A 126,433-nucleotide genomic window follows, 5' to 3' on the forward strand; every position below is an offset into this window, starting at 1 on the left:
TCTTTCATGACATTGACTTTTTAAAAAATTTTATTGAAGTATAGTTGATTTACAATGTTATGTTAATTTCTGCTGCACGGTAAGTGATTCAGTCTCTCTCTCTCTCTCTCTCTCTATATATATATATATATTCTTTTCCATTGTGGTTTATCACAGAATATTGAATATAGTCCCCTGTGCTATACAGTAGGACCTTGTTATCCATCCTGTATAAAATAGTTTGCATCTGCTAATCCCAAACTCCCAATCCTTCCTTCCCCCACCTCCCTCCCCCTTGGCAACCACAAGTCTGTTCTCTATGTCTGTGAGTCTGTTTCTGTTTCGTAGATAGGTTCGTTTGTGTGGTATTTTAGATTCCACATATAAGTGATATAATATGGTACTTGTCTTTCCCTTTGTGACTTACTATGCTTAGTATGGTAAACTCTAGGTCCATCCATGTTGTTGCAAATGGCATTATTTAATTATTTTTTATGGCTGAGTAGTATTCCATTGTATTTATATATACCACATCTTCTTTATCCATTCATCTGTTGATGGACCCTTAGGTTGTTTCCATGTCTTGGCTATTGTAAATAGTGCTGCTATGAACATTGTGGTGAATGTATCTTTTTGAAGTAGAGTTTTGTCTGGATATATGCCCGCTAGTGGGATTGCTGGATCATATGGTAGCTCTATTTTTAGTTTTTTTGAGGATCCTCCATACTGTTCTCCATAGTGGCTGTATCAATTTACATTCCCACCAACAGTGTAGGAGGGTTCCCTTTTCTCCACACCCTCTCCAGCATTTGTTATTTGTAGACTTTTTGACATTGACATTTTTGAAGGTCATAGGCCAGTCGTTTTGTAGAACGTCCCTGTCTGGGACATTACATTTGTCTAATTTTCCTCATGATTAGATTCAGGTTAAACATCTTTGGAAGAAATACCACAGAAGTGATGGTGCGTTCTTCTCTATGCAGTATATTAGGATTTGATTTGTCCATTTGCCCCATTCCTGGTCATTTTAACTATGATCACTTGATGAAGGCATTATCTGTCTGTTTCTCCTCTGTGAAGTGACAACTTTTTCCTGTCATGAATGTGTATTTTATGGGCAGTTACACTGAAACTACACAAATATCCTGTTTCCTCATGAAACTTTCACTGACTATCTCATCCATTGAGGATTCTGGCCTGAATCAATTGTCCTGATTTTAATAATTGTTTTTTTATATCTATTTTATTTGTTTACTTATTTGGTTGTGCCAGGTCTTAGTTGAGGCAGGCGGGCTCCTTAGTTGTGGCATGCGAACTCTGTTGCGGCATGCACATGGCATCTAGTTCCCTGACCAGGGATCGAACCCAGGTCCCCTGCATTGGGAGCGCAGAGTCTTAACCTCTGCGCCACCAGGGAAGTCCCTTAATAGTTGTTTTAAATAAATACTGAACAGGCTGAAAAGGTTGCTTCTAACATACGTGTGAAGTGGGAAGAGTAACAGTGAAATGCACATCCATGTAAATTTCAACCAGGCTCAGAAAGGGATACATCGGCATATGTGAAACCCCAACACGTTCCTGACTGGGGATAAATGTGAATTGTTCAAAGCTGGGGACGGGCATGGGGGGCAGGAGGGCAGCAGGGAGGCCTGGGATGGTGGGGTCTTTGCGTAACTAGATGGGGAGACAGGGATAAATTCCAGAACTACTCAGGTGGTGAAACTAATAGGATGTGGACGGTTCGGTTAGATTTTGAGCCTGGGGAGGAGGGTGGAGGGCGAAGCGGGGGACTGGGCAGAGGGAGATGCTGCCCTTTGAGACCCTCAACTGGGGCTGATGAACCCTCAGGGCTGGGGATGTGAGTGTTGAGGGGCAGACACAGACTCTCTGGGACAGCTGGGCATTCCAGACCAGGGCGGGCGCTGCTCCAGAGTTTCCAATAGGCCCTTGAACTGGCGAAGGAGCTGAAGGCGGCTCCCAAGAGGCTCACGTGCGTCCTGGAGTGGCCAGGAGACTAGCTCTCCTCTCCTCTGGCTCAAGCCTCAGCCTGAGATAGGGTGGAACAGAGAAGGGTCACGTGTTCTACCATCAATGGTTTTAGGAATCTGGAGGAAAGAAAAAGGTTATTTAAGAGATCTAATCCTCTTTTGAGACCCAGAACTCATCGTTCAGTATGAGTTTTGATACAGATAAGAAGGAACATGATACCTAAAACAGATTCAAGTGATGGGGGTGTATTGATTAACATAAAGATTGCTTCCGGCACTATAGAGTTGATAATTTGAAAGCTTAAGATATGAGGGAAATTATCAGATACATTGATTTAGTGCTCTATTTTTAATGTTGACATGAAACAAAGATGGCTTTTTTTTTTTTTTTTAACTTTGGGTTTATTTATTTATTTATTTATTTATGGCTGTGTTGGGTCTTCGTTTCTGTGCGAGGGCTTTCTCTAGTTCCGGCAAGTGGGGGCCACTCTTCATCGCGGTGCGCCGGCCTCTCACTATCGTGGCCTCTCTTGTTGCGGAGCACAGGCTCCAGACGCGCAGGCTCAGTAATTGTGGCTCACGGGCCCAGCTGCTCCGCGGCATGTGGGATCTTCCCAGACCAGGGCTCGAACCCGTGTCCCCTGCATTGGCAGGCAGATTCTCAACCACTGCGCCACCAGGGAAGCCCAAGATGGCTTTTTTAAAAGCCATTTTGTTTATTTTTTTGGCTGCATCAGGTCTTAGTTGCGGCTCCCAGGGTCTTCATTGAGGCGTGCAGGAACTTTCGTTGCGGCAAAGGGCTCTTTTTGTTGTGGCACGTGGGCTTCTCTCTGGTTGTGGCGCACGGGCTTCTTCTCTAGTTGTGGTGAGCCGGCCCCAGGGCTCTGTAATTTGCTGCACTCAGGCTCTCTCGTTGAGGTGCGTGAGCTCGGTAGTTGTGGCCTGGAGGCTTAGTTGCCCCGTGGCATGTGGGATCTTAGTTCCCTGACCAGGGATCGAACTGGAGTCCCTGCATTATAAGGTGGATTCTTTACCACTGGACCACCAGGGAAGTCCCTGAGATGGCTTTTTCTTTAAGGCTTTTACCTTGAGAACACAGTGTCTGGACTTTAAAAAGTTATTGGCATATCCCAACGATCTGTACTGTTCTAGGGTGTGATAGCTTAGGAGTGAGTATAATTTGAACATAATGCATTTTTAGAGAGTGTCAAATTCAGAACCAGACAGAACCATCTCCTGACCGTAACCGTGGTCCTAAAGTAACTTGCTTGAGGAAATTGGATCCCAAAGATTACAGGTGGGGAATTTTGAAGTGTGTCCGTATTCCACTGGAGATCAAAGAAGCCCAACTAAAAGAATTGTGGACCAAATGACATGACAACTGTGAACTGAGCAAAACTTCTTTTTGAAAGGGCTGTCTTATCTTGAAGATTATGACCTTGGAGCACTAAGGTGATTGGCAGTGGAAAGAATCAGAACATGAGAAATTCCTTAAAAATGTATTGACAAATAATTTTGCCTATGTTACACATTAAAAAAAAAACAACCTTTACACTTTGTGCAAAAAAAAAAAAAAAAGGGGCTTCCCTGGTGGCGCAGTGGTTAAGAATCCACCTGCCAATGCAGGGGACATGGGTTCGAGCCCTGGTCCAGGAAGATCCCACATGCCGCGGAGCAACTAAGCCCGTGCGCCACAACTACTGAGCCTGCGCTCTAGAGCCTGCGAGCCACAACTACTGAGCCTGCATGCCACAACTACTGAAGCCTGCACGTCTAGAGCCCGTGCTCCACAACAAGAGAAGCCACCACAATGAGAAGCCCGCGCACCACAATGAAGAGTAGCCCCCGCTCGCTGCAACTAGAGAAAGCCCGCACGCAGCAACGGAGACCCAACGCAGCCAGAAACAATAAATAAATAAAATAAAATAATAAAATAAAAAAAAATTTAAAAAAAAGAGAGAGAGATCAAAGATAATTGCATCTTTCCCCTTCACCCACCCAATCAAAGTGCCTTCTCCCTGTTACATACTTCCACACTAGCTGGAGAGGCTGGGACATTCTTCCAACGCTGCTCGGATATCCTTGGTCCACATGGAGTCCAAATTCACCTTTCGTTCCTTTCATTCAGCAGTCAAGTATTTATAGAGCACCTTCTGTGTGCCAAGCATTGTTTGAGGCTCTGGGGACCAGGCAGTGTAGAAGACAGACAGAAAAGTTCTTGCTCATATGGGGCTGACATTCCAGTGAGGAACAGATAGACATGTATAAGAAGGTTATAAGTGCTAGGGAAAAAGATCAGTGCAGGCCAAAGAGGTGTCTTGAGTGGAGAAAGTGTGGGAAGGCGGCCAGGGGAGCCCCACTGTGACATTTGAACAGAGATCAAAAGAGATGAGGCAGAAGCTGTGTGGACATCTATGGGAAGAGCATTCCAGGAAGATGGAGCAGCAGGTGCAAAGGCCCTGAGGCAGAACTGTTCCTAGTGGAGCAGAAGGAGTGTGCAGGAGAGTGAGTGGGAGGAGAGAGGAAGTCAAGAGGTGACAGAAGCGGGTCATGCAGGTCATTGTGGGCCACTCTAAGGATTTTAGTTCTTACATTCTGTGAGATGGGAGCCATGAGAGGGTTTGTACAGAGGAGGGATAATGCCTTTGCCCCCAAACTGGTCCCTCTGTCTTTCTACCTGGTTATAGTTCCACCCAGGCTGAAGCCCTGTCTTTCTCACCTCCCAAGTCTCACCTCTATCTGGCTCCCCTTCCACCTCCAGCTCCATCTCTCTCTCTCACATCCCCATTTTTATCTCATTCAGTGTTTCTAGGAAAGATAGGACACAACAAATGAACACAAATACACAATACCAATAGAATTCCAATATGGTGAAAGCAGCCAATTAGGAAAAGATAAGAAACAGAGCTTCTATCTACATAAGCAGCCATCTTTGGTACTTCCCTGGTGGTCCAGTAGGTAAGACTCCACACTCCCAATGCAGGGGGCCTGGGTTCGATCCCTGGTTGGGGAACTAGGTCCCACATGCATACTGCAACTAAGATTCTGCATGACACAGCTAAGGATTCCATGTGCCGCAACTAAGACTCAGCACAGCCTAAATAAATTAATAAATAAATATTAAAAAGAAAAAAAGCAGCCATCTTTCTCCCCCAAAGAGAATAACCTTGAGGAGGAGGGTGTGGTCTGTTTCAAGAAAACTCTAAAACTTTACTAGGAGGTTAAAATAAGACTTGGATTAATTAACAGATATGTCATGTTTATGGATGAAATGACCGAATCTTATAATGTCAATTATATCTAAATTAATATACAGGTTTTGTTTTGTTTTGTTTTTTGGTTGCATTGGGTTTTAGCTGCAGCACGTGTTGAGGCATGTGGGCTTCTCTCTAGTTGTGGCGTGCGAGCTTTGTCTCTCTAGTTGTGGTGCGCAGGCTTCAGAGCACGTGGGCTCTGTATTTTGTGACAGGCGGGCTCTCTCATTGAGGCGTGGGAGCTCAGTAGATGAGGTGCGCGGGCTTGCCCCTCGGCTGTGTGATCTTAGTTCCCCAACCAGGGATCGAACCCGCGTCCCCTGTATTGGAAGGCGGATTCTTAACCACTGGACCACCAGGGAAGTCCCTCTCATCAGGCTTTTGAGAGCAATGCTTTATGCAAGAAGAAAATGGAGTGACGTGTTTAAAGATATTCTAGAAAAGAAAATGGGAGCCAAGGATTTTATATCCAGCAAAATTGACTTTCACACATAAAGGATATAGACTGTTATCAACATGTGAGAGCTAAGGGAAGATGGTTTCCATGAGGTCTTGAGGATTCCATTTCAGATAAACAAATGTCTAGAAAGACATGTGTTTATGACTGCAAAGAGTGTGAAACAACATTACTTGTAAACCTAAGACTGAAGGGCACTAAACAAGGAAGGGTGATGTATGTAATGGATAAATGTTCTCTCAGTGTAGATGCAGTACAAATATATCTATATGATGGCAAAAGGGGAGAGTATATGCAAGAGATACTTTAAAACAGTTTTAGTAACATATTGATGGTAGTATTCGCATTGTTTCTTTGAGACCGCTGTGTGAGCAGTGTTCATTAAAGCAAATGAATGATTCTGAGACATTCTAATTCTGTTTTCATCTGTGTTCTTAAGAACCAGGATTTTTATGGAAGAAAGAAGAAACAGATAGCATTAGTATCCTATTGCTGCTGTAACAAATTACTACAAATTTGGCTCAAAACATTAATTGATTATCTTACAGTCCTGGAGTTCAAAAGTCCAACATGGGTCTCACCAGGCTAAAAATCCAGGTGTCCTCAGGGTTGCATTCCTTCTGGAGTCTCTTGGGGAGAGTCCATATCCCTGACTTTTCCAGCTTCTAGAGGCCACCTGCAATCCTCAGCTGGTGGCCCCCCTTCCAGCAATCACAACACTCTCACCTCTGCTTCTGTCTTCACATCTCCTTCTCTGACTCTGACCCTCCTGCCAACACTTATAAGGACTTTTACGATGACATTGGGCCCACTGGATAATCCAGGACAATCTCCCCATCTCAAGATCCTTAACATAATCACATCTGCAAGTCCCTTTTGCCATGTAAGGTACCATTTTCATAGGTGGCAGAGATTAGTATATGGACATCCTTGGGGGGATGTTATTCTACCAACCAGAAAGAGGTTGAGTAAAAATCTTGCAGTCCTGAAATTGAACTGGAAATATGAGAATGAATTCATAAAGTATTGTACATAATAGAATATGGACATATATATCGTATGTATATGCATAAATGTACATTATAATATATTACATATATATTATAATATATTATATACAAATTATATTACGATATATAATTATGTGTTATATTATAGGACAATATATTATATGTTCTCTCTATATTATATATATATATAGATATTATATTATATATATTTTCCCCTCCTTTTAGCTCTTTTGACCAAGAAAGTCTAGACACATGGCCAACCCAATAGCAAATGAGCATTTCTAACACCCAAATGAATATAATTTCCCACCAAAAAAAGCCCCCAGAGTTTCTGGCTGATGCCAGGTCTGGGACAGGAAATGTCCAAGATGTGCCTGGAACATCTGGTCATAGGAGACAGCAAGAAAACTATCAGAGTTGCTTCAAAAAGTTCCAACCAGTAGAAGCTCCCACTGGCCAGGTGGGCCCACCAGTGAGGCTAATGGATTGGAGCACAATGTATTTAAATCCATAAGCTCATAACTACTTAGAGAAAGAGCCAGCCTATAATTATTAGAGAAATGCAAATCAAAACTACAATGAGGTGTCACCTCACACTGGTCAGAATGGCCATCATCAAAAAGTCTACAAATAGGGTTTCCCTGGTGGCTCAGTGGTTAAGAATCCGCCTGCCAATGCAGGGGGCACGGCGTTGATCCCTGGTTCAGGAAGATCCCACATGCCGCGGAGCAACCCTGCGCCACAGTTACTGAGCCTGGGCTCTAGAGCCTGAGAATCACAACTACTGAAGCCCTTGCGCCTACAGCCCGTGCTCGGCAACAAGAGAAGCCACCGCCCACCGCAACGAAGAGTAGCCCCCCCGCTCACCGCAGCTAGAGAAAGCCTGCACACAGCAATGAAGACAAAATGCAGTAAAAAAAAAAAAAGTCTACAAATAATAAACTCTGGAGAGGGCGTGGAGAAAAGGGAACCCTCCTACACTGCTGGTGGGAATGTAAATTGGTGCAGCCGCTATGGAGAACAGTATGGAGGTTCCTAAAAAAACTAAAATAGGTTTATCATGTGATCCAGCACTCCTGGGAATATATCTGGAAAAGACGAATACTCTAATTCAAAAAAGATACATGTGGGACTTCCCTGGTGGTCCAGTGGTTAAGAATCCGTCTTGCAATGCAGGGGACACCAATTCGATCCCTGGTGGGGAACTAAGATCCCATCTGCCGTGGGGCAACTAAGCCCACATGCCACAACAACAGAGCCTGCACACCACAACTACTGAGTCTGCGCACCACAAGGAAAGATCCCACATGCCACAACTAAGACCCAATGAAGCCAAAAAATAAAAAATAAATAAATATTAAAAGGAAAACCCAAAAGATACATGCACCTCAATGTTCATAGCAGTAGTATTTACAGTAACCAAAACATGGAAGCAAACTAAGTGTCCATCAACAGATGAATGGATAAAGATGTGGTACATATATGCAATGGAATATTACTCAGCCCATAAAAAGAATGATATATTGCCATTTGCAGCAACACGGATGGACCTAGAGATTATCATACTAAGTGAAATAAATTAGACAGAGAAATACAAATATCATATGATATCACATATGTGGAATCTAAAAAATAATACAAATGAACTTATTTACAAAACAGAAACAGACTCACAGACATAGAAAACAGACTTTTGGTTACCAAGGGAAAGGGGGGAGTAAATTAGGAGTTTGAGGTTAACAGACACACACTGCTATACATAAGATAGATAAACAACGAGGACTTACTGTATAGCACAGGGAACTGTATTCAGTGTCTTGTAAAAACCTGTAATGAAAAAGAATCTGGGGAATTCCCTGCTGGTCCAGTTGTTAGGACTCTGCGCTTTCACTGCCGAGGATGTGGGTTCAATCCCTGGTAGGGGAACTAAGGTCCCGCAAGCCTTGCAGCGTGGTAAAAAAAAAAAAAAACTGAGGGGCTTCCCTGGTGGCACAGTGGTTGAGAGTCTGCCTGCTAATGCAGGGGACATGGGTTCGAGCCCTGGTCTGGGAAGATCCCACATGCCGCGGAGCAACTAGGCCCGTGAGCCACAACTACTGAGCCTGCGCGTCTGGAGCCTGTGCTCCGCAACAAGAGAGGCCACGATAGTGAGAGGCCGGCGCACCGCGATGAAGAGTGGCCCCCGCTTGCCACAACTAGAGGAAGCCCTCGCGCAGAAACGAAGACCCAACACAGCCAAATAAATAAATAAATAATAATTAAAGGTGCTAATAATTAAAAAAAAAAACTGAGAAAGAATATATATATATACTCTTCGTTGTAGTGCGTGTGGGTTTCTCATTTCGGTGGCTTGGCTTCTCTTGTTGCGGAGCACCGGCTCTAGGTGCCTGGGCTTCAGTAGTTGTGGCTCGCCGGCTCTAGAGCGCAGGCTCAGTAGGTGTGGCGCTCAAGCTTAGTTGCTCCGCGGCATGTGGGATCTTCTAGGACCAGGGATTGAACCCGTGTCCCCTGCACTGGCAGGCGGATTCTTAACTACTGCGCCACCAGGGAAGTCCCAAGAATATATATATATCTGAATCACTTTGCTGTCCACCAGAAGCTAACACAATATTGTAAATCAACTATGCTTCAATCAAAAAAGAAAATAGAAAAAAAAGAAAAAAAGAACCAGCCTAATTTATCACTTTCAGAGGATTATGGGGAATTAATTCACTATTTAGGTAAGTGGTCTCTAAAGGGAAAGAATCAAGCACTCCTACATGAACGTGCCACTAGGTAACCAAATGGAACATAAGGGGAAACATCTGCAAGGGAAGAATTTTAGCTAATAAAATCAGCTAAAATTCGAGGAGGAGGACATCGCTATTTTGCGTTCACCACCAAGTTAGTTCTCAATGGCTGCTGGCTTCATGCAAGGAGAGACAAAGAGTGCGAGCCTGATGGTGAAGGGACGAACGGCACCCACAATCGGGCCAAAGGCATCAAACCCTAGTCTAATCCCAGTTCTGGAAACAACTGCAAGTTTGCCTGGAAGATGAAGGACAGAGAACCATGCCAGCGTGCACCACGAGGATGGGATCAGCACCACCCAGACCGTGGGAAACAGCCTGAGTTGTGCAATCAATTTATTGCAAGGCAGGGAAGGGATGGAGGGGAACCCATGAATTAAGAGACTTAAAAGATATATTATTATTATTTTTTTGCATGTGCAAGACTAAACCACAGTGTCTAGAGATTCAAACTTCCATGATAAACTATTCAGAAATGCCAAGCAGTGATTATCACACAAGTCACAACAGTGGTTACTTTGCGGAGCGAGGAGGCACTGTGATTGGGATGCAGCCTGTTGGAGGGGCTTCTGGGGTCGCTGGTGACATGCTCTTTGTTGACCTGGGTGGGGGTTAAAATGATGTTTGCCTTCCAGCTGAGTTTCTCACACTCAGCGCTATCAACATTCAGGCCAGATGATTCTTGGTTGTGGGAGAATACCCCGTACATTGCGGGATGTTTAGCAGCTTCCCTGGTCCCCACCCACTAGAGACCAAGGACAGCCCTTCCCCCGACTCCATCCTGACAATCAACAATGTCTCCAGTTATTGCTGAATGTCTCCCAAGGGACAAAATCGCCCCTGGTTGAGAACTGCCCCTCAGGAACTCCTTAAGTTATACATTTATTTTTATGTGGTTTCTTGGATCTAGCTCTGTGTGTGTGTGCATTTTTAAATTTTTTTAATTTAATTTTTATTTCGTATTAGAGTATAGTCGATTTACAATGTTGTGTTAGTTTCAGGTATACAGGAAAGTGATTCAGTTATACATATACACACATCCATTCTTTTTCAGATTCTTTTCCCATATAGTTTATTACAGAATATTGAGTAGCATTCCCTGTGCTATACAGGGTAGGTCCTTGTTGATTATCTATTTTATACATAGTAGTGTGTATATGTTAATCCCAAACTCCTAATTTATCCCTTCCCCCCCACCTTTCCCATTTGGTAACCATAAGTTTGTTTTTGAAGACTGTGAGTCTGTTTCTGTTTTTGTTGTTGTTGTTGTTTTAATATTTATTTATTTATTTGGCTGAGCCTGGTCTTTAGTTGTGGCACACAGAATCTTCGTTGCTGCGTGCAGGATCTTCACTGAGGCCTGTGGGATTTTTTTTTTTTTTTTTAATTGCGGCATGTGGGAACTTTTAGTTGTGGCGTGTGGGATCTAGTTCCCTGACTAGGGATCAAACCCGGGCCCCCTGCATTGGGAGCGTGGAGTCTTGACTGCTGGACCATCAGGGAAGTCCCTGTTTCTGTTTTGTAATGCATTTTATTTTATTTAAAAAAATTTTTAAAATTCCATTGTCGTTTTTATGGGGGAAACTTGACAGGATTCTACAGTTTATCTGGAAGAAAAAAAAAAGACAATGAAAATAGCCCAGGAATTTTGCAAAAAGTGGAGTATCAGATATTAAAATATATTCTAAAGCTACTGTAGTTAAAACAGAGCGGCACTGGGACAAATAGAGAGATGAATCCTGGAATAAAGTAACCTGCCTCCAATGGGCCCCATTTTATCAGATAAAGTCTGAGCTGCTTCAGACACACCCTTCTGCCTGTCCCTCCAGCTCCCCTCCCACCAACATCATGACTTAGTCAAAGTTCACCATATCTTCCTTTGCATGTGCATTTTCTCCTGTCTGGAGTACCTTTCCTTAAGTGTCATCCCTACAGGTTGTCTCCCCAGATCCTCTACGACAATGATGTGTCCCCTTTTCTCTTCCCATAGACTCCAGCTCCCATCCCTGTTACCCCCTTACCATAAACCATAGCTTGAAAATCTGTCTCCTCCTCTCAGCTTTGAGGCCCAGGATGGCAGGGATTATGTTCCCCTCAAGGACCTGCACAGTGCCTGGAACACCGTAGGTGCTCAATAAATGCTAAATTAATAGGGGAAAAATCTGTAGACTCACTTTCGATCATAATATTTTCCAAATGGGTTAAAGAGTTCAATGTAATTTCAAATCATTCTTTAAACAAACATTTTTAAAAAATTTTATTGAGGTAGGACTTCCCTGGTGGCACAGTGGTTAAGAATCCGCCTGCCAATGCAGGGGACACGGGTTCGAGCCCTGGTCCTGGAAGATCCCACATGCCACGGAGCAACAAAGCCCGTGTGCCACAACTACTGAGCCTGCGCTCTAGAGCCCGCGTGCCGCAACTACTAAAGCCCGCACGCCTAGAGCCCGTGCTCCGCAACAAGAGAAGCCACCGCAATGAGAAGCTGGCGCACCGCAATGAAGAGTAGCCCCTGCTCGCCGCAACTAGAGAAAGCTTGCGTGCAGCAACAAAGACCCAACACAGCCAAAAATAAATAAATAAATTTATAAAAAAAAAGTTATTGAGGTATAGTTGATTTACAATGTTGTGTTAATTTCTGCTGCACGGCAAAGTGATTCAGTTATATATAAATATATATATATATATATATATATATATATATATATAATATATATATATATATATATATATATATATATATATATATATATATATATATATATATATATATATTCTTTTTCCTATTCTTTTCCGTTATGGTTTATCACAGGATATTGAAATAGTTCCCTGTGCTATATAGTACGACCTTGTTGTTTACCCATTCTATATATAATAGTTTGCATCTGCTAATCCCAAACTCCCAATCCTTCCCTCCCCCACCCCTCCTCCCACTTGGCAACCACAAGTCTGTTCTCTATATCTGTGAGTCTGTTTCTTCAACAAACATTTATTAAGTACCTACTGTGTGCTCGGGGCACTGGATGAAACAGGGGCCAAAATCAATCAGTTCCCTGTCCTTATGGGGGGACAGATGGCAAACAAGGAAACAAATAAATAATAGACTTTTTTCAGATATTGAAAGTATATAGCTATTAGATTCATAAAACAGAGTGACTGGAAAGATAGTGACTGGAGAAGGTCCACGTTAGGCCTTTAGGGGACTGGAACACACAGGTTGAGCCCCCAAAGGCAGGAGAAGGTGGCCAAGTGAACAGGTGCAGGGAAGAACAGTTCAGGAAGATTGAGTAGCATGCGCAAAGGCGCTGCGGTGGGAAAGATCCAGGGTCCAGGTCCCTCACCCAGACACTGGGACAGGAGCGTCAGTCCTTCCAGCTTCCACCCAAGGTATCTTCCAAATACACAAATCCCACCGGGTAAACTGTCCGGCTTAGAGTGTTCCCGAGGTTCCCTGTCCCCTGTGGATCATATCCAAGCTCTTTAGCCCTGAGCTGGGCACCACTCGGCCTCTGCGCTCCCCACTACGGACCCGAACGCCCTCACGGGCAGTCACTCCAGGCCCCACCCCAAGCCACTCCCCACACTCTCAGCGCCGGGACAATGCGGTCCATCCCGCCTCACCATTGGACAGTTTCGGAGAGCATGGAACGCTGGTTGGCTGACGTGGCCGTCAGTTAGAGTCAAGGCCTTGATAACCGGTCCCCGAGCTTCGAGGGGGCGGGCTCGGGTGCGGGCGCGGCTGCGGCTGCGGCTTCAGGTAAAGCGCCAGCTTTCGGGGCACCGATGGGGTCCTGGGGGGATCAGGGTACGCAGCGGGAAGGGACGCTGCGCTTCTAGCCCCTTTGCGGGCTCAGCGCGCTGCGACGGGGCGGGCGCTGTGTCCTCTGGCTGGGACCCCTCCCACACTGGGAGTCCCGGGTGGGCGGCGAGCAGAGTCGGGGGTCTCTGGATTCTTGAGGTCTCCTACTTCCCGCCCTTCAGGAGCGAAGTGGGGGGTTTTGTTCGCCCCCTGGCGCCGCAACTGACTTCGGGATGCTTTCACAGAGTCCCTCCTGGACAGCTTGGGGACCCGGGTCCATCCCCTCGCTCTGGACCTGAGTGTGTGTGCGTGTGTGTGTGTGTGTGTGTGTGTGTGTGGCGGGGGGCGATTCGGAAACGGTGTTGGGGGGAGGGACGGATGGCCCCCGGGCCGGCAGACAATGGACAACGGATGGAACCGCCCGGCGGCGTTTCCTGTAGGAAACTGCTCTGTCTCCGTGAGGCCGTCCTGAGGGGACAGGGGGGTGGGGGGTGCTGACCTCAGTACCTCCCCCTCCCCCCATCATCAGCCTCCACTCCCACTTCAGGGGTCTGAGAGTCCCGCCCCAAAGTTAGGGGGTGCCACCACCCAGAGCCTCAGTCCGGGAAGACGCCCCGTCCCCAAGACCGGGATCTGCACTGTCCGCCTCGTACCCCACCCCTCAGGTTTTGTGAGCACAGCTCGGAGTCCCAAAATAGTCCCTGGGGCGGGAGTGGGGGCGTGTGGCGTGGGCTCTGACGGCCTAATAAGGGGGTCTCAGGCAGAGGATCCGGATCTAACCTTGCCAGCTCGGGCAGGGAGCGGAGGAGAGGGGAGGGCAGTTGCACGCCTCCACTCCGGTGAGGCTGCAGCCCCTGGAGCCGCCACGGTTTGGGCCTGCGCTTCCCATCGGGGACACACGCAGGGGACAGGCGGGAGTGCAGGCTGGGAGGGCCGACCCCCTCTGGCTCTTTGCCCCTCCTGCGGAGGGGAGGGCTGTTTATAGAAGGCCGTCAAGTGGAGGGGTCAATGCAGAAACACTGGCAAAGCTGCTGGGTTCAAATCCTGCTTCTGCCCATGTACGACTTTGGCTGGGTCACTTAATCACTGTGTCTCAGTTTCTCCATCTGCACAATGGGGGAAAGAATAACCTACCTCAAAGGGTTTACCTAGGATTTTTGTGTAAGTTAACACCCATAAATTGCTTAGAATAGAGGCTAGCCCGTAGTAAATGGCAAAAGTCATTGGCATATTTTTATTTACCATTCTTGGGGCATCCACACATTTTTCAGGTCAGTCTCTGGGTCTGGCTGCTCCAGCTGGTTTGGGTCTTAGGAATGGCTCACAGCTGTTTTTTTGAATTCCCAGGGTCTCAGATTTGGGTGTAACCAGGTCCCTGGAGGGGGGGGGGGCGCCGACTCCACGGAGTCACACGGCCAGCTGTGTGCGAGGCAAGCCCAGACCCCTAAGCCCCAGCCCAGGTTTTTTCCATGACCCAGCTCTTCCCTGGCAGTTTCCTGAAAACAAGTCCTGAGAGGCACTGGCTGTCCTCCGTATTGCCCTGCTGGCCGGCCCCTTACAGCCAGTGTGAGGGGACGGGAAACAGCTGCTTCAGGACTGGAAGTTCCCTGTCACTCTCCCTCCTTGGGGTGGGTTGGGGGAGGTGTCAGGGACCCAGGCTGGACAGAGGTGGTGAGTGGGAGGGTTCCCCCAGCTGTGGAGCAGAATGAGTCAGGTAGACCAATGGGTGCTCAGTTGCTGGTGGGTATTAGGCACGCAGGTGGTCATCAGGAGTGCAAGAGACCAGAAGGGGTGACTGGGAAGGCTGCCAGGTGGTTAGCACAGATGGGCAGTAGGTCAGGAAGAGTACAGATCGGGTCTGGCAGGCACCTGCTGGTGGAGGGCTGGGCAGACAAGAGGTCTCCCCCAGAAGATGAAAGCCCAGTCTGAGGGCATTTCCCATAGGCAATTGACTTAACTGCTTTATGCCTTCATTTCCCCCATCTGGAAAAGGGGGAAACATCCTACCTTGCAGGATTATACTTGTTGGGGGATTTACATTTAATCAGGCCAGGCATAGAGCAGACACTCGATACAAGCTGCTTTCCCTTCCCTGAGGGTTTTTCATGTGAGCTCTTCAAAGCCCCATCTTTCCTGCCCTATGCTCTCTGAATCAAATTTCTGGACTCAATATTTGTCCTTGTTAAATATCACATTATTAGATGTGGCCTAATCTCCCCAGTTTCTTAGAGCCTCCATCACATCACCTGAAATGTCTCTATCCCTTTAGCCCTAAGCATAGCCACAGCTCTGGGTTTTTTGTTTGTTTTTGTAGTTTTGTTTTGTTTTCTTGTTTTTGGCCTCAATACATGGCACGGCTTGTGGGATCTTAGTTCCCTGACCAGGGATTGAACCCGGGCCCTCAGCGGTGAAAGCACCGAATCCTAACCACTGGACGACCAGGGAATTCCCTAGCCACAGCTCTGACAACCTGGGTGCTTGTGGTTCCACTACAATCTCTTACAAGCCAAGGGCAGAGCCCTGTGGCACTCCAGTAGAGACATCCCAGGAAGACTGGTATCCATTGATTTGCATCCTTGGTGCATCTGGCCCACAACTCTCCATCATTCCTAAAGGATCTCACAAGTGACCCTGGTATAAATTCAGATGTACATGAGCCCTCGAAGGGCTTCCAACCCTCGCCTTCCTCTTCTGAATGTTCACACTCCACCCCTTTGAGCATCAATTTCTAATTTTCCCCAGGGACCGAAGAAAACTCAGCAGGTCTGGAATGCACCTCACCCTGCCCCCGCCCCAGCTGCTCTTGTTCTCTTGACCATCATCCTCTTTTTTTTTTTTTGCCACGCCATGTGGCATGCAGGATCCTAGTTCCCCAACCAGGGATCGAACCCTTGCCCTTACCGTGGAAGCACGGATTCCTAACCACTGGACTACCAGGGAATTCCCCTCTCTTCTCCTTTTGATGCCCTTCCTGCCTCCTCCTGCCCAGCAGGCTGAGGCCTGGCATGTGAGGGTCCCCACAGTCATTCATTCCAAACTTTCTTTTTTTTTTTTATAAATTTATTTATTTAATTTATTTAACTTTGGCTGCGTTGGGTCTTCATTGCTGCATGCGGGCTCTCTCTAGTTGCGGTGAGCGGGGGCTACTCTTCGTTGCGGTGTGTGGGCTTCTCATTGCGGTGGCTTCTCTTGTTTCAGAGCACGGGCTCTAGGCGCACAGGCTTCAGTAGTTGTGGCACGAGGGCTCAGTAGTTGTGGCTCACGGGCTCTAGAGCACAGGCTCAGTAGCTGTGGTGCACGGGCTTAATTGCTTTGTGGCATGAGGGATCTTCTTGGACCAGGGCTCGAACCTCTGTCCCCTGCATTGGCAGGTGGATTCTTAACCACTGCGCCACCAGGGAAGTCCCCATTCCAAACTTTCAAGGCCACTTGAGGGAGGAGGGAGGAGGGAGGAGAGGGCCTCTGTGTGTGTGGGGTGTTGGGGTGGTGGTGGAGAGGACCTCTTGGGTCTGTTTACTCACTCAGAGTCTGGACTGACCCCAGAGGCACAGCCAGAGGGACAGGGCCCAGCCCCACTCTCACCCCTTCTGGGGGCTACTCCAGGAAACATGGCCAAGTTTGCCCTGAATCAGAACCTGCCTGGTAAGTGTGCAAAATGGGATTTGCATGTGTACAGATCCACACTTGGCACCCAGATGCAGACACAGCCCTGCAGCTCCCTCCTTTGCAGAGTGGCCAGAGGGCCCTTTATAAAGGTGGACAATGTCATGGCTTAAAATCTGCCTCTGGTGCCCTGTCACAGGTGGAATAAAACTCCATCTCCTCATGGTGGCCCAGAAGGTTCCCCACAGTCTGGTCCAAGCCCACATCTTCTACTCCTCTCCTCCCTCCTTTCCTTCCCTCTGCTCTGTACATCCTCGCCTCCACTGGCTCTTACTCAGGCCCACCCTGGTCATTCCACCCCAGGGCCTCTGCAGGCTGTTTTCTTTTAGGAACCTCCTGTCTCAGCTGCTTCCTCCCCCTCATTCAGGGCTCAACTTGTAAGTCCCCTCCTCAGGAAATCTGCCCTGACAGCCAGAGCCCAAGTCTGTCAGTTATTCTCTATTTCATCTTGGAATTATTATTATTGCCCTAAGCACCATTTGGAACGACTGTGTTTATCTGTCTCCTATAAGAGGGCAGGGATGCTTGTCTTGTTCACTGCTATGTCCGCAGCACCTAGAAAAGTGCTTGGTACATAGTAGGTGCTCAATTAACACGTGAACGCTCGACTTTTTGGGAGCAGAGAGGCGTTTAAGCTTTGGGTGTGCAATCCAGGTGTGCAGGGTTTGGTGCAGGTGGAGTCGTGCAGGCGTGTCGTGGGGCAGTGGGGACGCGCTCTCCGGGTCTCTCCGGCTTGACGCCCCTCCACGCCCCTATCATGCCCACAGAACTGGGCGGCCCTCGCCTGTGCCCCAGCGCGACTGGGGGAGCTCGCAGCCCGAGTTCGCCCTACTCGGTGGAGACGCCCTATGGCTTCCACCTGGACCTGGACTTCCTCAAGTACGTGGAGGAGCTGGAGCGCGGCCCCGCCGCCCGCCGCGCCCCGGGCCCCCCGCCCGCGCGCCGCCCCCGCGCGCCACGGGCCGGCCTCACAGGCGCGCGTAGCCCAGGCGCCTGGACATCCTGCGAGTCCCTGGCCAGTGACGATGGCGGAGCACCGGGCGCTCTCTCCCCGGGCGCGCCGTCGGGGCTGATGCTGCCGCCGCTATCGCCGCGCGCACCCGTGCGCAATCCGCGCGTCGAGCACACGCTCCTGGAGACCAGCCGGCGGTTGGAGCTAGCGCAGGCGCACGAGTGCGTGCCCAGCCCCGGCCACGCGATCCCGCGCAGCCCGCGCGGGTCCGGCCACAGCAGTCCCGCCCCCAACCCGGCCCTGGCCTCGCCCGGCCCTGCGCAACTGCAGCTGGTGCGCGAGCAGATGGCCGCGGCGCTGCGGCGCCTGCGCGAGCTCGAGGAGCAGGCGCGCGCGCTGCCCGAGCTGCAGGAGCAGGTGCGCGCGCTGCGCGCCGAGAAGGCGCGGTTGCTTGCTGGGCGCCGGCAGCCCGAGCCCGACGGGGAGGCCGAGGCGCGCCCGGACAAGCTTGCTCAGCTGCGGCGGCTCACCGAGCGCCTGGCCACCTCTGAGCGCGGCGTTCGCGCCAGGGCCAGCCCCGGGGCTGACGGCCCCGACGGGTCGGCTTCTAGCCTCAGCGAGGGTGCGCTGCAGGTCCTCGACGGGGCGCCCCAGACGCGGGATACAGGCACCCAGACTGTGCCGGAGACTCAAGAGGCGGGAGCCCAGGCGGTGCCCGAGACCCAGGAGGCCGGCGTGGGGGCAGCTCCCGAGACCCTCGAGGCGGAAGCGTGGGTGACGGAGGCTCTGCTGGGGCTGCCCGCGGCCGCCGAGCGCGAGCTGGAGCTGCTTCGCGCCAGCCTGGAGCATCAGCGCGGGGTGAACGAGCTCCTGCGGGGTCGCCTGTGCGAGCTGGAGGAGGCCCGCGAGGCTGCCGAGGAGGCACAGGCAGCGGTGGCGGCCCGGCCCCAGCCGTGCGAGGCTGCCACCCAGACCCCGTGGGGTTGTGCCGAGAGGGCCACGCAGACCGAGCCCGCTGTGGAGGCCCCTGCCCTGACGCAGGAGAACCTGCCCGGACCCACGGATGGGGACAGGGCAGTGGCACCCGCGGGTGAGTCCCCCTCCCCGTCCCTCGCTGAGCCCTGGTTTGCTGGCCACCGAATTCGAACTCAGTGTCTTCATCTGATCTCCGCCAGGTACCCTCAAATCCATTATGAAGAGGAGAGACGGTACACCTGGCGCCCAACCCAGCCCCGGACCCAAGAGCCTGCAGTTTGTTGGGGTCCTCAACGGAGAGTGAGCACTTTCCCCCTCCCCATGGCAGCATCTTCTGGGACTGGAATGGGGTTTGAATCCCAGCCCTGCCCCTCGCTCGCGGCGTGGTCTTGGCAAGCCTCAGTGTCCTCATCTGTAAGATGGGAACAGCCACTCCCACCTCGCAGGACTCCAGAATGAGCCCCCAGGGGAGGCTCAGCAGATGCCTCCCACCCTGCCCCCAGGTACGAGAGCTCATCCAGCGAGGGCGACAGCGACAGCGAGGACGGCGCTGCCGAGCTCCCGAGGAGCAGTTCGTCGGGCTCAGGAGACGACAGCGGCGGGGGATCCGACTCCGGGACCCCTGGCCCTCCCAGCGGCGGGGAGGCCCGGGACCCCGAGCCGGAGGCAGAGCCAGAGCCTCAGCCGGGTGCGCAGGGGAGGTGAGCAGCGCCGCGGACACGGAATAGGAACGGCTGCTCTCTTTCCCGTCACCCCACTCCCCATCCCAACCCCTCCTTAGCCTCTCCCTGTCTCCGTCTCCCTGGCAGTAGGTGCGAGCTGAGCCCGCGTTTGAGGGAGGCGTGCGCAGCGCTGCAACGGCAGCTGAGCCGGCCCCGCGGAGTCGCCCGCGACAGTGTGAGTGCGGGGAGAGGCCTTCGCAGGAGTCATAGGCCCGCCAGGGACCTCCTCTGACGCCTACCTAGGGAAGAGCATCGGGTTCTTTAGAGTTAAGAGGGTCCCAAGTTCCGTCACCTCGCGCCAGGGCCCTCCACGGATCCCAAGCTCTCCAAAGGGCTCTTCGCCCAGGACAGGGCTGATCTTTCTCTGATTTCCCAAAAGGGGTCCGCCCCAAGCCCCAGCCCCACTCCCGGACTCCCCAAAGGCAAGCGCTCACCGCCTTCCGCCACTTCAGCTTCTTCCACAGCCTCTTCCTCAGAAGGGGACCATCCCTGCCCCCTCGAGCCGGATACCCACACTAACTGTACTCCCTCCTCGAAAGGGGCGTGGCCCTAGGGGCGACCATCCTCCCCTGCCTGGGTTCCCAGTCCCGCCCCCACACCCTCCCTGCCAGCCAGTCCTGGACCCTCGCCGAAGTGTTTCCCCCCGTCCTGGCAGGGCGCGGCGCGCCTGGTGGCCCAGGAGTGGTTTCGAGTGTCGAGCCAGCGGCGCTCTCAAGCGGAGCCCGTGGCCGGGGTGCTGGGCGCGGTGGTGCGCCTGGGACGTGAGCTGCTGGAGCACGTGGTGAACCTGACGGATGGCAACGGGAACACAGCCCTGCACTACAGCGTGTCCCATGGGAACCTGGCCATCGCGAGCTTGCTGCTGGATACAGGTCAGCATTGAGGAGGGGTGGGGAGGGCAGCAGGGAATAGGGAGCCAGGGAAGGGAGAATCTGGGCAGGTCCTGGCTGGGAGGACCTGGAGAAGGATGCAGAGAAGGGCTGGCCAGGCAGAGGGCACCACTGGCCCTTCTCTGGAGGTTACATGACCCGTTCTGGATAGATTGACCGCTCTGAGCTGTGAGCTCTGCCCTGACCTGCCTCTCACTTTGCAGGGGGGGGGTATTCTGGGCTTTGGGATTGAGTAGACCTAAATGTAGAGGAATTACTTCATCTCACCAGCTTTAGCTTCCTCCTTTGTGAAACGGGGGATGCAATGCCTCCCTCTCTGGGCAATTGTGATAACACCCACTTAGAACAGCGCCAGGCACGCAGGTCAGTCAATGGTCCCCATGCCTTCTGTTCCTGAATCTCCAGCCTTGGCGTTCACCTCGTTCCTGAGCCCCAATATCCATCCACTGCCTCTTCAGCCTCCAGGGGAGGTACTGACTGGTCAGGGCTGTGATTACCTCCCGGGCTGGGACACTGGGCCTGCAGTCCTCCACCACCAGGTCCTGCATTGGCCCCATCTCACACACATTTCTATCATCTGTCTCAACGTTTCCCCCTCTGGAGCAGAGATACACACATTCAGGTGTTGCTGAGCCCACAGACACATATTGAGAGCCTTCCAGGTACCAGTGCAGTGCCAGGATGGGGGTGGGCCACCCCCATGGGACTCACAGCAGAGGGGACAGTGGACAGTAGACAAACTGATTGTCCACCAAGAGCTCTCCTGGGTGTCCTCCTTCAGGTCCAGTATCCTCTGGGGCCTGCCCTGCCTCTCATTCTCACTGCAGGCTGAGGCAGGTCCTGCTGTCCCATCCCGCATGCCACCCCCCTAAATACACAGATCCATCCCATTTCTGCAGGTCTTGGTGACCGGGGGGGAGGGGCACAGCTGCTCTGGGCTGGACATGGAGCTGGGGCTTGGGAGGAGGGGACAATGCATGAATTCAAAAGGTATTTCCTGGGACTTCCCCAGCGGTCCAGTGGTTAAGACTCCACACTTCCAATGCAGGGGGTGCGGGTTCGATCCCTGGTCAGGGAACTAAGATCCCACATGCTGCACGGCCAAAAAAAAAAAAAAAAAAAAAAGGTATTTCCTGGGCAGCTCCTGTCTTTTTCTTTTTTTAAGCTTAAGTTCGTTTTTTTTTTTTTTAATAAATTTATTTATTTATTTTCGGCTGTGTTGGGTCTTCGTATCTGTGCGAGGGCTTTCTCTAGTTGCGGCGAGCGGGGGCCACTCTTCATCACGGTGCGTGGGCCTCTCACTATCGCGGCCTCTCTTGTTGCAGAGCCCAGGCTCCAGTCGCACAGGCTCAGTAGTTGTGGCTCACGGGCCCAGTTGCTCCGCGGCATGTGGGATCTTCCCAGACCAGGGCTCGAACCCGTGTCCCCTGCATTGGCAGTCGAATTCTCAACCGCTGCACCACCAGGGAAGCCCGGCATCTCCTGTCTTAAAGGGGGCTGAGGACTGGGGCTGTGGAGGGTGGCAAGGCAGTCATCTTGGTTGCAAGGCCCAAGGCTCCTTGGATCCTCTTATTCCCTGCATTTGAACACGCCCCCCCCCCCTTCAGCTCCAACTTTCCAGACCTTGCCGTGGGCCTTCTGGTTCTCACATGGGTCAGCCCCTCTGGTCCTCCCCTCCCCCAGGACCCAGAGCCCTCAGTGCACCCTCCACGCAGGGGCTGTTTCCTCTCATCTCCCTGGAATGAAGGGCCTGGACATGGCTGTGTCCTCCTTGTTCTTTATCTCCACTTCCAGACCGTTTCCCCTTCCTCCTTTAGTCCCATCTTGGAGCCTCTAATTGATCAGACCACTACTCCCTCCGCCCCTTCTGACTTCTCCCTCTCACCTCGTCACTCTTCATTTCTTGAATCTTAGCTCCTGGCTGGTTCTCCTCCTCTCCAGCCTAATCCTCACCAATATTAGTTTCCTGATGAATGATCCCTCCCAGTTCCTGGCTTCTCAGTTCCTTTTTTTTTTTTTTCTGGCTATGCCACAAGGCATGTGGGATCTTAGTTCCCCGACCAGGGATCGAACCTGCACCCCCTGCAGTGGAAGCATGGAGTTTTAACCCCTGGACTGCCAGGAAAGTCCCTTCTCAGTTCCTTGAACTACTCCTCTCCCTTCACCCTGACATCAGCCTTACACTTGTAAGGTCACCACAACACCTTGATGTCATCAGTAACTATGCCCCCTCCATAATCTCACTTCCTAGCATTCTCTCCTGAACTCTCACCTTCCAACATCTCAGCTCACTGTCTCCTGTTGCCCAACTCCCACAATCCTTGAACCTCGTGGGACCAGTATCCATTGCTCCCACCCCATTTCACTGTTCTGTCTCCTTGCCTCCTGGCCTATCATTAACTACTCCTTTATGTACCCTTCAAACCCGTCCCCATACCCCTCCCTCATCTCAGCCTACTTGCCTGGCAGACCCCAGTGGGGCACACAGTAGACCCTCAAGTGTTTGTTGAATGAATAAGCTTTCATGAACAGGGGCTCTGGGGGTGTGTGTGGGGGGAGCAGAGATAATTATCAATTTTACTTGATAATTATCAAGTAAACATAATTTCCAATAGGGGTAAGGGCCATGACAAAATAAAACGAGGGGAGGGAATCAAGAAACAGGGTGATCCTTTAGCTTAGCAAGGCCTCAGGGAAGGGAAAGGGAGAGGGAAAATAGGTGGGTCCCCTGGCTAGCTGCAGAGACCCCACTTTGGTTATTTCTCTGAGCCCCCTTCTGTGCCCAACACCCTCCACCAGGGTCACAGAAGCTTGTGGATGGAATGGACACCTAGAGAGTATGCCACACAACTAGGGAACACCCTTAATCCTGACTTAACCCTTTTACTCCCCAGCCGGTTGTCTCAGATCCCCTCTCACTAGGGCACCCTCTCCATGACCCTGATCCACTCCTTTCCCCAAACCTCTCCCACCCATTCATCTCTGCAGACTGTCCCTAGACTTGTGGAGCTTTCAGAATGGTGGGGTACACGAGCGTTAAACATTCTGGGGAATGAGGTCCAGAAGTAGGTGCTGTGCTGTGAGGAAGAGGGCCAGGATGGTAACAGAACTGACCCCAGAAGAAATGGAGCTGATGTCTGTGTTCAGTTCGGAAGGATGGGCAGCAGTAACCAGGCTGTTAGTTTCCTAGGGCTGCTGTAAAAAAGTGCCACAAAGTACCACAACGTGGGTGGTTGAAAAGAGAAATACATTTTCTCGCAGAAAAGTCCAAAATCAAGATGTTGGCAGGGCTGTTTCCTTCTTAAGGGCTCAGAGGGAGAATCTGTTCTGTGCCTTTCTCCAAGCTTCTGGTGGTTGCCCGCAACCCATAGTGTTCCGCGGCTTATGGCAGCTTGTCTTCTCTGCCTTCTGCATCACATAGCTCTTTGTCTTTGCTTCTTCCGAGGATACCAGTCATATGGAATTAGGGCCTACCATAATGACCTCATCTTAACTTGATTATGGTTTGCAAAGATCTTATTTCCAATTAAGGCCACATTCACAGGTACTGGGTGTTAGGAGTTCAACATATCTTTTGGCGGGGCGGGGGGGGGGGGTCGGACACAATTCAATCTGTAACATAGGCTTGGGGGAGAAAGGACAACTCTAGAGGAAGGAACAGAAGTTGATAACAGAGCCTCAGAGGCCATGGTGAACAATGGCCTGTATTCCAGGTGCAGTGGGGAGACACAGGAGGGCTCTAAATAGGTGACGGGGCCAAATTTCTTTTGATCTCTTTCTGGCTGCTGCATGGAAACTGGAGTGGACTTGGACACCAGGGGGGCCCGGCTGGCATTTCTCTGGGGGATCAACAGTGGTGGCTTGGTGGGTAGTAGCTGTGAAAATAGAGACGTCCATTTATCTCATTCATCGAGCAGCTACTAGGTGGCAGGTATTACTCTAGGTACTGGGGGATACAGCAGCGGACGGAACGAAGCCCCCAACACAGTTTGAAATAGGGAGGTGAGGAAACTCTTCACTGAGATGAGATGCGAGCAGAACCCTGAAGGTAAGGGAGGAGCTATGTGGATCTTGGGGGGAGAGCTTTGTAGGCAGAGGCAACAGTAAAATCACGCATGACCCTCAGTGACCAACCTGACTGAACAAATGAACTTGAGGCTTGGAGGGAGGTGAGTGGACTAGGGGGTGTTGGCTTCTTGGTGGACTGACCCCTCTTCTCTCTCCCAGGGGTCTGCAAGATTGACCACCAGAACCGAGCTGGCTACTCCGCCCTCATGCTGGCCGCACTCACCTCTGTGGGGCGAGAGGAGGACATGGCCGTGGTCCAGAGGCTCTTCCGCATGGGCAGTGTTAATGCCAAGGCCAGCCAGGTGTGTAGATACCTCCTCCCTGGCTCCAAGTCCAGGGGTCTTTTCCACTTCTGGAGCCAGATGTCTGTGACCGCCCCCCTTTCCCCCGGAGCCCACACCAGCCCTGTCCCCTTCTTTCCCATTCCCCAGACGGGACAGACAGCCCTCATGCTGGCCATCAGCCACGGCCGCCAGGACACGGTAGCGGCCCTGCTGGCATGTGGGGCAGATGTGAACGTGCAGGATGCAGATGGGGCCACAGCGCTGATGTGCGCCAGCGAGTATGGGCGCCTGGACACTGTCCGGTTGCTCCTGGCCCAGCCAGGCTGCGACCCCGCCCTCCTGGACAACGTGAGCCACCATGGGGCTGGTGGGGTAGTCACGCCTTGGTTCAGGGACCTGACTGTCCCTATCATCCCTCAGGAGGGCACCAGTGCCCTGGCCATTGCCCTGGAGGCTGAGCAGGACGAGGTGGCCGCTCTGCTGCATGCCCACCTGAGCTCAGGCCAGCCCGGTCCCCCGGTGAGTGCAGCCCCAGCCCCAAGAGACAGCTTCCCAGCTGCACAGCTCAAGGATCCCAAGTGAGCCCCAGGAAGGTGGCTTCTCTTCATGCACCCCGGGGGAGTACCAGGGGTGGGGAACCTGTGTCTGAATTCTGTGTGGCTGGGATTTGATGTTCAACCTGCAGAACACCCAAGGGCTAGACACACCTTCACTTTACAGGTCATGAACCTGAGGCCTCCAGAGGGGACATGCCGTAAGGTCAGAGTAGAGCTGTCAGACCTAGGTCAGACCATGTCGTGTCAGTGGACTGCCTGTTACTGCCCCCAGGGAGGCTCACAGCAAAGGAATAAGGGGCCCTTTAGAGTGAGGGGGCAGGGGAGGGGGTGCAGGCTCCCCACAAGTCAGAGCTTCAGGGTTGGAGACGATGAGTTTGCCGGCAGCAGGCAGGAAGGGCTGGTTTGTGGGCAGAGCACTCAGTTTGTCCCCAAGGGGGAGAGGCTTATGTTCAAAAGGCAAGTGCCAGGCTGTTCTCAGCACTTTCATAATTAAAAATCATCCTGGGAATTCCCTGGCAGACCAGTGGTTAGGACTCCGCACTTCCATTGCAGGGGGCATGGGTTCAATCCCTGGTCAGGGAACTAAGATCCCACATGCCTAAAGAACCCGAAACGAAGCAAAACACCAACTCATGCTGTGAGCCTAGCCGTCCCGCACTCTCCTGTAGAGACGGGGGAAAGGAGCCAGGGAGGCCAAGTGCCTCTTCCAGGTCACATGGGACAGAGGCGGGATTCAAACCCAGGTGCTCTGGCTCTGCTGTAAAAGGTGGGGTTCCTGCTTAGGCAAGGTCAGTGGACAGAGGCAAGACCTCCACTAGGCTAAGCAGCCCTGAGTCTAAGGGGGCTGAAAGCCAGTGTCCTGCCTACAGGAGACTGACAGGAGCCCCCCCTCAACCTCTCTCACCAGCTGCCCTCTGACGGAACCACGGCCAAGCCTAGTGAAGGAGGCTGCACTGACAGTGGAGAGGACCCCCCACCTCAGTGACTAGCCTGACACACTGGACCTGGATTGGGGGAGAGCTTTCCCTTGCCCACCTCGACCTCAGGGCACAGCAAGGGTCAGGGTCCACAGGGAGGGGCTCAGCTTGAACTCTGCAGGGTGAGGTGGGGCCTGAGGCACTCTGGTCCACTCACTCCTCCAACCTTCTCCCTTAATAAAACATTCCTAACTCAGCTTGTCTTGTTTTGGAGATACACACAGACACGTCGTTCTCCCTCAAAAAGAAAACGCGTTGTTGGGGAAGACAACCTCCCCGCCCCCCTTCCAGGGTGCAGTGGGTCAGTGCAGACCATCTGAGGGTCCCATGGGAGAGTTTTATAAGCTTAGTGGCAACCCAGACAAAACCCCAAGTTTACACAGAATATAAACGCTTTATTAACAGCAGATCATCCTCGTGGGCCAGGTGGTCGACCCAGACATCCAGGACCCTGTAAACAAACCCAAGTATGAGATGCTGACAGGTCCCCCTCAGCAAGTGGCAAACTCCCTCCCCCGTCTTGCCAATCTCAGCAAACCCTTTCTTCACACCCCGCCACCAAGAGCCCCTCATCAGTATGCTTGGCGAAACCTCCCTACCACCAGCCAAAGGTCTAACAGGGACCTACTCTGTTTCCCACTCCAGTTGTGCACTCACCAGTCCCAAGTTCAGCGCAGCCTCCGAGCCTCTCGCTCTGACTCCAATAGGGTGAGCACGTCGCCCTCGCGCACGGGGCCTTTCACGTTTCGGATGATGGAGCGGCTCGTGTCGTCCATGAATTCTACGCGCACCTATGGGGTTGACGCGGAGTGGGGGGGGGGGTCGGGAAGAAGTCAGGGTCGGCCACAAACTCGCACCGTGGGATAGACAGCTGATTTAGATTCAGAGAACGTGTCTGCTTAGACACACTTAAAAAGGGGACTGAGCCTGGGAAGTAGGTCTGGGCCGGGAGAGAAGCCGGAGAGGGGACGAGGCGTGGAGAACAAAGCTCTCGAGCGCCAGAAAAAGCCACTGGTGGGGGACAACTGCTGCTCTGGGCCCGTCGGGGACGGAAGCACAATCGTGAGGCGTGGAGCTACACAGTGGTCGTTGGGATTGGCTAAGCCAGGATAACGAGGTATGTCAGAAGCCGAGGAAAGAAGTCGACCGAGCCCAGACCCGGTGGGCAAGCCCTCGGCAAAGGCTCGGACCCTCCGTGAGCTTTAGGAAAAAGGGTACGTATCAGTTCTCAGATACCAGGGCACAGAAGTCATCATCGGAGACTCAGACCCCAGACCCCCCCAAGCCCCCGCCTCCTCGTCTCTCCAGCTCACCTGCGTGCACTGTCCCTGCGAACCGGTCCTGCCCAGCACCTTGGTGACCTGGGGTAAAGAAGCTGGGATCAGATCTGGACCACCCGGTTCCCCTACTCCTTCCTCCCTCATCCGGGCCCTCAAACCCGGGCTTCCGCCTCACCCTGGCAAGCTTGATGGGCTGCACACGGCTCGTATCCATGATGGTGGCGCGGCGCCTGTCGGGCGTAGAGGAGTCACGTGCTTCGGAGAGACCATTTATAAGGCGTCCTAACCCCGCCCACTCCCGCTCTCGCGAGACCATACTCCATGTTCCCAGCAGTCCTCGCGGGAGAGACGTCACCGGTGCCCTTCAGCGCAGGGGGAAGATGGCGTCTGCTACCCGCTTCATCCAGCGGCTGCGGAACTGGGCATCCGGGGTGCGCGGGGCGGGAAGGGCTGCACTGGGGAGGGTGGGGCTGTGGGCTCCGTGCGCCCCGGACACGCTCCCGTTACTCACCCCCCTCCTGCACCTCTGGGGCTGAGGCCAGTGGTGCCGAGATTCCTCTAATAAGACGGGACCCCGCGCTCAGCCCGGAACCTCCAACTCTTGACCCTTCCAGCCCAGGGCATGCCCACCTCCACCCCCAGCCCTTGGCCCTCTCTTGGCTGGGGTCCCACTCAGGCCTGGGATTTACCTAGTCCTTCTTAGCTTTGGATCTTGTGGCCCCGGCCCCCAGCTTTCCTGTTCACCTCCAGGGCCCATATCCTTGTCGCCAAATGCCCATCTCCCGCCTTCCCTTCATTTGTCCAGCCCCGGACTGCCCAAGGTTCGCTGGCCTTCTCTTCTGGGGTGCCCTGCGGGCTGACCTCCTTCCTCTCTTTCTCCCACAGCAAGACTTGCAGGCGAAGCTGCAGCTGCGTTACCAGGAGATCTCCAAGCGGTGAGCAAGACCCGCTCGCTGCCCGGACTGCAATCCTGTCCTTCTTCCATCAAAAACAAAACCCCTGTTCTTTTAGACCCCTGAAACACTGGGCTGAAATCCTGCCTCCAGCCGCCTAGCTTGCTGTGGAGGCGGAGGTTTGCCTTTAATCTTGCTGGACTATGTCGGAGAGTGGTGCTCGTGGAACAACCAGATGGGGCTTGAATTATGAGTGGGAATCCTCAGTGTGATTTGCAGTCCTAAGTGTGGCCCTGCTGGTTAGTCTTATCATCCCCAAGCTACACATGAAAATATTTGAGGCTCGGGGAGACTAAATCATTTGCTTAAATAAAATCACTCAGAAGCCAGCAAGTCACAGCTGGGATTTGAACCCAGAAGTGTCTTGATTTCAAACTCATTTGAGTCCAAAAATTACTTGACATTTACAAACCCCTGCTGTGTCCTCAGCCCTCTGGGATACCAGTGCGAACAGGAAAAATTCTTCTCACTCCTTTCATGGAGCTCATATCCTGGGGAGGAGGGAGAAACATAACATAGTAGGGAAATGAACACAGCAAGTAAAAAACATTGTTCTAGAATGCTCTGAAGACAAAACAAAGTGAATAAGCTGGAGGGCGGCTACCTCAGATCAGGTAATCAGCAAAGGCCTCAGGGATTGACATTTGAGTCACCTGAAATGCCAAAGGATAGTTGTTAAAGAAAACATTCCGGGCAGAGGGAGCAGTAAGTGCCAAGGCCGTGCAGCCCGGCAGAGCCAGAAGTAGGAAGGAGGCTAGTGTGGCTGAAACACTTTGAGGAATGGGGAATAGCGGTATGTATGAGTGGCCGGCAAAGGTATGGCAGCCATGGAGGGTTAGCATGAAAAGAAGAACAATAACATTAAAATAACCAAATCTATGTGAATGCTACATGTTGTGACTGATTCCAAATATCAAAAGTTTTAAATTGCTTTTCCATCCAGGGTACTTGATACAGTTGAGGAAACAGTTTTGTAAAATTTTCAGCTTTTTTTTTTTTTTGAAGGATAATGGCGCCCCCTAGTGATTCATTTAGGCCTTCCCGTTGGGCGCTGGTTCTTTTTATCCTTTCTCTGCTCGTTTTCTGTTGGTCCCTGCCCAACAGAGGGTCATCTCTGCACTCCAGGGGTTAAGCAGATTCTAACTTCAACACAGGATATTGCTTTTATTTATTTTATTTTATGTACTTAAAAAAAATTATTTATTTATTTATATAAATTTATTTATTTATTTATTTTTGGGTGTGTTGGGTCTTCGTTTCCGTGCGAGGGCTTTCTCCAGTTGCGGCAAGTGGGGACCACTCTTCATCGCGGTGCGCGGTCCTCTCACTATCGCGGCCTCTCTTGTTGCGGAGCACAGGCTCCAGACGCGCAGGCTCAGTAGTTGTGGCTCACGGGCCTAGTTGCTCCGCGGCATGTGGGATCTTCCCAGACCAGGGCTCGAACCCGTGTCCCCTGCATTGGCAGGCAGATTCTCAACCACTGCACCACCAGGGAAGCCCTATTTATTTATTTATTTTTGGCTGCGTTGGGTCTTCATTGCTGCGCACGGGCTTTCTCTAGTTGCAGCAAGCGGGGGCTACTCCTCGTTGTGGTGCGTGGGCTTCTCATTGTGGTGGCTTCTCTTGTTGCGGAGCACGGGCTCTAGGTGCGCGGGCTTCAGTAGTTGTGGCTCACAGGCTCTAGAGCTCAGGCTCAGTAGTTGCAGCACATGGGCTTCGTTGCTCCGTAGCATGTGGGATCTTCCTGGACCAGGGCTCGAACCCATGTCCCCTGCATTGGCAGGCAGATTCTTAACCACTGCGCCACCGGGAAGTCCTATTTGATTTTTTTTAAAGTTTTAAAAAATATATTTGTTTATTTATTTTTGGCTGCATTGGGTCTTCGTTGCTGCGCGCGGGCTTTCTCTAGTTGTGGCGATCGGGGGCTACTCTTCGTTGCGGTGTGCAGGCTTCTCATTGCGGTGGCTTCTCTTGTTGCAGAGCATGGGCTCTAGGCGCTCGGGCTTCAGTAGTTGTGGCACTCAGGCTCAGTGGTTATGGCACACGGGCTTAGTTGCTCTGTGGCATGTGGGATCCTCCCAGACCAGGGCTCGAACCCGTGTCCCCTGCATGGACAGGTGGATTCTTAACCATTGCGCTACCAGGGAAGTCCCTAATTTATTTTTTATTTATTAAAAAACATTTTTTTGGCCGTGCCGCACGGCTTGTGGGATCTTAGTTCCCTGACCAGGGATCGAACCCGGGCCATAGCAGTGAAAGCGCCGAGTCCTAACCACTGGACTGCCAAGGAATTAGGATAATGCTTTTAATATTAAGTTTTTAAACTTTGTTTTTATCTGTATTTCTTTTTTTTCCTTTGGTACAATGACTATCATTTGTTTTAAGAAAAACTTAAGTCCTGGCAAAATGATTATCAGAAAAAAGTTGGTTAAAAACCCAGATGAGGGACTTCCCTGGTGGCGCAGTAGTTAAGAAACCGCCTGCCAATGCAGGGGACACGGGTTCGAGCCCTGCTCCGGGAAGATCCCACATGCCGTGGAGCAACTAAGCCCGTGCACCACAACTACTGAGCCTGAGCTCTAGAGCCCGAGAGCCACAACTACTGAAGCCTGCATGCCTAGAGGCCGTGCTCCGCAACAAGAGAAGCCACCGCAATGAGAAGCCCGCGCACTGCAACGAAGAGTAGCCCCCACTCGCCACAACTAGAGAAAGCCCATGCACAGCAAAGAAGACCCAATGCAGCCAAATAAATAATTTTTAAAAAAACAAACAAAAAAACACAGATGAATGAGAACCCGATCTGTTTATGATTTTTCTATCTTTTCTGCCCTCCCCCTCTGCAATGGTTTCCAGGGAAGCTCATCTTTTGTTAGCGATTTTGTTTGTTTGTTTGTTTTGTTAGCGTCTTTTGTTAGCGAGGTTAGCGATTTGTTTTCAGGCCTCAAACTTTGTATATTGACCCCAGGGTTTAGTCCAAGCGAGGACAGAGCTCTGTTCACTCCCCCTCTGGCGGCAGTGACCACGAGGTGGCAGCAGAGACCTCAGAGGACAAAATGCTCTTTGAGTAATAAGGCTTGATCCCAGTAGACTTCTTCAGAGAGTTCCGGAGAGAACTGGAAACCCAGAGGTTCTGCAGCCTGGCCTTTGGGGACGAAGCCCCTCAGAATGAGCCAAGTCTGGGGTTGTTTCCCCAGCGTTTGTTGACCATGATTACTTGGTAGGTGATGGGCAGAGTCCCAGGCCCCAGCCTCTTCATTTCCCGAGGACCTGTGGTGGAAATGAGGCCAGCTGCCAAACTCTGGGCCATGGAGGGGTGGGAACAGGCCTCCCTCATGAAAGGGTCCTCCATACCCGCCACATTTGGGGCAGGTCGGGGAACTGTGGTGGGGCAGACCCAGGCCTGGCCTTCCAGCACCTTCACATCCAGTGCAGGGGCTCCCACCTGGTTCTGGGCATTGGACCCTCCCCAGGCATATGGTCATGGCATTGTATCAAGGGATACCCCTGGCCTGCAGCACATCCCAGGGGCTGCTGACCCCAAGCCTCGTGACTGAGGTGATGGGCCCATGTTCCAGCCCAGCCACGCAGTGAGAACGACTTGTCATTTTTGTTTCAGTGCCCATGTTCTTTCTCCTCAGAACTCAGCCTCCTCCCAAGCTCCCCGTGGGCCCCAGCCACAAACTCTCCAACAATTACTACTGTACACGTGATGGCCGCCGGGAAGCCACGCCGCCCTCGATCGTCATGTCCTCACAGAAGGTGCTGGCGTCAGGGAAGCCAGCAGAGAGGTGAGGATGCCTCAACACCCCTCCTGCGACCAGCCCTCTCTCCTGCTTGTGCTTTTCAAGGTCCCAAGTCTGTTGAGCATCAACTGTGGCAGGAAATGTACTGCCGGGGGCTTTTCATCTGAGAGCTCATGAATCCCTACCCACCCTGGGTGGGTTTCCTGCAAAGCAGAGGAATCTCCAAGGGCCCTTCAAGGGCCTTGGAAGAAGCCCAGGCATTGTTGTTTTTGTAATTTTATATTCTTCTTAAAGAGAGAATTGTATAAACCTCAGGCCCCTCAAAACCCACTTTGGTCTCTGGCCTCAGGCATTGTCTTTTAATTAAACAGGAACAATAATGTTATTTACTTTAGAGAGTTCTGCTGGGACAGAATCCCACAGACTGGGTGGCTTATAAACAACAGAAAATTGTTTCTCGTAGTTCTGGAAGCTGGGAAGTCCAAGTTCAAGGTCCCTGCAGATTCAGTGTCTGGCACTTGCTTGATTTATAGATGGTATCCTTATTTTTGCCACACCACGCAGCATGTGGGGTCTTAGTTCCCCAACCAGGGATCGAACCCATGCCCCTTGCAGTGGAAGCGCTGAGACCTAACACTGGACCGCCAGGGAAGTCCCCACAGATGGTATCTTTTTGCCATGTCCTCACATGTTGGAAGGGGCAAGAGGTCTCTAGGGTCTCTTATAAGGGCACTAACCCCATTCTTGAGGGCTTCACCTTCATGATCTAGTCACCTCCCAAAGGCTCCACCCCATAACATCATCACGCTGGGGCATAGGATTTCAACATATGGATTTTGTGGGGACACATTCTGTCTATAGCAGAGTCGTTATGAGGATTAATCCTCATAATTAAAATCTGTAAGCTCAGGAATGGAGTCAGTGCCATATCTGCCTCCTGATAACTCCATGAGTTAGGCAGTGATGGCCCCTGCTGCAGAAGAAGAAATTGAGGCACAGAGAGGCCAAGTGAGCTGCCTGGGTCACACAGCTGGCAGGTAGTAGGAGCATGATTTCAAAGCAGTTTGCCCAGACCCCCAATGGTGGTCCTTGGCCCTTCTGCCAGTGTCCTGTTCTGGAGCAGCGGGAGTGGGGTGCGAGTGGGAAGGGGTGCTGGAGGAGGAGCCCAGCTATTCATGCTGGTTCTGGGACCAGGAGCCAAGGCACGCTGACCAGGGGTTCACGCGGGGCTCGGGGCAGAAAGGGGGCTTGTCAGCTCACCCTTTGGGGGACCCCATTGGAGGGCTCTGGACATTCTGAAACACCCTGCACTCTGGCCTCCAGATCCATGGTGTCAGCAGATGTGTTCCTGCCGGGGCAGGGGGGTCTCCCTCAGCTTCCTCCACACCGTTCTTTGGAACCCTGGGCCTAACTCAAGTCTGTTTTCATCTTCCAGCTCGGCTGTAGCAGCCACTGAGAAGAAGGCTGTGACGCCAGCTCCTCCCATAAAGAGGTGGGAGCTGTCCAAGGATCAGCCTTACCTGTGACACTGTGCCCCAGGGTGCCTGGCTAAGCCCTCAGGGCCACTGGAGTGCTTCCTCTTCCTTGGACTTTGGATTCCCTCTGGGGAGAACGTGACCTAATTTATAAAAAATATATATTGAGTTCTCCAGAATCGCTTCTGTTTTTACTTTTGAAAGGACACACGGGCTTACTTGAATTTCAGGGTGAAGTTGGTGCCGAATCTCTTAATCCCATGAACGCTCCAGGAGCAGGGGAGGATAGTGGTTCTCGAGCTCCAGGGTGACGTGCTGTCACTGGGCACAGAGATGTCACTGTCCCTTTCTCAAGGGCCTGGCTCTAACTCTGAGAGTGTCAGAGCGGGTTCCAGGACCTCTGGGTGTTTGGGGGCACTGATTGTAAAGGACAGTGCGGCGGAACAAAAACGGCTCGCTTCCCTCTCTCCCGAGAGCTCTCCTAGCCATTGCTTGTGCGGACATTCACCAGCAGCCTCCCAGTGCGGCCCCCGCCTGACCTTGACCACCCTGCCGCTCAGCAGGGACGGCAGAGGACCGTGAGGTGGCTCACAGAGAAGGCTCACCTAGGCCAGTGGGGAAAGGCCTCCCTGAGCCAGGAACGTTTCTGTGTGGGCCTGGGGGGCGCGAGGCAGAGTCAGCCCAGGAAAGGAAGGGGCTTCTTTCTGTGGAGGAATAAGCAGGGAGTGAAAGCTGAAAAGGAAATGGCCTTGATTTGGTTGTAGGAGCGAAGGGGAGCCACGCAGTGACCTCAGGTAGGGGAGTGTTGTGGCTGCCCTGTGGAAGAACCCCCAAACCCATCAGTAGGTGAAGATCAGCTGTATGCCAGGAGAGTGTTGAGGCTGGCCCGCCCTTTGGAAGCTTGGAGCAAGGCAGGAAAAGGGTCACAGTCCCAGGAGGAGGTATAAGTGCCCCAAGAGTGAGTGGTACAAATGCTAAATGCTTATGAGAAGAAAAGGCTGGGAAGGCTTCCTGGAGGAGGTGCGATTCTGGTTGGAACAAAGGATGAATTAGATTCAGAAAGATCAGGAGGGCTGGGCAGGGTGTGCAGAGGCCACAAGGAGGGTAACGCTGGAGGGCTTTTTTTTTTAAATTAATATATTTATTTATTTATTTTTGGCTGTGTTGGGTCTTCGTTGCTGCACGCGGGCTTTCTCTAGTTGCGGCGAGCGGGGGGCTGCTCTTCATTGCGGTGCGTGGGCCTCTCATTGCGGTGGCTTCTCTTGCTGCAGAGCATGGGCTCTAGGGGCACAGGCTTCAGTAGCTGTGGCTCGCAGGCTCTAGAGCGCAGGCTCAGTAGTTGTGGCGCACGGGCTTAGTTGCTCCGCGGCATGTGGGATCTTCCCAGACCAGGGCTTGAACCCGTGTCCCCTTCATTGGCAGGTGGATTCTTAACCACTGTGCCACCAGGGAAGTCCTGGAGGGCTTTTAAAGACCCCAGGCAAGATGTGCCATTGAAAGTTCCTGAATAAAGTTTTATGACCCAGCCCCCTTCTGCCAAGTGAGGTAGCAGTGAAAAGATGGTTGTCAGTGAGGATGCGGGCCCTCACTAGACACCGAATCTGCTGGCGCCATGGTCTTGGACTTCCCAGTTTCCAGAACCGTGAGAAAATAAATTGTTGTTTACTGTATAAGCCAAAAAAAAAAAAAAAGAAAGAAAGAAAGAAAAAGATTTATGACCCAGACTTGAAGTTTGGCGAGGGAGTGCAGTAGGAAAGAGGTCTGACACCTCTTGAGCACTTCCTCTATTCCAGGTACCGTTCTAAATGCGTTATAGCTGTGATCTTGGTTCCTTCCTGGAGCAAGCCTGTGAGGTTTTAGCTGTTGTCAAACCCTTTTACCCTCAACAGAAGAACAGGCGTGGAGAGACAAAGAACTCTCAGGCTCACTGAGAGATGGCCCTGAACCCAGCCGCTGATGAGTCTGCACTCAACCGCTACATATTGTCAGCTGGGTAAATCCACAACTTCTTCACTTTTTCTCCCTGGACCACAGATGCCAACCTCACAGGTGGTGTGGGACGCTCCCCTCCCCTCCCTTCCCCTCCCGCAGGCAGTCCTATTTGCTGCCCTTTCCAACTGCCTCTGCACCAGTGCACCTTTGCCTCTTACCCCGTGTCTCCTGGGAATTGGAGATTCTTATGAAAAAAAAAATATATATATATATGTATATATATACATACACTCCAGATGCAACTATAATCTCTAACACTTTTGAATAAGCATGCCATCAACCTGCAAATAGAGGCCCTTCTGTGAAAATCTGGCCGCTTTAGTGTTGCTTCATGGGAAATTTGCACAGCTGTTACAACGCTGAGGACAGTGACTTGTCGTCTGGGGGGCCTGCTGGCAGTAGCGCTGCTTCTCCTAGGGGCAGAGCTGTAGATAAAATATTTATTTTGAAGAAGAAAACAGCAGCCAGTTGGATAGAAAACCTGCAGAAGGTTTGTATTTTATGTGCCTACGGGGTGAGCGTGAGAAGAGAAAGCCCAGGCTGCTTTCGCCTGTCTTGTTCCCAGAGTAAAGTATAAGACCCGCCTCCCTCTGAGGAGCCGATGCGGATTATGAGGTAGTGTGAGAACATCCAGGTGCAAGGGACAGAGGACCCAGGATGAAAGCCGAGAACCGACATTTCCTTCATTTATTCACCAAATATTTAAGAGCCTGCTATGTGTCAGGCTCTGTTCCAGGCACTGGGCATACAATGAGCAACACAACATTCCTGTCCTCCTGGGCCTGACATTCTAGTGGGGAATCAGACAATAAACCAAATTAAATATGTAAGTCGGGCGCTCAAGAGAAGCAGGAGGAGGGCGTGCCTGAGGGAAGTGGCTGTCATATTAAATAGGATAATTAGGCAGGAGTATTTGGTGCATGTGGAATGTTAAATATTGTAAGTAGACAAGACTTGTCGGTACTAGTTCGTTTGCACCTCCAGAAGTTTCTAATTTCAAATAGGACCAATACCTTTCGATATACCTTGTCACAGGGAAAAGTGGGAAAGCCTCAAATAGTGGGTCCCCTCGCATTCGGACATTTACGGTACCCATAGCGCGGGGCCGCCGCGGGACCCGCCCCGGGCGTGGGCCCCGCCCCCCCTGGATCTTTGCGCATGCGCGTGCGTGGATCAGAGGGAGGCTCGGACTGCTCTTGGCCGGAGCCGGCGCCAGGCGGGGGTGGTGCGATGAGCGGTTGGATGGCGCGGGGCCGAGCGCAGCGGGCTGCGGCCCTGGGCCTAGCACTGCGGGTACTGCTCAGCTTCGGGCTGGGCCTGGAAGCCGCCCCGACCTCGATCCCGACCTGGTCCTTGACCCAGGCCCCAGGTGAGTGTGCTCCGTGCAGCCCTTGCGCCCTCCAAGCCTGCAGTTTAGCTCCGCCCCTGCCCGCCAGCAGCGCCTCACCGTTGGCTGCGCCGCACGCCCGTCCCGGACACTCCCCCCTGCACGTGGCTCTAGGGGACCCAGGCCCTTGAATGAGCCTTCCCCAGTGGGAGACCCTCCGCCTGGGTTGCTCTGCCTGCCTTTAACTACCCTGCTTCGGCCCTGCTTACACTCGCTCTGCTTTGTCGTGCCCCGCTGTCACCTCTAAGCTGCCCTTCACTCCAGCGTGGGCAGGAAAGTTCTTTATAGGCTCTGCTTGTCCGACTTCCAACCTTACGGAGCTGGTCACCTGGCGCCTCCTGCAGCAGCTGCGGCTTCCATACCCTGGCGCCCGAGCCCGGGGCCATGTGGCTGAGTTTGCTCGGTGACCGTTTCCCGCCCTCCCAATCTCTGCACCTTCCTTCTCCGGCCTTAGAGAAAAAAAGGTCTTCCCTGTGACCCCAGACCCTTGGACACGTTTGCCTTGGCCTAAATGATGTTGGTGGCCCTCTCAGAGGTTCCCAGAGGCAGCTGGGCAGGTTAGAGTGACCTCTCTGTGCTCACAGGTGCCCCTGACTTTCAGCTGTGACTCAGGTTCACACACCGTCTTATCTGGTTCCCCATCTCACCCCAAAGCCCCTGCCTTTTCAGGCTAAATGTTCCTGGTTCCTTCAAGGATCAGGACTCACATTAACCAAGTACCACACTCTACACACAAGCAGTCTCTTCTCTTCAGCACACTGTGGTAGAGACTCCTAGCGTGCCCCTTTTACAGGTGGGGAAACTGAGGCTGGGAGGTGCAAGCACTGGTTGCTCCAAACCAAAGCCCTGTGAAGCCAGGTCCGCTCTGCTCTGCTGCCCACCCACTTTACAGAAGGACACATGCTCCAGCAGGCCGGGGAAGGAGGTCAGAGGTTGCTAGGGAGAGGGGCAAGTCCTGGGGAGGAAGCTCTAGGCTACCAGACCCCCATGGGCAGGGAAGGAAGTCAGCTGCAGTTGGCTCCATGGAGCTCAGGGACTGTGTGGCCCACAGGTACAGTTGGGCCTGGAGGCCGGCCTGCGGAGGGGCTGGCTGTGGGGAGTGGGGGCTTGGAGGCACAGGCCCTCGTGAGTAAAGGTGGAAGGGGCAAGAGGACCAGGATTGTATGGAGGGGGACTAGGCTGGGGCCAAGCCAGGTATCTGCCACCCTCCCTGCTGCACCCAGGAGGAAACCATAAAGTCCACTCCCTTCCTCTGTCCCTCGGACTCCCGCCTGATGGCCCAGCTTCCAGGCCCTTCTGTGTTCATCCTGCTCTGGGTCCAGGAAGGCTCACATCTCAGCTGGACTCAGCCCGGACCATTGTGTGACCTGTGTCCACTTATCACTAGGCGCTGCCCCGGGTTTACAGTCAAAAGGTCACTGCCCTGACCACCACTAAGTGTCCAGTCTACGCGGGTACCAGTTCAGGGGCCATTGTTCTAAGTGGGAGGCCGAGCTTCAGGGGTCTCTGAGAGGGGCCTGAGACCCCTCCCAGGAAATAAGCTGAGACGTGAAGTCTGAGGAGGAAATCACGAGGTGCAGAGAGGAGGGAGGAGAGGGCAAACTGGGCCAGGGAACAGCATGGGCAAAAGCCCTGAGGGGGAAAATGAGCCCAGGCCTCTTGCAGAAGCAGCAAGGTGGCCGGGTCAGAGGGAGCTTGATGAAGAGGAGGAAAGTGGGAGGTCCAGGAAGGGTTCAGGGCTGGTCAGGACTTGTGGGCCACACGGAGGTTGTAGAATTTGGTTGTGAGAGGGTCACGGGACCAAGGGCTGGGTTTTTGGGTTTTTTTGAATTTTTGAATTTTATCTTTTTATACAGCAGGTTCTTTTTAGTTATCTATTTTATACATATTAGTATATATATGTCAATCCCAATTCATCCCACATCCCCCCCGCCACTTTCCCCCCTTGGTGTCCATACGTTTGTTCTCTACATCTGTGTCTCTATTTCTGACCAAGGGCTGGTTTTGAGCAAAGGGGGGCAAGGGTGGGTGACCAAATTGTGTGGCTCTGAGAGGTCTTTGGTGTCTGAGTGGAGATGGGGGTGGGGAATCTGGAGAGGTGGTGGCACATTCAGGATGGGGAAAGTGGTCAGATCTGGGAGGAGTTTAGTGGGTGAGTCGACAAGCCACGGTGACTAAGGAGGTCCTCTACCCAAGGCCTCAGTTTCCCCTTTGTTGAGCAGCTGGGACATAACGGGCCCTGCTGACCCTGACAGGTGGGCCTGAGCCAGGCCAGGTTCAGAGATGGCTCCTCCCCCAGTCTGTTTAACCACGGAACTTGGAGAGACTCCTGGGGAGACCATCTGGCCATTTGGAGCCGGGTAAAGACCCCGGGATCAGTGACACCTGGGTTCGAAGCCCGACTCTGCCACTAGCTTGTAGCCTCAGGCCTTACCTCTCCTAAGTGTCTTCTGTAGAACGGGCATGGGAGTAGAATCTGCCCAGTAGGGCTCTTGGTGAGGCTGTGAACTGCTCAGCTCCAAGGCCCACGTATAGTGCATCCTTAGCAAAGGGTGACCACCAATGTAGTTCCTGGGACCTGGCCTGTCTCCTGGTGGTCGCAGCCTGTGACACTGTGCTTCCAAACGAGGGTCCAGACCTCCCAGGCCTCACTTGTGTGCATCCCTCAGGCCCCAGCACAGCCTCGTGCCCGCCCACCAACTTCCAGTGCAGGAGTGATGGCCGCTGCGTGCCCCTCACCTGGCGCTGCGACGTTGACCAGGACTGCGTCGATGGCAGTGATGAGGAGGAGTGCAGTGAGTGGCCGTGCCCTGGGGGCGGGGCTTGCAAGGGGCGGGGCCACAGGGAGGAGGTGCTTGTGGAAGGGATGTGGCTTTCAGGCAGGGCACTCTGGGGTGGGCGGGGCCTGAAGGGAGGGAGGTCTGGGAGAGGTGGGTTTGCAGGGGGGTGGAGTTAGTGGGGTCTTGGGAGGGAGGGCTTGCAGGGAGGCGAGTCCTTGGAAGGTGGAGCTAACAGAAGCAGGGGGAGGAGCCTTTGGGATGGGCGAAACATATAGGGTCGATTGTTCTCGGAAGGCGGGGCTTGCAGGGGGTTGGGCTGTGGGGAGTACCTGGGCCCTCTTGGCTGGGTGTTTGGGACCTGACTCACCGTGTACCCCAGGTATTGAGCCGTGTGCCCAGGACGGGCAGTGCACGCCACCCACTGGCAGCCCCTGCTCTTGTGACAGCATCGATGACTGCCCTGATGGCATCAACAAGAATGTTCTCAACTGCGGGCACCAGCCCTGCCCGGAGGGGGAGCTGCGCTGCCCGCTGGGCGGTTCCTGTATCCCACGCACGTGGCTCTGCGATGGCCACCCGGACTGTTCCGACTCCAGCGATGAGCTTGGCTGTGGTGTGTGCCTGTGGGGGCGGGGAGGGTGGGTCGGTAGACAAGGACGCCTGACACTTTCCAGTGTATGACGAGGCTGGGAGCGTGGACACGTGTGTCTGCCTGCGCCCGTATTCCCATGGCGGCTGCACGAGGGCACTCGGGCAGCAGGGCTCACCAACCTCACTGAATTTGGGATGGAGGGTGAGCCCTAAGGTCCCCCCTGGGCACCAGAAACATCTGTTCATCCCCCCATGCCCCAGTTGCCGCCTCCCCAGCTACTGAATGCCCGGACTGATTGCAGGAACCAAGACCCTCCAAGAAGGGAGTGCCACGTCCATGGGGACCCCTGTGACCCTGGAGAGTGTCACTTATCTCAGGAATGCCACAGTCACCTCTGCTGGGGACCGGGACTCAGTTCAGTCTGGAAACCGAAGTGCCTATGGGATCATTGCAGCCGCTGGTAAGATAAACAGGTCCTCCCACCCCCGGGGCTTGGAGCAGCTGCTCCCGGGAGCCGGCAGGCTGCAGAACCCGCTTTCCAGTGTGTTAGGAGCTTGGCGGGTGTGAGCCTCTTGCCGCCCCTCCCCTCACCCACTCGTGTCTTTCTGTGCCCACAGGGGTGCTGAGCGTAGGCCTGGCCGCCGCCATCCTCTTCGCGTTGTCACGGCTCTGTGCCCAGGGATGCCTGTCCCCGCTGGGGCTGCTGGTGTCTGTGAAGGGGTCTCTGCAGTCAGAGAGGACGGCCTCAGTTCTCTGAGGGTGATTTCTTGCTGCCACATCACATGGTCCCGAGTATGGCAGGTATGGGGACCCGCGCGGGGCTGCTGGCACACCCAGCCCCCAGACCTGGGTTCTTCTGGCCACGCGGCGCCAAGTACCTGAGCTCCTGCAGATGTGACCCTGGAGGCTGGGAGTGCCCAGACCCTCCCCTGGACTCGAGGAGCCTGGATGGGGAACGTGCCACAGCCAGAACCGAGGGGCTGGCCCTAGGTCACTCCCGGGGTGGCCCCGCTGCTCAGATACTGCTGTTGCCCCCTCCTGAGGGTGGTGATTAAAGTTACTTCACGTCCTCTGCCTGCCTCTGGGCCTCTGTCTCCCTCTGCCTGGGCAGCCTGGGGGCTCTGCCCCTCTTCTGTGGTGGAGCACCCAAGCCCAGAGAAGGTGGGAGTTGGGGACCCTGCCTCTGGCTTCCTGGAATCCAGAGCAGGGGACAGTGGGGCTGGGGGCAGCAGGACAGTTTGCATTCCCAAAATGGAGCAGACCTTGGGCAGTGCCTCCCAGAGTCCTGGGCTGGGGGACCTCCATCCATTATGGCTTCTCTTTGAGATGGAAGCTGGGTGTCCCCAGGTTGGTCTCCACCCTGTTTCCAAATGTAGGTCTTATTATTATGCAGGTATGGCAAGGCCAACAGATCAGGAGACGCCTGCCACTGAAAACACACTTTGTTACTCACTGATCCCAAGAGGAAGGGCATAACAGGCCATGTGGAGCCACACGGGGAAGCACCAGGGTCCATCAGGAGGCAGAGGGAGAGGGAACAACATGGACAGGAGCTTCTATTGTGGTTTCCACTGGAAGGAATGGGTGAGGCAGGGTAAACAGGCTTGGAACTGGCTAGACTGAGTAATTTCCATGGGCTCTGGGGTGTCGGCACTGAGTATCGTGTACATCTCAGCCTATCAATAGCGAGGCTTTCAGAGAGCAGCACCTGAGTACACCTGGGTCCCTACTACTTACAGCAAGGCCCCCACAGACGTTACCCCAACTAGAGCCAGCACTGTGGCTAGACCGGCCCTCATGGTTCTTACCATGATCACAGGACGTACTTCAGGAAAAATCATCAGGGAACTTTGCAGAACAAGATTTGTTACTCACAGGTTCTGGAGGGTACACAACAGGCACCCCCTCTGAGGGCCACGCAGCGAGATCATGGGGAGAGAGAGAGGGAGGGAACGCAGACCTGGGTCTCTGCCTTTATTAGGGTCCGGGGGTCGGAGTCTCGGATTCACTCTTTATTGAATATAAAGCATAAGAGCTGGAATTAGGGTGCCAAAAGGGAAAGCGGGGTCTTTCAAGGCGTCACTTGTCAAGGTTACCTAGGGTTTCTGAAAAGGGGACCTTCATAGGTTGGGGTAGCTAATAACCAGGTAGGTTGTGTTGCTAGTAGCTGTGTCATGCAGCTATCTGTGTGTTTGTTCATGGTGGGTGTTGGCAATCAAAAGCTTAATGTCAGGGCCTTCCCTGGCAGTCCAGTGGTTAGGACTCCGCGCTTCCATTGCAGGGGGCACGGGTTCCATCCCTGGTCGGGGAACTAAGATCCTGCTTAATGTCAGGCACTCACACTACACTGGCCCTGGGGTGATCAGGGCAGGGGCACAGTGGCTCTGGATTGGCTGGTATGCATAGGAGAGGTACACTCACTGGTGACTTGTCATCTCTGGGAACTCGCTAACCCCTCGGGGGGCAGTCCCTTCCTGGTCAGTGAGGCCTCAGCTGCCAGGGTGTCAAGAATACAGAAACTGGGAATTCCCTGGCGGTTCAGTGGTTGGGACTCCGCGCTCTCACTGCCGAGGGCCTGGGTTCAATCCCTGGTTGGGGAACTAAGATCCTGCGAGCCGTGTGGCGCGGCCACAGAAAAGGAATACAGAAAGTGTAGTTAATACACACCGTAACTGCTGGGTGATGAGGACAGGGCTCTTCTTTGACCTTCATTTTCTTCATCTCCGAATGCGGTGGCGGGGGCCCTGGTAGCCCGGGGGAGCACCCAGGGTCCCACACAGGGTCTCGCGGCTTTGACATCCAGCAAGCAGGGAGCTGGTCCCTGATGACAACATGCTGGGAGAAGATAGATCTTCCTGGGGGTGGGAAGGGTGAGAAAGTTCAGCATTGGGGCTCCGCCCCACCATGGGAGGTTTTTTGTTTGTTTGTTTGTTTTGGTCCATGCAGCGTGTCTTGTGGGATCTTAGTTCCTGGACCAGGGATTGAACCCGGGTCTCCGGCAGTGAAAGCGTGGAGTCCTAACCGGTGGACCACTGGGGAATTCCCAATGGGGTTTGGAGTCTGGGCCTCAGGAAGCCTCTTAGGGGCCCGAGTTCTCTGTCAGCAGCGGTGGGGGCTTGGGAGGTGGGCTGCAGCCAGGATTGGGGGACTTTGACCGACGGTGGACCGGAGGGTGCCCAGCCGTCTGGGGTACAAGGCCTTCCCCTGGCGCCCGCTGGATCCCTCCCAGCCCCCGAGCTGGGCTGAGGTTTCCTGCTGCAGAACTGGAACCCTGGTGGGCTTCTTCTAGTTGGCAGGAAGGAGTTATGCCAGAGTAGAATTTTCTTGGTTTTAGATCTTTTTCCCGTTTCATATTTGTTCAGGTGTGGCCAGCTGCAGTGGGCCAACAGGGCACGTTAGTGGGGGTGAGGCCGGTGTCAGACGCCACCTGAGCTGAGGTCTAGGGTCTGGATCTTCCTGGGTGTCAGCTGGATTCTCAGTGATCAGTGGCACAAACCACCCTGCAGTGACAGGCTCCAAACAACCACCGGCATATTCTCTTTTGTGGTTCCAGGTTGACTGGCCCGGCTGGTGGCTCTTTGTTTCCCCATGAATGGTGGCTGCTGGCATCTGGGGGCTGGACTGGATGTTACCATGTCACTGGACGGTGCCAATGTCATGTCTGGCGCATGGGTGGATGGGACGCCTTTCCCTCTCTACGTGGCCTCTCTGGATGGCCCTTCCATGTGGGCACCCAAGCAGGACAGCCGCTTTCCTTTCCTGGTGACTCGGGTTTCCCCAAAGCGCAGAGCCAAAACCCCCAGACCTTCTAATGCTCAGGTCCGGAACTGGGCCAGCATCGCTTCTGCTGCTTTCTGCTGGTTCAGCAGGGTCTCAGGTCAGCCCAGATGTGTGTCGGGGGCACAGGTGGGGGCCACACAAGGGCACAAACACCAGGGAGGCCTGGTTCATTGGGGCCACCACGGGGGCAGAGGGCACGAGCTGGGAATGGGCAGGCTGGCGTGAGCGACTCCTGTCCACTGGAGCCAGCTGACTGACTGTGGGCAGGTGGCTTTGCTGTCTCAGGGCCAGCTTTGTCATCTGTACACTGGGGCAGCTACAGGTGCAAACGCCCATCATGCATGAGCAGGCCGGGGTTTCAGCTGCCTTTGTTTCCTCAAGCAAGGTCACCCTGTGCTGCCAGCTGCCCATCCCATCCTATAGGCAGCAAGCCCAGTGACTGGCTTCCAGGAAACACCAGGGAGTGTCCAGGTTGAAAAGGGAGGGATGTTTGGGGAGCCCACAAGGAGGGGGACATGGTCAAGTGGGCACGGGTCCCAGTACCTGGGGAAATTCTGATGGGCCTGAGAAGGGAGGGGATGGAGTGGCGGGGATGTGTGTGGGCTGCAGTGGTGAAGATGGGGGGGGGGGGCGGATCCAGCATGTGTGTGGTGTGTATCTTTATCCAGCTCTCACCATTTCTCTTTTCTTTTTTTAATTGGAAAACTCACGTAACATGAAATTAACCATGAACTGTTTTAAAGCCTACAATGCATTTAGTACACTTGCAGTATTGTGTAACCCTCATCTCTATCTAGTTGCAAGACATTTTTATCCCCCTGAAAGGAAACCCCTTCCCCATTAGCGGTCACTCCTCTCCCCCACCCCCATCCCGGCAACCACAAAAACCACGGATCCACATTCTGTCTCTCTGGACTTCTGGACATTTTGTATAAATGGAATCATACCATAGGTGGCCTTTGGTGTCTGGCTTCTTTCACTGAGCATCATGTTTGCCAGGTTCTTCCCCCAGAAGTCTCCTTGTGCCCCTTTTTATTACCGCTCCCACCCCTACCACCACATTACCCAGGCAACCACCAACTGGCTCTGACACTATAGATTAGCTTCATTTCTAGAATCATAGAGTATGTACCTTTTTTTTTTTTGGTCTGGCAGTTTTTACCTGACACAATTATTTTACGATCTAGACATACCATTGCATGTATGAAAAGTGAGCTCGCTTTTATGGCGGAGCTGTACTCCACTTTACAGCTGTTCTACATCCATTTACCTACTTCCTCTGTTGATGGATATCTAGGCGGTTTCCAGTTTTTTATGATTGCAAATAAAACTGCTGAGAACATTTATGTGTAGGCGCGTTCATCTGCTTTTAGTTCTTTTGGGTAAAATACCCAGGAGTGGAGTGGTTGCATCATATGGTAGGTGTATATTTAAATTCTAAAGAAATCGCCAACATGTTTTCCGAAGTGGATGTACCCTTACTTTCCTTCCCCCCCTAGCAATGTATATATTTTCTTCTCCTCGCAGCCTTGGCATGACCTGATGTGGGCAGTCTTTTTGATTTTAGCCATTCTCACAGGTGTGCGATGGTATTACACTGTACTTTATTATTATTATTGGAGTGAAATTCACGTAACAGAAATGTAATCTTTTTTTTTAAACATCTTTATTGGAGTATAATTGCTTTACAATGGTGTGTTTGTTAGTTCCTGCTTTATAACAAAGTGAGTCAGCTATACATATACATATATCCCCATATCTCCTCCCTCTTGCGTCTCCCTCCCACCCTCCCTATCCCACCCCTCTAGGTGGTCACAAAGCACGGAGCTGATCTCCCTGTGCTATGCGGCTGCTTCCCACTAGCTATCTGGTAGTGTTTATATGGCCATGCCACTCTCTCACTTCGTCCCGGAAACGTAATCATTTTATTTATTTATTTTCTTGGCCGCACTGGGCGGCCTGTGGGATCTTAGTTCCCCAACCAGTGATTGAACCCGTGCCCCCTGCAGTGGAAGGGCAGAGTCCTAACCACTAGACCGCCAGGGAATTTCCCGAAATGTAATCATTTTAAAGTGAACAATCCAGCAGCATTTAGCACTTTCATAATGTAGTACATCACCTGTAGCTAGTAGGACATGAATCTTTTCCTGAGCTTGTTGGCACCTGGTAAAAAAACTAGTTGGGACTTTGGGATCGCATCGCATTTGAAGGTTAATTTTTGCAGGAGGACAAACATTCATTGAGACCTACCGGGTGCCAGGCATTGTTATAGGTTCCCGGAGACTTGGCCTTGAACAGAACAAAGCCCCGCCCCCCATGATGTGGAGGTTGGGGGGAGAGGACAGAGGATCAACCAACAAACCAGTACATCGTGATGTCAGACGGTTCTGTTCTGGGGACTAAATGCCAGAGTAGGAGGGATGGACATGCCAGGTTGGGGGAAAGAAGGGTCACTATTTTTATGTTAGATGCTCAAGAGAGGCCTCTCGAATACGGAGACCCTTGAGTAGAGACCTGAAGGAAGTAAGAGGATGGGTGAGTTGTGCAGGTGTATAGGTGAAGAACATTCTCGGAAGTGGGAACAACCTGTGCAACCTGAGACAGCAATAGGTTCCAGAAACGGGAGGTCTGCAGGGAGTGAGGGTGGTGGTGGTCATAAGATTTGACGGCAGAGAATGCGGGGTGGGGGGTGGGAGGCACAGCGGGTATGTAGTGAGATGGGGAGCCTTTGGGAGGTTTTGAGCAGAGGTGACCATTCTCTGATTTAGTTTTTTTTTTAATTGAAGAACAGTTGATTTATAATTGATTTAGATTTTAAAGGGTGTTTTGGCAATAAGACGATCCCTCTTTTTTAATTTTTTAAAATTGAAGTATGGTTGATTTACAATGTTTCAGGTGTACAGCAAAGTGATTTAGTAATATATATATATTTCTTCAGATTCTTTTTAAAAATAAATTTATTTATTTTGGGCTGCGTTGGGTCTTCGTTGCCTAGTTGCAGCAAGCGGGGGCTACTCTTCGTTGCAGTGCGCAGGCTTCTCATTGCAGTGACCTGAGGAGCATGGGCTCTAGCTGCACGGACTTCAATAGTTGTGGCACGTGGGCCCGGTAGTTGTGGCTCTTGGGGTCTAGAGCACAGGCTCAGTAGCTGTGGCACATGGGCTTATTTGCTCTGCGGCATGTGGGATCTTCCCGGACCAGGGATCGAACCTGTGTCCCCTGCATTGACAGACGGATTCTTAACCACTGCACCAGCGGGGAAGTCCCCAGATTCTTTTCCATTATAGGTTAGTACAAGATATTGAATACAGTTCCCTGTGCTCTACAGTAGGTCCTTGTTGTTTAAGAAGATCCCTCTTGGGAGTTCCCTGGTGGCCTAGTGGTTAGGATTCCAGACTTTCACTGCTGGGCCCGAGTTCAATCTTGAAAGCTTCTGGCTTAAGTTAGACTATGCTTTTTGTTTTTGATTTTTACCAAATTGGTTTAGTAACAACACTGTGTAGGTCCAATTTGTTCTGAAACAACACTTATGTTAATTTGTATTATTACTGATTCATTCTCCCTCAAAAAAAAAACTAGGGAAAAAAAGGATCTTTCTGATACTTCTACTGTCTTGTCACAGTCTGAAGTTTCTACTTTTATGTAATTCTTTGGGTTAGATTATGAAAGGTTCTTCATTTATTCAGGAGACACTTGTTGTACATAGATGTTCGTAGTGGTCCAATCCTAACAGTCAAAAGGTGGAACCAACCCATATGTCCATCAGCAGATGATGAATAAACAAAATGTGGTAGGACCATAATATGAGCTGTAATTCATCCATAAAAGGAATAAAGTTCTGACACACGCTACAACGTGGACGAATCTTGAAAACATTATGCTAAGTCAAAGAAGCTAGGAGCAAAATGTTACATAGTGTATGATTCCATTTATATGAAATATCCAGAATAGGTAAGTTCATAGAGACATAAAGGAGATTAGTGGTTGCATAGGGCTGGGGGATAGGGGGGGAAAGGGGGTGATAGCTAAAAGGATATGGGGTTTCTTTTTGTGGTCATGAAAATGGTCTCAGATTGACTCTGGTGATGGCTTCACATTATCTGTGAATATACTAAAAAGCATTGAATTGTACATTTTAAGTGGGTGAATTTTATGATATGTGTGTACATTTTTATGGGTGCTGAATTTTGTCCCCTCCAGATTTATATGTCAAAGCCCTAACCATCAATACCTCAAAAAGTGACTATAATAAGAGACAGGGCCTTTAGAGAGGTGATTAAATTAAAACGAAGCCATTTGGGTGGGCCCTGATCCAATCTGACTGGTGTCCTTATAAGCAGAGGAAATTTGCTCACTCTGACACCAAGGATGCAGGCCCAGAGTCCAGACTGTATGAGGACTCAGGGCAAGCCAAGGAGAGAGGCCTCAAAAGAAACCAGCCCTGCGGACACCTTGATCTTGGACTTCCAGGCTGCAGAACTGTGAGGAAAAAAGTTTCTGTTGTTTAAGCCCCCTCCCACCCGCCCCCCCCCCCATTCTGTATTATTTTGGTAGGGCAACCCTAACCAACTAAAACATGTATTATATCTCACGTTTAAAAAGACATTTGTTTGTAAAATAGATACCTAGTGGGAAGCAGCTGCATGGCACAGGGAGATCAGCTCGGTGCTTTGCGACCACCTAGAGGGGTGGGATAAGGAGGGTGGGAGGGAGACGCAAGAGGGAGGGGATATGGGGATATATGTATATGTATAGCTGATTCACTTTGTTATACAGCAGAAACTAACACACCATTGTAAAGCAATTATACTCCACCAAAGATGTTAAAAAAAAAAAAAATTTGTTGGGGAATTCTCTGGCGGTCCAGTGGTTAGAACTCTGCCTTTCCGCTGCAGAGGGCCCAGGTTCCATCCTTGGTGGGGGAACTAAGATCCCAAAAGCAGCGCACGTGGAAAAAAAAAAATTGTGGAATAGTGCTAGGTATTAGGCACTGTTCTAGGCGCTCAGGATATAGTAATAAATAAAAAAGAGCCCCCAAAAGTGGGGACTGTGTTTCTGATTATAGTGTGGGGGGGGGACAGTATACGGTGGGAGGGCACAGAGATGGGAGCCTGGAGGTGACCACAGGGAGGAGGCAACCACACTGGTCCAGGGAGGGCATGATGGGGCTGGCGCGGGGTAGGGCCGTGCAGGTGGTGAGAAGTGGTCGGATTCTGTATCTGTTTCGAAGGAAAAGCCGACGGAGCTGCAGGATTGGGTGGCGCATCCGATGAGGGCGTGAGAAAGAGGAAGCAAGCGCGCCTCCCAGGTATCCGGGCTGAGCTGCGGAAGGATGGAGCCAACCGTGATGGGGAGGACGGTGGGGGCCGGGCGAGGGTGGGGGGGAGGGACCCCTGGGAGCTAAGTTTGGACCTGCGAGGCCCCCACGTGGAGAGATCGGGAAGGCGCCTGGCCCTACTGTCTGGGTTGGAGAGATGAATTTCGGAGTTGTCCCAGTGGGTGGCCGTGGTTTGGAAAGGAGGGGGGAGTGTCGCTGATATCTAGAGGTTTCTGGGGGGTGAGGAAGAATCAGGAAAGAAGGAGCGACCATAGAGGCGGCAAGAGAAACCAGGAGAGTTCAGAAGAGAGTGAATCAAGCAAAAGTCCGCCATCCCGTCACAGGCTGCGATGCGTTAGGTAAAACCGGACGTAGAGGGAGACCGTGGGGCTTAATAACGTGGAGGTCATTGGTGACGACAGCAAAAACAGTTCCACCGGTTGAAGATAAAATGGGAAGGAGAAAGGGTGTATGGATGACTTTTTCTACAGTTTTGCTTGGGGAGGGGTTGGGTTGGGCGGAGGCAGAGACTTAGGGCAGAGGCCAGAGGGGGAGGGTGCTCAGAGAGTCTTTTTTCCCTTTAAAGTGGAAGATGCCCATGAGAATGGCTATAATTAGAGAGAGAGAGAGAGAGAGAGAGAGAGAGAAAACAAAATAAATGATGGTGAGGGTGCAGCGAAATTGGAACCCTCGTACATTGCTGGTGGGAATGTAAAATGATGCAGCCGCTGTGGAAAAGAGTTTGGCACTTCCTCAAAAGTTAAACACGGAATTACCATATGGCCCAGAATTCCACTCCTAGGAGTGTACCCGAAAGAACTGAAAGCAGGTATTCAGACAAATACTTGTACATGCATGTTCATAGCAGTGTTATTCACACTACCCAAAACATAGGACCAGCCCACGTGTCCATCCATGGATGAATGGATACACAAAATGTGGTCCAACCAGATAATGGAATATTATCCAGTCATAAGAACGAAGGAATTTCTGACACACACTACAACGTAGTTGAGCCTTGAATACATATGCCAAGTGAAAGAAGCCAGACACAAAAAGTCAGAGCGTATGGGTCCCTTTAGTGTGTGAAATGTCCAGAATAGATAAATCCATAGAGACAGAAAGTAGATCAATGGTTGCCAGGGGCTGGGGGAGCAGGCAAATGGGAAGCAACAGCTTAATGAGTAAGTGGTGATGAAAAAAACTAAAAAGAAAAAACTTTATATTTTGGATCAGTTTTAGGTTCACAGAAAAATGAAGAGGAAGGTACAAAGACTTCCCCTATATTCCCTTCCCCCATACATGCATAGCCTCCCTCATTATAAATATAACATCCCCCACCAGAGTGGTACCTTCGTTAAAATTAATGAACCTACAATGATGTCATCATCACCCGAAGTCCATAGTTTACCTTCAAGTCCACTTTTGGTGTTGTACATTCTATGGGTTTGGACAAATGTATAATGACATGTATCTACCATTATAGTATCATACAGAGCATTTTCACTGCCCTAAAAATCCTCTATGCTCTGCCTCTTCATCCCTCCCTCCCCTCTGATCCCTGGAAACCACTGATCTTGTTACCCTCTCCATATGTTTGCTTTTTCCAGAATGTCATAGCGATGGACTCATGCAGTATGGAGTCTTTGCAGATTGGCTTCTTTCTTTTCTTTTTTTTTTAATATTTATTTTTTATTTTATTTATTTATTTATGTTTGTTTGTTTGTTTTGGCTACAGACTTCTTAGTTGCGGCATGAGGACTCTTAGGTGCAGCATGCGGGATCTAGTTCACTGAGCAGGGATTGAACCTGGGCCCCCTTCATTGGGACCACGGAATCTTAACCACTGTACCACGAGGGAAGTCCCAGATTGGCTGGCTTCTTTCACTTAGTCATGTGCATTTAAGATTCCTCCATGTCTTTTCATGGCTTGATAGCTCTTTTCTTTTTAGCAGTGAATAACATTCCATCGTTTGATTGTACCACAGTTTGTCCATTCACCTGCTGAAGGACATCTTGGTTGCTTCCAAGTTTTGGCAATTATGAATAAGGCTGCTATAAACATCCATATGCAGGTTTTCATGTGGACATAAGTTTTCAACCCCTTTGGGTAAGGACCAAGGAGTGCTATTGCTGGATCATATGGTGAGAGTATGTTTAGTTTTGTAAGAAGCCGCCAAACTGCCTTCCAGAGTGGCTGGACTGTTTTGCATTCCCACCAGCAATGAACGAGAGTTCCTGTTGCTCCACACCCTCGCCAGCAATTGGTGTCATCAGTTTTCTCGGTTTTGGCCATTCTCATAGGTGTGTACTGTTTTCTCCTGGTTGTTTTAATTTGCAGTTCCCCAATGATATATGTGGAGCCTTTTTTCATGTGCTTATTTGCACTATGAATATGTTTTGGAACTAGATATTGGCAGTGGTTGCACAGCTTTATGAATGTACTAAATGCACTGAAGTTTTATTTTATTTTTTAAAGGTATTTATTTATTTATTTGCTTGGCTGCGTCAGGTCTTAGTTGCAGCATGTGGGATCTTTGTTGCGGCATCTGGGATCTTTCTTTGCGGTGTGTGGCCTCCTCTCTAGTTGTGGCGTGCGGGCTCCAGAGTGTGCGGGCTCAGTAGTTGCAGCACACGGGCTCTCTAGTTGTGGCGCTCGAGAGCACACGGGCTGAGTTGCCCCACGGCATGTGGGATCTTAGTTCCCCGACCAGGGATCAAAGCTGCATCCCCTGCATTGGAAGGTGGATTCTTAACCACATTTATGTTATGTCGATTTCATCTCAATAATAAAACAAAACAAAAAGGTGGAAAATGAATCAGCATATTTGTATGTCTGTGGGTATAATCTAGTTCAGAGGGAAGACCGTTGAGGTGGCTCCTTAAATAGGCAGGTAGGGTGGGAGCTGGTGGAGGTGGCCTAGGTTTGCCTGGGATCTGGGCAAATTGTTTACTCACAGCAGCAGGAAGGAGAGCTGGGCAGGCGCGTGAATCTGGATGCAGGTCTGCAGAAGGGGGTGGTGGCTTTGGAAGTTTTTTTTCTCCTGCTGGTTTCTGTTGTCTCAGTGATACTGTCTGTTCTGACAAAATTGTTGGTAAACAGGGGAATGATGTCAGTATAAGGAGGAAATAGCAGTGGATTCTAAGCATGTTTTTTCAGCCCCTTGACGAACACAGGAAGCCACCAGTAGGTGGCGCTGTCTCCCTGCGCGTGATGCTGATCCAGCCATGGGTTTCCTTTTTTTTTTTTTTTAACTATTTAAAAAAAAATAAACTTATGTATTTATTTATTTATTTTTAGTTGGGTCTTTGTTGCTGCGCGCGGGCTTTCTCTAGTTGCGGCGAGCAGGGGCTACTCTTCGTTGCGGTGCGCGGGCTTCTCATTGCGGTGGCTTCTCTTGTTGCGGAGCATGGGCTCTAGGCACGTGGGCTTCAGTACTTGTGGTATGTGGGCTCACTAGTTGTGGCTCCCAGGATCTAGAGCGCAGGCTCAGTAGTTGTGGCGCACGGGCTTAGTTGCTCCGCGGCATGTGTGATCTTCCTGGACCAGGGCTCGAACACGTGTGCCCTGCACTGGCAGGCGGATTCTTGACCACTGCGCCACTGGGGAGGTCCCAAGGGTTTCCTTTTGACCACGTGCTTATTTTGGCTTATTTTGCTCTTCTTCCCAGCCTTTATGCATTCGCTTTTGCCTCGACCCTTCCTCACTTTTCCATTAAGCAACCTTCTCCTTTGTATGTTTTTAATTGTAAAATATATATAACACAAAATTTACCATTTTGACCATTTTTAAGTGCACAGTTCAGTGGTATTAAGTAGATTAATCTCGTGCAACCATCACCATCAACCATCTTCCGAACTCCTTTCATCTTGCAAAACTGAAACTCTGTCCCAATTAAACTCTAACTCCCCATCTCCCTCCCCCAGCCCCTGGCACCCCTCATTCTATGTTCTGTCTCTATGGATTTGACTACTCTGGGGACCTCACATAAATGGAGTCATACAATATTTGTCCTTTTGTGACTGGCTTCTTTCATTCAGCATAATGTCCTCAGGGTTCATCCATGTTGTAGCACGTGTCAGAATTTCTGAATTTTTTAAAAAGGCCAATTTCTATATTTCTTGATGCTTATTAGAAATGTAACAGTTAAAAATGTAACTTTTAAACCCTGCAAGTGTTTTTCTTAAGCTCCTTTCTGCTTTTGTTAATGCTCTGCTTCCAGGATTGCAAGGAGGTTGAGCGGGTTGTCCCAGCCCTGTGCCTGCATGAGCCCTAGCGCTCTCAGGTCTGCGTTCCTAGAACACACATATGACGCTGCGGCAAAAACAAGCGCCTATGTCAGAAGCAAGTCCATCTGCTGACAGAGATCAGTTACCCTGGTTTTCTGAGGCTGATGCATCTATGCTCTTCTGGCCAAATTGTCCTTGGTCATGATGTAATTTTCTCCCAACACTGCGAGATTTGAGTAGGAGTATTTTTTTTTTAATTTTTATTGAAGTATAACATTGATTTACAATGTGTTAGTTTCACATGTAAATTGATTTACAGTTGTGTTAGCTTCACACTTGCTGTACAGCAAAGTGATTCATATGTATATATATATTTCCCCTTCTTAGCCATAAGTTTGTTTTCTATGTCTGTGAGTCTATTTCTGTTTTATAAATAAATTTATTGGTATCTTTTTATTTTTGGTTGGCATGTGGAGCTTCCCATGACCAGGGATCAAACCTGTGTCCCCTGCAGTGGAAGCATGGGGTCTTAACCATTGGACCACCAGAGAAGTCCTGTATCATTTTTTTAGATTCCACACATACGTGAAATCGTATGATATTTGTCTTTGTCTGACTTACCTCACTTAGTGTGATAATCCCTACGTCCATCCATGTTGCTGCAAATGGCATTATTTCATTCTTTTTTATGGCTGAGTAATATTCCATTGCATATATGTACCACATGTTCCTTATCCATTCATCTGTTGATGGACATTTAGGTTGCCTCCATGTCTTGTGGGTAGCAGTATTTTATCTAGGATTTTTGCTTCTATGGTCATCACTGAAAATTGGTCAGAATTTTCCTACCTTGTTCCATATTCTTATCTGTTTTTGTTTTCACTTAGGTGAAATTCACATCAACAAAATTAACCTTTTGAAAGCGAACAATTCAGGGGCATTTAGTGCACTCACAATGTTGTGTACTCACAACCACCACCTCTGTCCAGTTCCAAAACATTTCCATTGTCCCAAAAGGAAACCCGGTACTCAGACATATGCTCCCATTCCTTCTCCTCCCCCTCTGTCTGGTAACCACCAATCTGCTTTCTGTCTCTGTAGATTTACCTATTCTGGATATTTCATATAAACAGAATCATACAATGTGTAACCTTTTATGTCTGGCTTCTTTCACTTAGCATAATGTTTTCGAGGTTCATCCATGTTGTAGCCCTATCTGGTTTTGGTTTGTAGCCTATATCATCCTCTTAAGAGAAATTGGGTATTCTGCCCTACCCCCCGACCTTTTTTTTTTTAATTCTTGGTATCAATCTGAATAAGATGGGAATTATCCGCTACTTGTAATGGCGATAAAACTTGATTGTAAAATCCTCTAGGTTTTGTGTGTTAGGGAGAGGGAGTTTTTCCCCCATTATTTCCAGCTCATTAACATTTATGGGTCTAGTCAAGTTTTCTGGTTCTTCTTGGTACAATTTTTGCATTTTATATTTCCCCACAAATGAATTCATTTCATCTTGATTTTCAAATTTATCAGCCTATAGTTCATATAGTTTTTTAAAATCGCCTTCACCCATTTTGCCTGCCCCATGCCCTGCCCTGCCTCTGGCACCCACCAATCTGTTCTTTCTATCTATGAGTTTGTTTTTTTTTAGATTCCACATGTAAGTGAGATCATACAGTATTTGTCTTTCTCTGTCTGACTTACCTCACTTAGCATAATGCCCTTAAGGTCCATCCATGTTGTTGTAAATGGCAGGATTTCCTTTTTATGGCTGAGTAATATTCCCTTGTATATATACCACATCTTCTTCTTTTTTTAAATTAATTAATTTATTTGGTTGCTCTGGGTCTTAGTTGCAGCAGGCAGGATCCTTAGTTGTGGCTTGCGGGCTCCTTAGTTGTGGCACATGGGCTCCTTAGTTGTGGCATGCCAACTCTTAGTTGCGGCATACATGTGAGATCTAGTTCTCTGACCAGGGATCTAACCCGGGCCCTCTGCATTGGGAGTGCAGAGTCTTAACCACTGCGCCACCAGGGAAGTCCCCTATACCACGTCTTCTTTATCCATTCGTCTGTCAGTGGACATTTAGATTGTTTCCATATCTTGGCTATCGTAAATAATGCTGCTATGAACATGAGAGGTGCATATATCTTTTCAAGATAGTGATTTTGTTTCCTTCAGATAAAAACCCAGAAGTGGAATTGATGGACTATATGGTAGTCATATTTTTAATTTTGGGGGGAACCTCTGTACTGTTTTCCATAGTAGCTGCACCAATTTACATTCCCACCAACTACGGTTCCCTTTTCTCTACATCCTCACCAACACTTGTTATCTCTTGTCTTTTTGACGTATAGTTATTCTTAACCTTCCCATATATATTTTTAAAACTCATTCCTCACTTCCTCCTTGCTCATTCTCTTCAGGGTTTTATCTTATTAATGTTCCCAAGGAGCCAGAGTTTGGTTTTATTCTTGCCATTTTTGTTCCTTTACCCTCTGTTTTGTTGATTTTTTTAATCTGTGTTACTTCCTTATTTTCTTGTGTCATTGGGTTTTCTCTACTGTGCACTTCCTAGGACTTCCCTGGCAGTCCAGTGTTAAGACCCTGCGCTACCAATGCAGGGGCTACTGGTTCGATCCCTGGTTGGAGAACTAAGATCTCGCATGCCGCACGAACTGGCCAAAAAAAAAAAAAAAAATTCTATTGTGAACTTCCTGATCTGGTGCCAGGTCACCTCTCTTGCTGAGCGCAGCCTCCCTCTGTGGGACTGCCTGGCTGGGTGCCTGTTGTCTGCTCAGTAGGTCCTGGCCAGGCTGATGGTCTCTCAGTCCTGGATTGTGAATCTAGGGTCTGCACAGGTGAGGCCAGGTTTTGCAGGGCCAGCTGGTGGGGAAGGGCTGAGGGCTTGAAGACATAGGCAATGGATGTTGCATCCCATAGTTGAAGAGGAGGTGGGGGCAATCTGAGAAGGCTTCCTGGAGGAGTAACCTTGCCTCAGTTGGGAGATTGAGTGGATATGGGTCTAGAATGGTGAACTTTCAGCACCTTGGAGAAGGCTCGTGGGCCCTCCATATAGGCCCCCAATAAAGATGCGCACAAACTTTCTATATAGAATAAAACATATCCTCTATAGAGAAAGCACACAAACACACACGTGATAATATGCATGAGCCCACAGGACACATGAGGACACACAGGACAGCATGCCTAAGTCACTAGAATGTGGAGAAAAACATATGAAGACACACGCTGGGGAACAAACATGAGCACTTGCAGGATGTAACCAGCGTGGGCCTCAGTGAATGGAAATTACCAAAATTCCTATGTCAGACTGAGGGACTAGTGGTCTAAGAGCACCTGGCACTAGATGGACAGGACACCTTCAGGTCAGGCAAGATCCAGGAGTGCTGTATCAGAGGTGGGTGAGCAGAGAAAAGACCAGATGCCCTAACCTTGTTTCTCTCTGGGAGGGTGGCTGGAATTTCACCATCATGTTTCAGGAAGCAGAGGTGCTCACTGCCTTGGTCGAGGTGGGCGAGGCTGAAGGTGGTGACGGTGTCTGCATGTCTTAGAGAAAGGGGGAGCCCACCGGCACAGGAAGGAGAACTGGCTGGAGGCAGGGGGCAGCACTAGAGGAAATATTCCTTGTGAGGGAACACAGGACTGTCTGGATCTGTGAGAAGCCCTGGATCCCTGTTCACCAGCTTGTCCTAGGGGAGTCCAGGCTGGTCCTTCCCCTCTGTTCCTGTAGCTGCAACACTACTTCCGTGCTTCAGTTTCCCCTTGGATGTACCTGGGTTCCTCTTAGTGGTCTGAGGGCTTTGAGGTTCCATTGGAGGCTCTCAGAGACCTCAGCTCCACCCAGCAGGCTCCACACAGCCCTGGCCTCCACTGATGAGCCAGAACCTCTCCTGGGACACAGGTGGCCAGATTGAGTCCCCTGTGTGGGACATTGCGTATTCACCTAGGATGTGACAAGAGCGTGTATCCGAAGAGGGTTGACTTCTGTTGATCAGGATGCAAAGTCACACAAGACATAGAGCCTGAGGAATTGTTCCAGATTAAATGAAACTGAAGAGACAATTGATGAGACAAATTATAACTAAATGCACCGTGTGACCCTGGGTTGCATCCTATACAGCATATGAGTGGGACAATGGAAAAATCTGATGGTCTGCAGATTGGATAATAGTATTGTAACAGTGCTAACTTTCCTTCTTTGGTTAACTCTACTGTAGTTACGTAAGGAAATGTCCTTTTTTTCAGGAAACACACACTGTTTAGGGGTAAAGGAGCATCATGTCTATAAGTTACTCTCTCAGAAAAAAGTGTGTGTGTATCTGTATATATACATGAATGGGACGGGAGGAGCAGGAGAGCAGGAGGAGGAGGAAGAGGAGGAGATGATGGAGGAGATGGAGATGATGATGATGGAGATGGAGATGATAGAGATGGAGATGATAGAGATGGAGATGATGGAGATGGAGATAGTGGAGATGATGGGGATGATGGAGATGTGGTGAGATGTTAACCTTAGAGAAATTTGAATGAAGAGTATGTGGGACTTTTTCTTTTTTTAATTGGGGTATAGTTGTTTTACAATGTTGTGTTAGTTTCTACTGTATAGCGAAGTGAAGTAGAGTTCCCTGTGCTATACAGCAGGTTCTCATTAGTTATCTATTTTATACATATTAGTGTGTATATGTCAATCCCAATCTCCCAGTTCATCCCACCCACCCCTCCCCACCGGGACTTTTTTTATATTATCATCACAACTTTTCTGTGTCTGAAATTATTTCAAAATAAAAGGTAAAAACAATTAAACAAAAACAGATAAAGTTGCACAGAGCCTATGTGTCCAACCCAGAGCTCTGGGAGCTGATGCCTGGGTACTGGACAGTGGAGACGGCTTAAGGAGTATGAAGACTTTTTAAGGGGAGAACATGAGAGATCTTGTTTGTCTGAGAATGTCATTATTGCACCCTTATTCTAACGTGGTAGTTTAGCTGGGTATGGAATTTTCAGTTCTGAGATATTTATCCTGTGGGCTCTGAGGATTTGCTTCTATTGTCAGGCATCTGTTGTACTGATTAGAAATTGTGCTCTCCAACTGCTCATCTCCTGTAGAAAAGCTGTCTTTTTCCTCTGGTGGATTTGGGGTTTTATTCTTTATCCTTAATGGCTTGGAACTTCATTTCAGTAAGTTTCAGTGTGGAATTTTTAAGGAATTCACTTCGTTTGGCTCACAGTGGACTCTTTCAATCTGGGGGCTCATGAATTTCTTCAGTTTTGGGAATGTTCCGGCCTTCCTTCCTTCCTTTCTTTCAAATAATCCTTTCTATTTCAGTTTCTTAATTCTTTTTACTACTTTTAGACAGATGTTGGTCTGTAGGGATCTATATTCCATGTGGTTTAAAGAAGAAGAAGAGAATTTCTTCTTTATGCTGCTTTGAGAGAGAAGTTCTCTCTTTACTCTGCTTTGAGAGAGATACTCCTTAGCTATCTTCCATCCTGGAAGATAAAATTCTTATTTTTCCTCTACTTTTTAATCCTGTAATTGATTCATTTTTATAACTGTTCTTCTTTTAAATTTATTTATTTATTTATTTATTTATTTATTTATTTATTTATTTATTTATTTATGGCTGCGTTGGGTCCTCGTTTCTGTGCAAGGGCTCTCTCTAGTTGCGGCAAGCGGGGGCCACTCTTCATCCAGGTGCGTGGACCTCTCACTATCGCAGCCTCTCTTGTTGCGGAGCACAGGCTCCAGACGCGCAGGCTCAGTAGTTGTGGCTCGCGGGCCTAGTTGCTCCGCGGCATGTGGGATCTTCCCGTACCAGGGCTCGGACCCGTGTCCCCTGCATTGGCAGGCAGATTCTCAACCACTGCGCCACTAGGGAAGCCCCCACATTATGTTTTTAATTTCAAATTCCACTTTTGAATTGCTGGTACATAGGACAGTGATTGACTTTTGAATATTAACCTGGTATCCTGCAATGTTGCTATAATGGCTTATCAGTTCCAGGAGGGTTTTTTTGTTGTTGTTGATTCTTTTCAATTTTCTACATAGATGATCATATCATCTATGAGCAAAGACAGCTTAATTTCTTTCTTCTTAATCTGTATCCCTTCTATTTCCTTTTCTTGTCTTATTGCATTACCTGAAACTTCCAGTATGATGTTGAAAGGCAGAGGGGACATGCTTGCCTTGTTCCTCATCTTAGTGGGAAAACTTTGAGTTTCTCATCAGCAAGTATGATGCTAGCTGTAGTTTTTGTTTGTGTGTTTGTTTTGTTTTGTTTTGTTAGATATGTTTTTTTTAAATTTATTTATTTATTTATTTATTTATTTATTTATTTATGGCTGCGTTGGGTCTTCATTGCTGCACGTGGGCTTTCTCTAGTTGTGGTGAGCAGGGGCTACTCTCCACTGCGGTGTGCGGGCTTCTCATTGAGGTGGCTTCTCTTGTTGCAGAGCACGGGCTCTAGGCAGGTGGGCTTCAGTAGTTTTGGCACGTGGGCTCAGTAGTTGTGGCTTGCAGGCTCTAGAGCACAGGCTCAGTAGTTGTGGCGCACGGGCTGAGTTGCTCCGTGGCATGTGGGATCTTCCTGGACCAGGGCTCAAACCCGTGTCCCCTGCATTGGCAGGCGGATTCTTAACCACTGTGCCAGCAGGGAAGCCCCTCTATTTTTATTTCTTTAAAAAATTTTTTACTTATATTGGAGTATATTTGATTTACAGTGTTGTGTTAGTTTCAGGGGGTACAACAAAGTGATTCAGTTATACATATATTCAATACATATATCTATTCCTTTTCAAATTCTTTTTGTACTATTTTATAGGTTTAGGTATTCTGGACATTTCATATAAAAGCAGTCATAAAATGTGTGACCTTTTGTCTGTGTGCTTTCACTCAGCATAATGTTCCTGAGGTTCATCCACGTTGTAGCGTGTATCAGAATTTCCTTTTATGGTTGAATAATACTCCGTTTTGGGATATATCACATTTTGTTTATCCATTCACCTATCGATGGACATTTGGGTTGTTTTGATCTGTGGGCTATTGTGAATAGTGCTGCTATGAACATTCATATACAAGTATTTGTTTGGGTCCCTGTTTTCAAGCCTTTGGGTATATACCTAGGAGTAGAATTGCTAGGTCAGATGATAAATCTGTTTAACTTTCAGACGAACTACGAAACGATGTTCCACAGTAATTAACCATTTTACATTCCAACCAACAACATACAAGAATTGTTCTAATTTTTCCACAACCTCACCAACAGTGATTATTTTATTTTTTGCTATATTTATAGTTATGGGTGTGAAGTGGTATCTTGTGGTTTTGATTTAGATTTCCTTAAGACACCTTTTCATGTGCTTATTGGCTGTTTGTATGTCTTCTTTGGAGGAATGTCAATTGAAGTCCTTCGCCCATCTTTAAAATTTTTTGTTGTTGTTGAGTTGTGTTTATATATTCTGAGTGCTAGACCCTTTTCAGATATATGGTTTGCAAATAGTGTCTCCCATTCTGCTGCATGTATTTTTGCATATCCCTTTTAAGTTTTATTTATTAACAATAAAATGAGTATCTGCCACTATACCTCACAACCTCAAAAGTTAGAACAGTGACAGTAATTTATATTTACCTGAGTGCCATCCCCCTCCCCAAATCAAAGGTAACTTTGATAAGTTCTGAATTTTGTGTTTATGTTTTCTATTTATTAAAGAAATAATTCTTCTAGATGGATGTGTATGCCTAAACAATACATCATCTTGTTTGAGTTGCTTTTGAACTTCATAGAACGGTCAACAATTTGACATGATGGTGAGTGGTTTTCCAAAATGATTGTACCAATTTACACCCCCCCCTCCCCAGTAATATATGTGAGGTTATTGATTCCCATCTTCTCCAATACTTGCTTTGGCCAATTTATTATTTTTTAAAAATTATTATTATTATTTTTTGGCCACGCCATGTGGCATGCGGGGTTCCTCGACCAGTGATCAAACCCGTGCCCCCTGCAGTGGAAGCGTGGAGTCCTAACCAGTGGACCTCCAGGGAATTCCCTGGCCAGTTTATTTTTGCCAGTTGAATGGTTTTAAAATGGTATCTCACCGTCTTGCTTTGCATTTTCCTGATTATCACTGAGATTTGAGTATGTCTTCATACATTTATTGGCCATAAGTATCTTCTCTTCTGTAAGCGTCCATTGTGGTTTTTGCTCCTATTTTATTTTTAGGTCGGTTGTCCGTCTACTGAGTTGTAGGTGTACTAGGAAGATCTAGACGTATTTTTAGGGATAAAGAGGAAAGGGGGGGTGGTGGGGGGAGGGGCGTGTTCCAGGACAGAGCCGTTTTCCCTGCAAATCTCACCGACAGAGGATGCTGTCACTCTGTATTTTTGCCGGGGATAGCCAGGGAGAATTGGCATTTCATTGTAGGTTTAATTCGCGCTTCGCTCAGATGGAGCGAGGCTGAGCATCTTTTTATCTGCTTCCAAGCCATTTGCATCTCTCTCCTGTGGACCACCTGCTCATCTTTTCATCCGTCGCTCCTCCTCCTAGGATCTACTTCTCCCTCTCTTCACATTTCCTCTTTCACATTTCTGTCTGAGAACCCCTTCACACCTCGGTATTCTTTTCCTCTTCTCTTTTCCCGTTTCTCTCTCTTCTCTCCTCTCCCTTTCTTCCCTCCAGGTCTCACCATCTTCTGACATCACATCCTCCAAGCTCCTAGTCTGCTCTCTCCCTTCTCATCTCCGGTGTCTCTCCAATGCCGCCTTTTCTTCCACCTCCCCCACTGTCCCTTCTCTTTTCCTGTTTGTTACCTACTTCCCATGACGTCTCAGCTCTTCTCATTGTTCCCTCCTCTCTCATCTTTCCAGTTCCTCTTTCCAGTGATTCTAACACCTGCCTCTTTTTAAAACATTTTTATTTTATTGAAGTAGAGTTGATTTACAATGTCGTGTTAATTTCTGTTGCACAGCAAAGTGATTCAGTTATACATACATATACATTCTTTTTCATATTCTTTTCCATTATGGTGTATCACAGGATATTGAATATAGTTCCCTGTGCTATACAGTCGGACCTTGTTGTTTACCCATTCTATATATAATAGCTTGCATCTGCCAATCCCAAACTCCTAATTTAGCCCTCCCCCCACCTTTGGTAACGATAGGTTTGTTTTTCTATGTCTGTGGTCTCTTACTGTTTTGTAGATAAGTTCATTTCTATCCTTGTTTTTAGATTCCACATGTAAGTGATATTGTATGATATTTGTCTTTTTCTTAGTTACTTCACTTCGTATGATAACCTCTAGGTCCATCCACGTGGCTGCAAATGGCATTTTTCCTTCTTTTTTATGGCTGAGTAGTATTCCATTGTATATATGTACCACATCTTTATCCATTCATCTGTTGATGGACATTTAGGTTGTTTCCACGTCTTGGCTGTTGTGAATAGTGCTGCTATGAACATAGGGGTGCATGTATCTTTTCGAATTAGAGTTTTGTCCAGATATATGCCCAGGAGGGGGATTGCTGGATCATATGTAACACCTCCCTCTCTCTCCATCCTTGTTTCTCAGTGGAGACACAGCAGGGACCTTTCTCCTCTCTGCCATCTCTCCCCACTCCCATCCTCTTCTCTTTGTTGAGAAGCACAGAAGGTGAGATCCGTCCCCCCACCCTTTCTCTCTCTTCTCTGACTCCTGTCTCTGGTGTTCCCCTGAAGGCAGCACATTCTGGCCCTGCACGGGACCCTGTGGCAGTGATCTCTGGGGGGGGTGTGTGGGGGGCACCCTCCTGCAGAGCTCCTGAGGAGACAGCGAACTCACCCGGGTGAACCCTTGGGAAGCCTGCAGGAAGCTGCCCTCCCACAAAGTCCTATTTCACTGTCTCCAGGGAGGTCCTGGGGACCTTGAGGACGGGGATCTGCCAGGCTTGAGCAGGGGCTGCAGGAACAGGTGTGAGTCTCCCCTTCGCCCTTCTGCTTGGACCTGTGTGACTTCGGGCAAAGGACTCCACCTGTCTGAGCCCAGCACCTGCTCATCTGTACGCAAGGTCTGTGAGTAGCTGACCAAGGGCTGCCTTGGGGTGGAAGGAGGTAGCTTGGCTGAGGCTCTGGCTGGGAGTCGGGGACTCACCCAAGGGGGTCCCCATGCGCTGCTCGCTGTCTGGGTCCCCTGGGGGTGGGCACGTGTCTTGGGGTGGCAGTGAGTGACCCATTGGTGAGGTATGTAAGTCCTGGTTGCCTCTGGGGATAGATGAGGAGCTATGACAGGGACACAAGCTCTCAGGCAGAGAAGTTGGCTCCGGTCAAGTTTTATTGGACCCCCTTTCAGCCTGGGGCTCTTCACAGTTGCCAGGCTGCCTGCACCCCTCTCCCCCGGCCGCAGCTCCGTCCATGTGCCTGAGGGAAGGAGGGAGGGTGGGCAGAAGGGAGGGGCTGGAGACAGATCATCAGCCCCTGGGGTGGGGCCCTCCCTGTCTCCACAGAATCGGCCCAAGGGTCCCCAGTCCAGCCGCCCCACGAATCCGAGCTGCCGGGCGCTGGGACGGCCCCTTGTGGTCAGTCCTCGGCCGGCTACGTGGCTGGTGTGTGCCCGTTGGCCATCCGCCTGGCTGCCCGGCTCCGAGGGCCATCAGTGGGGGCTGCTCCGGGCCGGTGAGCTGCCCTGTTCTTCAGCTGCGGGTACTCCTGGGCTGCCTCCCCATCACTGGAGTCTGACTCTTCCACGTCGCTGCGAACATCCTTCTCCATCTGGGGAACAGGGAGGAGGGAGGAGGAGGGAGGAGGCGTGGGGCGGGGCTGGGGGCTCCAGGGAGGCACAAGCTAGCCAACCCTTGCCCGGCCCTACCTGGTCTTTCTTTTTTAAAAATTATTTTATATGTATTTATTTATTTAATATTTATTTTATTTATAAAAAGTTTTTGGCCACGTGCACGGCATGTGGGATCTTAGTTCCCCGACCAGGGATCGAACCCACACCCCCTGCATTGACAAGGCGGAGCCTTAACCACTGGACCGCCTACCTGGCCTTTCTTTAAGAAGCTGTAGATCATGCGAAGGATGAGGCAAGACCAGAACACGTGCAGCAGCTGTAGCGTCATCAGAAGCACGTTGAAGAAGTAGTAGCCGAAGAAGGGGCCCGAGTTGGCAATGGACTCGTAGTATGTGGTATAGAGGATCCTACGGAGGGTGGGCAGGAGGGAGAGAGGCAGGGGTTCACCGGCTGCTGTTGCCCCCAGTCCTAGGAATCTCTTACTTCTGTGACCTTCCCTGCTCCAGAACCTTCTATGGCTCCCCATTACCCACTCCCAAAGAATGATACCTGTGCCCTTCAGCTAGGCATTTAAGTACCCACACCCCCTCACCTGGTTATGTTAAATTCAAACAATGAACAAGCTGGACGACTGGCCGGTCGTGACTGTGAACCCCAAGGGGGTGCTTAGTGTCCCAGCAGCTCTCCTGGGTGGTCCTTTCACACCTTCTCAGATCCCTCCCCCTTCCCTCGCACTACCACCTTCACCCAGATCAGCTGTAGGGTCATCAGTGACCTGCCTTGATCAGACAGCAGGCACCCAGCAGGCCCTCCCTCCTCCTGATGTTCTTTCCTCACGTGCCTTCAGGGACCCACACTCCCGTGTCCCCGCTTCATGGCTTCTCCCTCTCCTCTGCAGGCTCCCCCGACCTGCAAACGTCAGGGGCCCCAGGACTGGGCCTCTCTGTCCACACCTGGTCTTCGGTGACCCTGTCCAGTCTCGTGACTGCAAACACTGGACATTGACGTCTCTCCCAGAGCCCCAGGCTGGTGTCGACTGCTTCCTCCACTTTTCGGTGGTGGTGCCTGAGGGGCGTGTTGCAGGCCCCTCAAACCCAGCACAGCCAGAGCTAAGCTCCTGATCCACAAGCAGCAACTCTGAGCCCGTTCCCATCTCATGACCCTCGACTCATCCCCCGAGCCCACCCACTTCTCTCATCTGCATTGGTTGAGCCCCAACATTGCCCACCCGGACCAGTGCTGTCGCCTCCGCCCTGGTCCCCCAGCTCCAGCTCCAACCTCTTACCAGCTATTCCCCCGGCAGCCACCAGAGGGAGCCTGTGAGTACTCGAGTCAGGTCCCACCCATCCTCTGCTCAGAACCCTCCAGGGCTCCCAGCTGGCTTGGGATAAAAGCCCAACTTCTCCCCAAGGCCTATAAGACCTTGCATACTCTGTCCCGTCAGCTCTCTGCCCTCCCCTCCTCCCTCTCTCCCTCTTGCTCACTCTGGTCCTGCCACACGGGCCTCCTCTCTGTTCCTCCAACATGCTGGACATGGTCCTGCCTCAGGGCCTTTGCATGTGCTCTTCCCCTGTGATCAGTAGTTTTCTCCCTCACCTCCCTCCAGTCTCTCTATATGAACACTGTCAGTGAGGCCTTCTCCGACCACCCTATTTCCAGCTATCCACACAGTTCTGCGACCCTCCCAACTTTTTTTCTCTTTAGCACGATCAGTGCCTCACATATTCTATAGTCTATTTGTTTGCCTTATTGTATTTCTCCATCTGCCAGTGCCAGCTCCAGGTGAGCAGGGACCTTCACGCCGTTCCCTCTGCCTGTTGCGACAGGCTCATCAAATTGCCGGGCAAAGACTTTAGCGAGTGGGGCCCGACGCTGTCTCCCAACCCATGTTCCAGGCACATGGCAGGGGACGATGACTAAGCCCAGTTTTCTGTTTCTCCTACCTCCGGGCCTTTGCATATGCTGCGCCCTGTGGCGGGAACACCCTTCCGGCCTTTGCATATGCTGCGCCCTGTGGCAGGAACACCCTTCCTTGCCTCCTCCTGGAAACCTCCCAGCCAACAACCCCAGCTATCTGGATCGGGGAACCGAGGAACGGAGGGTGAGGCGGGCTTAGATCTCTGGCGCACCGCCGCCCCCCACCTCCCCAACCCACGGCAGGAGGGCTGACTCACTGGGTGGGGAAGAGCACGAGGCGAGTGTAGAAGAAGACCAATGAGAAGATGATGAAGAGAGCGTCACACACGCGCCGCCAGTGCGTGTAGTTGAACAACTTACAGGCCTGGAGGGGAGAGCAGAGAGAAATGGACCTGGGGGTGGGGCAGCGGCGGAAGCACGTGGGAAGGGCGGGGCCGAGAAAGGGCGGGGCCTCCTCCCAGGGAAAAGGTGCCACGGGGCTGGGCCAGGGGAGTTGGGGAGGGTCTTATCTCTAGGAACTGCCTAGAAAGGTAGAAAGTTCGTGGTCTGCGGATGACGGGGGTGGGGCCTCACCTCCCAGGAAGACTGACAGGGGGTGGGCCTCAACACCCGGGGCACGTGGGAGGGCGAGGGGCTGGGAGGGGTCGGGCTGCGGCAGGCGCACCTCCAGCAGGTAGTCGGAGGAGTCGTGCAATAGCAGCACCAGAGAGCCGATGCGCAGCAGATTCGTGCTGTAGGAGAAGACGATCAGGGTGATGGTCACAAAGTGATGTGCCACCTGCTCCTTGAAGTCCTGCGGGAGATGGAGGGTCATAGCCGGGATGAGGCTGGGGGGCCGGAGGGGCGCCACCCCGCAGGGCTGGGAGCAGGCCCTCCCAGGGGGTTGCTTGGCATGTGGACCCTACGCCTCCTGCCTGAGACACCAAGGGTCTCGGGGTGTGGGGTGAGGCCACCCCTCTCCTCCTGGAACTGGGTCACGACCGCCCCAGGCCAGACTCTTGGCCTGGCCTCACCTTGCGCTTGGTGTCGAAGGGCAGCGTGATCAGCAGAGAGACGTAGAAACTCAGCTCCAGGAGATACCAGTGGTACAGGGCCGGCTTCAGGGGCTGTGGCAGGGAGTGCAAGATTAGCTGTGGGGAGTGGAGATTCCCACGGGACGTGGGGCGTGGGGTAGGGCCCTCCCCATTTGCTCAAACCCATGACACATAAATCCCAATGAGTGAGGAAGGCATGAGCTCCCCATCCTTAGAGGTAATCAAGGGCAGTGGTTTTGTGGCAGCTCCTGCTCCCAGCGTGTCCTGACTCCTGGCCCCTCTCCGTTCCACAAGGGAGCCAAAAAGTAGAATGGGATTCGGGGTGGGGGAATGACGGTGTGATGTCCAGCTTTGGCGCTCTTGCCTGTGGCCACAGGAACTCTGACTGTCCTGATCCTCCCACTAGCCTCCAAACACCACCCCTCCCACTCACCTGCTGTGGGTAACTGTCCCAGCACATTACCGGCGTCCACAGCCACGATTCCTGCAGGGACACGGGAGTCTGAAGTTGTCCAAAGGTTAGAACCCAGCCCCCCCAACCCCCCAACCCCAGGCCTGGGGCCTCCTCAGGCCTCCCTGGCCCTTGACGTGCTGCTGTCACTCAGGCCGGCTGTTTCCTGCCTGGTTACAACTCTGCTCTCACAGTAGACCAGGGGCTGATTCAGAATCCCCAGCCCTGACACACAGTAAGTCCTCTCAATAGGCACCCATCGAGTGAACATTCACCACGACCTGGCCTCATTCCCTCCACCCTCCCTCTCTGTGCCTTGGCACATGTTTCCCCCTCTGCCCGAACCCCACACACCACCACCCCCAAATCCAATCCAGGCCCAGCGCATAGTAGGTGCTTGAGGGATAGGGCAGGTGAGCTGTCAGGTACACTCACGTGGTAAAGAACCGAGATTCCACCGATGAAGGAGCACAGATAGAAGGCGAACCTCCAGCTGCAGGCGGGGAGGAAGCCCCTGAGGCAGCTGCCAAAGGACCAGACCCCCGCCGCACCCCCAGACTCCCCCTTCCCGGCCCCACCCTGGGCTTACCTGGCCTCACAGAACTTCTTGGTCAGGCAGGGCCGGTCCTGGTTCCGGCGTCTCCGGAACCAGTGTTGGGTCTGTCGCAGTGTGAGCCCACACTGGGTCGCCAGGAGGCTCATCTGGGGCTGGGGAGGGAGTGATGGGGGCCAGGGTCACAGAGGTGGCCTCCTGCCCCTATCCCAGGACAGGCGGGACCCAGCTCTGCTCCCCCCCTCCCTTATGGCCCCAGACCTCGTCTGTGGGGTGCTCTACCTTCGGAGATGGGGGAGTAGGGGGTTTCACAGGGTGGGGGTCCCCCCAAAAAGAGGCCTTATAAAAACCCAGCCCTGCTCACAGACAGGCTGATGGGAACTGGGATTCAAGGGGCTGGGGGTGGGGACAGCCTCCCACAGAGGTTTTCTTGCACCCCCTCTAGAACCTCCCCCAGGGGACCCAAGCAGGCCAATGGGGAGGGAGGAGGGGGTCGGGGATCTCACCTCTGTGGGTCTCTGCCCTTCCATAAGGAAGTGTTTCTCCAGCGTGGCATTGGGCTTCACCGGCCTCCTGGTCTGGTTCCGCACACCCAGCCACCGGCTCAGGGGCAGACCGATGAATCTGGGTGTAGGGGAGACACAGCTTGTCAGTCCAGGTGGGGAAACGGGGGCTCACTGGGCTGCATTTTAGGACCCTGGAGGCGGTAGCCTGCCTGTTGCATTGTGCCCAACCTAAGAGAGGAAGCTGGATTGGTCTTCAGGATGGGGATGAACAACAACTTTGGTGGTACCCAGGCACCTTCACTCCATCCCAAACCAGGGATGAGAGTCCCCTCGATGCCTGTCTCATGATGGCCTGGGTCCTGATCTGCCCCCGCTACCAGGCTGGGGGCCCCTGCATGGGCAGAAGCAGGTCGGCTCCTTCTCAGGCCTCCCTCCTCCCAGCATCCCCCTCTCCCTTGTGCACACTTGGAGGAGCCGGGACCCTGGTGAGTCAATTACCACATTGCCCACAAGGGGGCCCCCAAGACCAGGGGTCGGGACCGAATTGCATGTCCACCATCCTAATATCACCTTTCACTGGGGGAAACTGAGGCTCAGAGCAGCCCAGCAAAGAAATTATTCCAGACTTAATCGTGTTGGGGGGCAGGCGGGGGTGGGGATGGGACATGACTGCCATTTACTGAACACTTAGGATCTGCCAAGCATGTGTCCAAGTCCACCTCGTGTGCTGGCTCACTTAATGCTATTATTGTCCCCATTGTCCTGATGGACAAACTGAGGCTCAGAGAGGCCAGAAACATGCTCAAGGTGACACAGCAAGTGAATGGCAAACCCAGGATTCATTTTCCCTTAACAGGGAAAACCTCTGCCTTTGTTTGACCCCAGAAAAGCTACTTCCAACCCCACTGCCCTTTAGAAAGGCAAGGGATGCCTTTGGGAGGAGTTAACACTGCCACCTCAGCTGGAGCCACTGGCTAAATAGGTGGGAAAATAGACCCAGCCTTCAAGGCCTGGCTGAATTGGGCCTCCCAGAATCCCTCAGGCAAAGCCTCGATCCTCGCTGACCTACCTGCTGTGTGACCTCAGGCAGGTCATTTGACCTCTCTGTGCCTCCATTTCCTCTTCTGTAAAATGGGGATAATAACAGTACCACCTCACTGGGTGAGGGCTGAGTTAAGACACACAAACTGCTTAGAGCAATGGGTGGCACAGAGGAAGAACCCAAAGAGTGTCTGGTAAATACAGTGTCAGTGGACATGCCCTGGGTTCCCCATGTCCAGCCTGTGTCCTGGGAGCCCAGACCCTAGGAAGCTCCTCGTGAGTGGGAGAGGTAAAGCAAAGTGTAGAACGCTTGCATGTCCCTGTGGTCAAAGACTGGGACAGAGGGAAGGACCCGAAGTGAGGACCAGAGGGGGTTAAGGGCTTTGTGGGGAGAGGGACAGGGCAGGCTTCCCTGGAACCCAGCCTTGAAGGAACTGCAGGGGAGTGAGTGCAAAGGCCAGGGGGTCGCAAAGAAGGTGGGGGACCTGAAATGACATGTGAGATGTGGAGGAAGGGGAGGGGGAGGGGCCCTCAGGCATGGAGGGGGAAGCCAGGGGAAGGGGGGGCAGGCCCGGTGGGCGTAGGCCATGGGGGCAAGGCAGGTCTGGGAGCTGTGGCCACAGCATTAGTCAGGTAGAAAAGGGTGGGACCACCTAGGTCAGAGGGAAGGGACCCAGGAGATGGACAGCCAGAGAAGGAGGAAGAACTCCAGTTTGGGGCAGCGTTTGGGTCACATGAGAAATGACTAAAAATCCACGGGGTCTGGCAACCAGGAGGGCGCTGGGAACCTGGGCAGGCGGCATATACTCGGGGGCCGGGTGCCAGGCTGCAGGAGTCTGGGGTGAGAGGAGGGGGTCCCCAAAGGGGGGGCTGGAGTGCCTACGCCCCTTCCTTTGGCTAGAAAGGGGAGCAGGAGAAAAAGGTGGTAAGGGAGAGGGCAGGAGGTGGGGGTGGGGGAGAGGTGCCCACACAGGACAGAGGGAGGAGGGAGTGGGCAGGAGTTTCTTCGCTTACTCACTGCCCTCTGCAGACCCATCCTAGGTCAGCAAAGCAGGCACATCCCCTCCAGGGCCCCCACTTGTTTTCTGAAGATGCTGGCACACCCAGACCTGAGCTGCAGCCAGCATTCCAGGCATCAGAGACCATCGGAGTGGGGGTGGCGGCAGCTGGGGGCAGGATGGAGCCCAAAAAAGCACTCTGACTCAAAGCCAGGCTCCGTCCGGGGACACATGAGGATGAAATCACACAGATGGGAGAGAACAGGACGGGTGCTGTGCACACACGAGCGATGACGGGGTCAACCTGCCAGGGCACAGCGGACACTCACCTCTCGAAGGTGAAGCGCACGGCCACCAGGGCCAGAGCCAGGGGCAGGGCCATCAGCATGTCCTGGGGGTGGGCGTAGACCAGGCCATCGCGGTCCTCCAGTACAGCCCACGAGTTGTTGGGTGGTAGCCAGAACCTCTCCTGCCATAGCCACTCATTCAGGCTGGACCACATACTGTGGACACAGGGTCCAGTTAATGGAGAACTCGGCACACAGGACGGGTAGAGTGGGAGGGCCCAGTACCTCGCCCTCACACCCCCCAGCGCCTAGCAACCTGAAGTTTATTAGAGCCGGTGTTAAGGATAGACTTGGGCTGGGTGTCCTCAGGCAAATGACTTGACCTCTCTGAATCTCAAGTTCATCTGGAAAACAGGGACAGTAATACCCACCTCTCAGCCAGGCCTGATACGGCACACAAAGTGCTTAGCCCAGTGCTTACTGACTCTTAAATATAGCTCATGACAGTAGTTATTATTCTGTACTCTACAGACGTGAGAACAACGGCCAGCATCAAGGGAGTGGCTGATCGGGGTCACGAACTTGAGTTCTCAAAATGTCCGGGAAGGTTTTCTGCCACTGTGGGAAGGTGCCTCTGATAACAGCCCAAAGATGAAGGATTTAAGGAAATCCACAATTCTCTCCCTGGCCAACCATTCACACATGGACTCCCCTTGAGGTGCGAATGTCGGCTATCTCGCTCGCTATCCCAAGAGCCCGGCTGCAGCTGGGCAAGAGAGCCTACTGCGTGATCGAGCTTGCTGCCAGATAATGAAGCAGTGGTCGAGGTGGGCCAACTTTCCACCAACAGCTGCTGGGGAGCTGCAGTGGGGCCCAGCTGTCCTGATGAGCCCGAATAGCTTCTCCTGTTCCCAAGATTTAAGACAAGTGCCCCAACCCCACACTGGTCCCCGCTTGCAAAGTTTGTTCATTCATTTGTTTGTCCATCCATCCATCCATCCACCCACCCACAGTCTCCATCTACTCATCTGTTCATCAATCCACCTATTCATCTGTTCATCCACTCAGCCATATCGTCTGCTTGCCCAGCTGTACACCTACCCAGCCAGCCAGCCTGCCATCTATCCATCCACCCACCCATCCACTCGTCTATCCGTCCACCCACCTACCTTTCCATCTTCCCATCCATCCATCCGCCCATCCATCCGCCTATCCATACATCCATCTACCCACCTGTCTGTCTGTCTGTCCATCCATCCATCCACCCACCCACTGTCCATCTGCTCATCCATCCATCCGTCCATCCATCCACCTATTCGTCAGTTCATCCATCCAGCCATCTGCCTGCCCACCTGTACATCTATGCGTACAGCCATCTGTCCATCCATCTGTCCATCCATCCATCCACAAGATATTCTCTGAGTGCCTTGTACATGCCAGCCTGGGGCTGGATGTTGGGGACACAAGCAGGGAACAAAGCAGACACATTCCTGTCACCATGAAGCTCACAGCCCAGCAGGGGGAGGCAACCAAAACGCAAGTAAACAGATTCATAAATAAATGAGATAACACAGTGTGATGGGCCTGGTAGAAAATAAACAGGGTGGTGCGATTTATCAAGGAAGGTCTGAGCTAGGTCTCAGCTCATACACCATCTGAGCTGAGACCTAGAGATGAGGAGGGCCTGGGTTTGTGCAGAAGAAGGTAGTGGTGCTGCGAAGGGGGCTGGGAGGGGCTTTCCAGAGAAATGAGCAGCAGGTACAAAGGCCCTGAGGCAGGACTGAGTAGAACTGAGTGTTGGGGGACCAGTAAGGATTCCTGTGTGGCTGGAGCAGAGTCAGCAAGGGGAGAGAGGGAGGAGGGGAGGGCAGGGAGGGGACGGGGCACATCATGCAGGGCCTGTGGAATTTGGATGATTTCCTCCAACATTTTATGATGAAAAATTTCAAACCTACAGAAAAGGTGAATTTACAGTGAACATCTATATACCCACCACCAGACTCTCCCATTCACGTTTTGGTCTATTGCTTCATCACACATCTGCCCATGTATCCATCCATCCCTCTATCCACCCACCAGTGCATTTCTCGGTGCATTTCAAAATAAGCAGCTGGGGTGGGGGGGGGAGGGATAAATTAGGAGTTTGGGATTAAAATATACACACTATTATATATAAAATAGATAATCAACGAGGACCTACTGTATAGCACAGGGAACTATACTCAATATCTTGTAATAACCTATAATGGAAAAGAATCTAAAAAATAAATATATATATATATATATGTGTATATATATATATGTATAACTGAATCACTTTGCTGTACAGCTGAAACTAACACAACATTGTACATCAACTATATTTCAAGAAAAAAATTTTAAAAAGCAGCAGACATCAAGTCACATCACCCCTAAATATTTTCAGCATGCAGATCATTAACTAGAGTTCGATATTGACTTACGTGTTTTTTTTTTTCTTTCAAGGTAAAATTTACTAGAGCAAAATGCATTCATGTTAACTGTACAGTTGCTGAGTTTTGACAAATACACGCACCTGTGTAAACCAACCTCCGGCCACAAACATTCCCATCCCTCCACAAGGTTCTCTCTTGGGCCCCTTCCCACTCAGCCTCCATCTCTACTGTCCAAAGGTAACGTCTGCTCCAGTTTTTTTTCCATCAGGGATTACTTTTGTCTGTTCCAGAGCTTCATATAAATGGAATCACAAACCCCGTCTTTGTGTCTAGCTTCTTTCACTTGTGTAATATTTTTGAGATTCATCCCTATTGTTCCAAGATCAGTAGCTTCCTTCTTTCTTTTTTTTTTTCAAAAAAAAAATTTATTTATTTATTTGGCTGCGCCAGGTCTTAGTTGCGGCATGCGGGCTTCCCTCTAGTTGTGGCGTGTGGGCTCTAGAGCGCACACACTGGGGCTCAGCAGTTGTGGCGTGCGGGCTTAGTTGCCCTGCAGCATGTGGGATCTTAGTTCCCCGACCAGGGATCGAACCCGCGTCCCCTGCATTGGAAGGTGGATTCTTAACCACTGGACCACCAGGGAAGTCCCGAGCTTCTTTTTTTCTTATTCCCGAATCTTTGGTACCAAATGAATGTACCACGATTGGTTGTCATTTGCTCGTTGATGGGTATTTGGGATGCATTCAGCGTTGCGGAATTATGAGCAAAGCTGTTCAGAACATTCACATCCGAGTCTTGTGTGAACAGAAGTTTTCCTGTCTCCTGGGTCCATCCGGAGGAGTGGAATTGCTGGGTCATTCTGCATGTTTTCCTTCATAAGCAACCGCCAAACTGTGTTCTGGGGTGGCTGTACCATCTTACACTCCATTTCGTGCAGTCTGGGAGTTCTATGGCCCGTGTTTTTATTTTAGGTGAGATGGCAAGCAGGGTGGGGGGGGGGCTGTTGGTTGCCATACAGGAAGTGGCCTTGGAGGCCAGAATGGGGGCTCACCCAGATAATCCAGGATCCTTCCCCCCATCTCAAGGTCAGCCGATCAGCAACCTTAATTCCATCTGCAATCTCAGTTTCCCTTTGCCACGTTAGGTAGCGTATCCCCAGGTTCCAGGATTAGGATGTAGACATCATTAAGGGAGCATTATTATTGAGAAAATTCACTGAGTTGTGCATCTATGTTGTGGGCCCTTTCTCTGTGCAGATTAAAATGTTTGCCTTGAAAAAGTCTATGATTCTACTAAAATATGACACGAATGAACTCATCTATGAAACAGACTCACAGACATAGAGAACAGGCTTGTGGTTGCCAAGGGGAGGCAGGGTGGGGGAGGGATGCAGTGGGAGTTTGGGGTTAGCAGATACAAACTATTATATATAGAATGGATAAACAACAAGGTGCTACTGTATAGCATAGGGAACTATATTCAATGTCCTGTGATAAACCATAATGGAAGAGAATATGAAAAAGAATGTGTATATATATATATAACTGAATCACTTTGCTTTACAGCAGAAATTGACACAACATTGTAAAGCAACTATACTTCAATAAAATACGTTAAAAAAAAAAAGTCGAGGGCTTCCCTGGTGGCGCAGTGGTTGAGAATCTGCCTGCCAATGCACAGAATACGGGTTCGAGCCCTGGTCTGGGAGGATCCCACATGCCGCGGAGCGACTGGGCCCGTGAGCCACAATTACTGAGCCTGCGCGTCTGGAGCCTGTGCTCCGCAACAAGAGCGGCCGCGATAGTGAGAGGCCCGCGCACCGCGATGAAGAATGGTCCCCACTTGCCACAACTAGAGAAAGCCCTCACACAGAAACAAAGACCCAACACAGCCATAAAAATAAATAAATAAATAAACCCAAAGTTAAAAAAAAAAAAAATTAAAAAAAAAAAAAAAGTCGATGATTCTGATTTCAATTCCGACAGGTGGGTATTTTTCCCCACACCACCTCTGACACCAGCTGTGTATCCTACAATTCAACTCAACTCTGACACCATCTACCTGGAGATACACCGGTTGAGGGCTCAGTCCCACAAGGCTGTACCCACCCCACTTCAGACGCCAAGCACAAGTCCAGACTGTCACCTTTGCTTCTGACCAACTGGCCATAGATGGAGGTCCCCACCAGCCCTCCTTGGTTCGATTAATTTTCTACAGCAGCTCACAGGACACAAACAGTTTTCTTCCTAGATGACCGATTTATTATAAAAGGATATATAACTCAGGAATAGCCAGATGGAAAGAATCATAGGGCAAGGTATCGGGGAAGGGGGCGGAGCTTCCACGCCCTCCCCAGATGCACCAGTCCCCGCACATCTCCACAAATCTCCTTGCGTTCATCAACCTGGAAGCTTTCTGAACCCCCATCCTTAAGGGTTTTTATGGCGGCTTCATTACATAGTCGTAGTAATTAAATCCTTGGCCACTGGAGGTCCAGGGGTGGGAATGAAAGTTCCAACCCTCTCATCAAGAGGTTGGTTCCCCTGGCAACCAGTCCCATCCTTAGGTGACCTGAGTGGGGGGCTTTCCAAAAGTCATCTCATTAACATAACAAAAGGTACCTTTATTCCTCTTATCACTTAGGAAATTCTCAGGGTTTTAAAAGCTCTGTGCCAGGAACCGAGGAAGGCCAAATATCTACTTCTCATTATAAATCACAATATCACAAGTCAAATACAGAAAAAGAAAAATTCTCAGAGTCTGAGGAACTGGGTGAACCAGGATGGTGAATGGATTTGGGGGCAGGAGGTGGGTTTGGTGTTGGACAAGTGGGGGGAAGGTGGACTGTCAATCATCGTGTGCCTAATGTTTAAATCCACGGGGATGTGTCAATGAAAAAATATTGCCTGCTATATGAGTAAGCAAAGGATGTTGCAGCCAACAAGCCACCACATTACAGCTCTGTCCCCCCTCCCCCCATGGTGAGTCCTGAGGGAACTCAGGATGGAAACAGGATGCCCGCCATCTAGCTATACCCACCCCTGACAAGTGCACCCCGAGGAGATTCAGGATGAGAAAGCACAGATTACTGGCCCAGATAGCTGAGGTGCATATCAAAGAAACGAATTCAGTAAGCCCAGATTCTTGCACCTTCCCATACAGAGAAAAGCCCTGAATTCCTTAACTTGAGCTACCTGGTTTTCTTTCAATGAACAGTAATCTTTTGATGTTCTGACTACCTGGTCTTTGTTGCAAAAACCCCTGTATATATCCGGGCTCCTTCCTTACCTCTTTGGAGCAGTTCCTTAGAGCTACCTGAGAGGCTGTTTCCTGGGCTTGAAGTCCTCAGAATGTCTGCAGAATAAAACATAATTCTCAACTTTTTGGTTGTGCATTTTTTTTCCATCGACAGTGGATCTGGGGGCAGGAGTTGGGTTTGGTGACAAGAAGCTCCTCCAGGGCTGGGGCGGGGGATGGATGGAATCCCCCAGGGAAGGGGTGTAGATGAGGGAACAGCCCACAGACCACGCCTTATGGCGTCCAGGTTCAGGCATCATTGAAGTGATTAGCAGTAGCCGCCACCACTGGATACTCCAGCGTCGGGGGAGGGGGGGGGGGACACCAAAAGGCAGCAGCCTGACAAATGGGCAAAAGTGTCAAACAAACGAACGAACCAAAAAAGGAAGAAAGAGTGCCGCTCACTATCCAGTTATACAAAGGGTTAAATTGTGACCCACAGGCAGTGAGCCGTGAGGGGAATTCAGGATGGAAAAAAAACACGACGAGGCCTTTTGTGCTTTGGATCAAAGGGTCCCTGGATAGTTCAGACGCACAGCAGGAAGAATTTCAAAGACCTCAGATTCGTGTATCTTCCCACACACAGACGAGCACGAACATCATTAACCTGAGATATCTGCTCCTTGTGATTGGCAGTCATTCTTGCCCAAGATGTATGCTTGACTACATGCATTTCCTAGCCAGAAAAATTCATATACATTCTGCCTACTCCCCTACCTCTTTGGAGCTGTTTACTCAGAGCTACTGAGTGGCCTTCTTCAGGGCTATAGTCCTCAGTAAAGACCCAACAAAACGTAAACTCACAGCTCTCCTGTTGTGCATTTTTCTTTAAGACAGGTGTGTGGGGACTTCCCTGGTGGTCCAGTGGTAAAGAATCCGCCTTCCAATGCAGGGGACGCGGGTTTGATCCCCGGTCAGGGAACTAAGATTCCCACATGCCACGGGGCAACTAAGCCCGTGTGCCACAACTACTGAGCTTGGGCGCCTCAACGAGAGAGCCCGCGTGCCGCAAACTACAAAGCCCACGCGCTCTGGAGCCCACATGCCACACCTAGAGAGAAGCCCGCGCCACAACAAGAGCCCTTGGGCCGCAATGAAAAGATCCCGCCTGCCTCAACGAAGATCCCGTGTGCCGCAACTAAGACCTGATACAGCCAAAAAAAATAAAGAAAAAAAAGACTATATCATCTGCAAATAGATAGTTTAAAAAATGTTTAAAAAAAAAAGAAGACAGGCATGTGACAGTGGCTAGTTTAGACTCACAAGGCTCAGAAGGCCCAGACAGAATAGACAGTTGGACAGGTGGATGGGAGAACTTCTGCCCAGGTGGTTGATCTCTCTAAAAAGAGATAAATTAGGAGTCTGGGATTAATATATACACACTACTACATATAAAATGATAAACAACAAGGACCTACTGTATAGCACAGGGAACTATACTCAGTATCTTGTAATAACCTATAATGGAAAACAGTCTGAAAAAAAAAATATACACACACACACGCACACACACACACATAACTGAATCACTGTGCTGTACACCTGAAAGTAACACAACATTGTAAATTAACTATATTTCAATTTTTAAAAAATGGTTTAAAAAAAAAAGAAACCAACTTCACTAACAGGCAAATTTCGCTTGATCCCATGCACCCACTGGGGCATAACTGCACACACCCAGCCCGGAATTCCTGGCCTCACTCTCCACAGCCTCCTAGCAGGAGCCACACCCACCCCAGGGCATCTATAGCCTTCTCCTGAGGGGCCCTCCCACCCATCTGAAGACCCCCAGCCAGCTAGAGATATAAGTGGGCTGTGCAGATGCCCAGTGCAGATGTAAGTGGGCTGGGCATCCTGGGAAGGCCCCCAGCCAGCTAGAGCTGGAGCCAGAACCCAGGGGTCCAAGCCCCCAGCCCCATGTTCTTCCCCCCACCCAAGATCGGGTCCACCACAGCCATGGTGCTAGCATGTCATGATGAGCTTTGGGGACAAGGGAGAACACACAAGAGCGATGGCATCTCGTAATCCCAGGCCTCTGCCCATGTCCCCAGCCTCAAAGCCCACTATTCACTGTTTGACATGCTCTGATACAATCACAAACACTGTATGATTTCACACACCCCAGCCTTTACAAATGCTGTCCTCTGCCTAGAATGCTCATCTAATATTTATTGTCCCATGCTGGGTGCTGAGGACATAAAATGGTGGGGAAAGCTGGCAAGGTCTCAGCCCTCATGTCTGTCTGGCAAACTCCTATGCATCCTTCAAAACCCAGTTCAGTTGCCACTTCCTCCTGGAGGCACCTCCCGATTGCCCCTACTTCAGATCCAGTTAAAGCACCCTCTGCCAGCTCTGCCTCATTCACTGTGACATTGGAAGCTGGCCAGGCAGTCTTTTTGGTTGGGGGCAGGGTGGAAAAGGAAGGAAGCATGACCAGTCTCAAACCCCAGTCCCCTCAGCTGAAGCAGGCATCGCCCTTTCTGGTCCCCAAGTCAGAAGGGGAAACAGAAATGCACTTTCCAAACCTGCGAGCCTTCCAAGGGGGCTTCAGACTGACACACCCTAACTGCAGAGGTCTTGGCCTTGGACCTCCTACCCTTTCTCTAACCTGTGTCCGTCTGTTTGTCCACCCCCTTTACCCTCTTGATAAAGAAGAGACTCTGAGGTTTGAGAAGTCACCCATTTCCTTGCATTGTGGTCGAGCAGGCCAGTGAGCCTGCATGTGGAGCACGTGGGCAGTGTCTGGCACACAGAAGGGGCTCAGGTACGGCTGTAACCAGGCATCCATGGCCAGCAAGGTTCAAACTTCTCTTCCACTCCTGCCCCTGACAGATGCCTTCCTCCCGACGAGCAGGCGGGAACGAGGGTCAGGGAGGCACTCCTCCTCAACCTTCATTTTTCCTCTTTTGGACCCCGGCTCCTCTGCTCATTCCCTATGACACTCTGCCTCCTTGGGCCTCAGCTGACCCATCTGAAAAATGGGTACAGCCAGATCTTCTGCTTTACTGCACCGTTGTGGGGGCTCAGGAAGCTGAGCAGTTTGTAAATGCTCCACGCTGCTGTTGCAATGGATTTGATTCCTGCAATTTACCCATCGTTGACCTTGTCATGGACCTTGCCACTGGTGTTTCAGTTCCCTCATCTGTAAAATGGGAATAACAATGCCCCCCTGCCTCCACACGGAGGGGATTGGGAATAATGCCTGGGGTGGAGTGAGCACTAAGTAAAACACAGTTACTATTAGCAGTAGAGAGGAGGTGGGGATGGGGAGCAGTCTGGAAAGGAGGGTGCTGGTCTGCGCAGGTTCTGGGTGGTTCTTCCTGGACACACACCCCACCGCCCCTCCCCCAGCGCCCACCCCGGCCTCTGCAGCCTTTCCTTAAAGCTGTAGCGAATGAATGAGCTTGCGCTGGCTCACCCAGGGCTGCTGAGGGGTCATGTGGAGAATCGCCAAATGGGTGGCCGGTCTAGCCTAACCAGCCTGAGGCTTCCTCCTCCTCACCGCACCCTGCCCCCTCTCCCCAGCCCGGTCCCCCAGCCCGGCTGCTTCTTGAAGGCACTTTGGTCCCACTCCCAGCCCTGCCCCTGCCACCTGGGAGCCAGACTCTGATAATCCTTCTTAGTGGCTAAAAATATCCCCAGATTGGGGGAGAGAGAGAGAGAGAGCAGGGCTTTGTGCTGACACGTGGAGGGAGAGGATGAGTACAGGATCCCTGTCACTCCCCTGAACCCCCAAAGGCCCCAGCACCGCCCAGCACAGCAGGGCTGTGCACAAAGGTTGGTTTTATTTTAAGTCTAGCTGGAAATGTAGAACTTGCCCGGGTTGTGAAAAAGGAAATCAATTCATACTCCAGATGTCTGGGTTGCCCAGGGAAGAACAGACACACTCATACACACTCACCCGGCCCCTGCAGACTGGCCTGCTGCCCGGGGTCACCTGACTCCTTCGGCTGGAGGCCCAGGCAGGGAACACATGATGGACTAAGTGGGGGTTATTTGTAGATAACCACAGCCACCCCTGCACTGGGCCCTGGCTCCTCCACTCTGGCATCTCTGAGCAGGGTCCCTGCGGGGTGCTAATGACCAGAGATGCAGCCAGTCCAGGAGAAACCACCTTCAAGGACCCTAAGGAGGGCCCCAGGTCCAGGGCTCTGCCTCGCCTCAGCCCCTCATACTTAGACACACTCCTGCCCTCCACACTCTGGCCCTGTTAGTATCCCCCCACCTCCACCGCACTAGCTCAATTTACTGTAATGGCTGCTTGATGGGATTCCAATTCACCAAGCTCATTCCTGCCCCAGGGCCTTTGCATGTGCTGTGTCCAACCCACCAAGCTCATTCCTGCTTCAGGGCCTTTGCATGTGCTGACCTCCCACACAACCTCTGTCTCATCATTCACATCTCAGTTCAGTATTACCTCCTCAGGAAGTCTTCTCAGGTCACTACCAAAGAAGCCACCATATTATACCATCTTCTTACCCTATTTTGTTGCTTCAGCCCCCTCACCCCACTTGATCAGTTTTCTTATTCACTTGTTTGTCTGCCTCATCCCAAGACATAAGCCTCATGAAGGCAAGAATGTTGTTTAGTCACTGCTGTATCCTCAGGGCCCAGGACGATGGTAAGTACCAACTAAATGTTTGCTAAGTGGATGAAAAAGCAGGTAGAACAGACACATGGACAGATGGGTGGATGGGAGGACTCTGGCTCAGGTGGTCAAACTTTCTAGAAAAAGAAACCACCTTCTTTATTAGGCAAGGTTAGCTTGAACCCCATGGTGTAGGTCCACTGCCTCCTTGTTTCAGAACTGGGAAGCCAGAGGCTCAAAGCAAGAAGCAGCTGGATGCAGGTCACCCAGCCAACAAGGGAGTGAGTCAGGGCTAGAAGCTCTCCAGGGTGGGGAGGGGGTTGCTCTGCCCACCAGTAAGCTCAGGGCTCACAGGCCTGTCTCTGCCTATCAAGGTTTCCCAAGGAGCAAGGTCCTACACCACCACCACCCCTAAGCTGCCCCAGAGCCTTTTCAGGGCCCCAGAAGCTCACACATGATTGAACTTTGCTTTCTTAACATCTATACCACCCCCCCCAACCCTGTCCCGGGCAGACTAAGGGGTCTGGGTGAGCCAGGCCATGTCCCCCGGAATCCCCAGCCCACTGGCCACCCCTCCTCGCCACAGCCTGCACCGCCAGCTCCCCTGGCTGCACCTTCTCAGAACCACCCCTTGGTGATGCAGCCTCCTATCGCCCCCCAATAAAGCAACCAACAGTGGGGCCATGAGGGTTGCTTTGCAGCTGCTTGGGGGCTGACAGTGGGGTCCCCAACCCCCTGGAATCTGCTCCCTCCCTCCTATAACTCCTGCACTACCCCACAGCCAGGTGCTAGGATTCCCAGAGCATCCCCCAGCAGTCCAGGCCTTTACATAGGTGGTGCCTTCTTCCGGAAGTGCCCACACCCCCTTCACTGTGCCAGTTCTTACTAGTCTTGAAGACCTGGGTCAGATTCAATTCCCTCCTTAAGAGGCCTTTTCTACCCTTCCCACCCTAAGGAAGCAGAGCTCCCTCCCTAGCCCTGCCCCACCCCACCCTAGGTCTTTCTTCAAAGCTTCTGTTCAGCCCTGGCTGGCCCCAGGGAGCTTAGAGAGCTGAGTCTCTCCCACTACCAGACTGGGAGGGTCAGACCAGGAAGAGAACTCTGGGGTCCCCAGCATCACCTAGTGTGGGTGTGTGTTGGGGGTTCGGTCAGGGAGGTTTCAAGAAGGACTGAGGGAGCAGAGGGGAGCAGGTCTCTGGAAGTTTGAGGTGGGAAATGAGCAGGTCCAGCCCCAGAGGCAAGCCGGGGTGGGGCAGCAGGATCTGATAGGTTACCTGCACGGGACTGGGAGGGATAAAGCATACAGATGGGAGTGTAAGGGGAGCTTGGGCTATTACAGTTGAAAAAAAAAAAAAAAAAAAACCCAACACGACTTTATTGAACGACATGCAAAAACCATGCATGTCTAAAGTGCGTGATTCAGTGCATTTGACATATGTACCTACTGGTGGAAATCATCACCTCAATCAAGATAATGAATATATATATCCATCACTCCCCCATATTTCCTTATGTGCCTTTGGAGTTCCTCCCTCCCTCCCTTCCAGTGAGAACTGGAAGAAACCTGGATGTCCAATGCTGGGGAACAGAAACCTCAGGATTCCACACTATGAAATATTACATCAGCGTTTAAAAGGAGGAGAAGATACAATACAGATAAATCTGGAGGACATGATGCTCAGTGAAATAAACCAGTCTCAAAAAGACAGATACTGGGCTTCCCTGGTGGCGCAGTGGTTGAGAGTCTGCCTGCCAATGCAGGGGACACGGGTTCGAGCCCTGGTCTGGGAAGATCCCACATGCCGCGGGGCAACTAGGCCCGTGAGCCACAACTACTGAGCCTGCGCGTCTGGAGCCTGTGCTCCGCAACAAGAGAGGCCGCGACAGTGAGAGGCCCGCGCACCGCGATGAAGAGTGGCCCCCACTCGCCGCAACTAGAGAAAGCCCTCGCACAGAAACGAAGATCCAACACAGCCAAAAATAAATAAATTAAAAAAAAAAAAGACAGATACTGTCTGATTCCACTTATAGGAGGTCCCTAGAGGAGTCAAATTTATAGAGACAGGAAGTAGAATGATGGGTGCCAGAGGTTGGTGGAGGGGGTGGGGAGTTAAGCATTTAATGGGGACAGAGTTTCTGTTTGGGGAATATGAAAAAGTCGTGGAGATCGGTTACACGACAATGTGAATATACTTAACGATACTGAACTGTGCACTTACAAATGGTCCAGATGATAAATTTTTTGTTATATGTGTTTTACCACAAATAAAAAATTTTTTCAATTAAGAAAATACCAAATTGGGACGAGGGGAGGAGGAAAAGCTATGCTCACGGACTTGGGAGGATCACTGAGTGGAAGAAAATGAAAGCAAAATGCAGACAGACACTAATGGCCTGATAGGTAACTCAGGTAAATGGAAAACCACCAAAAGTTCTGTCTTTGGTAATAGCGGAGTTAGCTGCATCAGACCGGCCCTCTCAGAGATAACAATGATAAACCCTGGACTACATACTAAAAAACTACCTGAAAGCTCTGGTGCTGCCATGCCCTATATGGTATCCATTAGCCACATGTGGCCATTTAAATTTCAATTAGTTAAAATTAAATACAATTTAAAATTCTGTTCTTCAGTTGCATCAGCAACATTTCTATACTCAATAGTCCAATGTGGCTTGTGGCTACCATATTGGGCACATATTGGTGTCGATATGGAACATTTCCATCATTGCAGAAAATTCTACTGGGCAGTACTGCTCTAGAGAGTGACCAAAGATAGGTAGAAGTTGGAGGGCAGTCTATACCTGCAATAAGGGAACAGCACGGGACGAGTTTCCCATTTTTCACTGTTATTTGCTGGAAATAGAAACTAGATTGAAAAATGAGAAGACAGAGCCCAAAGAGACCACAACAGTTCAACAATGGAGTAGAACATGCAGGAAAGGAAAAAGCCAAAAAAAAAAAAAAAAAAAAAAAGTCCAAATTCTATCCAAAAATGCTGTGCAAGTCTCTTGCTAACCCTTAAACCATGTGCAAGGCAGACTCCAACCAGCCCGGCTAAAGCTAAAAGAAAGTAAGATAACACCTGCCTCTCACTACAGGGAAAACAGACTTTGGAACTTGAGTCCAGACTGTTTAATTACCTATGAAAAAAAAAAAAAAGAATCAATGTTCTTCAGAGGACCACAACAGAATCCAGAGTGTCTACAATTTATCTTTCACAATGTCCAGCATACAATCCAATCCAAAATTACTTGACATGTGAAGAAACAGGAAAACATGACCCATAGTCAAGAAAGAAGGAAATTAATGGGGACTGACCTTGAGGCGACCCAGATGTTGGAATGAGCGGATAAGGACTTTGAAGCAGCTATTATAAATACGTTCAAGGATGTGAAGAAAAAGTACCTCCTAATGAATGAACAAATAAGAAACCTCAGCAGGGAAGCAGAAATTATAAAAATGCACCAAATGGGGATTCTAAAACTGAAAAATACAATACTTGAAGTAAAAAATTCACTGTGGACTCAGCCATGAAAAAGAATGAAATTTTGCCATTTGCAACAACATGGATGGACTTGGAGGGTATTATGCTTAGTGAAGTAAGTCAGACAAAGACAAATGCTGTATGATATCACTTATATGTGAAATCTAAAAAAACAAAATAAGCTAGTGAATATAACACAAAAGAAACAGACTCACAGATATAGAGAACAAACTAGTGGTTACCAGTGGGAAGAGGGAAGGGGGGAGGGGCAAGACAGGGGTAGGGGATTAATAGGCACAAACTACTATGTATAAAATAAATAAGCTACAAGGATATACTGTACAACACAGGGAACATAGCCAATATTTTATAATAAGAATAAATGGAGTATAACCTTTAAAAATTGTGAATCACTATGTTGTACACCTTAAACATACAATATTGTACATCAACTATACCTTAAAAAATAAATAAATAAAATGCAATACACATGGTGCAAGGGAAAAAAAAGAAGAAAACATTATTTATCCAGAGAAAAAGCAAAAAAAATTTTTTCCCACCATGGGGTTGATAGCTGATTGGAGACTGTAGAAGACAGAGCTAACTAGTTTGGAGAGAGATAATAGAAAATACCGAACAGAAGAAGAGAGAAGAAAAAAAATAAAGATTAAATAAAAATGTGCATCTGGAAGTGGACAGTGGTGACTGCACAAGGTTGTGAACGTACTTAACGCTACTGAGTCATGCGGTTAAAAATGGTTAAAATGGTAAATGTTTAGGTTATGTGTATTTTATCACAATTTAAAAAAATTGTACAGAGTCTCAGTGACCTTGGGACAATATCAAAAGATCCAACATGCATGCAATTGGCGTGCTCTGAGGATATGGTCCACACTCAGGAGAGTTATTCTATCAGGAGGGTGAGGGAGGGCGGTGCTGGTCAGCTTGTTTTGTGGTGCTCTGACTTTTACAAGAAGTATGTTTCAGGGTGACAAATTTTTTTAAAAATTGTAAAATACACGTAACATAAAAATTTACCATCCTAACCTTTTTTTAAGTGTACAGTTCCGTGGCATTAGGTATAGTCATTGTTGGGCAACCATTCCCACCATCCATCTCCAGAACTCTCTTCATCTTGCAGAACTGAAACTCTGACCCCATTAAACACTAACCCCGCTTCCCCCTCTCCCAGCCCCTAGCTCCCATCATCCTACTTTCTGTCTCTACAGACTTGACTCCTCTAGAGACCTCCTATGAGTGGAATCAGACAGTATTTCCCTTCTGTGTCTGGTTTATCTCACCGAGCATCATATCCTCATGGTTCATCCATGGTGTAGCAGGTGTCAGAATCTCCTTCCTTTTTAAGGCTGAATAATATTCCAGTGTGTGCATATATTAAGGGCGACTTTTTTTTCTTTTTTTTTTTGCATTGGGTCTTCGTTGCTGCATGCGGGCTTTCTCTAGTTGCGGCAAGCGGGGGCTACTCTTCGTTGCGGTGCACGGGCTTCTCATTGCGGTGGCTTCTCTTGTTGCGGAGCATGGGCTCTAGGCGTGCAGTCTTCAGTGGTTGTGGCACGCGGGCTCAGCAGTTGTGGCTCGCGGGCTCTCGAGTGCAGGCTCGGTAGGTGTGGCGCACGGGCTTAGTTGCTCTGCGGCACGTGGGATCTTCCCAGACCAGGGCTCGAACCCGTGTCCCCTGCATTGGCAGGCGGATTCTTAACCACTGTGCCACCAGGGAAGCCCAAGGGGGATTTTTAAATAGAAAACTATATTTGTACAAGAAAAAAGAAAAGGTTTCCAATGAAGGGGTGGTTGATGAGAGGAAATAGGGGCTCAGAGGGGGCACTTCTGGCTGGCAAACAGGCCCCCATTCCCGGCTCACCATTTATGAAACTAATTCCCAGTCAAGGTCAGCCCCCAAGATGCTGCTGCTACCCACCTTCCAGGGTGGAGGGAACTGTGGGCTCCAGGTTGTACTCTGATGGCATCCCACCTCTGCCCAAACTGGTCTAACACCTGCCCTACTTCTCCCACCAGCTGGCTGCTGGGCCCCTCTGCTGCCCCCAGATGGCAGCATTCATGGAGGCGGTTTCAGTTAGAATGAAGTAGGAGCAAAAGCCAAACTGCTTCCTGGGACAGCAGGCCTTGTTCACACCCACAGCAGCGACTGCTCAACACACCGGTGTTGGTACCACCCCAGGTGTCGCCAAAGCCGCTAGCTCCAGGAAGGCCCCGTGCCAACTGCCCCAAGCGCCCACCTCCCTGCACTCCAAGGGAGATGCAGTTACTGTTCCCATGGCACGGATGAACTGACTTATCATCCCAGGGTCACACAGCTGGTAAATGGCCCAGCTGCATGCGAACTTAGCTCAATACCTCCCAGCGTTCTAGATGGACACGGGCTCACGGAACCTCAGCCCAGCAGCGGCAGCCTACGCATTCTTGGCAAACAGGACCTGCTGCCTTTATGCCTGTGCTTCTCCCCATCTCCGCTTCACTACTTTGGACTTTGCCTGGGTCACCGGTGACCGCCCCCTGGCCCAGGCCAATCCCAGTGGTCATTTCTCTGTCCATGGATTCCTGACCTCCTAGTAGTATATCTGCCCCCTTGTCTGTCTCTCCTAACAACCATGGCATCCTGCCTAACCTAATTCAAGCTGTTTTTCTTCTCCTTTGGCCCTAAATGGTGCCAGTCCTGCACCCTCTCATACCAGTTTTTCTCCCTGGGAAATCTCACCCACCTGGAAGCCACAGTCGGTGTGCCTGTGCCTTGGTTTTCCAGATTCCTGCAGTTGCCAGGTTTCTCCCCCGATGCCAAACTGGCTAACCCAACACCGCCTGGCTGTGCTTCGCCCAGATATATCACACTCAGGTTATCCTTCACGCTGAGCATGCTTCTTGGCTAAGATCCCACCACGCACCCAGTCTTTGGGGACAGGAATCTGGGAGTCATCCCAATCCCTCCTCATCACCCCCCATCACCCCGGACATTCCGCTACTCACTAGGTCCCACAATTGCATCCATCTCCCCCATAACAATCAAGCGAGTCCCTTCCCTGCTCAATTCCCACTGATGAGGCCCCGTCTCTCATCTCAATCATTGTGGCCACCTCTGCCCTGGTCTCTCTGCCTCCGGGTTTTGCCCAGGCTGCCTCCCTCCATCCACATCTCCTTCCCCGAAAGAGAAAGCCAGCGTTGGAGAGGGCGTGGAGAAAAGGGAACCCTCCTACCCTGTTGGTGGGAATCTGAATTGGTGCAGCCACTATGGAGAACAGGTAGGGAGGTTCCTCAAAAAACTAAAAATAGAGTTGCCATATGATCCAGCAATCCCACTCCTGGGCATATATCTGGACAAAACTATAATTCAAAAAGATACATGCACCCCTATGTTCATAGCAGCTCTATTTACAATAGCCAAGACCTGGAAGCAACCTAAGTGTCCATCGACAGATGAATGGATAAAGAAGATGCTGTACATATATACAATGGAATATTATTCAGCCATAAAAACGAATGAAACATTGCCATTTGCAGCAACATGGATGGCCCTTAGATTATCACACTAAGTGAAGTAAGTCAGACAAAGACAAATATTATATGATATCACTTACGTGTGGAATCTAAAAACAATGATACAGATGAACTTATTTACAAAACAGAAACAGACACACACATAGAAAACAAATCTAGTTACCAAAGGGGGAAGGGGTGGGGGGAGGTATAAATTAGGAGTTTGAACTTAGCAGATACAAACTACTATATATAGATAAACAACAAAGACCTACTGTATAGCACAGGGAACTATATTCAATATCTTGCAATAAACTATAATGGAAAAGAAAAAAAAAAAGAGAAAGAGAAAGCCAGCTTCTCAGCATCATGTGCAGACAGTGGTCATAAAACAAACAAGGAAAATAAGATGACATTTGGTCCTGGCTGGTACTAAACTCCGGAGAGCCTGCCAGCCCAGGTCTGAGCCCTCCTTGTTCAAGGGAAAGTTGGCAAGTGCCTGTCGCCTGAGCCTTAAAGACACAGGGGCAGCAATGGGAGCCGTGGGCCTCGATGTCCTCAAAAGGGGGTGATTCTCCAGTGAACAACCCCGGCACGTGGGCTGTCCTTGCGATTTCAGATTAGCAAAGTTCTGCCCCAAGAGGTCACCAGTGGCTGGCGTCTGGGAGGTGATGGGGGCTGGGAAGCACGGCTGGGTAAGGGTGTCTTCAGGGGGTCGGGGTAGAGCATGTTGGGGTGGGCAGCCTGATCTGGGAACTACTGGCTTGGGCAGGAATTTGGGGACACACAGCCCAGGGCTGGGACAGGACCAGAAGATCTTCTTTCTCTGGATGGGGGACTCGGAGAAGGCATCGTTTGAGAAGGAAGAGGGGTGAGGATGGATGGGGAGAGGGTGTGGCCTCAAGAGCCGGGAGCCCCCGTACCCCCTGACTTGACAGGCAGCTGAACACAGGCCTGCAGACCTGTCAGGGTCCCAGAGGACAGAGGCTAACCGTGAACTTCAGAGTAAGCCAGCCTGGGAGGATCTGCTCCTGGCGGGTGGCCTCAGGCTAGCAGCGCCTTCACTGAAGGAGTTATCACCCCAGTGCCTGCCTGCACACCTAGGTAGGGCGGGGAGCCAAGCAGGGCATGTGTGAGATGGCTCATCAGGGGTGGCGCAGGGAAGGGTCCCCAGGGTGAGTCTGTCCGTGGGCCCTTTAAGAACCAGGGGTGTTTGCGTAACTGGAGACTAAGCACTTCCTCTTCCCCATCCATCCCTCTCTCAGCAACCCCACAGAGGCTCACTCTACAAGCCTGTCCCTCCCCCCACCCTGGAGAGGGGGCCTGCATGGGGGGCACCCCTCCCTCTGCGCCTGGCACTCATCACCAAGGTCTTTGTGATCTGGCCCTGCCCACGCCCCCTCTACCCTGCTGACCTCCTGCAGCCACCAGACTCCCCGGTTCTCAGCCTAGTGTCCATGGTCTGATTCCCAGGGTCTGTTCATATCTCAGAAACATCGCTGTAATGCAGTACCCAGATGCCTAATTTTTTTTTTTTTTTTTTTTTTTTTTTGGCCATGCTGCTCGGCTTGCAGGATCGAAGTTCCCCGACCGGGGATCGAACCCAGGCCCTCGGGAGTGAAAGTGTGGAGTCCCAACCACTGGACCGGCAGGGAACTCCCAATGCAATAGCTTTTGTCTAGGCTGTTTCCTCCACCTGGGTCACTATTCATCTTCCCCTAACCTTTCAAGTAAGCAGCTTGCCTGTCACTGCTTCCAGGAAGTCTTCCAGGACTGCCACGCTGGGTCGGAGAGCCTGTGGTCCCTCTGTTTGGCCCAGGTTATTCTGCATTGTAACTGCCCAGGGATGTGTCTGTCTCCCCAGTGGAGAGAGGGATCTGGAGGGGAGGCAGTCAACAAATTCCACTTCCTGTGGGTGTCTACCACCAGCTCCAACTCAGGCCTCAAGCTCAAATATTACCTCCTCAGAGGAGCCAAGTTAAATCGCCATGCGTAAGGCAATGGAGAATGTCTAGGCAAAATACAAACAAATGCTGGTAACATTTACAAAGGGGAGTGATTACAGAATATTTCAGTAATCAGAGAGAGACAGCTAGCCTCTGTTTCTCTGTAAAGAACTACTCTGAATGAAAGCCATGGCTGCAGTGATGGTTTCTAAATATTCTGTGACCAATCTCTAGGTAATATATGAGCAAGGCTTGTATGCAAATGCCTCATGTCCTTTTTATTTTTTAATAAATTTATTTATTTAATTTATTCATTTTTGGCTGCGTTGGGTCTTTGTTGCTGCACGCAGGCTTTCTCTAGTTGCAGCGAGCAGGGGCTGCTCTTTGGTGTGGTACGCGGGCTTCTCATTGCAGTGGCTTCTCTTGTTGCGGAGCACAGGCTCTAGGCGCGTGGGCTTCAGTAGTTGTGGCATGCAGGCTCTGTAGTTGTGGGTCGTGGGCTCTAGAGTGCAGGCTCAGTAGTGTGGCGCACGGGCTTAGTTGCTCCGCGGCATGTGGGATCTTCCCGGACCAGGGCTCGAACCCACGTCCCCTACACTGGCCACCACTGTGCCACCAGGGAAGCCATCTCGTGTCCTTTTTAGACTTCCCAAGGTCCGAAGGCATGACTTTTCAGCGAATTCCAAAATTTCATTTGGTTCATCTCAGAGTCCTGGCTGAATACTGTCATAGGTTGAAACAGGCAAGCACCTGCAGCCTATTTGGCTAGCAGAAGTCACCGCAAGCATGTGCCTAATTTTATCAACTCAAGCACCGAGACTTTCATGCTGTACCCCTGGAAAAGATCCTGAAAATCCTTAACCCAGAGAGTCAACTTCACCGAAGGACCCACAACTCAGGTTTGCTCCCTGGGCTCTTTATACAGGCTCTGAGGTCAAATAAATGCATCCTATTCCATAAACTGCAACATGTGTGTGGAGTCATGTGAATCTGGTTGTGTAAAAAAGGCGACTGTTTCAGAATTCAGAGTCACTACTTTGCCAGTGAGAAGAACTACGTTAGAGGAAGCAGACACCCGAGGACAGCCTGACACCTCCTCCAAGAACTGCCTTAAAATCTGAGGCCCAGGGACTTGCCTGGTGGCGCAGTGGTTAAGAATCTGCCTGCCAATGCAGTGGACATGGGTTCGAGCCCTGGTCCGGGAAGATCCCACATGCTGCGGAGAAACTAAGCCCGCGAGCCACAACTACTGAGCCCGTGTGCCACAGCTACTGAAGCCCGTGCGCTTAGAGCCCGTGCTCCACAACAAGAGAAGCCACCGCAAGGAGAAGCCCACGCACGGCAACGAAGAGTAGCCCCCACTCGCCGCAACTAGAGAAAGCCTACGTGCAGCAACAAAGACCCAAGCAGCCAAACATAAATAAAGAAATAAATTTATTTAAAAAAAAAAAAAAGAGATGAGGGAGGAGGCCGTGGGGATAGAGCATTCTAAGAAGCGGGAACAGCCTGTGCAAAGGCCCTGAGGCAAGACCAAGCCTGGTTGATTCAAGGCATAGAAGACAAGGCCCCTGGGGCTGGAACAGAGTGGGGGAATGAAGAGAGGCAAGGGCAGGGAGGTGACAACCTTATATTTAGATCTGCCCTAGCCAACAGCTCAGATGGAGAAATGACACCCAGAGGCTGACATTTCCAGAGCTTGTCCTGCTTGCTCTCCCCTCCTGTCACTGCCGTTGTCCCCTGCCATCTCCCGATAGGTTAGCCTTGATCCAGCTGTGGCCCCATCACTCCTGCCAGGATCACGGTCAAAGCTGAGCCAAGAGGACTTCCCTGGCAGTCCAGTGGTTAAGACTCCGCGCTCCCAAAGCAGGGGGCACGGGTTCGATCCCTGGTTGGGGAACTAAGATCCCGCATGCCGTGGGCAGCACAGCCTTAAAAAAAAACAAAAATGCTGAGCCAGGGCCAAAGGGAGGTGCCCTTAGGTGCACCCATCCCCAATTTGGAGGGGGTCGGGGAACGGTCCTGGCCACAGTGTCTGGGCTCAACAGAGCCACTGATGTAGGTGCCGGCACCCAAGTGTCCGAATCCCCTCTGTGAAGCCTTTGAAACTGGAGGGGTTTGGTGCATACCTGGATGAGTGAGGGTGGGGTGGGTGGGAAGGGTGAGCAGGCCCAGGTGACCAGGTCCTTGTCCACGGGGGTGGTGGGTGGGATGGGGAGGGATGCTGAGTCTTTTCTCCTACACCTGGAAAGGGAGTGACAGCAGGCTGGTGGAGGGGCCATCCTCAAAACACACCTGCTCTGGTTTTTGCTGCTCATCTTCAAGGCCCAGCCAGGCCCCTGCCTACCATCTCCTGTCACCTCCCTGAGAACATCCTGCCCCAACACCCAGCTCTGGGCTCTGCTCCTCCTCCTCCCTGGCCCCCTTCTCTGTCTCCATCAGCGCCCTCTCCCTGGTTACTTCCTTCCATTCCCTCCAGCCCCTCCAGGGAGCCTCTCAGGTCAGCTGAGCCCCCCACCACGTGCAGGAGGAAGGGGAGAAGCTTTGCCCACCAGGAAAGGGCTGGCCTTCTCTTCCTTCCTCTTGCCAGCCTCTTCTGCCTTCAGGGTGCACTGACCACTCCACACAGGGGACAACACACCAAAGCAACACCCCTGCAAACCACGCAGCAGTGGGGCCCAACAACCTTGCACCCCTCAAGCAAGGGCCCAACCAGGGTCTGCAGTTGTTGGATTGAGGGGCCCTGAGGACCCTCAGTCTCTTCCTCTGCCCCTCTCCCCACTCTCCCCCTGGCTCACTCTGCTCCAGACACAGCGGCCTCTCGGCTATACCTCCAACATGCTAGGCTGGGTCGTGCCTCAGGACCTTTGCACATGCTAGTCCCTCTGCCTGAAATGCTCTTCCTCCAGATGTCCACCTGGCTGGCTCCTTCTCATCCTTCAGGTTTCTTCCCTCTCCCGGCTGCCCCGCTCCCAGAACGTCGGCTCCATCCATGAGGTGGGGCGGGGGGGGGGGGGCGGGCAGCAGGGAAGCTTCATTTTGTTCACTGCTAGTCCCCAGTGCCTCCCAGCACAGGTGCTTCACAAGTACGTGCTGAATGAATCAATGACAGGGTGGGAGGGAGCTGGGGCCAAGCACAGGGTAGGGGGGGGATCCTCAGGGGGTCGCTGGCAGGGGCCTGACCCCTCGATACAGTCATGGGGCCCTGAAGCAAAATATGGTTTGGGGAGCCTAGGAGGAAGTGGGGAGAGAGGTGAGATCCTGCTGGTTCGGTGTGGAGAACTGGTGTGACAGGATCATATTAATTAACAAAGGTACAAAGGTCAGACTGAGGAAGGAGAAAGGTCTCCTCTATGTCAATCTGGTCAGAGCCAGGCTGGGTCTGAGGGGCCGATTCAAGGATAGCAAAAAGAAGCCCAGCCTGAATGGCTTGGGCATCGGGGAAGGAATGGCAACCAAATAAGGGAGTAAGACCCCTGCCATAGGGAGAAATTATTCAAGCAGGGGATTCAGAGACATGGCTGAGACTGACCTCATCTTCCACTTTGAAGCCCTTGCTCCCTTGGCTTCTGGTTTGCCACCCACTCCTGGTTTCTTTCCTTCCACCTTCTCTCCAATCCATCCCACCAGGGTGGGGATGTCTCCCAAGCTCTAGGCCCACCCCCCGCACCTGGTCTCCACCTGGGTGTCTAGTGGCATCACAATTTCCAGGTGCTGGGAAATAGACTGCTGACTTGCGCCTGAACCTGCTGCCCCATCAGTGGCTACTCCATCCCCACCCCATCCTCAATTTCAAGTCTATCCAGGATCCACCCACTTCTCTCATCCACACCTCCACCTGGTCCAGCCTCATCAGGGTCTGGACCAGGGCAGTCACTCCCATGCTGATTTCCTGGCTCCTGCCTGCAGCTCCTCCCATGTATGCTGTGGTGCTTCCCCTCCACATCTTTGTTCACTGGTCTCTCTGCCCATGAACTCTTAAAAATCCTTAGTAACCTGGCAGATGGTCACCTCCTACAAGAAGGCTTCCCCCACCCTTCCAGAGGCTGAATCAGGTCACTTCTCTGGGCTCCCCCTGCTTCCACCCGGGCATCCCCTCTGCTTTCCCAGGTGCTCATTACCAGCCGGACACCTCTCAGGTGATGACTGCTATTACTCCCATGTTATAGGGAAAGAAACTGAACCAGGAGGTGAAGTCACTAGCCTGAGAGCACTACATTCAAACTGGCAGGACAAGGTCAGAGGCAGCTTCCAGACAGCCGGAAAGGGGAAAGCCTGTGGTACCCAGATAAGAGAGGAGCGTGCCCCCTGGTGCCTGCTTTCCTGTGGGCATCCCAGGGGTGGCGGGAGGAGTGAGCCCTAGCCAGCTCCCCACGGCCAACTGCACTCATCCTAGCGGCTCCTGTGCCCGGTGACCACTTCACGCCAGGCGCTGGGCCAACTGAACACTTTACAGGCCGAACTCACTCAGTCTGCAGCCTGTGGGTCCTGGAGGTGGACGCACTTGCGCCTTCCTCCCATGTCTCAGACCAGGAAGCGGAGGCTCACGGGGCCCAGAACTCCCACCAGTGCAGCAGCCCTCCTCCATCCCCCGAGGCGCAAGGCTGCCCCTGGGACTGGCCAAGCCCTTTCCTACTTCGTAGCCGAGACTTCCACTGATCAGAACAACACTCCCAGCTACAGGTACTATTGACCCATTTTATAGATGGGCAAACTGAAGTCCAGAAAACTTTCTCTGGGGCCCCAAGGCCAATTCAATGGCCAAGGCTCCCAGCTGGGAGTAGGTGAGCTGGGAGGGCGGGCAAGGAAGGTCCCAACTGCCTCCTCCCTGCAGCCTGGCTGGGCCTGCAGGGACCCAGCTGCACTGAGTGAGGCTCTGGGCACTCCCACCACTGCCAAGTTTATTCACAGCAGCTCCTTCTGGAAGGGGGCTGAGTTGAGGCTAGGGACTCGGGGTGGGGGTGGGGGTGGGGGGAGGCTTCAAAGACAACCCTACCCTCCAGAATTTCTATTTCAGGTGGCCCCATACAACAGATCCAGGTTGCCCCCTTGCACGCAGTCACGTTGGACTTGGCCTGGGTTCAGAGTCAGGTCCTCAGGCACCTTCCCCCTCAGGTGGTATCTCACAGGTTTTGGAAATCGGACTCAGTCACAACTGCTTCACACCCTCAGATCTGTTTCTCCCTCAGTTTTCCTATCCTTCCACATTCCCAGCTGCCGGTGCCAGAAATCTCTTCCACGCACTTTCCTTCCTGCCCCACTTCTGAGCAGGCAGGGAATGCAGGCAATGTTCTTCTGACAAAAAGAACCCAAATTCACCCACTTTCCATCCCCCCCCTTCCTGTCGGGTCCAAACCAGCAGCCTCCTCCAGGGTCTCCTCCGGTCTCTTTTGGCCACAGCAGCTGCTGGGTCTTCTTAAGACACAAGTGGACCCGGTCACTCACTTTGTTCTAAGCCTCCGTGGTCCCCACAGACTTGAAAACGGAATCCACCTCCTCCTCGTTATCTTCGTGGCCCGGGGGCCAACCTCGTCTCACCTCGGTTCCCCGGCTCACCACTGCACTTCAGCCATGCTGGCCTCTTTTCCGCTCGGCAAACACACCAGTCTGGGCCCTGCCTCAGAATCTTTTGCTGTTTTCTGGGCCTAAAAACCCCTCGCTGGATGATCCCCTCAGGCCCGGCTGACACCTTCTCCGAGAATGCCTCCCTGACCCTAACCCGTCTCCCAGATGTGTTGTCTTCCCCACACTTAGCATGGCTGGAATGATCTGTGTCTGTTTCCGCGGGTCCCAGCCGTCTACGCGGCCGGGCTGCGGGCTCCGAGGCCAGGGTCCGGGCTGCATCCCCAGACCTGGCACGTCGGCGGCACCCCGTAGGTATGGATTCTCTGGTGACGGACCGACACCCCCCGTCGCGCTCCTCGCGTTCACACATCCGGATTCCCCCGCGTCACCGTGCTAGGCTCGTTCCCACTCCGGCCCGCCCGTTACGCAGCCGTGTCCTCGGGCGCTCGCGGCGCCCGGGCCCTCGGGGGAGCTGGGCTCTATCGGGAAGGCGGCCCGGGCCTGGGACCAGATGGGAAGCCCCGAGAGGCCGTCCCGGGCGAGTTGATGGGGCACTGCATGCGTCTGGGGGCCGCCGCGGGCGCCATGGCCTTGGAGGCGGGGCCGGAGCTCTCCGCGAGAGTGGCGTTCCGGTCCGCGTTCGGGGCGCGGGGGGTTCGCTTACCTGGGGTCTCAGGCGGCCGGGCGCACCAGGGGCCGGCGGCGGGGCGGGGGACACCGCGCCTGGCGCAGATGCAGAGGAGAAGGAGACGCGTACTGCCCGCACGACGCAGGCGGACTCTGCTCCGGGCACCGCCTCGGCCGGGGGCGGGGAAGCAGGCTTTAGGGGAGCGCGGGGCGGGATCGGGGGCGGGGCCTAGAGGGCGGGGCCGGGGCGGGGACCGGTTGAGCCCTGCGGGGCGCGGGGTCCTCCGGAGCTCGGCCCCTTCCGTGCGACTAGGCCGCTTCCTGGACCCCCTCCCTGCGCCACAGGGCCCCGCCTCCAGCCCCGCCCCACCCCGAGGCGTGCCTTGGAGGAATCCAGCCGCAGGTTTCTTGCTTGTGCTTTATCTCTTGTCTTTGAACCTAGCACCATCCGCTGAGCGCTCAGTCAGCCCCGGTTTCTCTTCCGTTCGCTTCAGGTCCTCCCCAGCCCCCTCCCGGGTCCCCTCTTCTGGCGCGGCTCTGATCCATCCGCGCATCTGCCAACACACCACGGACGTCCTGATCCGCCTGAGCGCACCGCTGGGCGTTGTGGCGGAGGCCCGGACTCCGCCCCAGGCCTCAGAGGCCACCCCCGGTGCCCCAAGTCTGGGGACCTGTCTCAGCTTTCAGGTCAAGCTGGTCCAATTCGTGGTTCATGGGTCCAACCGCAGAGTTGGGAACCCAAGGCACCACCCTGGGAGCTGGGAAGCGTGGAGGGCAGCTGGGCAAAGGCTGCGGTTCGGTGGGGGGCAGGGGTCAGGCTGCAGAGCTGGGAAGATAAGGCTGGGAGATAGGCCGGAGTGGGTGGTGGTGAAGCCCCAGGCTCCCTCTGGTCGGGTGGAACAGAAGGTGATTCCAGCGCACAGGGGCGGGGAGTCTGGGCGAGGCCTGAATGCAGGACAATCCCGCATCAGGCAGAGGTGGTCTGTGAGCACCTGAGCGGCACCTAAGGGACCCGTGGCCCAGCTGTCGCCAGTTGAAGGGAAGGGGGTTCCAGAGCCGCTGGCCAACCCCACGTCGTCTGGGCAAGTGGCTTCACCTTTGGACAATGTCTCTCCCTGAAGCAGACCCAGGGCAAGGTGGGGGAAGCCCGGGCTTTTTTTGGCTAGGCAAGTTGCTTCACATCTCTGAGATTTGATTTTCACACGTAGAAAGGGGGAGGGCAGCAGAGACCTCTGCTGCAAGTGTGGATGAAGCTGTCCGTCTTGATCCAGTTTCCCAGTGTTTGCACTTGCTGTTCCCTTTGCTGGGCTATTCTTTCTCTTTTCAAGTGTGTGCGTCCTTCCCCCTCAGCTCTCAGTCTGGCCCTCAGAACCCCTCTGTCCTCATTCACCCTTTTATTTTCTTCCCGGCCCTCCAGGAGCTCCTTTGCACATAGGGAAAAGGCAAACGATAAAGCCTCTTTTTCTCAGCGTTGTGACTAGGACTGTGGTATACGGCGCCTTGCACCTGGGGGTGCTCAGAACGTGGCAGCCATTTGGATTAATAGTGACACCAGAGACATGGTGGAATGGGGTTGTCCAGACCCCAGAGGAGAAGCAGGAGATTCCTGGAGGTGTGGAGGGGAGGTCCTCAGTAGAGGATTTGGGTGGGCCGGGGTCAGGGAGAGATTTCAGGTGGGAGGTACTGCATGGGCAAAGGTGGGGAGGCTGGAGGAAGGGCTCAGCCTGGCAGGAAGAGATGCAGGCTGAACCTTCTGCAGATGGGCTGCTTCTTGGCTACTCCATGCCCTTCTGTCCCCACCTCCCAGCCCACTCCATCTGTGAGCATGGAGTGTTCAGGGCAGGCTTCCAGGAGGAGATGACATCTGTAACCTGGGAGATGAGTGGGTGGGGGATTTAGCTGAGTTAGGGTCCAACGGTGAGTGACGAGAGGACAGTGGGGCAGGACCAGTCACTAAAGGCCCTCCAGGGTTCTCTGGGGAGAGGCACAATCAGATTTAAAATGAGACGGCAGTAGGAGTGGCTGGGTTCTGGTCTGGGAGTTGCAGACAGGAGTGAAGGGAAGAACTCTGGAGGGATTTAGTGGTAAAATCGCCAGGGTTTGTGGGAATCACAGGAGCCAGGGCCTGGTTGGTGGGAGGGGGGAGATGGAGCCATTTCTAAGCTGGTGAGTCCAATGTAGGGAGTCTGGGTGGTGGGAAGGGAGGGACCCTAGGGAGGCAGGGGGAGCTCCTTGCCTCCTCCTCCCCTCCACACCTTCACACCCTCTGTGCTTGAGTGCGGGACAGGAAAGTAGGACTGGGGAGGCTGATAAGCCCTGATCCAGGTAATAAGCTGAGGGCTTCTTTGTCCCTTCTGCACCCCCTAGTCAGATGGCTGGTCCCAAGCACGTTGGCCTTTTCCAGACCCCGGGGCCATCATGGCCAGGACTGGAGGCTGGACCCTGGACCTTGGACGATGGGCCCTGTGCTAGGTGGAATAATGATGCCCACACATCCTAACCCCTGGAACCTGTGAATATGTGACCTTACAAGGCAAAAGGCACTTTGCATGTGTGATTAAGTTAAGGATCTGGAGATGGGGGGATTATCCAATGTCATCACAAGGGTCTTTATAAGAGAGAGGGAGGAGAGTCAGAGAGAGAGAGATTGGAAGATGCTATACTGTTGATTTTTTTTTTAAGGAATTCCTTTATTTTTATTATTTATTTATTTATTTATTTATATTTTTGGCTGTGTTGGGTCTTCGTTTCTGTGCGAGGGCTTCCTCTAGTTGCGGCAAGCGGGGGCCACTCTTTATCACGGTGCGTGGGCCTCTCACTATCACGGCCTCTCTTGTTGCGGAGCACAGGCTCCAGACGCGCAGGCTCAGTAGCTGTGGCTCACGGGCCTAGTTGCTCCGCGGCATGTAGGATCTTCCCAGACCAGGGCTCGAACCCGTGTCCCCTGCATTGGCAGGCAGATTCTCAACCACTGCGCCACCAGGGAAGCCCTATACTGTTGATTTTGAACATGGATGATGGGACCACAAGCCAAGGGATGCAGGCAGCCTCTAGAAACTGGAAAAGGCCAGGAAACAGATTCTCACCAAGAGCTTCCAGAAGGAATCCAGCCCTGCTGACACCTTGATTTTAGCGCAGTGAGACCCAGTTTTGTTCTGACCTCCAGAACTATCAGGTAAAATGTGTATTGTTTTAAGTTGTGATGATTTGTTACTGTAGCAATAGGAGACTCAGACAGAGCCCCAACCTCCCATCCAGAGACCTGCTTGCACTGTCAGACCACCTCCTATCTTTTTTTTTTTTTTTGATGTGGACCATTTTTAAAGTCTTTATTGAATTTGTTACAATATTGCTTCTGTTTTATGCTTTGATTTTTTTGTCCCCAAGGCATGTGGGATCTTAGCTCCCCGACCAGGGATCGAACCCACACCCCCTTCATTGGAAGGCTAAGTCTTAACCACTGGACCGCCGGGGAAGTCCCCCCCCTCCTATCTTGACGCAGTTTCCAAATCAGCGTCCTGAGGACCCTTCCAGGTCAGACCCGCAACCCCTGCTATGTGTCCCCATCACCCACTCCTTGGGACCCTTTGCCCCCTCTAGTGGTCTCAGGGGCAGCTGCTCCCCTGTTCTGGTGGGGCAGGGACTGAAGTCCCAGATGTCTCTCTGTCTGTCACTGCCTCTCTGTGCCCTGGAGTGTCCACCTTAGTGACTCTCGCTCCAGCCCCTCACACTGGGCAGGTGTCTGCTGTCCCAGGCCCGTGGCTGACTGTCGTCCCAGGCCTGTGACTGGCTGGCCTCCCTGGCCCAGCCTTTGCCCATCAAGGTTCCTGCCCTCAATGAGGGGGCTTCTCTCCCTGAGGACAGAGGCCCTCAGTTGAGGCAGCTCTGAGCCCACATTTGTGCTGTGTGACCTTGGGTATATGACACAGCCTCTCTGAGCCCCGTGGCATCCTGTTCTATGGAATGGAAGATAACCAGGCCAACTGGGGTAGGGGGATCCTACGGGGACCACTCTCCCTGTATCGCCCCCCCATTCCAAATGGCTTGAGTCAGGGCTGGGGGAGGGGATGGGATGGGGGAGGATGGGGGACAGGAGAGGCCTTTGCACTGGCTGTTCCCTTTGCTGAAATACTCTTCCTGCTTGTCTATGTGGCTCCCTTGGTTCTTAATCAAACCCACCCTGTGCCACCTAGAACAGGGCCCGGCATACAGTGGTGCTTCATAAATGTTCATTAAAGGCAGAGACGATGGAGGGAGGCAAGGCAAGAAGTGGAATTTGCCTGAGAAAGGCTTAGAAAGAGCGCTTGTTGGGTGTGCCTGTGCCTGTCTGGATGGGTCTGTGTGTCTCTATGTCCATCTAAATCTCTGTGTGTTTCTCTGTGTTTCCTTGTGTATCTGGGAGTGTATGTGTATGTCTGTCTCTGTGCGTCTCTGTGTATTTGTCTGGGTGTGTCTCTAGGTGTGTGTGTGTCCATCTGTGTGTCAGTCCATCTTTGGGGGTGTCTGTGTGTCCGTTGTCTGTCTAGGTTTCTGGGGGTGCCTGTGTACATGCATCTGAGCGAGGACAGACCGCAGCCTTAGCTTCCCCTGCCCAGCAGGTGCTGGATCTCACCCTCTTCCCCCGCCCAGAACAGCGTCCAGCTCCTCTCTAATCCTGCTGCTTCCCCTCTACCCCCACCGCAGTGCCCTCCTGGCTCCACGCCTGTGTCCTCACCTGCCCAGAGTAGGTGCTCAGAGCACCCAGCTTACCTCTGCCACCGGTCTGGCCCTCTCAGCTCCGGAAGCCCCGGGCTAAGCGGTTTGAGTTCCACGGCCAGCTTGATGCCAGGCGCTGTGCTGAGAGGTTTACAGAAATGAACCTATGCAGCCCTGTCTGTGAAACAAGTGCAGTGAAAATTCCCATTTCACAGATGAGGACTCAAGCCCAGAGGGGTGCAGGAAGCTGCCCAAGGCCACACAGCCGCGGGGAGGAGTTGTCTTGGAAGCCAGCTCCTTCAGATCTCTTATTCCCTATCAGCTTTCTTTCCCTTTGCTGGGTGGGTGAGGGCACAGAGGACCCTCATCTTCCTTCACTCAGACTCTCCACTCACCCATTCCTCCAGGGCTGGTTCTCTCCTTCCCCCTTCATCTCTGTCCCCGGGGAGGTCAGGGCTGGCCTGGCCCGCTGTCGGTGAGACAAGGGAAAGGACCCCCGTACCTACTGTGTGTGCACCACTCACCACTCACCCTTACCTTCCCGCTCACAGGAAGCCTTGGTTACTGACTCCTGCCTGGTCCTCCAACACCCTGAGAGCACCTGAGAAGCTTGCCATTTCCCCTCATCCTCACCTGCATGCCCGCAAGGTCTGTGCGATTCAGCAAATAAAAACCCCTGAGCCCTGAGGTACTGGGACCAACCACCTGGTGCCTGGACTCAAATCAGGATGGTCCCGAGCAAAACGTGATGGTTGATCATCCTCCTGGGAGGGGAGATGGTTTGCCCGCGGTGACATAACCAGGACGGGAGCCCTCATTGCCGATACCCACCGATCGAAGACACCATCCCCTCTCTCGGATTTGATTAGGAGGAACTTTGGAGTCCTATTTTATTTCATTTCATTTGTTTTTTGGCTGTGCTGCTCGGCTTGCGGGATCCCGAGCAGGGATCGAACTCGGGCCCTCGGCAGTGAGAGCATGGAGCCCTAACCACTGGACCGCCAGGGGATTCCCAGGAGTACTATTTTAAAAGCGTTTTTCAAATAGGAGATGACAATCTCTGATTAAAACGTTTTCCCTTTGGAACTGTAAATATCTACCATTCAAAAGCTGCCCAAGGCTTTCCTATGACAGTCACATTTCTCCCACCATGTCTGTCTCCCAGGTCCCCAGCGGCTCAATTCATGGGTTCAGCTTCCTGAAAGAGTCTCTGTGTAGAAACGAACATCTTCTTTTCTTTTCTTTCTTTATTTTGAAAGAATAACTTGCACCTTATTCATGCTTTTGCATCTTGATATTTTAAAATGGAGGTTAAAATAGACGTAACATAAAATTTACCATTTTAACCACTTTGAGTGTCCAGTTCAGTGGCATTAAGCGCATTTACTTTGTTGTGCAACCATCCCCACCATCCATCTCCAGAACCTTCTCATCTTCCCAAACTGAAACTCTGTCCCCATTAAACAATCTCCCCCACCCCCTCCCCCAGCCCCTGGCCCCCACCATGTACTTCCTGTCTCTATGGCTCTGACTCCTCTAGGGACCTCCTAGAGGTGGAATCAGACAGTATTTGTCCTCTGGTGTCTGGCTTACTTCACTGAGCATGATGTTGTCAAGGTTCATCCGGGCTGTTCCATTGCATGGATGGACCACATTTTGTTTATCCATTCATCTGTTGATGGACACTGGGGTTGCTTCCACCTTTTGGCTGTTGTAAAGTATGCTGCTATGAACATGGGTGTACAACTATCTGACTGAGTCCCTGCTTTCAATTCCTGTGGGTATAGACCCAGAAGAGGAATTGCTGGCTCACATGGTAATTCTATGTGAACTTTTTGAGGCACCTGAATCTTGTTTTTTAATTTAATACTTTTAGGAGTTCTTTGATATCAATACATAAAGAAGTCTCTTTTTTGTTGTTGTTGTTTTTGTTTTTTGGAAAGGGGGAGTGAGTGTTTTGTTTTTATTATTATTATGGAACAGCTTTAGAGATATAATTCACATGCTATCCAATTCCTCAATTTACACTCTTCAAGTCGAGGGTTTTTACTGTAGCCACAGAGTTGGGCAGCTATCACCACCATGTTTTTTTTAACGGGAACAAGTCCCCTATCCATGGACAAGAGGTTTGCTTCTAATCGAAGTAACGGTGTAATGAGTAACCTGGCGCAGAGGTGATGATGAGTCAGGGTGAGTAGATCATCATAAGTTCCTAGAAGTAGAATTGCTAGTCAGGGCATGTGGGAGGGTAGAATTTTGACAGCTGTTGCTGCAAGGCTCCCACCCTCCACAATGGCAGCACTATCGGACTTTGCTAATCTGAGAGGTTAAAAATCTTGTAGTTCTAATTTGCATTTTTATTATTTGGGGTGAGGCTGAGCTTCTTCTCAGTCTTTTTCTTTTTTATAACGTTTATTTATTTATTTTAATTTTTATTTTATTTTTTTTTAATTTTGGCTGCATTGGGTCTTCGTTGCTGCACGCGGGCTTTCTCTAGTTGCGGCGAGCGGGGGCTACTCTTCCTTGCGGTGCGTGGGCTTCTCATTGCGGTGGCTTCTCTTGTTGTGGAGCACGGGCTCTAGGCACGTGGGCTTCAGTAGTTGTGGCTCACGGGCTCAGTAGTTGTGGCTCGCGGGCTCTAGAGCGCAGACTCAGTAGTTGTGGCACACGGGCTTAGTTGCTCCGCGGCATGTGGGATCTTCCCGGACCAGGGCTCGAACCCGTGTCCCCTGCATCGGCAGGCGGATTCTTAACCACTGCGCCACCAGGGAAGTCCATCAGTCTTTAAAAGGTGGATCTCTATATTCTTTTCCTGGAAAAAATTTTTTTCTTTAGTTTTGTTTTGTTTTAGTTAGAGAGGCTTTAAAACTTATGATAAAATACACCTAGAAACTCTTTTTAATATTAAGGAAATTACTTATTCTCTGATATGAGCTGTAATATCCACACTCACCCCAGTTGCATTTTTTAAAATTTACTTTATTGAAATATAGTTGATTTACAATGTTGTATTAATTTCTGCTTTACAGCAAAGCGATTCAGTTATACGTATATATACATTCTTTTTTATATTCTTTTCCATTATGGTGTATCACAGGATATTGAATATAGTTCCCTGTGCTGTACAGTAGGACCTTGTTGTTTATCCAGTCTCTATGTATTAGTTTGCATCTGCTAATCCCAAACTCCCAATCCATCCCTCCCCACTGCCTTGGAAATCACAAGTCTATTCTCTATGTCTGTGAGTCTGTTTCTGTCTCTTAGGTAAGTTCATTTGAGTCATATTTTAGATTCCACATATAAGTGATATCATATAATATTTGTCTTTCTCTGTCTGACTTACTTCACTTAGTATGAGAATCTCTAGGTCCATCCGTGTTGCGGCAAATGGCATTATTTCATTCTCTTTTATGGCTGAGTAATATTCTGTTATAAGTATATCTGTACCCCCCCAGTTGTATTTTTACCTTGTTTATAATGTTTTCTCCCCACAAGTCTATTTAGATTTTAGGAAGTTGGGCTTATCCACCTTTTTCTTTTGCGGTTTTTATGTTTAATTTATTTTTCTTAGAAAGGCCTTACAGGGAATTCCCTGCAGTCCAGTGGTTAGGACTCGGCACTTTTACTGCCAAGGACCCGGGTTCAATCCCTGGTCGGGGAACTAAGATCCCACATGCCTCGCAGCACAGCCAAAAAAAAAAAAAAAAAAAAAAAATGCCTTACCTACTCTCAAATTATTATTTTTAAAAAGTCCACATGTGTTTTCTTCATAGTGCTTTTATGATCTGATTTTCCCCATGTAAAACTTTGATCCGTCAGGAATTTATGTTGAGGTGTGGTGTGAAGTAGGGATCCACGTTTGTGTTCCCAGTCGTCCCAAGAGCACTTGCATCATCCGTCTCTTTAGATGCAGTTTTGGGGAGATCCCTAGAGCTGTCACATCTTCAAGGAGGGTAGTTTTGAAATGTGGAGAGGCATTAGAATTGTCACAATATGGAAACTGTTTCCTACTCAATTGATGATTTAGGAAATTGGTCCCCACTCAAACCTCCAAGTTTTTTCCCAGAACTGAGCCACACCCATGGAACATGACTTTTTGGGGGGATGGGGTGGGAATCAGTCATTCTCTGGTTGTGGGATATTATAAACATTCCACAAAAACACAATGCTAACACAATGCAAGTCGATTGCAAAATGATATGACAAATCTTGCAGCCTGGTGAGATTGCAATCGGTAGACGGAAGAGGCCGTAGAGAGGGACCAAAAATGCTGATAAGTCATTGACAGAGAAAGACTTGGTGCTCAGTCCAAGACATAATTAAACACGGAGAAGGGGGCCATTGGCAAAGACAGCATTGGCTTGCTCCAGGGAGAATGACTCAAACGCCAAATGAATCAGACCCTGAGACCTGTGTGTGGTTTTCCTGGGGCTGCGGTAACGCACTATCATGCACTGGTTGGCTTAAAGACAGAAACATATTCTCTCATCGTTCTGAAAGTTCAAAATCCAAAAATCAAGGGACTTCCCTGGCGGTCCAGTGGTTAGGACTCTGTGCTTCCACTGCAGGGGGCACGGGTTCAATCCCCGGTCAGGGAACTAAGATCCTGCAAGCCTCACGGTGCGGCCAAAACAAACAAACAGACAAACAAAATCAAGGTGTTGGCGGGGACACGCTACCTCCGAAGGCTCTAGGGAAGAATCTTTCCTGCCTCTGCCACGTTCCTGGTGGCTGCCGGCACTCCTAGGTGTTCCCTGGCTTGCAGCTGCATCGCTCCAGTTTCTGCCTGTCTTCACTTCTCTGTGTGTGTGTTTTGCTGTACCCAAATTTCTCTTATAAGGACAGCAGTCATTGGAGTCAGGGCCCACTCTACCCCAGGATGACGTCATCGTACCTTGATTACATCTGCAAAGACTCTTATTTCCAGGGACTTCCCTGGTGGTGCAGTAGTCAGGACTCCGCGCTCCCGATGCAGGGGGCCCAGGTTTGATCCCTGGTCAGGGAACTAGACCTCACGTGCATGCCGCAACTAAGAGTTTGTATGCCACAACTAAGGAGCCCACAAGCTGCAACTAAGGAGCCCACGAGCCGCAACTAAGACCCGGCGCAACCAAATAAATAAATAAATATTTTTTGAAAAGACCCTATTTCCAAATCAGGTCACCTTCACAGGTACTGGAGGTTAGGATTTCAACCTATCTTTTGGGGGGGGGACACAATTCAACTCACCATACCCTCCAAGTGTTTTTTTGTTTTGTTTTCTTTGTATGTGTGTGTGTGTGTCTGTTTCCTCCAAAATGACTCTTTCCATAATGCTATTGGAAGATTACATGTGAATTATTAAATAAATATTCATGGGGGGGAATGCCCCACCCTCCAAAAGAAAGCACCCAATGAATTTGTTTCAAGAATTAGCTGTAGTTTCAGTTATAACCCACATCTTGTTCACTATAAAGTAAATGAATTCCTTGTCATAATTTGGACTCTGTTTTGAAAGTTATGGTTCGTTCCAATCAACCCTTTTATTTCCTCGCTCTGGGGTTTTGGTGCCAGTGTTAACTGCAGGGGCTTTTCTCTGGGACCTGTGAGCTGAAGCTAATGAGGCCCCTTGGTAATTCCAGGTCAACGTGGTGGGTGTGTGTGTGGGGTGTGGGTGAGAACAGGATGTCCAGGACGTGGCTAGGAGGTCGGGATAAACTTCCCAAGGACTGAATGTCCCTCAGCTGAAGGGGCAGGTGGGCAGGGATGCAGAGGGCTGGGCAAGAGGGGGTTCCACTGAAAACGAAAGCCCAGTGTGACCCAAGGGGACAGCCTGGGGGAGGCTGTCCACTCAGGCTTGGGGGCCCTGGGGCTCAGACTTCCTGCAACCACAGTCGGTTTTCATAGGAGGGCATCATGCTCTGATTAGCAATCTGGAGGGTCACGGGGCTCAGCATGGGCAGTGCACGGAGAGAACAGAGTGAAAGGGGCCTGTTTTCTGAGATGAGGGTATCTGGATGCTGGAGGGACTGGGGAAAGGAAGGAGAGAGGGGTGGGAGGGAGATTGCAGGACAGGCCTTGACGGTGCACCTAGCACGATGTCCCTCTGTGGCCTGGTAGCCAGCTGGGTGTCCCTGAGTGGGGAGCGCAGGGCACCAGCAGGTTGGGAGGGAAGGGGCTGGATTGGACAGGAGATGTCCAGGTGTCCGTGGGAGGCATGCACTGGAGATTCCTTGTGTCTGTCTGCGTGTCCCTGGTGTCAGCCCAGGGTAGAGGTGTGGGGTGGTAGGAGGCCCCGTGGCTGCCTGCCTCTGTGCGCGAGGGCAAGAGGAGGGGGGATGGGCCCCCAAACGGCAGGGACCACCCTCAGCACCCAGGCAAGGGAGGCCGCTGAGCAACTTTGCTGGACAGACGGGGCTGAAGGTCAGTAGGTGAAGGATCAATTCAGACCTTGAGCTTGGCCTCCAGAGCTTCCTGGGGCAGGAGCAGCGAGAGGAAAGAGAGGAGGACTGGGGAGGGGAAAATGGCATTTACTGATTACTTCTCAAATGCAGGGCTTGTCCTCCGTTTCTCGCTTATTCAAAATAATAACACTAGGGCTTCCCTGGTGGCGCAGTGGTTGAGAATCTGCCTGCCAATGCAGGGGACACGGGTTCGAGCCCTGGTCTGAGAAGATCCCACATGCCACAGAGCAGCTAGGCCCGTGAGCCACAACTACTGAGCCTGCGCGTCTGGAGCCTGTGCTCCGCAATGGGAGAGGCCGCGATAGTGAGAGGCCCGCGCACCGCGATGAAGAGTGGCCCCCGCTCGCCGCAACTAGAGAAAGCCCTTGCACAGAAACGAAGACCCAACACAGCCATAAATAAATAAAAATTAAAAAAAAAAAAAACATTAGCCAGAAACCATCACGGGGCATTTACATTCCAGACATTATTTTATTTTTTAAAATAAATTTATATATTTATTTTCGGCTGTGTTGCTGCGCACGGGCTTCTCACTGTGGTGGCTTCTCTTGTTGCGGAGCACGGACGCTAGGCGCGCGGGCTTCAGTAGTTGTGGCGCATGGGCTCAGTAGTTGTGGCTCGCCGGCTCTAGAGCGCAGGCTCAGTAGTTGAGGTGCACGGGCTTAGCTGCTCCGCGGCATGTGGGATCTTCCCGGACCAGGGTTCGAACCCATGTCCCCTGCATTGGCAGGTGGATTCTTAACCACTGTGCCACCAGGGAAGCCCCAGTCATTATTTTAAATGAACTCATCTGATCCCTCAACAGCCCTGTGAGATGGGTACTCCTATGCTTTTGCAAGTGAGGAACCTGAGGCACAGAGAGGTTAGGGCACTTGCCCAAGGTCACACAGCCTGTGAATGGCTGAGCTGGGGCTGGAACCTGGGTGATGTGCTTCCGCTCTGCTGGCAGTGAGCCTGCCTGCTGTCTCTTCCGGTGAGGCTATGGGCTGAGAGGCAGGGGTAGCAGGAGACAGGCTGGGTTGAGTCTCCCAGGGGTCTGTGGGAGCACTGGTGGTGTGACCTGCTGGTGGGACTGACCTAAATTTACCTCCCTGGAAACTTCCCCACCCAACCCCACTTCCCCTTTTGCTGCGCTACAGAGTGGAGGTGGGGAATCCTCCGGAAATGGTGATGGGAGGAGGGAGCTGAGGGCTGGCCGGGCAGAGGAGGGGAGGGGACTGGGGCTGCAGGTAAAGAAGAGGGGCAGGGTTCAAGCTCGGGACCTTTGGGGTCCCTGCCTCACCCTTCCCCACTGGGGGAGGGGCAGTCGTTTTTCAAAGCCTAGGATTTCTCAGTTCTTCCCAGTCCAGGAGTGCCCTGGGCTGTCCCAGAGGGTAGGGACCTCCCTGGAGAAAAAGGTCCTGGGGTGAGCGGCCAAGCTTTTGTGTAGTACTCAATGCCTTCTCTTGTATTTTACAAATCGTGTGTGTGTGTGTGTGTGTGTGTGTGTGTGTGTGTGTGTGTGTGTGTTGACTAGAAGAAAATCATCTCTGGGGACTTCCCTGGTGGTCCAGTGGTTAGGATTCCGTGCTTCCACTTCAGGAGGCACGGGTTCGATCCCTGGTCAGGGAAGTAGGATCCCGAAAGCCTGGCAAAAAAGCGCGGCCAAAAAAACCAAAACAAACAAACAAACAAAACACAGTTATGGGGTGGTCTTTCCTTTTTGCCGTATGCCACCAGTATGGTGTTCAGGCGCTTCGTGGAGGTTGGCCAGGTGGCCTACGTCTCCTTTGGGCCTCATGCCGGGAGGCTGGTCGCGATTATAGATGTTATTGATCAGAACAGGGCTTTGGTGGATGGACCTTGCACTCAAGTAAGGAGACAGGCTATGCCTTTCAAATGCATGCAGCTCACTGACTTCATCCTCAAGTTCCCACACAGTGCCCGCCAGAAGTATGTCCGAGAAGCCTGGGAGAAGGCAGATATCAATGCAAAGTGCGCAGCCACAAGGTGGGCCAAGAAGATTGAAGCCAGAGAAAAGAAAGCCAAGATGACAGATTTTGATCATTATAAAGTCATGAAGGCAAGGAAAATGAGGAACAGACTAATCAAGCTTGAAGTTAAGAAACTTCAAAACGCAGCTCTCCTGAAGGCTTCTCCTAAGAAAGCACTTGCTGCTAAGGAGGCAGCTACGGCAGCTACTGCAAAGGTTCCAGCAAAAAAAGATGACCGCTACGGGTAAGAAGGCTCCAGCCCAGAAGGTTCCTGCCCAGAAAGCTGTAGGCCAGAAGGCAGCACCTCCTCCAAAATCTCAGAAGGGTCAGAAAGCTCCAGCCCATGGAGCTTCCCCGGTGGCGCAGTGGTTGGGAATCTGCCTGCCAATTCAGGGGACACGGGTTCGAGCCCTGGTCTGGGAGGATCCCACATGCCGCGGAGCAACTGGGCCCGTGAGCCACAACCACTGAGCCTGCACATCTGGAGCCTGTGCTCCGCAACGGGAGAGGCCGCGACAGTGAGAGCCCCGCGCACCGCGATGAAGAGTGGTCCCCACTCGCCGGAACTGGAGAAAGCCCTCGCACAGAAACGAAGACCCAACACAGCCAAAAATAAATAAATTAAAAAAAAAAATCCTTTAAAAAAAAAAAAGAAAGCTCCAGCCCAGAAAGCACCTGCTCCAAAGGCATCTGGCAAGAAAGCATGAGAGCATAAGAGGCTGTTATAAAGAGAATAAAGTTTCTTTTTGAAGGAAAAAAAAAAAAAATAGGGGTGGAATAGGGAGGGTGGGAGCGAGACGCAAGAGGGAGGAGATATGGGGATATATGTATATGTATAGCTGATTCACTTTGTTATAAAGCAGAAACTAACACATCATTGTAAAGCAATTATACTCCAATAAAGATGTTAAAAAAAAATCCGAAAATCATCTCTGATCCAAAAGCCTCCTGACCCCTAGTTATGAGCAGAGGGAGGCTTCTGGAGCAGCGGCATCAGAGCTGAACCTTGGAGGGCAAGAGTGTGTCGGAGCAGTCAGGTTGTCAGGCAGAGGACAGTGCGTGCAAACACCTGGAGGTTTGAAGCAGCATGCTCTGAGATGCTCGTTAATGGTGCAAGGAGCAGAGAGGACAGGTAGATATGAGACTGCAAAAGAAGCAGAGCTGGTGCCAAGAAAGTCCTTAGAGGCTTGGATCTAGTCTTGGGAGCAATAGGGAGTCATGGAAGGGTTTAAAGCAGGGAGGGACATGGTCTTATAAGTGTGTCCTAGGAACTCCCCTGGCTGCTGTCTGGAGGACGGGCTGGGGAAGAGGGGAGAGGTAGGGGTAATCACCCAGGACAAAGTTGATAAGACCTGAATAGGGCAGAGGGGTGGAAGGAAGGAGGGGATTTTTAACCTTTAGAACCTTTTATTCAAATATAGCACACATGCCAAAAAGAAATGCACAGGTCACAAATGTACGTTGCAAAGTTTTCACAACATGAACATGTTTGTATAGCACCCTGATCGAGGACAGAACATTACCAGCCCTCTGAAGTCTCTGCTGTGTCTTCTTCTGTCACTCCCTCTGCCCGCTGCCCTCCCCCCACCCCTAGGGTAACCCCTAACTTGACTTTGAATAGCATAGAATCACTTTGCTTGTCATTTGGACTTTTTTTTTTTTTTTGAGGTTGGGTGTTCAATTTTCTTTTATTTATTTATTTAAAATTTTTTTTATGGGAGTATAGTTGAATTACAATGTTGTGTTAGTTTCAGGTGTAAGGCAAAGTGAATCAGTTATACATACACATATATCCACTCTTTTTTTAGATTCTTTTCCCATAGAGGCTGGACTTTATGGCTTCTTGCAGGCAGCACTGGGTTGGTGAGTTTTCTCTCCCTTGTTCTGGGTGATAATTCTTGTTCATTGTTGTAGAGTTTCTCAACCACTACTAACATTTGAGTCTGAATGCTTCTTGTTGTGTCCCATGCATTGTAGGATGTTGACCAGCATCCCTGGCTTCTATACACGAGATGACTGTAACACGTGCCCCTCCCCGCAAGTTCTGACTACCAAAAATGTCTCTAGATGTGGCCAAATGTCCCATTAGGGGTAAAAATCACCCCGGGTTGAGAATCACTGTGATAGAGTATTCCATTTTGTGAAATCATCACAATTAATTGACATATCCTTTTGTTGGGCATTTAGATGGTTTCCAGTTTGGGGTTATTACAAGCAGAGGTGTTAGGAATATTCTCATAGGTTTTTCAGTGAAAGTAAGTCCACATTCCTTTGACTTTATCCCTAGAAGCCATAGAGTAGATGTTGATTCAGCTTTGTGGATCCTGCCAAACAGTTTTCCAAAGTGGTTGTGTCGTTTTACTCTCCCACCAGCAGTGTAGAAGCGTCACTTGGTATGGTCTTTCTCTACTTAGCCATTCTAGTAGGTGTCATGACATTTTGGTTTTAACTTGCATTTCCCTGATGACTCATGATGTCAAGCATCTTTTTATTTATTGGCCATTTGGAGATTACCTTTTGTGAAAGGCCCATTTTTCCTATGACATTTCTGCCTTTTTCTTGTTGATTTGTAAGAGCTCTTTATATATGCTGGACATATAGTGGCATCAGGGCCACCTTCACTCTAGTCCCTCTGGTCCCTTTGGCCACCTCCATCATACTGATGTGCCTGGCTGCATTGATCATCAGGTTACATTCTACTCTGGATCTACAGTGACATGATCTCTCTGACCACTGTGGGGGAGACACACTTGAAAGACACAAGTACCTAGAATAAAATCACTGCACTCCCAGCAGGGACAACCACTTCCATAATCTGTATTTACTTCCACAGACAGAGATGTATCCGGAAACAACACATGTGTGTGTTTAATTTACATAAATAGTATCACACTGTACTATCATCACACAACTTATTTTTTGTTTTTCACTCAGGAGTATTTTCTTTTAATTTTAAAATAATTAATTAATTAATTAGGCTGTGTTGGGTCTTTGTTGCTGCACGCAGGCTTTCTCTAGTTGTGGCGAGCGGGGGTTACTCTTCGTTGCAGTGCGCGGGCTTCTCATTGCCGTGGCTTCTCTTGTTGCAGAGCATGGGCTCTAGGCATGTGGGCTTCAGTAGTTGTGGCACACAGGCTCAGTAGTCGTGGAGCATGGGCTTAGTTGCTCCGCAGCATGTGGGATCTTCCCGGACCAGGGTTCGAACCCATGTCCCCTGCATTGGCAGGTGGATTCTTAACCACTGTGCCACCAGGGAAGTCTCTCAGCAGTATCTTTTTGAGATCCATTTATGTAGAGACAGAGATGAAAGGAGATATTTTCCCTTTTCACTTGTGCATAATATTCCATCACAGGACTATTTTCCTTTCCATTTCTCTACTCCCCCACAGATGGACATTCCAGTGGCTTCTAACTTTTCACTCTTATGAACTTCAACAAAGGCCTTATAGCTGGTTCCTTGGTACTTCTCAGAAAGTTATTTCCTTTTAAAACCCACTCTCCACTTTTCCTGCTACCTCCACAAGAAATGGTTCCATTGATTGGCCATTTGGAAATGACCTTTTGTGAGGGGCCCATTTCCCCCTTGGGGTTTCTGCCTTTTTCTTGTTGATTTGTAGGAGCCCTTTATATACGCTGGACCATGGGTCCTTTGTCAGCTATATTTCTGGGGCAGATATTTTGGAGGAAGTTTTGGGAGGCATTCAGGAGATAAGGTCAACAGATCTAGGTGACTGATTGGAGGAAGGGAGAGGAAGGAGTAGAGGAAGATGTGCCAATTTCTGGCTAAGTGTCAGGGTGACTGAGGGGGCCGTTGCTGAGGTGGAATCATGGGAAGAGCCACAGGTGAATAAGGTGCTGGTGGATCTGAAGAGTCACTAGATTTTGACCTGGGGTCCCATGGACAAAGTGGGGCTCCAAAAGGAAGGGCCCCTGGGTGGGCTGCAGACCTCAGAAATCATTTGCAAGATATGCAGCCTTGTGCATTTTTCTGAGAATCTCTAGCTTGGAGCAGGTCCAGACATAACACCTTGATTCAGAGCCCCAAACACAACAGGGTCTTATGGGCCAACTGAGGACAGCTGAGGATCTGGCAACAGGATTTTCTTTCTTTGCATTAAAATTTTTTTAATTATTGTAAAGCAGAATTGACTTTTTCCTTTGTTATGTAGCTCTGTGCATATTAACATGTGTATAACCATCACCACAGTCAGGATATAGAACAGTTCCATCACTTGACAAAATTCCCTTGCACTGCCCCCTTTTATAAAAAATTAATTAATTAATTAATTTTTGGCTGCATTGGGTCTTCGTTGCTGCACACAGGCTTTCTCTAGTTTTGGCAAGCCGGGGCCACTCTTCATTGCGGTGTGCAGGCTTCTCATTGCAGTGGCTTCTCTTGTTGTGGAGCATGGGCTCTAGGGGTGCAGGCTTCAGTAGTTGTGACTCAAGGGCTCTAGGCGCAGACTCAGTAGTTGTGGCACACAGGCTCACTTGCTCTGCGGCATGTGGGATCTTCCCAGACCAGAGCTCGAACCCATGTCCCCTGCATTGGCAGGCAGATTCTTAACCACTGCACCACCAGGGAAGTCCTGCACTGCTCCTTTGTAACCTCACCCTTCCTCTCTCCCCTGTTTCCCTGGCAACCTCTGATCTGTTCTCTGGCACTAGAGTTTAGTCTTTCTGAGACTGTTGTATAAATGGAATCGCACAGTGTGTAGCTTTTCAAGACTGGTGTAAGGGCGACAGGATTTTATTTTATTTATACATATTTTATTGAAGCATAATTGATTTACAATGTCATGTTAGTTTCAGGTGTACAGCAAAGTGATTCAGTTATACATATATATACACATATATATTCTTTTTCAGGTTCTTTTCCCTTGTAGTTTATTACAAGTTACTGAATATAGTTTCCAGGATTTTATTTATTTATTTATTTATTTGTTTGTTTATTTTTGGCCGCGTTGGGTCTTCCTTGCTGCACGAGCTTTCTTTAGTTGCTGCGAGTGGGGGCTGCTCTTCATTGTGGTGCGCAGACTTCTCATTGTGGTGGCTTCTCCTGTTGTGGAGCACGGGCGCTAGGCGCACGGGCTTCAGTAGTTGTGGCACGCGGGCTCAGCAGTTGTGGCGCATGGGCCTAGTTGTTCCGGGGCATGTGGGATCTTCCCGGACCAGGGCTCGAACCTGTGTCCCCTGCATTGGCAGGTGGGTTCTTAACCACTGCGCCACCAGGGAAGCCCCCTAGGATTTTATTTTTTTTAATAGACTTTATTTATTAGAGCAATCGTAGGTTCACAGCAAAACTGAGTAGGAAGTACAGGTAGTTCCCATATACTCCCTGTACCCAGCCCCACACGACCAGCCTCCCCCACTATCAACATGGCACTGAAGAAGTGCCTTTGTTACAATCAATGAACCTACATTGACACAGCATAACCATCCCAAGTCCCTAGTTGACTTTAGGGTTCACTCTTGGTATTGTTCATTCTGTGGGTACAAATGTATAATGACATGCACCCACCATTATAGCATCATACAGAATAGTTCCACTGCCCTAAAAATCCCCTGCACTCTGCTTATTCATTCCCTCCTTACCCCTCAACCTCTGGTAACCACTGATCTTTTCACTCTTTCTATAGTTTTGCCTTTTCTACGTCATAGATTTAGAATCGTGCAGAATGTAGCCTTTTCAGATTGGCTTCTTTTACTTTTAAGGTTCCTCCATGTCTTGTCTTTCTTTTTTCCCATAGTATGTCTCTTCTTTAATTTTTTCAACAATATTTTGCAGTTTTCAGAATGTAAGTTTTGCACTTCTTTTGTTAAATTTACTCCCAAATATTTTATTTTTTCTATTATATTGTAAATAGAATTAGTTTAAAAATTTCTTTCTCCTATAAATATAATTAATCCTTCCATGTCTTTTCATAGCTTGGTAGTTCATTTCTTTTTCACGATGAACAATATTTCCTTGTCCGGATATACCACGGTTTATTTATCCACTCAACTACTGAAGGACATCTTGGTTGCTTCTACATTTTGGCAATTATGAATAAACCTGCAAACATCTGTGTGCAGGTTTTGTGTGGACAGAGCTTTCAACTCACTTGGGTAAATATCAAGGATGGTGACTGTTGGATCATATAGTAAGAGTATGTTTAGTTTTATAAAAACCTGCCAAACCATCTTCCAAAGTGGCTGGACCATTTTGCCTTCCCACCAGCACTGAGTGAGAATTCCTGGTGCTTCACAGGGATTGGGATTATTTTTTTCTTTTTGGCTGTGTTGTTGGGCACGTGGGATCTTAGTTCCCCGACGAGGGATCCAACACGTGCCGCCTTGCAGTGGAAGCACAGAGTCTTAACCACTGGACCGCCAGGAAAGTCCTGGCAATGGGATTTTTAATCACAGAAAAATCTAGAAAAAAATATTGGGTTCCACCTGTAGGCATCGTTTTTTCTTAGAATACTGTATGAAAACACTTTCCATATTGTTAAAAAAAATCTGTGTCATTAGAATAATCTTTCCATATACTTAAAAGCATTAAACACATTTTTAATGACTGCCTAGCCGATTTGATCATGTTATTATACTGCAGTTTACTTAACTGTGCTCTGTAAGCTTTGTGCTAAGTGAATATTAAAATAATGCTACCAGGGGGTGGGGGAGGAATGGATTGGGAGTTTGGGATTAGCAGATGCAAACTAATACATAGAGAATGGATAAACAACAAGATTCTACTGTATAGCACAGGGAACTACATTCAGTATCCTGTGATAAACCATAATGGAAAAGAATATGAAAAAGAATATATATTTATATATATATATATATATATCTGAATCACTTTGCTGTATAGCACAAATTAACACAACATTGTAAATCAACTGTACTTCAATAAAATAAATTTTAAAAAAAACACTACATGAGTATGGTTATGTGTAAATATTTGCCTGCTTCTCGTATTTCTTCAGGATGAATTCTCAGAAGTGGAAATACTGGCTTGAAAAAGACAAACACTTTATGATTCTTGGTTCATGTTGCCAAATGCTCTCCAGAAGGCTGTCATTTATACTGAAAGCTGCAAGCCAAAGCAATATTCTGCAATTTTTTAAAAAAAGTCACGGTTTAAACAGACAAAAAGATGTTGCAGTTTTAATCAGCAATGAGTATCTTTGAGAATTCCCAAAGTCGACTGTCTTTTCCCTGGTGTATCAGCACTGCTGGTTGGCTTGTTTCACCAGGATACTTGTGATTTCTCTGCTCATCTTCTCCATCTCTTGGTTGGACGATTCATCAAAATCGATTCGTATAAGCTCTTTACATTTTATTTTATTTTATTTTTTAATATGTTTGGTTATATACTAAATATTTTTTTCTTTTATTTATTTATTTGGCTGTGTCGGGTCTTAGTTGCGGCATGCGGGATCTTTCGTTGTGGCGCGGGCTCTTCTTTGTGGCGTGTGGGCTTCTCTCTAGTTGTGGCGTGCAGGCTCAGTAGTTGTGCTGCGCGGGCTCTCTAGTTGTGGCACACAGGCTCCAGAGCGCGCGGGCTCAGTAGTTGCGGCGTGGGGGCTTAGTTGCCCTGTGGCATGTGGGATCTTAGTTCCCCGACCAGGGATCAAACCCGTGTCCCCTGCACTGGAAGGCAAATCCTCTCTTTTCTTTTTTTATAAATGTATTTATTTATTTAATTTTGGCTGCGTTGGGTCTTCGTCGCTGTGCGCGGGTTTTCTCTAGTTGCAGTGAGCAGGGGCTACTCTTCGTTGCGGTGTGTGGGCTTCTCATTGCAGTGGCTTCTCTTGTTGTGGAGCACAGGCTCTAGGCACGTGGGCTTCAGTAGTTGTGGCATGCGGGCTCAATAGTTGCGGCACACAGGCTTAGTTGCTCTGAGGCATGTGTGATCTTTCCGGACCAGGGATCGAACCCGTGTCCCCTGCATTGGCAGGCACATTCTTAACCACTGTACCACCACGGAAGTCCCTGGAAGGCAAATTCTTAACCACTGGACCAGCAGGGAAGTCCCAAGCTCTTTACATTTTAAAGAGAGATAACCCAGTACATTCTTTTCCCATTTCTCGCACTACTCTATTTCTGCCTTGCAAACCAGTTCATCTGTACCACTTTGCTAGATTCCACATATACGGGTTAATATATGATATTTGTTTTTCTCTTTCTGACTTACTTCACTCTGTATGACAGTCTCTAGGTCCATTCACGTCTCTACAAATGACCCAATTTCATTCTCCTTTTATGGCTGAGTAATATTCCGTTGTGGATATGTACCACATCTCCTTCACCCATTTTTCTGTCAGTGGGCATTTAGGTTGCTTCCATGACCTGGCTATTGTATATAGTGCTGCAATGAACACTGGCGTGCATGTGTCTTTTGGAATTATAGTTTTCTCTGAGTATATACCCAGTAGTGGGACTGCTGGGTCATATGGTAATTCTATTTTTAGTTTTTTAAGGAACCTCCATACTGTTCTCCATAGTGGCTGTATCAATTTACATTCCCACCAACAGTGCAAGAGGGTTCCCTTTCCTCCACACCCTCTCCAGCATTTGTTTTTGTAGATTTTCTGATGATGCCCATTCTAACTGGTATGAGGTGATACCTCATTGTAGTTTTGATTTGCATTTCTCCAATAATTAGTGATGTTGAACAGCTTTTCATGTGTTTGTTGACCATCTGTATGTCTTCTTTGGAGAAATGTCTATTTAGGTCTTCTGCCCATTTTTTGATTGGGTTGTTTGTTTTTTTAATATTGAGCTGCATGAGCTGTTTATATATTTTGGATATTAATCCTTTGTCCGTTGATTCGTTTGCAAATATTTTCTCCCATTCTGTGGGTTTTCTTTTCGTCTTGTTTATAGTTTCCTTTGCTGTACAAAAGCTTTTAAGTTTCATTAGGTCCATTTGTTTCTTTTTTGTTTTTATTTCCTTTACTCTAGTAGGAGGTGGGTCAGAAAAGATCTTGCTGTGATTTATGTCAAAGAGTGTTCTTCCTATGTTTTCCTCTAAGAGTTTTTTTTTTAAATAAATTTATTTATTTATCTATGTGTTTATTTATTTATTTATGTATTTTTGGCTGCATTGGGTCTCTGCTGCTGCACGTGGGCTTTCTTTAGTTGTGTGGAGCGATGGCTTCACTTGTTGTGGAGCATGGGCTCTAGGCATGTGGGCTTCAGTAGTTGTGGCTCGCGGGCTCTAGAGCGCAGGCTCAGTAGTCGTGGCACACAGGCTTAATTGCTCCACAGCATGTGGGATCTTCCCGGACCAGGGCTCAAACCCGTGTCCCCTGCATTGGCAGGCGGTTTCTTAACCACTGTGCCACCAGGGAAGCCCTCCTCTAAGAGTTTTATAGGGTCTGGCCCTACATTTAGGTCATTAACCCATTTTGAGTTTATCTTTGTGTGGTGTTAGGGAGTGTTCTAATTTCATTCTTTTACATGTAGCTGTCCAGTTTTCCCAGCACTACTTATTGAAGAGGCTGTCTTTTCTCTGTTGTATATTCTTGCCTCCTTTATAAAAAATAAGGTGACCATATGTGCGTGGGTTTATCTCTGGGCTTTCTATCCTGTTCCATTGATCTATATTTCTGCTTTTGTGCCAGTACCATACTGTCTTGATTACTGTAGCTTTGTAGTATAGTCTGAAGTCAGGGAGCCTGATTCCTCCAGCTCTGTTTTTCTTTCTCAAGATTGCTTTGGCTATTTGGGGTCTTTTGCGTTTCCATACAAATTGTGAAATTTTTTGTTCTAGTTCTGTGAAAAATGCCATTGGTAATTTGATAGGGATTGCACTGAATCTGTAGATTGCTTTGGGTAGTATAGTCATTTTCACAATATTGACTTCCAATCCAAGAACATGGTATATCTCTCCATCTGCTTGTGTCATCTTTGATTTCTTTCATCAGTGCCTTATAGTTTTCTTAGTACAGGTCTTCTACCTCCTTAGGTAGATTTATTCCTAGGTATTTTATTCTTTTTGTTGCAATGGTGAATGGGATTGTTTCCTTAATTTCTCTTTCTGATCTTTCATTGTTAGTGTATAGGAATGCAGGAGATTTCCGTGCATTAATTTTGTATCCTGCAACTCTACCAAATTCATTGATTAGCTCTCATAGTTTTCTGGTGGCATCTTTAGGATTATCTATGTATAGTATCATGTCATCTGCAAACAGTGACAGTTTTATTTCTTCTTTTCCAATTTGTATTCCTTTTATTTCTTTTTCTTCTCTGATCGCCATGGCTAGGACTTCCAAAACTATGTTGAATAATAGTGGTGAGAGTGGACATCCTTGTCTTGTTCCTGATCTTAGAGGAAATGCTTTCAGTTTTTCACCATTGAGAGTGATATTTGCTGTAGGTTTCTCATATATGGCCTTTATCATGTTGAGGTAGTTTCCCTCTATGCCCACTTTCTGGAGAGTTTTTATCATAAATGGGTGTTGAATTTTGTCAAAAGCTTTTTCTGCATCTATTGAGATGATCATATGGTTTTTATTCTTCAATTTGTTAATATGGTGTATCACATTTATTGATTTGCATATATTGAAGAATCTTTGCATCCCTGGGATAAATCCCACTTGACCATGGTGTATGATCATTTTAATGTGTTGTTGGATTCTGTTTGCTAGTATTTTGTTGGGGATCTTTACATCTATATTCATCAGTGATATTGGTCTGTAATTTTCTTTTTTGTAGTATCTTTGTCTGGTTTTGGTATCAGGGCGATGGTGGTCTCATAGAATGAGTTTGAGAGTGTTCCTTCCTCTGCAATTTTTTGGAAGAGTTTGAGAAGGATGGGTGTTAGTTCTTCTTTAATTGTTTGGTAGAATTCACCTGTGAAGCCATCTGGTCCTGGACTTTTTTTTTTTTTTTTTTAATTAATTAATTGATTTTATTTTTTTATTTTTGGCTGTATTGGGGCTTCGTTTCTGTGCGAGGGCTTTCTCTAGTTGCGTCAAGGGGGGGCCACTCTTCATCACGATGCGCGGGCCTCTCACTATCGCGGCCTCTCTTGTTGCGGAGCACAGGCTCCAGACGCGCAGGCTCAGTAGTTGTGGCTCACGGGCCTAGTTGCTCCGCGGCATGTGGGACCTTCCCAGACCAGGGCTCGAACCCGTGTCCCCTGCATTGGCAGGCAGATTCTCAACCACTGCGCCACCAGGGAAGCCCTGGTCCTGGACTTTTGTTTGTTGGAAGATTTTTAATCACAGTTTCAATTTCATTACTTGTGATTGGTCTGTTCATATTTTCTATTTCTTCCTGGTTCAGTCTTGGAAGGGTATATCTTTCTAAGAATTTTTCCATTTCTTCCAGGTTGTCCATTTTATTGGCATAGAGTTGCTTGTAGTAGTCTCTTATGATGCTTTGTATTTCTGTGGTATCCACTGTAACTTCTCCTTTATCATTTCTAATTTTATTGTTTTGAGCCCTCTCCCTCTTTTTCTTGATGAGTCTGGCTAAAGGTTTATCAATTTTGTTTATCTTCTCAAAGAACCAGCTTTTAGTTTTATTGATCTTTGCTATTGTTTTCTTTGTTTCTATTTCATTTATTTCTGCTCTGATCTTTATGATTTCTTTCCTTCTACTAACTTTGGGTTTTGTTTGTTCTTCTTTCTCTAGTTCCTTTAGGTGTAAGGTTAGATTGTTTATTTGAGATTTTTCTTGCTTCTTGAGGTAGGCTTGTATTGCTATAAACTTCCCTCTTAGAACTGCTTTTGCTGCATCCCATAGGTTTTGGATCATCGTGTTTTCTTTGTCATTTGTCTCTAGGTATTTTTTGATTTCCTCATTGATTTCTTCAGTGATCTCTTGGTTATTTAGTAATGTACTGTTTAGCCTCCATGTGTTTGTTTTTTTTTTAACTTTTTTTCTCCTGTAATTGATTTCTAATTTCATAACGTTGTGGTCGGAACAGATGCTTGATATGATTTCACTTCTCTTAAATTTACTGAGGCTTGATTTGTGACCCAAGATGTGATCTATCCTGGAGAATGTTCCGTGTGCACTTGAGAAGAAAGTGTAATCTGCTGTTTTTGGATGGAATGTCCTATAAATATCAGTTAAATCTATCTGGTCTATTGTGTCATGTAAAGCTCGTGTTTCCTTATTAATTTTCTGTCTGGATGATCTGTCCATTGGTGTAAGTGAGGTGTTAAAGTCCCCCACTATTATTGTGTTACTATCGATTTCCTCTTTTTTTAATAAATTTATTTATTTATTTTATTTTTGGCTGTGTTGAGTCTTTGTTGCTGCGCACGGGCTTTCTCTAGGTGCAGCGAGTGGGGCTACTCTTTGTTGTGGTGCATGGGCTTCTCATTGCAGTGGCTTCTCTTGTTGCAGAGCATGGGCTTTAGGTGCGCGAGCTTCAGTAGTTGTGGCATGTGGGCTCAGTAGTTGTGGCTCATAGGCTTAGTTGCTCTGCGGCATGTGGGATCTTCCTGGACCAGGGCTCGAACCCATGTCCCCTGCATTGGCAGGTGGATTCTTAACCACTGTGCCACCAGGGAAGCCCTCAATTTCCTCTTTTATAGCTGTTAGCATTTGCTTTATGTATTTAGGTGCTCCTATGTTGGGTGCATATATATTTATAATTGTTATATCTTCTCCTTGGACTGATCCCTTGATGATTATGTGGTGTCCTTCCTTGTCTCTTGAACATTCTTTGTTTTAAAGTCTATTTTATCTGATATGAGTATTGCTACTCCAGCTTTCTTTTGATTTCCATTTGCATGGAATATCTTTTTCCATCCCCTCACTTTCAGTCTCTATGCATCCTTAGGTCTGAAGTGGGTCTCTTGTAGACAGCATATATATGGGTCTTGTTTTTGTATCCATTCAGCCAGCCTGTGTCTTTTGGTTGGAGCATTTAATCCATTCACATTTAAGGTAATTATCGATATGTATGTTCCTATTACCATTTTCTTAATTGTTCTGGTTTGTTTTTGTAGCTCCTTTTCTTCTCTCGTGTTTCCCACTTAAGGATTTCCTTTAGTATTTGTTGTAGAGCTGGTTTGGTGGTGCTGAATTCTCTTAGCTTTTGCTTGTCTGTAAAGCTTTTGATTTCTCCATCGAATCTGAATGAGATCCTTGCTGGGTAGAGTAATCTTGGTTGTACGTTCTTCCCTTTCATCATTTTAAATATATCGTGCCACTCCCTTCTGGCTTGTAGAGTTTCTGCTGAGAAATCAGCTGTTAACTTTATGGGAGTTCCCTTGTATGTTATTTGTCGTTTTTCCCTTGTTGCTTTTAATAATTTTTCTTTGTCTTTAATTTTTGTCAATTTGATTACTATGTGTCTCGGCGTGTTTCTCCTTGGGTTTATCTTGTATGGGACTCTCTGTGCTTCCTGGACTTGGGTGGCTATTTCCTTTCCCACGTTAGGGAAGTTTCCAACTATAATCCCTTCAAATATTTTCTCAGGTCCTTTCTCTCTCTCTCTTCTCCTTCTGGGACCCCTATACTGTGAATGTTGGTGTGCTTAATGTTGTCCCAGAGGTCTCTTAAGCTGTCTTCATTTCTTTTCATTCTTTTTTCTTTATTCTGTTCCATGGCAGTGAATTCCACCATTCTGTGTTCCAGGTCACTTATCCGTTCTTCAGCCTCAGTTATTCTGCTATTGATTCCTTCTAGTGTATTTTTCATTTCAGTTATTGTATTGTTCATCTCTTTGTTTGTTCTTTAATTCTTCTAGGTGTTCGTTCTTTAATTCTTCTAGGTCTTTGTTAAACATTTCTGTTATCTTCTCGATCTTTGTCTCCATTCTTTTTACGAGGTCCTGGATCATCTTCACTATCATTATTCTGAATTCTTTTTCTGGAAGGTTGCCTATCTCTACTTCATTTGGTTGTTTTTCTGTGGTTTTATCTTGTTCCTTCATCTGGTACATAGTCCTCTGCCTTTTTATTTTGTCTGTCTTTCTGTGAATGTGGTTTTCATTCCACAGGCTGCAGGACTGTAGTTCTTCTTCCTTCTGCTGTCTGCCCTCTGGTGGGTGAGGCTATCTAAGAGGCTTGTGCAAGCTTCCTGATGGGAGGGAATGGTGGTGGGTAGAGCTGGGTGTTGCTCTGGTGGGCAGAGCTCAGTAAAACTTTAATCCTCTTGTCTGCTGATGTGTGGAGTTTTTGTTTGGCCTGAGGTGACCCAGCACTGGCACCTACAGGCTCTTTGGTGGGACTAATGGCAGATTCCAGGAGGGATCACGCCAAGGAGTACTTCCCAGAACTTCTGCTGCCAGTGTCCTTGTTCCCATGGTGAGCGACAGCTGCCCCCCACCTCTGCAGGAGACCCTCCAACACTAGCAGGTAGGTCTGGTTCAGTCTCCTATGGGGCCACTGCTCCTTCCCCCGTGTCCTGATGCGCACACTAGTTTGTGTGTGCCCTCTAAGAGTGGAGTCTCTGTTTCCCCCAGTCCTGTCGAAGTCCTGCAATCAAATCCCACTAGCCTTCAAAATCTGACTCTCTGGGAGTTCCTCCTCCCATTGCTGGACCCCCAGGTTGGGAAGCCTGACATGGGGCTCAGGACCTTCACTCCAGTGGGTGGACTTCTGTGGTATAAGTGTTCTCCAGTTTGTGAGTCACCCACCCAGCAATTATGGGATTTGATTTTATTGTGATTGCGCCCCTCCTACCATCTCATTGTGGCTTCTCCTTTGTCTTTGGATGTGGGGTATCTTTTTTGGTGAGTTCCAGTGTCTTCCTGTAGATGATTGTTCAAGCTGGCTGGTTGTTGCTCAAGGTTTCTCAGTGGGTCACAGGCAGGCTGGGATTGGGGTCACTTCCAGGTTCCTGGCTCTCCTGTCTGGTGATTGATGCTGGCTACTGGCTGGGAGCTCAGCTGGGGTTCTCAACTGCAACACCTACCCATGGCCTCTCCATGTGGCTTGGGCTTCCTCACATGGTGGAGGCTGGTTCCAAAAGGGGGCGTCCCAGGAAGGAGCCGCATTGCCATGTATGACCTAGCCTTGTGATGTAGTGTCACTTCCACCATTCTCTATTGGTTAAGATGGACACAGAGTTCTGCCCTGGGTCAAGAGGAGGAGACCTGGACCCCACTTCTTGTCCAGGGGTGTCAAGTTTACACTAAAGAAGAGCAAGTGGCATGGGAGAGATTGTTACTCCTGTTTTTGGAGAATGCAATCTGTCCGATCCCCCTGGAGTGTCACATCCAGGAGGGCAGGGTCCTTGTGCCTAGAAAGTGCCTGGCACACAGTAGGTGCTCACACATCAGGAATTTTTTTCTGAAAAATCCCATGTTCTGAAAAATCACACCTTCAAAATAACAGGATATTATTTATATATTTAGGTATTAAAATATATAAATAATGTATTGTTTATCTTAGGATATTAATTATAACAATATATTAAATGTAAGTTAAATATTACATTTAATAATAAAAATATTTGGGGAAAAATAGGGTTGAGGGCAGGACACCAAAACCTACAGCACTTTGTACCCAGAGTGCTAATAAAGCCAGTAGTCAGGACTTCCCTGGTGGCGCAGTGGTTGAGAATCCGCCTGCCAAAGCAGGGGACACGGGTTCGAGCCCTGGTCCAGGAAGATCCCACATGCCACGGAGCAACTTAGCCTGTGCACCACAACTACAGAGCCTGTGCTCTAGAGCCGTGAGCCACAACTACTGCGCCCGTGAGCCACAACTACTGAAGCCTGCACACCTAGAGCCTGTGCTCCACTGCAATGAGAAGCCCACGCACCGCAACGAAGAATAGCCCCCGCTCACCACAACTAGAGAAAGCCCACGCGCAGCAACAAAGACCCAATGCAGCCAAATAAATTGATTAATTAATTTAAAAAAAAAGCCAGTAGTCATCCTGGTCCAATCCCTACCCCAGGTAAACCTCTCCTGGCTTCTGTGTCCAGTCTCTGGCCTCAAACTCAGGGTACCTGCCTTCTCCTTTGAGATGAAAGCATTTGCTCCTAAGAGAGGTCACTTTTAACCTAGTTCAAATCTGATTCAGCCTGTGGATGTCTTCATTAATTTATTTCTTCAAACTAGGGGAAAAACGTCTTTGCAGTGTCTTCACCTGAACTTGAAACTTTCCCAGGTAAGAGAGCAGAAGCTGTAGAGGTTCTTGAGGCCCTAAATCAGCCACAGAGCCCAGCAACAAAACACAACCATGAATAAAAATAAAAGAGGAGGGCTTCCCTGGTGGCACAGTGGTTGAGAATCTGCCTGCCAATGCAGGGGACACGGGTTTGAGCCCTGGTCTGGGAAGGTCCCACGTGCCGCGCAGCAACTAGGCCCGTGAGCCACAACTACTGAGCCTGCGCATCTGGAGCCTGTGCTCCGCAACAGGAGAGGCCGCGATGGTGAGAGGCCCGCGCACCGCGATGAAGAGTGGCCCCCAATTGCCGCAACTAGAGAAAGCCCTCGCACAGAAACGAAGACCCA

At 50.2% G+C, this 126,433-nt stretch overlaps 5 protein-coding genes and 2 pseudogenes across 12 annotated transcripts; 5 read left to right on the forward strand and 2 right to left on the reverse strand.

Moving 5' to 3' along the window:
* The first annotated feature begins 2,066 nt into the window (after positions 1 to 2,066).
* LOC118893727 lies at positions 2,067 to 2,183 on the forward strand (annotated as a pseudogene).
* Positions 2,184 to 13,198: 11,015 nt separating this feature from the next.
* Positions 13,199 to 26,556, forward strand: KANK3 (KN motif and ankyrin repeat domains 3). 2 transcript variants are annotated; one of them, XM_036848797.1, is made up of 11 exons: positions 13,199 to 13,234; positions 16,802 to 16,918; positions 17,707 to 18,981; positions 19,067 to 19,166; positions 19,370 to 19,567; positions 19,679 to 19,763; positions 20,244 to 20,460; positions 24,706 to 24,848; positions 24,978 to 25,178; positions 25,251 to 25,349; positions 26,295 to 26,556. In XM_036848797.1, the coding sequence occupies exons 2-11, from the start codon at positions 16,885 to 16,887 to the stop codon at positions 26,370 to 26,372; spliced, it is 2,430 nt and encodes an 809-aa protein (XP_036704692.1). In that variant the 5' UTR covers positions 13,199 to 13,234; positions 16,802 to 16,884; the 3' UTR covers positions 26,373 to 26,556. The 2 variants fall into 2 exon arrangements, with proteins under 2 accessions (XP_036704692.1, XP_036704691.1); XM_036848796.1 differs by having other exon boundaries at positions 19,676 to 19,763; positions 26,295 to 26,542.
* A 181-nt stretch (positions 26,557 to 26,737) lies between these two features.
* On the reverse strand, positions 26,738 to 27,926 carry RPS28 (ribosomal protein S28). Its single transcript, XM_036847669.1, has 4 exons — positions 27,820 to 27,926; positions 27,678 to 27,725; positions 27,022 to 27,155; positions 26,738 to 26,815 (listed from the first exon to the last, which is right to left on the reverse strand). Exons 1-3 carry the CDS (start codon positions 27,856 to 27,858, stop codon positions 27,033 to 27,035), a joined length of 210 nt encoding a protein of 69 aa, XP_036703564.1. The 5' UTR covers positions 27,859 to 27,926; the 3' UTR covers positions 26,738 to 26,815; positions 27,022 to 27,032.
* Positions 27,927 to 27,978: 52 nt separating this feature from the next.
* Positions 27,979 to 35,909, forward strand: NDUFA7 (NADH:ubiquinone oxidoreductase subunit A7). Of its 2 annotated transcripts, none has more exons than XM_036845366.1 (4): positions 27,979 to 28,075; positions 28,530 to 28,579; positions 32,236 to 32,385; positions 35,705 to 35,909. In XM_036845366.1, exons 1-4 carry the CDS (start codon positions 28,025 to 28,027, stop codon positions 35,757 to 35,759), a joined length of 306 nt encoding a protein of 101 aa, XP_036701261.1. In that variant the 5' UTR covers positions 27,979 to 28,024; the 3' UTR covers positions 35,760 to 35,909. The 2 variants fall into 2 exon arrangements, with proteins under 2 accessions (XP_036701261.1, XP_036701260.1); XM_036845365.1 differs by lacking the exon at positions 35,705 to 35,909 and adding an exon at positions 33,776 to 33,987.
* A 1,072-nt stretch (positions 35,910 to 36,981) lies between these two features.
* On the forward strand, positions 36,982 to 72,660 carry CD320 (CD320 molecule). Of its 3 annotated transcripts, none has more exons than XM_036847767.1 (5): positions 36,982 to 37,176; positions 39,864 to 39,989; positions 40,354 to 40,587; positions 40,868 to 41,026; positions 72,004 to 72,660. In XM_036847767.1, the coding sequence occupies exons 1-5, from the start codon at positions 37,038 to 37,040 to the stop codon at positions 72,108 to 72,110; spliced, it is 765 nt and encodes a 254-aa protein (XP_036703662.1). In that variant the 5' UTR covers positions 36,982 to 37,037; the 3' UTR covers positions 72,111 to 72,660. The 3 variants fall into 3 exon arrangements, with proteins under 3 accessions (XP_036703662.1, XP_036703663.1, XP_036703661.1); XM_036847768.1 differs by lacking the exon at positions 72,004 to 72,660 and adding an exon at positions 53,887 to 54,174; XM_036847766.1 differs by lacking the exon at positions 72,004 to 72,660 and adding an exon at positions 41,184 to 41,638.
* CERS4 (ceramide synthase 4) lies at positions 64,209 to 97,086 on the reverse strand. 4 transcript variants are annotated; one of them, XM_036847763.1, is made up of 13 exons: positions 96,939 to 97,086; positions 77,175 to 77,240; positions 71,789 to 71,876; positions 71,515 to 71,688; positions 69,147 to 69,264; positions 68,677 to 68,795; positions 68,523 to 68,580; positions 68,070 to 68,120; positions 67,616 to 67,708; positions 67,267 to 67,395; positions 66,860 to 66,966; positions 64,936 to 65,092; positions 64,209 to 64,663 (listed from the first exon to the last, which is right to left on the reverse strand). In XM_036847763.1, the coding sequence occupies exons 4-13, from the start codon at positions 71,685 to 71,687 to the stop codon at positions 64,487 to 64,489; spliced, it is 1,182 nt and encodes a 393-aa protein (XP_036703658.1). In that variant the 5' UTR covers position 71,688; positions 71,789 to 71,876; positions 77,175 to 77,240; positions 96,939 to 97,086; the 3' UTR covers positions 64,209 to 64,486. The 4 variants fall into 4 exon arrangements, with proteins under 4 accessions (XP_036703658.1, XP_036703657.1, XP_036703660.1 ...); XM_036847762.1 differs by lacking the exon at positions 77,175 to 77,240; XM_036847765.1 differs by lacking the exon at positions 71,789 to 71,876.
* A 12,669-nt stretch (positions 97,087 to 109,755) lies between these two features.
* On the forward strand, positions 109,756 to 110,740 carry LOC118892762 (annotated as a pseudogene).
* Positions 110,741 to 126,433: the final 15,693 nt, after the last annotated feature.

The sequence above is a fragment of the Balaenoptera musculus genome, chromosome 3, assembly GCF_009873245.2.
Source record: "Balaenoptera musculus isolate JJ_BM4_2016_0621 chromosome 3, mBalMus1.pri.v3, whole genome shotgun sequence".
In the NCBI taxonomy this organism is placed as follows: Eukaryota; Metazoa; Chordata; class Mammalia; order Artiodactyla; family Balaenopteridae; genus Balaenoptera; species Balaenoptera musculus.

What these genes read in the sequence shown, in the direction of transcription:
- RPS28 (XM_036847669.1), bottom strand. Translation starts at nt 27,858, where the DNA reads ATGGATACGAGCCGTGTGCAGCCCATCAAGCTTGCCAGG. An exon ending in AGCCCATCAAGCTTGCCAGG is followed by an intron (nt 27,726 to 27,819) that starts GTGAGGCGGAAG and finishes TCTTTACCCCAG; the next exon opens with GTCACCAAGGTGCTGGGCAG. An exon ending in CGCAGGGACAGTGCACGCAG is followed by an intron (nt 27,156 to 27,677) that starts GTGAGCTGGAGA and finishes TCAACCCCATAG; the next exon opens with GTGCGCGTAGAATTCATGGA.
- CD320 (XM_036847766.1), top strand. Translation starts at nt 37,038, where the DNA reads ATGAGCGGTTGGATGGCGCGGGGCCGAGCGCAGCGGGCTGCGGCCCTG. An exon ending in GTCCTTGACCCAGGCCCCAG is followed by an intron (nt 37,177 to 39,863) that starts GTGAGTGTGCTC and finishes TGCATCCCTCAG; the next exon opens with GCCCCAGCACAGCCTCGTGC. An exon ending in TGGGATCATTGCAGCCGCTG is followed by an intron (nt 41,027 to 41,183) that starts GTAAGATAAACA and finishes CTGTGCCCACAG; the next exon opens with GGGTGCTGAGCGTAGGCCTG.
- NDUFA7 (XM_036845365.1), top strand. Translation starts at nt 28,025, where the DNA reads ATGGCGTCTGCTACCCGCTTCATCCAGCGGCTGCGGAACTGGGCATCC. An exon ending in TGCGGAACTGGGCATCCGGG is followed by an intron (nt 28,076 to 28,529) that starts GTGCGCGGGGCG and finishes TTTCTCCCACAG; the next exon opens with CAAGACTTGCAGGCGAAGCT. An exon ending in TCAGGGAAGCCAGCAGAGAG is followed by an intron (nt 32,386 to 33,775) that starts GTGAGGATGCCT and finishes TTCATCTTCCAG; the next exon opens with CTCGGCTGTAGCAGCCACTG.
- KANK3 (XM_036848796.1), top strand. Translation starts at nt 16,885, where the DNA reads ATGGCCAAGTTTGCCCTGAATCAGAACCTGCCTG. An exon ending in GAGCTTGCTGCTGGATACAG is followed by an intron (nt 20,461 to 24,705) that starts GTCAGCATTGAG and finishes TCTCTCTCCCAG; the next exon opens with GGGTCTGCAAGATTGACCAC. An exon ending in ACCCCGCCCTCCTGGACAAC is followed by an intron (nt 25,179 to 25,250) that starts GTGAGCCACCAT and finishes ATCATCCCTCAG; the next exon opens with GAGGGCACCAGTGCCCTGGC.
- CERS4 (XM_036847761.1), bottom strand. Translation starts at nt 71,687, where the DNA reads ATGTGGTCCAGCCTGAATGAGTGGCTATGGCAGGAGAGGTTCTGGCTA. An exon ending in GTGCGCTTCACCTTCGAGAG is followed by an intron (nt 69,265 to 71,514) that starts GTGAGTGTCCGC and finishes CCCTACACCCAG; the next exon opens with ATTCATCGGTCTGCCCCTGA. An exon ending in GAATCTCGGTTCTTTACCAC is followed by an intron (nt 68,121 to 68,522) that starts GTGAGTGTACCT and finishes GTGTCCCTGCAG; the next exon opens with GAATCGTGGCTGTGGACGCC.